This window comes from Ammodytes marinus (genome assembly GCF_949987685.1).
Source record: "Ammodytes marinus genome assembly, chromosome: 19".
NCBI lineage: Eukaryota > Metazoa > Chordata > Actinopteri > Uranoscopiformes > Ammodytidae > Ammodytes > Ammodytes marinus.
In genome coordinates this window covers 13,140,601-13,279,939 of record NC_137223.1, presented here as the reverse complement: position 1 = coordinate 13,279,939, position 139,339 = coordinate 13,140,601, and the positions used below count along the sequence as shown (strand labels likewise).

The 139,339-nt window shown below is 40.6% G+C and overlaps 2 protein-coding genes across 2 annotated transcripts; both read left to right on the top strand.

Annotated features, from left to right (window-relative positions):
* Positions 1 to 36,738: 36,738 nt before the first annotated feature.
* On the top strand, positions 36,739 to 72,573 carry esrrgb (estrogen-related receptor gamma b; the record flags this gene model as incomplete). The annotated part of the gene is made up of 7 exons (XM_080048169.1): positions 36,739 to 36,788; positions 46,890 to 47,302; positions 51,892 to 52,008; positions 61,383 to 61,493; positions 63,352 to 63,513; positions 69,438 to 69,707; positions 72,329 to 72,573. The coding sequence occupies 7 exons, from the start codon at positions 36,739 to 36,741 to the stop codon at positions 72,571 to 72,573; spliced, it is 1,368 nt and encodes a 455-aa protein (XP_079904295.1).
* A 17,350-nt stretch (positions 72,574 to 89,923) lies between these two features.
* On the top strand, positions 89,924 to 137,746 carry ylpm1 (YLP motif containing 1). The gene is made up of 37 exons (XM_080048263.1): positions 89,924 to 90,783; positions 91,886 to 92,101; positions 94,098 to 94,286; positions 96,273 to 96,784; positions 98,740 to 101,427; positions 102,195 to 102,318; positions 105,368 to 105,509; positions 105,617 to 105,706; positions 105,804 to 105,984; positions 106,232 to 106,422; positions 107,794 to 107,948; positions 108,041 to 108,103; positions 108,310 to 108,429; positions 108,582 to 108,758; positions 108,841 to 108,924; positions 109,028 to 109,111; positions 109,316 to 109,390; positions 117,837 to 117,888; positions 119,017 to 119,138; positions 119,359 to 119,501; positions 126,522 to 126,653; positions 129,347 to 129,439; positions 131,193 to 131,409; positions 133,232 to 133,265; positions 133,558 to 133,600; positions 133,915 to 133,979; positions 134,062 to 134,136; positions 134,264 to 134,319; positions 134,405 to 134,513; positions 134,842 to 134,979; positions 135,123 to 135,196; positions 135,371 to 135,468; positions 135,630 to 135,760; positions 135,893 to 135,966; positions 136,074 to 136,157; positions 136,333 to 136,500; positions 136,805 to 137,746. Exons 1-37 carry the CDS (start codon positions 90,205 to 90,207, stop codon positions 136,937 to 136,939), a joined length of 7,713 nt encoding a protein of 2,570 aa, XP_079904389.1. The 5' UTR covers positions 89,924 to 90,204; the 3' UTR covers positions 136,940 to 137,746.
* Positions 137,747 to 139,339: the final 1,593 nt, after the last annotated feature.

The window sequence follows — 139,339 nt, the reverse complement described above, 5'->3', positions numbered from 1 at the left end:
ATTATTATTATTATTATTATTATTATTATTATTATTATTATTATTATTATTAATAGTATTATTATTATTGAGGCAGTTTTTATGTCTGTCCTTGATTACGGTGATGTGGTTTACCGGCATGCATCTCATTCATGTCTTAAACTCCTAGACTCTGTTTTTCACTCTGCTTTAAGGTTCATCACAGGAGATGCTTATGACACACACCATTGTCTTTTATATGAAAAGGTTGGGTGGTGCTCCCTTAAAGAGAGACGTGATGCACATTGGCATATTTTTATTTACAAAGCCTTGACCGGGAAGCTTCCTCGTTATTTAACAGAAATGTTGCAAATTTCAGATGGGCTTTATCAGACCCGCTCCACTGACATGCTCATGCTTTATGTCCCACAAGCCCGGTCTGAGCTGGGAAAGACAGCTTTTAGCTTCAGTGCCCCCAACTCCTGGAACAACTTACACCAACAAATTAAACTAAATACCTTCATATCCTTTAATCAATTTAAACAAACTATCTTAAATCTGCCAAACTCTACCTGTAACTGTTTTAATTAGGCTATATTGTACTTTCACCCATTTAATTTCATTTTAATTGCTGCCACTCTTCACCACTATGTAAATGTTTCAATTGTTTTTTTGTTTTTTGTTTTTTCTTCTCTTCACCTATTTGCATTGAATATTGTGTATGCATTGTTGTTTTTCCTTGGAATTTGTTTGAACTCGACACCATTGAAAATGAGGGTCACCCCTCAATTGGTCTCTCGAGGATATATAAAAGTTAAATGAAAAAATGAATGAAATTTCTGGAACATAAAGCTTAAAGGTAACTGTAGAGCAACACAGCAGTACAATCTAGCTGTTCAAATATAAAGAAGAACCCTTGGCAAAAGGCAATCTGTCTAAAAAGATGCCATTTCTGTGGTAGCAACCATAAAGGCAGTTAATGAGTTTATAGACTTCCTCACGTGCACCAAACCCGTAAACTATTTCTTATAATTCCTTTGAGTCTGCTTTTTCTTTTGCCGGGGTCATCTCACAAAGACCCCCACAATTCGTATCCGGTTGTCAGACGCTGCACTCAAATGACAGAAATCCTTTCAGACTCTTTCAGAAGAACCAAAAGTTTCTCCTCTGACCCTGCAGATTTTCCCATGCCCTCTGCAAAAAACACCTTCCACACCAAAGCAATATTTCTGCACTGATGTCTGAAGGTTTATTTGGAGGACCTTAAGTTATTTTATCTTTTTGATTCCCCCTTCACAGTCTGTTTTATCTCTATTCATAGAGCATATCCACATTCTCAGGCCTGTTTTAGGTCAAAGCTCACTCAACCACTGGAGGCCCCGTACCCAAACATGGGGGCTGGTATTTATATGTTTCTTTTGCCCACCAGTGTGCATAGCAAGAATGATTTCTGTAGAATGTCCAAACTTGGTGAATATTTCAGTATTAAATCATAAGCCCAGGTGCCTGAGTGTGTAATGTGATGATTTATTTTTCAACATTAATTTATCTGTGAACAGCGTTATAATTACGACATTGTTTCTCCATTTAGCAGGTTTCACTGTTTCATTCGCAGATGCCTAAACCTGGGGTTGAATCAGTAATTGTATTGCCCCACATACAGTTTGCATTAAAGCTCCATTGTGCTGTTAAGGCCAACAGTAAAACGTTGTTTGTTAATACTCCAACTCCTGAGCATCTGTTGTCTTAAACCCCTTTTGTTCATAGGGGCGGTGCTTCTTCTCTATTTATTGTTTGGTAAAGTGGTTTCCGGTACTGCACTCCAAGCTCTGGCTGAAATGTCTTCATTCAGAGCTTTGGCACGGTGATGTGTGACCGATCCAAATCCTAAATGGGTGCTTTGGCTTCATGCATGATCCAAAAATGAATGAGATGTCTTCATAGCCATTGTGAAAGTATTTTGGGACAAGCACCAAGGTCCAGATCGTTCAGCCAGTTCCCCCACAGTCCTCCCTGTATATAATGTGTTGCATTGCACTGAAGCTCATCTAAAAAGTTTGAAATAATTTGAAGTGAAATTGTGACACTAAAAGTAATTTCTTATATTTTTATTTCTTAAAAAGTGTGTCATATAGTTTGTATCTTTGTTCATGAGGATGATCTTCTTTTAGTAAATCATTTTCAAGTTCATGGGGTTTATTTAAATGTCCCTGCAACATTACAAATCCAAATGATCACAATTTAAACTGAACATGTGGTTGTTTTGATGGCAAAAACGATGTCCCCTTGGTCTGTATCTGAGTTGCCTATCTTTCCTTCTCCACCTTTGGCATTTGCTGTAATGTTGGCAGTTCTCCATTAAGCCAGCAGGTGATGCTGCATAACAAACAATGTCTGCTGTCTGTGCCTGTACATTGAGCCGAGAAACTCCACATCTTAAATATTTTCACATCATCCTGTTGTTAATGGTACAATAAGTGGCACTTTGATTTGGTACGTCTGAAGTCTAATGCAATCCAATACAACAGCTCAGCCATCAATTCTACCTTAACAAAGATAATATTTTTTTTATATTGACAGTGGAGGGGTATTTATTGAACTATGTTTATTTTTGAGCTTGCAGTATTACCTACATAGTAAAGTGGCCAGGTAGTGTTTATTTAATGTTTAAATAAAATGTTCTACATTCAACAGTCCAGAAATGATTCTACAGTTTTAGTAAGTGAACGCAAATCCAAATCATATGCGTTATTTATTTATATAATCCAATATCACAAATACCGTAGCAAATTGCCACCGTCTCCTCACCACCATAGAGACCTGAGAAGAAGACCGACAGAGAGTAAAGCAAAGCTAATAGAAAAGAGTCAGATAGACAGAGAGAAAAATAACTACATGTGTCTATACATAATTACAAAGGGAAAATATAAAGATAATATATAGAATGTCTTTTAGATGGAATATTATTTCTGCAATCGCATGCATATACAGTATGAGTCATGTCATTTCTAATTATACCGAGTGTTGTGTGAATCTACACCAGCTGACATATTGTAAAATTAAATAGAAAACCTACATATGAACTTATTTTGTCATTACACCATCATTATCACTACAGTACTCATTCTTTAATTTGTCCCTGGTCGTATCGGAAACTTAAAAAACAAAACAAAACAAAAAACAGGAATTTCTGTTTGTGGAATCAGGTTTATGTGGAGAGATTTTGTAATGGTTTGTGGTTTTCATCAGGTGGCTGCACACACACTCCATCACATGGACTCTGGAGCACAAACATTATTTCATCACACACACACACACACACACACACACACACACACACACACACACTCACACACACTGTACTATTCCAACGTGTCTGGGGATTCCTAGACATGATCCCAGACATCACCATCAAAGTTCACTTTTACTCCAAGCGTCCTCCAGTGATTACCTCACTGTTGGGTCAGGTTTGAGTGAGTCATTCTCCGGCAATCTCTCTGTCTCGCACAACACACGGAAAAGGAATGCAGCTTTCAGACCAGAGGATGAAAACAAAAACACATGCTGGTAGCCATACGGTGGAATATGTCTTTCTCCTGGATTGTGGGTTCAATTTCTGCTGACTGTATTTGTCCTGAGTAATTACTGCAACTGTAGTTCTTGACCTACACTGTTTGCATCTGCTCACCTGTAGGCCCTTTTCTAGCAGCGCTGTTCAGGACACCTTTGTGTTTTTTTTACAAAATATAAAACTTCTTTCTTTTGGTTTTGAAGATTTTATCTTGATTACGTGGAGTAGACACACTTGACCACAGAGAGACACGTACACTCAGTCAGACTGCTTAAGAGTGGCTAGACGGAGTCAGACAAACCCCAAATACTAAGCAGCGGCCTGCCAGATTCCCCTACTACAGCACACTGACAAGCCAGCACAGTAAAGTCTGCTTCGTCTGGGGGTAACAAGACTATTATGAGTCATACTTGGGAGTCAGTAGGATAGGAATGCTAACAGGAGACCCCTAAAACCAACACCAGCGGAGACAATGATGTGTATATGTCATAGCCATACAACTCAAATGACTCATTTGATTGGTCCACCATATGTGTTTGTCATCGGTTGTCTTAATACTTGTACATCGGAAAGGAATATCGAGCTGGCTAGACGATGACTTAAAGTGAGATCACATGCATTCAGCAGCAAAAGCTTGTCTGCCACTCTGGTATTGTTGTGTGGTGTCTGAGGTGTATGTTTTCATCTTTCTGCAGTATCAAATTCAGTACATGGAAATGATCCGCAGAGCCAATGGCTTATCTCTGTGTTGTGCCTACGTTTGAGGCAGTGGGTGCCTTTTCTTGTTGGCAGCTACATTTCGCTTCAAATGATTAGTGTTGGCAAAATTTGAATGTTGTTATAGGCCTACTCACGAGTGTGCGCAGCTTGTACTTCAGGCTTGGATTGACACGTCTCCATTCCCTAATCTGGCCCCTAGTTATAGCAAGAATCCTGTACTTTCTGGACAGCTGCTCCCCCGGGCAGTTTGTGGACTAATCTCAGTGGTAGTGTTAGCCAAACTCTTCTTAAATCAAAATAGCATTACTGCTCATCATCTGCTGCATGACCAAAACCAACCTTCTCAGACTACACAAGACATACCATGTTAGAATGTACTGACCTCTGATTAAAACACAAAACAGTAAAGCAAGACTACGTAACTTAAAACTAAACTAGAATTTGAACAGGCAGGGGAGCGCGGGACAGTGACATGTCTGAGCGTGTAGCAGCATGACCATACATGGAAAAATATTTATATAATAATTAATATAATGTATATTTTATATACTATCTATGGTAAGAAACGGCTTTGTGTGACATCACACAATCCAGCAAACTAGACACTATGGTGCCGCGAACGGCATCGGAGTGTTGAGGCTGTGCACAGCCACCTGCAGCCACCGCAGACAGTAAGCAGGGAATTTGTCTAAAATGCATGTACATCATTATCTGACACTTTGGTATCATTTAGCATGGCTGTATTATAACATTATAACAGCATTTATATGTCAGAAAAGATGAAAAAAGCATATTATGGTGCTCTTTAAACAAAAATGTTTTTTGTCCACTAGGGCGCAGAAGACCTTCAAACCAGATGAGCTATGCACATTCCTGTCATGACTAACGTGTTGGAAGAATTACAGAAGCGATGGGGGGACATCAACGTCCCAATTGATACCTGTTTCTGGCTAGCTGATGAATGTAAGTCCAATTTTAACTTGTTTTAGATCCTCTTTTGATTCCATTTGGGAATTATTTGAGTCTTTTTAGCATCCTTTTTGTTTGACATTTTTACACCAGCTCCTTGTTTCTGTTTGTCTGTCAGTTGTTGCTGCTGTGGAAATCAGAGTTAGTCTACTGGAAACAGGGTCGATAGGAGGAAAACAACACAATTAAATCGTTAGTTTGTCAGCTGTGAAACTAAAATAATGAGCTAACAGTAGAACACGCTAAAAAGCTCTTTAGAGCTACTGTACATGATCATTATACATAGTTACTTCCTTAATTATATTGAAATATATATACGCTTTTATTAATGAAGTTTAAAAAAAGGTGCAAAGCCCCCAAATATTTACTTTTAGTTGTTTCCTTTTTCCCCAAAAAAACACCTTAGTCATTTGTTCTACCGGACTTTCTGCCGTGGTCGTCGCCGTGGTGTTTGGCATGCCCCTGTGACGGCTTGCTCCCATAAGACGGCATATTGTGGCGGTCTGATGTCACAGAGGTGAAGACTGTTCACTTTACATCTGGGTCTAAAGGGGTGCTGATCTGCTGAGTTCAGGCCTTTTGGAAAGCAGAGGACAAGATGTCATTGGGCCTCTGCATGAATATGAAATAGCAACGCCCATGATGTTGATTCACACTCCAGACAAATACTGTCAGAGCCCAGGCTATAAACACACTTAGCATTTTTTGATTAGCACTCAGTGTGAGTAAGACGGCAGAAAGTTGCTGTGCTCTGTGATGTTTGTTGAGATTACTAATGACGGGGATTTGTGCCAGTGATTGACGGCAAGAGGCTGTCAGCGATTCCAGTTATGATTCAGCGCGGTTTAATCGTGTTACCGCAAACAATGAGGAATTATTTTTCAGTGACTACATTTTCAGGGTTTTTTTCAGGCTGTTTGGGCTTAAGTGTTCAGCTTTCACTAGCACATTGTTGTTGAGCTGATCAGCTGTGTTCAGGAAAGACGAAGAAATAGGAAAGGGGAAAAACTCCTAGCTCATCCTAGCTCTACGTTTGGAATTTCAGAGAAAACCACATCAGGCCTTTTACCATTTCCCTCCAACTTTAACCCTCCACACCCTCCCCCACCTCTGTATTCCCGTAAGTGCTGCAAGTTGGATAATGAGGAAATTGGCCCTTGGAATGGCAGCAGCATTGGCACGCATGGCAGAGAAAGTGTCAAAATAACAGAGAAAACAAAAAAGGAGCTTTACTGGAAGCATTCCAATTAAAAACAGACATTGGACGGTGAAAGGCCAGAGGTTAATGTCTGTTTTCTGGTTTGTACCAGGGCAATGATAGTTTGCAACTACTTTTCAGAAATAATGCAGGGTTGTGTTCACACAAGTAGCATGAACGCAAAGACAATACATAGTGTATGCATTCACACACTCACACACACGTGTGCGCGTGCACACACACTCACACACATGTGCGCACACACACACACACACACACACACACACACACACACACACACACACAGAGCATTGGCCAGGTTAGTTCTGGCCTCCTCATGCAGAGTCTAGACAGGAAGCAAGTCCATGCCAGATTTGGGATTTTCTCCCTCACACCCTCACACACACACACACACACACACACAAACACACACACACACACACACACACACACACACACACACACACACACACACACACACACACACACACACACACACACACACACACACACACAGGATTACACTGAGTACTGACAGTCATCTTCTTTCAGTGTGTGTATTGTGTGCTTGGATGTGTATCACTAAGGGGAAAAGAGAAAGGAAAGGAGGTAAAAACAGAGACTTGGTGACAGAGTCCTGTGTGCACGTCTATTTGTGTATTTATATGCTTGTCTGTCTTTGTTTAAAGACTAAATCTAACACACAATGAAACATTACTCCACCACGAAGCCACAAAGAAACAGAATCCGTGTAAAATGCTTTTTTTTACTCTATTACTAATTTCTTTCTCGACTTTCCACCCATTGGAATGACGAATCTGAGGCACAGTGTGAAAAGTTCAACTTGTCCTTCCCAGGTACAGGGGCGCACCACATCCTGTAGTGCTTAGGTAAATTAAAGCGAGCCCCTACTGTTCTCATCTGCTCACCTGTAGCCCCTGCCAGGCCCGGCTACGACCTCTGAACCCACACAGATGGGTCTGCATAATAAGACACGGGCACACACGGCTAAGTGCCATCTTGGACATGTTTGATGGGTAGCTATATAGGACTAGGAACGTCTGACTACTGTATGCATTGGAATGCTAATGTGCTGACCTTTCTGAGCAGGTGAGGGCTTGTGTGAATGTGTGTGTTTCTATATTTCTCTGTGTGAGTTTGACTGAGCTTTTAAGTGTAAATACTAATAGAAGAGTGTGCTCTCTGTACACAATCTTTGTCTCTGTGTGTTGCTGGCCTGAGGCCAATGGCCCCTGTGCCCTGTGTATGGCAGGCTGGGCTGTACTTTTCACTCTAACTGAATGAATATGCATGGCCTCCTGGCATGGCAGTATAGATAGGATTTATAAAGAGTTTTCTTAATTTTTTTTACATTTTGCTGAAACTGTTAGATTTGATGGAAAAAGTACACATAGCCTCCAAAATGTGTCATTGTCAAATGAATTTCTTCACTATTCTTTTCAGAATAAGTTCAGTTTGGGGTGAACTTTGTTTTTCTCAGATACTTTTTAATGACCCTGTACTCAGTTTAAATGTATGTTGAACTTCTTTTATGGGGAGTTGCTGTTTGATCCCTTAGGTTTCTGGGACTGCAATGAGCACATTTATGAAAAACGGTTTCTGCGAGTTGTCTTATTCTGAATAAGAAACAGAAAAACAATCGGTACATTTTTTCCCTTCTGTGTGTCAATTACAAAAATCCTTGCTGTGAAAATGTCTGTATGTATGCATGTAAATATACACACAGTACGTATATAATGCATTCTACCTCAATAAATGGAAAACTTCTTGACATAAAGCAATCCAAATGCTTTTTTCATAATGTAAAGCTGAAAGTGCTATTCTTAGATGGTTGTCATCTCCATCCAAGTACTGTTTGACACTGCCTGAATATATGAGCATATTTACGCCTTGTCTTAGAGAATATATGACGTATGTGCACTGGCCACTGCTGTATTAACAGTATATTTCATCCCCTTCTTGGTTCCGTCTGTGAAATGGTCCTGTTCATTTCCCACATGAGTGGTTTTCTTATCATCCAGGCCTGCCCCGGAGCCTGAGTTAAAGTCGATAAAACACCCAAATATTCTGTTAAACATGTGCGGCCTCTGCCATGTGGCCGCTCCCTGCAATGCCTTTTGGGTAATTATGGTAATAACTCAGCCGTCAGAGGCGAGGCCAGAGGCCCGGGATGACGAGGTCAGGCCGAAGAGCCTGAGACGAGAGGAGTGGTGGCGGTGGAAGCGGGGCGGAGGGGTCAAGGTGACGCGGGTGGTGCTCTCGCATTGCCGTCCCATAAACCCTTGCTGTCACATCAGAGGCCGCTGGATGTATGTGGACATTCCCTCTGATCTGCCCTCCTCAACAATCAAGATGCTGATGAGGGATGATGACAAGTGTTTGAGTAGCTCGGTTATTTGTGCAGCCTTGACTGACAGACGCTTGGTCAGGTGGTCGCCAGGAAGGTCAAAATATGCCTCTGTTTAGACTGCCGGCTGTGGAAACTATAGAGGTCGGTAATTGTTGTGAAACATTTTACCGTAATAGCAAATATTGATGTGGTTTGGAAAAGCAGATTGGACAGTCCACCGTATTATTATTATTATTGTTATTATTCTTTATTGAAACGGTCAGAAAATTGAGAAAGGCTCAGGACAAAATGTTCTGGCGGAATCTGATCCATTATAGGTACACGTGGTCCAACGGACGAAGGTGTACGCCATCACTTTCAGAAATTAAAATCGACTTCTTTGTATTCTCTGTATTGTCTGACCGCTTGCACACTCTGACGACAATGTCTTATATGATGAATAACTGAGAAAGAAACAGAACAGACTCAACTTTTGTATCAATAGATTCGTCTTGCTCATGTCGGGCTTTGACTTTTACACATGTTGTATTTACCCGAAGTGAAGGTTAACATCGAGATAGTGTAGTGTTTTACTACTTCTAAGATTGTTTTTCACATATGGTCATTTTCTTTCATATTGTGATATAATTATTAAACATCAAATAAAAGCAGAATACTAATACGTCATGTCACTGTAGTAATTTTACTTAAAAGCATTTGAAGTTGTAATGAATTATTATGAAAGGTTAGGATAGAAATGGCTTCATTACAAAGTAAAAGCACACACAGACTCATTTACTGTGTGTGTGTGTGTGTGTGTGTGTGTGTGTGTGTGTGTGTGTGTGTGTGTGTGTGTGTGTGTGTGTGTGTGTGTGTGTGTGTGTGTGTGTGTGTGTGTGTGTGTGTGTGTGTGTGTGTGTGTGTGTGTGTGTGTGTGTGTGTGTGTGTGTGTGTGTGTGCGTGTGTTTGCATGTGTGGCCTGAGCCTTTCTAACACAACCTATATTTAGACCCGGTTTTGCGAGATGAACAATGACAGTAACACAATATTCCCCCATATTCTGTCCAAATTCTGGTCGGGGTGGGGGGGAGACCACAGGAAAATGTTACCATTCAATCACCATTTTGGCTTCTTCAGCATTTCTTTATTTCCTTGAACCCTACATTTTCCCTTCTTGTGCTTTGCCTTCATCGCCCAAGCCAAGGCTTTGTCTAGGTCATTCCAATCTCTTAGCATAGAAATATCCTCCTCAAAGTATAAATTTGATAGGAAGTGGAGTGAAGTGACAAGTGTAATAATTTCCAATGACACACATCTCCATTCAGACCGAAGTTTAATGTAAAAGTGATCATCGCCGGGGCTATTATCACAGGCATCCAGATGTCAGGGAAAATGAGAAAGCAGCATTCAGGGAAAGTGTGAGTAAAAGTCTACCACCAAACTGCAATGAATAACCCCACAAGGCACCACAGAGCTCTCCACTTAGCTTATTTTGAAGCCTCACCAGTATAACAATTGATGGATATGATCTCAACCTTAATTTTGCCCCATAGATCATAATTCTCATGTATTTTTATTAGGTTTTTTAAATTATGAACAAGTGCCAAGACTAAAATATCTCAGTTTAAACCCCATCAGTCTATTCTTGCCCCCTGCTTTATTAAACATATTCGTGCTTACGTAGTTACATGCGGGGGTTTATTCACTGCCATCCACCCTGCGGTTCATTGAGACCCCTGACCTGCAAACAACTATAAATATTTATTTGCGTCGGCTTGTCTAAAAATAACTGTATTACAATAGAGTGTCCTGGAAGAGGTCCAGGAGAGTTGTGCAGCGAGCAGTAGTCAGCATTCAGAGTTTGGCCTCCGTGTCCAGAGAGGGATAGGGCAGTGTCAAGAGGCAGACATATTGATAGCTTTGTGGTCAACAGGAAAAAAGTCACTTAGCCCGGGATCCTTTGGGTCCAAGGATGTATTTCTGGAACATGCAGACGGAAACAAGGAGCAGTTTGGAGTGATGCACAGTGGTTCTCCAGTGACATCCATAAACACTACCCTCGTCCATTTACAACATCAAAGTGCTGAGTTTTAAATGAAAGCAGGAATTTCAAGGGTAAAAATATTATAAACAGTGAAACTGTCCAAAGTAGACTATTGCAGCATTACTGCCAGGGACACAAAAAGTGTTGTATTGGATAATAAATGTTATAACAGACCTCATTAATCAAGATTCACAGTGAAGAAACCAATGTGTTAGCATTCAACTGTAAATAAAACAGTAAAGCAGGTCTAATCAGTAATACCTAATTGTTTTATTTACAGATTTTGTTAGTTTCCGAAACTTGGTAGTGAGTGTAGACCTTTGTTGACTATGGGTTTCTTATGCTAAGCTACCTCCTTTGCTCCCTTGATAACATCAAAATATATTCCAACAGAAGCCCCTTTTTATGCCTCCGTGCCAGGGCAGAAGGCATCATGTGTTTGGGTTGTCCGTTTGTACGTCTGGGCCATTTTTGTGAAATCTCAAAAACGCTTTGAGGGACTTTCCTCAAACTTTGCGCAATCATCGATTCTGACTCGGGATGAACTGATTAGGTTTTGGAGGTCAAAGGTCAAGGTCACTGACCTCAAATCTTGTGTGCAAAATATTTCAATAATGCTCTGAGGGATTTTTAGCACAAACTTACAATTGGACTCGAGGATGAACTGATTAGATTTTGGAGGTCAAAGGTTACTTTGAAAAACTTTCATATTTTGAGGTTGCAGTGATTTGTACCATGTTGTAGCTTCTTTGAAGCATTGTCTTTTACCAAAAAGTGCTTTTTGGGTTTGGTTAAGCATGTGAACACCCTCTTTTTTATTTTCTCTAGTCGACACACCAACACCTTAATAGACAAACAGCAGGTCAACAACAAAAGGTTGTGGTTTTATGCCTCGCGGAGGAGGCATATAACCGCCAGGCTGTAGTTCTAGTTTCTATATATGTCATAAGCGTAAAACATTCTCCGTGTCAATTTTATTTATTAAGCTCAATGTCACAAATCGCAATTTGCCTACGGAGGCTCTACATCTATGGCATATTCACATAAGGATTACTTCAAGAAGAAAAAAATGGAAGCAATCTCAAAGAGAAAACTATGCAAACAACTATAAGCACTTAAATCTGTAAATGGGGGACAGGTATTTCCAATTGAATTATCATTTAACACAAAAGCAACAACATGTACTTTCAGAGAAGAACAACAGATGAATGAAATTCAACTGTAAAATATGAATTCTTCTCCCACAGGTTTGACAGCAAGTATAGAGTGTGTAGCAGGTCAAATTGGACTTGTCCTGACACTAGTAACATATAACGTTCAATGCTGGTTACATTGACATTAAGTCAAGGGTTGTGTGATCTCAACAGCTCCGTCTGAAGCATGCTCGCCTCAGAGACAAACAGATTCCAACTTAAATATGTGGCTGATGATTTTCTTTGTTTTTGTATTGTTTTCATTCTTTGTGCCAACGCTGTATGCCAGTCAATTTCACACTGTCTGCCAGTCTGTTTCAGTATGAGACACAAGTCTCACTCCACACAACTTGTGCCTCTCCTCCCCAATCCCTCCTTCACCCCCAGAATGCAATAAATGTCCGGCTATCATTTATTTTAATTCACTCCCCTCCTGCACAGATGAAATGGATTCGTAACCTTGTAGGACAAGGACGTGCATGCCGTCTGCCGTCAGTTGCTGAGTTATTCTCTATTCTTCTAGCATAGGGAAAGGGAGAGAGAGAGGGAGAAAGGGAGAGAGAGAATGAGAGAGCGAGAAAAAAGAGGCCCAATGATGAAGAGAAATAGTCTGGCATGCAAATTGCCGGCTGCCATGTCCAATGAGGAGGCCTGGCGGAGATTGTCACCGTAGAAACTCTGGACAGGGTTAACGAGGCTGAGGGAGAGACGGAGCTTAAAAAGACAGCAGCGAGCAGCAGCAGCAGCAGCAGTGGTGGTGGTGGAAGAAGGGAGGGAAAAGAGTCTGAAAAAAACTCAGTGTGATTTATTTGCTAAATCAAGGCACGATGACTGGATTATGGCTAGTCTAATGAGAGAGAGTGTTTAAGGGATAGCTAATTGGACGTGACCAAGGAGGGGAATGCTAAGAGCAGGCAGAGATGGGGACTGGGTAGAGCGTATGCCATTCCTCTGCCAGTAGTTTATAGTCAAAGTGTGGAAGGGAAACAGTGGATGGAGCAGTGTGGGAGAGAAAAAGAGGACAGAGTGTGTTGTGCTGCAATTTGATGATCGATTAATCCACAAATTACTGTCCAGGATCTTAGAATACTCATTTTGTCCAGGAAAGTAGGAGTATAAAACTTCTGTATAAAACATGGACAAAATTAAATTGTTTTGTATTAAAACGTTCAGTTACTTATAAACAGCTGAACTTTAAATTTGTACCTAAGATTTCCAGACCAGCACATATTTGATATTTGACTGTTGTTCCATGTGTGGCTGTTTTGAATTCATCACAACTAATTCACCAAGTCACTTATATGATCATTTTGAAATTCCACACAGATTGTTTGTGTGTTTTCTGGAGGCTTTCTGAAGGTTTGAGGGCATTCAGATACTATTCAGATTAGAGACTCTCTTAAATCTTCGCAATGGTCATACTTCTGATTCCGCTGTCTGCTGTTCATTTGAATTTGAGGTAAAGAGCAGAGGGAAGTCACAAAGAAAAAACTGTAGAAAAATAACAGTCTTTCCGTGCAGGTCGTGAAATGCTCCTGCTTCCCACAAGTTGGGTCATGACATAGACATCCAGCAAAAGTTATTACGCCCACTAGAGGGTAGTATTTAACTACAGGCAGCATGTGATATGTATTCATGCTTTCTGCTATGCTTGCTGTATCTAACGCTTGCAAGTCCATCGGTACAATTGTGTTAAGTTGTAATCGTCACGTAAAACATTCACTCCTGGATTTAAAAACTTAATATGGGTGTGGTCATGATTTGTTTAGTCATGATTTAATAAACATAAGAAACTCAACTTGTTTCCCCGCATTTCTTTTAAGCATTGTGGCCCCTGAACTGAAACAATGCTGAGTAAACAAGGGGTGTAGCAGAGAGTGTGCATTGTAGTTGACTCTATTGTATTCCCCCAAACCAGCACCCGCTGAGGAATGTGCACTTTTTCATTCTCATGATTCTGGTGATTCTAGTTTTCCTTCAAATCATGATGATACAACACACCACCAAACAGTCAATTTTTCTTGTTAACTCTCCCATTTTTAAACCTACACAATTCAAAATGTTGCAGCATTGAAAAAGATTACTGCCATTACCAAATGAATTGCATAGATTTGGAAATATTTCCTTCATTAGGACAAGTAATTAATTTGAAGTATGACACACCTATTTGTGTCACTACCTGCTGCTGTTAGTGTTTTTGGACATGTTGTGTGGTTACACTTTTGGAAAAATGCCATGGCCATTATAGGCTTATTGTTTTAATAATTACTTTATGATTAAATGGATGGTATTTCTGTCTTCTTAAACTTAAATGACACAAGAGCCTTTTGAATTGTATTCAACGTTTGATTTCCATATAAATGGTTTATTACATCAACCTCTCATTGCTTTAACATTTTTAAACCACCATGTCTTTTTTTCTTGCCGTTGAATGCAGATCCTCTTAGTGATGACATTTCCTTTGTGTGTCCACTGAAGTCCTTGGAAATGTTTTGTGTTGCATCCATTTGATCGCCGCAGCGTCTCTCTCATTTCATGAGTGCAGCGGCATGCACATTTGAAATGGGTTAGGACACAAATGGGATTAATGCTTGCAAGACATCTCCTAAAGCGTTTCCACCTGTAATGTTGTTTGCAGACGCACTAAATGAGATGTCTCAGTGGGAGCGAACGTCTCTGTATGCAGAGCTAAGGGGAGGGAGGCCTGCACCAGGCTGCACTGTGACCCTCCTCAAGCAGCTCCTACCTTCTGGCTCCAATGCCGTCAGGACGTAGCATATAGGGAAAGAGACAACATGGGAAATGTGATTACACAGTTGCCTAATGTAAGGGAATCTCATTTGTTTTGTCGGCCGTTTGATTGTTCTTTTCTGCGCTGGCAAATTTTGAAAAAAAATATATGCAGAGCAGTCACTGTTACCACCCAATCTCAGTAAAGTGTGTTTTGACTTTGAAAACATCAAACTCATGTTGTTGTTGTTTTTTTAAGGTAATGTTTTTGCATTTTTAATGCTTTATTTATACTGCAGAGAGACAGAGATGAAATGGGGTAGAGAGGGGAATGACGTGCAGAGAACTGACCACGGGTCGGATTCAAACCGGGTCTGCTGTGAAGACTGAGCCTCTATGGGTGTGACGCTCTAACCACTACACCACAATGCCCCCAAACATAAACTCATGTTGCTGTAAAAAATGGAGAAGGAAGAAATATATTTTTAAAGTCTCTGTAGATTTATACAGGATCTTTCTTGGTACACAGATATATAAACAGACCCGTTGGTCTGAAATGTCACTTTTTTTTCCCTTCCAAAAATACACCAACTTGCTCTAAATATAACTGTTAAAAATATGATCCGTAAACTGTTCTTCGAGATTGCAGACTGTGGTCACAATGCAGGATTATGACGTAAGATGTCTATTAAAGGAAAATACTTTCCTAACCAAGATGAATGAGTGATATCGAGCCCTGGCATGACAAACGAGGGCTGAAGTGTCGCAAGTGTTTTATGACGGTCCCTAGGGTCCTTATCTCCCATAACCCCTGACCCCTCGACCTTTTAAACCACAAGGGTGATTACAAGTGGCCGGCCAATGGAATAACTGCTGCACTATGGCCGGAAGACTACTGTTTCACAAAACCTTTCACTGTGGTGGAGCAGATCATTACTTGGTGCTGAGTTATAGTCTTTGCCTCATTGGTACATTAACTTGAAAAAGAGGAAAAAAATTGCGGCAGACAAATTTGTGCATCATATTAAAATGACAGGCAGTGAAATTATAGATGGTGAGAAGACAGATTTTACAGCCATTATCCACAGGCCTCTACCTCAAGTCTACTAAACCAACAAGACTAACAAGATCATTTCTGATATATCAGTGGACCTGGTGTGTTTGTGTTCAGCAGTAGAGCAGCACGCATCGCGAACTGTCTGCTGACCGGTTACTGACTGGAGACTGCAGAGTGATGAGCAGAGGTCTCACTCACTGCTCAACCCGCCTCACCTGTCATGTAACCCTCTATGATATCTCTTCCCCATGGGACGCATAACTGTGTGACACTGGCATTTTTCACCGCGGGCTCTGACAGCAACAGCAGCACTGACCGGCAAAACCCTGGGGCAGGTACTAGTAGTTTATTGAACGGCACTGAGGTGTAGAAGCAGTCGTGTGAAGTAGAGAACAGAAATATACGTAGATTTTTCCAGTATTTCGGTTTGATTTTTAGGATTAGTTTTAAGAGTTATATGCAGGTACTATGTTTGATCTCGTTGTCACACAGCAGTATAAGAGATAAATATGTCATGTTGACTTTTGCCCTGCCGCAGTGTTTGATCAGTTGTTTGTTTACTGGCAGGATGAGTTTTGGGTGAGGACAGCAGGTAATTGATGTACACATGTGCTCCCGCGGATACCAGTGTGACCGGCTACTGGAGATGTACATCATTTTCCGTAACATTGCAGTCTGAGATTAGTGTGGGGTCCCAGGGGTCCTGCTCGTCACTCCATTTCCTAAATTGACAGCTGGAGAAACTCTATTCCACCGGACGTGATAAACGACACGGGGCGTCGGAGGAGTGTGTCGCAGAAGAGAGAAAGCCAAGTGATAAATGGGGGGAGGTTGGGAGGAATCAGGGCAGATGAAAGTTGTTGGGCACTGAAAAATGACTGACAGCTCATTATGAAAATCCGAGAGAGGGGAGTCTAAGTTGTTCAGCCGAACCGTTTTCTGCATTTTTCTGCCTTTTCTCTTTTTGCCAATCTCAAACCCACTGAATACGGACAGAAATGGTCACTAACATTGGGGTCCTTCAATAGTCAGTGCATCATCTCCGCTGCTAAGAGAGAGAGTGACATTAAAAATGCAAGAATAACAAAAAGTTAAGAAGATTCAAGACAATAACAGATACATTTGCGAATTCAGGCTGCAAAACTAATTCATTCATTTAAGCTATATACAGTGTTTATCTGGTATTTTATATCATTTATTTGCTATTTATGAAACCAACAGCACTCTTTATGAATATTTCGTGGATACACTGTGGCTGTTGAAAAGGTGTTTGGTCCAAACCTTTCTGTAATACAAATCAAGTACTGTTTTTTTTTTATTTGTCAATGAAATAGGTTTTAGAAAGCACACACAATTTGCATCTACTCCTTAAGTATTAGTGTAGTTTTCTAGAGACAATTATGTACTTGGCATCATTTTGTTATTTCATCTGTAGTTGTAGGAGTTTGTAGTTGTTTCAATGGCAGGAGCAACTGTACTGTTTAAAGCTGGATGTTGTCACCTTTTTCAGATGTTTCTCTATTCTGTATTTTTGACCACAGGCACTGTTGCAGTGGACATACTGTAGGTTACTATTTTGGCATGACACCCCTATTTTTAGTGAATTTTTCTCCTCAGTCTTTAGAGTATACCCTCTTTGTCATTTACTTATAGCGTATACAAAGCTATAAGTCACTCATCGGGACATTAGAAAGCTCAAGGAAACCCCTGAGATTGCCAGTTGGCATTGCTTTATTGGGTGTTTTCCCTCAGTACTTTTACTAGCTTCTTGCAACCTTACTCAATTTAGTTGTTTTAGTCCCCTATGGCCGTGTTGCTGATTTTGAATAAGTGCTCAGGGCAAGAGGGGTCAGCTGCAATTTCAGCCGTAGCTAAACTGGTCTATTCTAATGTGAGATCTGACGTGACTTTGACTTTTGATTAATGACAGTTCTCCAAAGGACATATCACCAGGAAAACTTTTCACAGCATGAAAATCACTTCCAGTATAAAAAAAAGAAAACATCTATATCTTTATGCACACAGAGTTCGGCACTGACTGACTGCATTCGATGTGAAACAATACCCAGGTGCCGTTACAGGAGGCAAACAGTGAAAGTGTTTGTTAATAAAATATTTGTACTTCTCGGGCCCCAAAGGCCCATGCCTTTTCTCACTTATGCATATTTCCATTTTAGTGACATCAAGCAAGCAGAGAAATGCTGCTGCCGCCTTTCTCCTCATCTCTCTCCTCCTCTCTCTCTCGTGTGCTTCCCTCTCAGGCTGTGGAAACAGCAGCCCCAGGGAGTATTCGTATCCCATGAGCCCTTGGGGCATAAGGCCCGAGGACACGCTATATGGGATGTATTGAGGGGTGTTGGGGAGGGGAGGAGAGCTGCAAATGTCAATATGAATACTATAGATAAATGTAATGCAGATAGCGGTTGAATAGAATTGGTCCATTTGGGACTTTAGCAGAGAGATTAAAAGATAATCATAATAACAAGGAAAAAACAGAATAAGCTACTGGGACATGTAGATGAGCTACTATTTAAATTATGTTATGGAGACAATGTTGAAATTGCTATTTAGAAGTCAAATGTCAATCAAATGATCAACTGAAAAAGTTTGTTTGATTTTTACGTCCTAATCTTGTATACTTTACTATGTATGTAAGTCATATATTTACATCAATTATTTGCTTTTAGAATGCTGTTTAAAAACAAATTTGAATTGTCAAATGGTTTGCTGTAAAGGGGTCATGAAAAATAAAACAAGGACAGCTAAGTCATGAAATGTGGCTTGATATATAATTGTACAGTTAGATTATTATAAATACTTGTTGTTTTTTGACTTGGTGACCTTTTTTGCCTCTTCAAAAGAAAAAAAAGGCTCATAACAGGGGATTTTCATTTTAAAATCGAAGAGAAGAAATTGCTCTAAGATTTGTCCGTGCTGGACTCGCTGTGCGATGTTTGTGATGCAGAACATGAGCTTTACCAGACGTAAGACTGTTGGATTGTGGGACAAAGGTCTGTGTGTCTGTACTCTCCTGTATGATCTTATTATCTGTCAGCCAATTTAACAGAGAGGCCTTTGGGGAGTGACAATGAGGATGTAGGGGAGGAGGAGGGGACGCCCTCACACACACACACACACACACACACACACACACACACACACACACACACACACACACACATACACACACACACACACACACACCTCTGCTCTAATTCACACTGACCTCTACGGCCTCTCCACAATGCCTGTTTTCGTATTTGATAGAAAAATCGATAGCCTTGCTGGCAGAGAACAACCTCCATGAAGAATTAAAACAAGGAAAGTGTTGGTAGCGGTCAATCATTTTTCTGTCCACTAACACCACTGTTGCGGCGACGTACATATGTTGTTTATCTTTCACAAACTTGACATTTTTGTGAAACTCAAATGTATGTCTGGTTCATTCCAGAGTTTCAATTCAAAATCAGTGATATAAAGTAAAAATTAAGACCTGTAATTTAAGACTTAAAGCATTTAGTTACAAAAATCTCTTGTTATGCAGATGATACATCTTTGATACTGGTGGTTATAGATGTTTGTAATTTCCTCCTCTCTCCATCCGTCATCTCTCAACTTCAAAATAACTTGGTTATCTCGTCCTAAATGTCAAAAAAAAATGACATCAGATTTGACATCAGACTCTGAGTTGGGCTTAGGTGAACTGTAGTTGAGTCAGAAATACAACGAAAATGAAACTTATATCTATGGTCTGGAAAATGGAATCCATGCTTTAGCGCTCTCATGTTGGAACTACTGCAATTTTACTCAGCCATCAGTTGCTCACCTCTCTTATTTAGTCTTGTACAGTTTAATATACCATGCACACTGAAATGTGCCTTATGAATGAAAGGCTGACCGATACTGATCGATTTAGAAGCTGATGATATATTCCAAAAACACTTTACTGTCCCAGACTCTTTTTATTTATTTTTTGGTTTCCTTCCACACTCTTTTTGAAGAATTGTGACCGATAACAGAGTGCAGGACTTTGTATGGTGTATAACTCCACTTATTATCTCTCTGGTGGATATATTATGTAATGAGACACTTCCACATCAGATAGCAACAATACATATCCACAGACACCGATGCATTAAGCTAGTATCAGCTGATTAGCATTCTGGACAATTTATCGGTCTAGCTCTACAATTAATTCATATGCTATTAATTCCCCGACTTGGTCATCACCAAAGTTAGGCTTTGACTACAGTCAATTTTAAATAACAGAGGAAAAACTGTATTTGCGTGGTAGCGACTTTATAACGTTAACTACCAATAACCAAAATTGTCGGCCCAAATGTGGCCGCCAATCCAAGGTCAAGCAGCGTAGACGGGCCCCTCTCATGCCAGTCTTGAGGCCATTCTGAACAGATGTTGGCACAGCCAGCTGGACATGGCGACCTTGAGCAAATCTCAAAGGGGTCTTCTTTGGCAGCATGGGCACCCAGCACTCCCCCCTGGCATTGCAGACCCAGTGCAGGGGCGTATAAGTGTATGTGTGTGTATGTGTGTGTATGTGTGTGTATGTGTGCGAGCGTCTACAAACCAGCATTGTGTGTCATTCAAGCTTCAGTGAAAAGGTACCACTGAATCAATCACATGCCCTGTGTAACACCGCACTAAATGAAATTCAATGGACTGATTGAGTGAGTGATGGATGATTCACATACATACAGCCAGAATTAAGTGATGGAGAAACACTCAGAAGGAGAGTGGAGGAGGTGAGGGTTGGTTAGACCTCTGAGGGGTGTGTGTGTGTGTGTGTGTGTGTGTGTGTGTGTGCGCACATGTTGCTCTGTCAGTGTGTGTTGAGGAAAAAAATGTAGACGTAGAGTGTATAGACTCTGAAGGCTGAACGCCCTGAGGAGTGGCTGTGTTCATACCCCACATCTGCCATCCCAGGATGCAGCAGAATGTGTGTGTGTGTATTTACTTGTGTGTGTTCTGGAGTGTGTGTGGTTACCATCTGGGCAGAACATCAGGGGCACGCCTGGACTGCACGGTGAGCCAGTCCACTTTTAATCTGCCCAGCGCCCTCTCCCCACCAAGGAAGGTCAACGCCTCGGCAAGGACAGCACTGCCACCCCTGTAACACCAACAGTGGGGGTCGGCACTGGCTATCCATAATAGATGGCAGCTGGCTTTAGTGTATGTCTTCACTTTGCCTGGGGCAGCGGTGTTAGCCCATCTTTCATTTCCCACTACTCCAGCGAGCTAATGTGCTGTGTTAATGCTTGTGTGAATCAGGAGGAGTGCTCAGTCGAGTGTCTCCCCCGTAGCTACCGCGCGCTCATGTCATTGCCAAAATAGGACAGAAGGTGCTTCAACAAAGGAAACATTCATCCGGAGGTATTACAGCACAACAACAGAATCCACCTTCATACATTAGGAGTTCACAACACTATAGTTAGTAAGAGAAATGGGATGTGATGAACTTTTTATGGGACGATGTGCCTTCGCGGAATGCAGCCATACAGGTCCAGTTTACAGAACTTCAAATCATCGAGGCATGGTGTTATTTTGATGCAGTTATCATTTTAAAGTTGTTACTTATGTTTTCTTTTTTAGCATTGAAAATAACAAGTATCATTCCGATGTAGAATGTAGTTTCAAAAGTACAGTTTTGAACTACGACATTTCACTCAAAATGCATCAACCCTAATTTCACAGGCTTTAATGTTAATTGGCTTCAGTCCGACTCGCTCATCAATATTTTCAAGAGCTGAGTGTTTTTCCCCCAACTTGCCATAGAGACCAAAACCATTTTAAATGCAAATGACCTAAATAAGATTAGCGAGGTAGGCAGTCCGCTCCCTGTTAATTATCATACGCAGTAGTCAATTAACAACGCTAACGATGGGACACTTAGTGAGCGTTAACCCAATTTACCACGACTAAGAGTCGGGTGGACACAGTTGCAAGGGGTGTCTTAAGGTGGGTTCTGGAGGATGGGGGGTGGGGTCCCATCTTTATCGAGCTTCATCCCTGTTACAGATGCACAGAGGCTAAAGACATGGACTAGAGCTCAGGAGGATAAGTTCAGCACTTAACTACGAAATTGAAAAAAAAGCAGTTCTGTTAAAGTGTGTCTGGTTCTTTTTTACGCTCCTGTCTGGCCTTTTCGCCCCACCAGGATGTGCATTTGGGCAGCATGTGGGCAGGGGGATGAGCGGAACTCTATCGGGGGTAATTGGAGTTAGCCAGGATGTGTTAAGCGAGACGCTGCTCTACAGTTAACAGCATTAGCCATGGCAGAAATTATGGCGTGCTCTGATTTAACAGTTGTCACTAGACCTTGGCTGTGAGAGGCATGGGTGACTGACAGGTTGTTACGAGGTCCACATTTGTGTGTCCGTGTGTGTGCACATGTGATACATGTTCACCTCTGTGTACCGTATGTGCACATGAAAGTGTGTTGGTTGCAAAGATGTGAGTATGCTCATAGTAATTGTGACTTTTGTCACTGTTACTTCTGTCAATCGCTGTTTGTGTAATCTATAAACCTTATGTTTTGTTCAAAGACACATTAGGCGACATAAGCTATACTTTACAGAAGTGCGTGATTACGTGATGTTTGTCATGTGGATGTGGATTTTGATTAAGTTTGAAAGATGATAAAAATGATTTAGGAGAAGAGTGAGAAGTTCTGTTTTAGATTTTTCAAAGTATTTAATATTATATCATACAGAGACATTTTCCCTTCCATGAATGATGCCTATAGACACTGATTTCTCTTAACCGGGTGTCGGCAGAGAAAAGAATGTGGCCTGTAACAGCAAACTAGCTTATATATTACAAATGACTTGCCATTACTGTTGAGAGAGACCAAATTAAGCCTCTTAGGTACTTCTACTTCTTCTTCTTCTTTGTCATCCGGGCCCAATTCTACGCTAAAATTATACATTAAGCTGGATGGAAAATGTCCTGTATATTGTTTGGGCATCCAGATGTCCATAGTATCTAATACCTTTTACTTACACAGCAGCACTGAAGTCTATAAAGACTTATTTTTACTTTTTTGTTGGTCCTCAACTGTTGACTTATCATCACTCATTAATTCCTGGTCAGTTTGTTGCACTTTCCGATGTTTTGAACATTCAAACTGTCGGTGACTGGCGAGGCGACAACATCCAGGATTCTCTATCAGTCTCTCTCCAAAGTGAAACATCTGCCCCGCTGACATAAATCATCATCACACTCCGGCCCTGCCCACCCATTTTCATCTGTGTAACCGGAGCCCTGAGTGTCAGCAGGAAGTGTATTGGTGAGAGCGGCCTATTGATCATTGATCTGGCGCCATCGATCCAAGACCGTGCCTCTCTCTCTCTCTCTCTCACTCCCACTCTAACTCTTTCTCTGTCCATCACAGGCTGTAGGAGTGTGCAATCTTTTCAGAATTCACGAGGACACTCCTGTTCATCTTTTGACTTCATTCTCCCTACGGAATATAAACATAAAGCTCTGATAATGAGAATAAATGGCGCTTCTGACTGCCACTGCTATATCTCTTCATGTTTTGATTTATCGCCTTTTTAAATCAATATTTTGGATTTCTGGTAAAGGATCACCTTGTGAATCCTGCGGAAAGTACCTCGGAGAGTGATCGTTTTAGTCCCTACAAATTGTGGAAAAAAGAAAAAAAATCAAATACTGGTAGAAAGAAGCCTAAACCTTCATTAACATGCAACAATCCTGACTTTCTATCTGTTTTTTTCTTATAACTAATGAACGGTTCTTTGCAATTTGACCTTTTTTAATTTCAGATTTTATTTTCTTAAGTAATGTAAATGTACCATTGATAATCTACACCAGAAATAAATGTTCATTTTCTAAACATAAATATCTATTTTTTTATTATATTATATTTCTTAACTGATAATACCTTGTGATATTGGTAGAAAACGGCCCAGGATTTATATCGCAGAGCTTAATCCTGATCTCTCTGTCAGTGGCACAAATGGCCGACAGTAAAAAGCCACAACTGTATGATGAGCAGATCGATATACACGTAATCTACAAACTACAGGGCAGGTAATCAATGAGCATAAAAGTGTATGAAATATACATTACAGGAATTCTGCTCTTCCCTGACCACAGACTCTGAAAAATAGTTCCGCCATTTATTTTTGTCAGTATTGATTATTCAATCCGGAGAGTTCACCAGAATCGTCCGTCTTCTCTTCTCCTTTTCGCTCCATCTTTCTTTTGAACGCTGATTTATGATCCGGTGGGTCAGATGAGCAGCTGTTGGTTAAAACACCTCGGAGATGAATGAAAGTGATTTGAGGTAAAGAGCCTTTAATGTGATTTTAAAAAAGTGGTTTGGCCCCGATTTGAAATGTGGCTTTGTTTGGGTTGTATTTTTTTCTTTCAGCACTCAAAGAGATTGCTTTTGTATAAGATTTGTGTAGAGAACATTGTATCGCAGCATGCTATATAGGCCCTTATCTGCAATCCTTTCCTCTTTTAGTTGACCGTGTCAGTGCTTAAAGTTAAAATAATATTGTTTTGAAAACCCACGTCCACACATCCACACCACACAGTTTTATGAGTAAAATAGCAACATTTCAGTCTGCAATTTTCTCCTTAAAATCTTTCCTTGTTTTAACTGTTAGCCCTTTTCACTTTTGTCATCTTGCAATTTAGGATCTCCAAATTTTTTGCAACAGCCCGATCTCGGCTTTTGCTTTTCTTCAGAATAACAAATGCACTGTGGCTCTTTATGTAGTGTGGCGCTCTGGCCCCTGATGTATATTAATACCACAACACTGCACCTCTTACCCGGGGGTTCATCATTCATCCGGGTAAAAGAGGTGGAATTGAAAAGCAGTCCTTGTTTTTGCTGGAACCTGGATCACAGTCATTTATTGTGTCATGAGACAGGACGGCCCCTCTGCACGTCCTTCACCTCCACGTGCAGTGCCAGCTTCTATAAGATAGGGAAGCCACTGTTTGTGCTTTATTTGTTTAAAAGGTAAAACAAGAGTCAACTATAGTTGAGTCATATTACATATTCCTATTGTTGTTTGTTTGTTTTAATGTTGTACAAAAGTAATTACATTTTGGACAAACTATACATTCAGAAGTATACATACATTTTGAGCTCAATACTAAAGTAGAAGAGAGAAGGATTTGCATTTCATTCCATTTCATGCATATTTTTAATCATCTTGTCTCTTTCTGGCTCTGCCCAGCGCTCCCATTTAAGTCGGTTGAGGTTCTCTCATTGAGTGAGTGGTGCAGCTCTGGGCTCAGTTAAGTGATGACTGCTGGTGACAGATTGTCCTCCACCACATTGGTAGCACTTCTCCCAGACAGACCGTCCGTCCCTCTTTCATCTTTTCCTGAGTGGACGTGAGGGCTCAACCCAGCAATACAAGACAAATACCACTTCTGCCAGACCATCACTCTTTGCAGCAACGAGGCAGCTTTCCTTTCAGTGGACTGTGTTGTCCATGTAGCACCACACTCAGCATCAACCGCAAACCTCCTCTCTCCTTTCCTGACCGACCGTCCCCCACTGGACTGGCATGAGTCTGGATAGAAACCTGATGTATGAAAAACATCGCTACATATTCAGTCAAAACCATACATGCTGTTTGTTTCTGGTTATGTCTACTTCCATCCATATACTATATCCATCCAGAGCCATTTATTTGATTATTAAAAAATTGTGAAGATATTTAATGGCCGGAACATTTTACAGTTAAAAATAAATATCAACAGTCGGCGCTCTCTGGTGGAGAAACCATGCAATGGTGTCAGTGTTTTCTAATGACCTTAAACACATATTTAGCATTTTTGTGCTTATCCTTTTTTCTTACCTCAGTTGACTTATCTGTGATATTTCTAAGCCAATGGTAGTTTATGACATGGGTCTTGGAATGTTCTCCCCTCTGACATCAGGACAGCTGAAAGTCTAAGTCTAAGCTAAAAACACATCTCTTCGGATAGCACCTTGCTAGGAAAATGATGGTTACTAAAAAATTAAATATAAAAAAGATTACATGTAGCACCTATACATGTGGCATACAAGCTTATGTACTTAAGTGATTCTTGCCATTTTGAGTTTGTACCTTTCATGGTTGAATGCACTTATTGGAAGTCGCTTTGGATAAAAGGGTTAGAGAATGTGTGTACATTCTTGTTAGACTACAATGGAAATGGAGCATTACCATAAAGCACTTTGGTAATCAAGTACCTGCACAGATGAACGTATTATTGTTGCAGTGACAACCTTCCAGAGTTGTTAACTCCTGTGTGGATGTACAATAGGTGAAGACTGAGCTCAACATTTTAAACCATAAAAAAGTATCCTTGAACAAGGGTAAAGGGAAAATCTTTTTACTAAAACGATCTTTTAATTATTTAAAAAAAAAAATCATGAACTGCAACAAGGAGTAAACGGCTCGTCTGTGTAGAGGTGTATGACTAGTCTACCTGCATATTTCTCAGGAGGATGTTGGTGTGAATATGCTGCTATGAAAGAGGAGCTTCGGCTGAGTCTAGACTCATGATTCGTTAACTTCACAGGCACTCTCGGGGAATCCTGAGGCCACACTCCCCCTGCCACCGCCCTGGGCAATTATGCTCTTTTGAAATGTAAATGGTTGGCATGTACATGTGTCAGTGTGTGAGTGCGTGTGTGCGTGTGTTGTTGAGAGGGTGGGTGGGTATACATGCAGGTTTGTGTGTGCCTCCAATGCACGTCTGTGGGCGTGCACGCCTGTCCCCGTAACTTATCTTAAAAGCACCTAAATCCACTGGCACACCGGTGCAGCAGCAGTCAAATACAATAACATCTGAAAGCCCTGCTACCTTGTGCTCGCTCGGCCCATATAGAAGAGACCCTCCAAAAAGCAGAGCCGACAAAGAACACACCTTCAATTAGCCAAACGATTAACATTTTAGAGGAAGTCTGTTTGGGTCCCTTGGGCTCCCTGCACTCCCCACCAGTCTCTCCTTTTCATATTTAAATCCACAACATAAAAGTTAGCCACATCTAATCCGGAAAAATGGGTCTTTTACTATTTTGTAAGGAGATAATGCCTGAAGTTTTTTGCAGGCGATATAATTGCCAGGTTATGGAAGAAGGTGTACCATTATATGTTGAACAATCATCATGAGCAATAGGTGCTCCCATGAGTCAAGAGCGCACAAAGCTCTTGGAAGCAGCACAAAGCCGTATGATATTGTCTCTTCTAATTTAGGCGATTAGTCAATCACACTAACCTACATTCATTTGAAGAAGCGCCTCTCCTGGGGTAACCTCAACGCTTGAGTGGATCTGTGGTCATTATGGTGTTGTGCTGTGGTTTGGTCTACCCCATAATAGACGCCACTATTGATTTGTTTCATTTTTTGCGTCTGGCTGCTGTCACTTAACCATGGCATCTTGGTGCTGGGTAAGGTCAGGGGTTGCCCATCTGCCCGCGCTCCATAAGAGGTGACATGGTACGTACTGGTTTTGTGTGGTAGCTGTAAACTTTGTGTGAACTTACTCCCCACTCCTGTGCCGTTAGGACTGGATGAAATTCTTCTCAGACACTTAACCCAGGGTCACGTGAAAGTGAATTTAGCCCCAAATATGCCACTCATAGGATGCACAGAGGCATCTGTGTAACCTTTTTTTTGTGAATTCAGAAACAGCTTTTTCAGACTGAAAAGTTCACGGCTGTGTACTGTCAATTCTTATTGATGCCAGACCTCACATAGAGTGGATTCAAATTTCAACTGGATTTTGCATTCATCCACTTGAAAACTGTCTTATATGTCCCCCAGCAGGTAAAGGAAGTATAGGTAAATCATTATTTATTAACATTTTCATTCTTTATGAAACACAAAAGCAGATTAACTCAAACAGCTCCCCAATGGTGAATTGAGACGTTGACTCGGTTGAAGGAAACACCCTCTGAAATGCTGAAATTATGTATTGATTTTCCTCCTGTCTTTCGCACCGATGCCTCTGGGTAATTGCCTCTTTGCTGCTGCTACAGCTGAACTGAACCATTGAGGTGTCTGTCTCCGGACCGTTATGACTCTTACATCAGGAGGACAACACCCACCACTTCTGTTGCATCACGTTTTCCCTCTATCTTCAAATCTCCAAACTTTTAATTGAAGTCATTTTGTCAATATGTAAATGCACATCAGGCGCCTTAACATATAGATATTGTTCAGTAAATATATCGGTGACATCCATAATTCTTTTGGACCTAACTTTGGCTATCTGAAACATGCATCCAGTCAAAATGTATCCAGGGCAAGTTCTGACGTTTTCAAAGTAATTGTAGCCTTCTTCTACAGTATAATGTCCCCATCTTAGTAGATTGGTAGTACTGATGTATCAATGTTTAAGAATCATTTTACTTTTGTAACTAGTTGAGGAGGCCAGTTATCTACTCCTATATACAGTTTTGTCCAGTGGTTCCCAACATATGGGTCAGGTGCCCTCCAAAGGGTCACAAGATAGATCTGAAGAGTCAATACATGAGTTTACTGAGTAATCCGCAGATAATATGTTGATTTTGTGTTTAAATATATTTAAAGTGATTAACTACTCCCCATACATTTTGAATTAAATCCAGTGTCTCAGAAATCATCTTTATATAGCTACTACATTGTGACCCTGACCCTCTAGTGACATGTGAATAGTCTCCACTGCTCAGTCAGATGAGCCAGACATCTCAAATAAGAAACCCATTGCCTATTTCAATTTATAAAGCATGGTTTATAGAGGCACAAACAGTGTTCATAAATGCCCCAAAAATTGGCTGATTCTGATAGAAGTTTTTAAAAGCTTGAACATGATGTTTTGAGTTTGGCCAAATAAGGTCTGATTTTTTTTTTATACCGAAAGGTCTCATCCAACCCATGCGCACTTATAAGGATACTTGACTGCCTTCTAAAAATGGATGACAGTGACGACCTGTGTTAAATGTCTTTTTTTAGGACAATGAGCCTTGTGGGCTTTAGAGAGAGATTAAGACAAACTGTTGACAGCCCCCAATTCCCTAGATCTAGAATAAATGTTTTGCTCTTTTTTTGGTGCTCTTTTTACCAGGTGTAGTTCATTTGGATAAAAGCCACCTAGATTATGTTTTTTATTATGTCAAACTGTGATCTTTCCTCTTTAAGGTTTTCCTAAATGACAAACATCTTAGCCGAACCAGCGAGCGTAGCAAACAATAGACACCAAAAAATGGATTTAAATTCCGTGGATGTGACATTGTCTCACTCACTTGAAAAATTGAATGGAGAGCGAGCTGTGGTAATTTGCTCTGCGAATATGGCTGCTGAAACCAATACTGTTTTCTTTGCTTTGCTAATTATTAATTACCCATCTCCATGCATATGTGTTTATTCCTAATTGTATTTGATGGATGAGTGGCAGCTTTGACACCTCATTAGACCAGATTAATTGAACGACACAATATTTATGTCTCGGCAATGACCAGTTATCCTACCATCTATCACTGAGATGATCTCGCTGATTGAAAACCACTGGTCCGTGTAATCCTAATTATTTGGAATTAGAAAAGAATTTATAGCTTCTTGTGGCGTTTTTCTGTGATGACGGCAAATTGGAAACATTAAATGCATAACGAGGGAGAAAATGAGAGGAAGACACAATCATGGAATTAATGCGAGTGAATGTCGCAGACGGGGGGGAAGGGCGCATAAAACAAACGAGGTGCACGCCTGATACTAGTGGCACAGCCGTATAGACACAGACTGTCGTGTTTTTCTCGAGATTTCCCGGCACAGCGTTTGTCTCCTGCTCGTAATTCTGAAAGGGGGAATGCCCACAGGATGCCTATTTAGAAGAGGGCTTTCTTTTTCTCTCATTTAACTAAACCTGTATATTCTCCCAACTCCCCATTCTCTCACTTCCAAACATGCTTCTGCAGAACATCTCGATCCATATCCCTGTCTTTTATTAAAAAGTTGGCTGAGTACTCAGAGAAAATGTTTAAAAAAAAAAAATTTTTTTACTGAACTTCATATAACCCTCCTCTAACTTCTGCAAAGCTTTGCCCCTCATGGGAGGAGCACAAACTAAAATCCAGCATTTGAGCTCACAGAGAAGCAACAAGGCCCAGAAGAGTGGAGCTTTTACTATCATTCAGTGTAGGAAAGCCTCAAGGAACAGACTCCTTTCCCAGGTAGTGAGAACTTCCTCAAGCTTATTTTTCCGACTTTTCAAGTTTCTAACACCATTAGCTGGCTCCCTCGTGGTCTTGAAAGCGCTAGCTATGATTGAATTAAGTGGTTTTCCTTCTTTGAGACATTTTGACAAGCTTTCTTATGAAGAAGTCAGTCACTGCTATAACTACACAGACCCATACCACATACCATTATGCTCACACAGCACGTGCACACACACACACACACACACACACACACACACACACACACACACACACACACACACACACACACACACACACTGCTCATATATTTATGCACATGCCCAGATTTACACATACAGCACACATTAAGGTGCACACACGTGTGCAACCGGCATCTGACAAACTATCTATAGAAATCTGCTGACCAGTCTGGCTCAATGGGATATAGACCAAAGACATTCTTAGAAGCTGTTCTATAATGCCATTTACACCATCGTATTGTAATCAGTTTAACCAGCGCTTTTCCTTTTTTTTTATAGATATACTTGGCTCAAATACTCTTTCTTGTTTTAAAAATAGGACAAATGGTCTTTTGGACTCAACTGGGGAGAAGTTTAATCTCATTGAATGGAGCCGAAGCCAGACGTTTAGCTACACAGTATAGAATACAAGATTATACCGGCCTGATATAGCCCTTCCACCACCCGTTTATTTTTATCCTCTATTAAGGCAGCGATATCCTTAAAGGCTGCCAAAATTATCCTGTAAAAATGCTGACTGAGAAATATGAAAGGTTCCAGGCGGTTCTAGTAAGCAATCTGCGCGCATGGCGGAGCAATGTGACTGCTGTGCTTGCTATACCAACAGGGGTGACCCCAGTTGGATGGAGAGGTGAGACTAAATGAAAGTCATCCCTGGATCTTAGGGGGAGCCAAGTCTGGAATACCAAGCCTCTCTTGAAAATGAGATTTACTGCCAACGGGACGCTGTTTTACATAAATGTTTGTTTTTAGTATTATATTCATCAGCAGTGTGAAAAACAAGCTGCAAATCCTGCAGTTAAAAATCCACTGGACACAATCCTTCCTTACTTTTCATACAAGACTATACACACGTGTGTGTGTGTGTGTGTGCGCGCGTTGGTTGGGGGGGGGGGGGGGGGTCACTGGCTATTTAGAAAATGCATTTAAATAATGAGATGATTTCTCAGCAGCTGAAAACCCTTCATAAATGACTGTATTACAGGATGCACCACAGACTCTCTTAGTATTGTGACGATCCTCTCGTCCATGGAAGTCATTCATACAGAGACGGCTTCTTTTCACCGTGGGATTGGGACAGGCAAAGAGGGTCATTTTCTTTATCAAACACACTATGTAGTTTGAAATGGAAAGTTTAGTGCTCAACTTAAGCGTTCCTCTGAGTGAGACTGAGGATTGAAGAGTTACGCGTGCCCTGCGGGTGTTCTAAAACGTTGAAGTCAGCATGAGTCCAACCCACAGCTCCATGACTCCAATTCAATGAACATACTTTGTTTTTTCTCTCACATTTTTGGTTGACTGTTTTACATGGATCGACATACATACACATGTAAATGTAAGTGCATATTTCTCAGTATCTCTTTACCACACTTTTAAACACAATCCAACTATTATGAATGCATTTTTATTTCAAAAATAGGAGTCAATATACAATAATAAAATGTATTGTCTTATTTACAGATAGATAGTTTTGTGTTTTTGTTTTATCAGTCTGTTTGTCAAACAGACGCTCAGAGCAACCGTGTAAAGTTACGCACTTCTCTTGGCGCTAGCGTTTTTTTCTCTGCAGGGTCTAAAACACAGCAGGCTTGCTACGTACGCATAAGCGTCATAAAGCTGTAAAAAGCTGACACCACGAGGGCCGTTTTTTGCCAGCTGCCTTATTGGAATGAACTTGAGAGGAATGTATTGATCCTGTTTCTGGTTGGCAATGACACAACCTGGCTTCTCTTTAGAGGTGACTCCATCCAGACCCTCTTGTGTTATGCAGGTGATGTAAACGAGCCGCCGAGGATTTCGAACGGCCGTCAAGGTGCTATTTAAAATTAGAGCACAGTGGGCGCAATTGATTTTGTTTATATGTGATGTGATTAAACGCAGTGGGGACCACTTGCTGTCGCTGGAATCGCAATTGTGGCTTTCACAGCGCAGGTTAGAAAAATGTCCTCAAGATAATATATGCCATTTGGCGATTACATTCAACCAAAGTGTCTTATCAAGATTGAAAACATTTTAATAATGAATGGTGCACTGAGAACAACTGTAATAGTGTTGCTGCCACAATACACAACAGCACTAATGCAAGTAGACTGTAATTTAAGACTTTATAAAAAAAATTGTTTATTTAATGATGATGATAAAAGAATTTAAATATTGCAGTTGCTGCACTGAAAGTCTGGTCTTAGGAAAGCTGCTTACCTGTTATCAGTGTCATCTTCTCTAAATATAATTATAATACAGTGACATATGCTCACACTTCAGTGCAAGTGCAAACCCACTGCATATCTATGGACACTAGACAATTATCAAATAAGCGTCCTTTCACATAACCGTTTGTACTTTCACTGCCTGTTGCTTACTATCACTGATACCAAATCTAAAACCGGCTATAATAAATACAGTAATAGAAGTGTGAATTGCCCGCATGGATATTTCACACAATAAAGCCAGTGTCACAGTAAAAATAGGTCCACTCTCAATACAAGATATCCCAGCGTACATTTCTGTCCCTCATTGTGTGAGTCCAGAGCTCTCAATCAAGCTATCCCAGTCCTGCTAGGAGTCTCTCTGATTAACACCCCTGCACGTACAGTAGATGGTTTTGTTTTGAACTGTCCCTTAGTGAAAATGAGAAAATTAAGAGGCAAGAGAATAGAGGCTAATAGCATTTATTAACCCAGCGTGAACGGGCAGCGGGGCGACCACAGTCCTTGCACCAGTCGCGTCTAGTTCTGGTGGCTCGGTCAGCGAGGCCCAGAGAGAGGGGAGTGGAACATAATAAAAACCAACAAATGCACCCAGCAGATTAATGCAGCCCTGTGGCTATAGTAATTATCCCTCTCCACACTCCACCAGCAGACGAGCCAAACAAGTGTGTGGCAGAGAGAGAGAGAGAGAGAAGTCTGCAAATGACAGATCTGGTTGTGGTGTGAGTGGTGGGATAAAGAAGCATTTGTGTTGATTTAATTCACTCTGGAGGTAGAGTTAAAGATTATGGATTTTCCATATTAAAGGTCTATAGTATGTTGGCCTGGTTTGCAATATCCTTCACTTTAATGGTAAGGGTGTTTACATGTATGAAGATTAAAAACAGTAAAAGTCTAATTTAATTCATATCCTTTCACCTATACTTCTGAAAGCCTCTCGTTTTTGCCAGCTTTGTATATACCACTGCTGTATTACTTTTGCTTATTTGTAATTAAACAACTTCTTGAAAGATGCACATTCAGAAACCTCAGTTTCTCAATACCCTTTCTTTTGTTTTTGTTATTTCAACAAGTATTTTGTTTCTATGATGTCATTATTTCCACTGGTGATGGAGTTGTGCACCTCGGATTGCTCCAGTTTCCTCAGTGTAAATATATTATTAAGAAATGTAGGCTACTCGACTGTCCCAAGCAAGCTAATGCTATTTCACAAGAGGAGTTCATGATAAATATCAATCTCTGGTTATTTCTGAAAACAATTTTTTCTGAAATAATGGGGAAATTCTCATCCGAATGACAAGCCTTTTTCTTTTTTTCTCAATGATAAAAAGTTGATCAAATCTTGGAGAAAAAAAATTACATTGAATTCTATAACTGATTATTTTTTAAAGAAAACTATCTCCAACTGAATATATCAAAGAGACTTACTTGTTGGTTCAATTCTTTCCTAATATAGCTTTTTTTTCAATTTCATTGAGTACTTGTACATTTTAAGTAATTAAGTGTTAATATACAGCCTAGGCTCTGTAAACTGGCATGTTGCTAGCTACGGTGGGCCCTTTTGTTTACATGCCCTTTGTTTACATACCAGTTTACAGAGCCTAGGCTGTGTAACACTGGATTTTTATGCAATTTGGTACAGTGTCTGTGTGGAGAGGTTAGAAGGTCAGACGTAAAAAGAGCAGTTCGCTCATGAATCAGGAGTTTAATTACATACAGCCAGTTTGACAGTGAGGTTGTGTCCCTCAACTCAACACAATATGTTATTACTATTTATTGACAGATAACGATTGGTTCTTTTTTTTTGCTGCTGATTCAATGCATAGACTTTTAAATCTCAGTGTTTAAATGTGCTTTTTTTTAGTGTTTAGGTCAATTACAATTCAGGTTTGTATAGGATTTGTTTACCAGTTCCCACATTTTCACTTGTTCATACTGTATGAGCCATATTATATCAGTCGGAGGCAATGGAGACAAAAAAAAAGACATTACTGAGAATGAGACACAGCCAAAGAGAGCAAAACTAATATGAAAACATAAAAACTTCTGCCTGGCAATAATAGTTAACAATAAAGTGTGTTTTAATTGAATTCAATTCAATGTACTGTGTTTTAGACCCTGTAAATGCTTGTGATCTATTGAGGCGACACTCTCTTGTTTGTAAGGCTGAAAAATTAGTTTTGCTTAAATACAGACTTAATGATTGGATTACTGTTTTCTTGGTTTGGTGGTGGTAGCGTGACGGTGGGATTACAGACTGTGCGCTCAATAGATTTGCTGTCAGATGCCATGACGCCAGGTGTCCCCTCGCTGTGTAAGCTGGCCTCGCTGAGAAGGGAGGCAGGCAGGCAGATGAGCCTTGCACTTACAATATGGCCCACCTCAGAAAAACATCCACACTAACACAGGAGTGAAGCTGCGAAATTGTAAATAAATGTGAGACTGATGTAGACATGTTGATCTTTCTCCTGTTAAATGTTTAATTGACAACATCAACTGGTTTACCTTTATGAAAACATTTGTCATTTACATTACGTTTTCACACAATCTTCTACTAAAAAAACACAAGAGACAACTTTTCCAAATTTATTTTTCTATTGAATTAACTTCTCCCAGTATTTCAGCCTATAATGTGCAATTATACATGTCATCTGAACACAAGTCTGCCTTCTCTCCCGGCCTCATTAAAAACATAAACATATCCCTCCTTATTGATTATGTCTGGATGTCTTAATCTGATCAGTGGGAATATCCTGGTTTTTCCTCCGTAAGGAAAGTACATTAATGCCAAAATATTGATCAAAGAATTTAATTGAGAATGCAGAGCTCCTTTTATTAAAGCAATCGTCCTTTTGCTCCCGTGACTTTGATATGGACTGACATGAAAAGAAAATTTCAAATTTATAATTCCCTTTTTTTATTTAAAAGACAGTTGGGGAAACAGAGTCTGTCCCGAGGCTTCTGGCGACACGGCAACGCTGTGATCAATAAGAGTGTGTGATGGGTTTTGCATCGATCAGGAAAATGTGGGTTGATGAAGTGGGTTGGAGGGGGCGCGTGTGTGTGTGTGTGTTCGGAGGGGAGGGGGGGCTTTGGGTTTCCTCTGATGGCTGCCACATTACACAGACGCGGTAAAGATCCACTCAAACTTGTCTGTCGCCGTCATCGTTATTATCATTCTCCCTGTCGAGGCCATTATCACTCTCAGTTTTTCTTACATCCTGCCTCTTGCATTGTGAATGTTGAAATGCTGTGGGTGAAAAGCAGCTGCCCATTACTTTAAAGGAGGACAGGGCTGTGTGGAAACCAGATCAATGGTGGAGAGAGGATGAAAGAGTAAAGGGAACAGTTTAGCTCCATAAGCCATGGCACTGAGCCTTTTCAAAGCACGGTAAACAACAGACCTGTTTTTTTAAATTGCATTCAGTGAACGTGCTGATGCTCCTGTTACTATACTGTCCACTTGAGTTTACTTCAACAAACACCAACTACTGACCAGAAAGAATCTCCAGTCCTTATCCATATGTCTATCTGTCCATCTATTTATCTGTCTGCTTGTCTGTCTTTCTGGGCGGGGAGGGGGGGGGGGGGTTCTGCCTGTGCCTCTGTGTTTTGCACTGCTCCCATGTGAATGACTGGACACACACTGGGCCCTCCTATTGGCTCGTCCCATCTCCGTAATCTTTCATCCCCATTGGCTGTTCTCAGGACAGCCTTCCTTTAGGCAGCCAATGGCAGCCGCTCCATATGCGCCAGGCCACTCCCCTCTGCTCTTAAAGAGCCCCCGTGTCTTCAATGGAGACTCAATCCCCCCTCACTGACTTACTCAGCCTGAGTGCGCTCTCACCACTGCTGCTCTCCATCCATCTCTCTATCTCTATTTATTCTCTTTCTCTTCCCACCACTCCGCCAGACTCAATTATTTCTCTCCTTGTTTTCTCTCCTCATCTCTACCTCACTTTCTTCCTCCTCTGTCCTCTTTCTGTATCATCACTACTTTTCCTCTCTTTCTCTCTCTCTTTCTCTCCACACGTACTCCTGAGCCTGAGTGGGCAGCACCTGTGCAGACTGGAGTTTGTCCGGCCGAGGAAGAAGGGTTTTGGTGTGTGTGTGTGTGTGTGTGTGTGTGTTAAGTGTGTGTGTGTGTTTGAACAGGGGAGGGAGGGGAGACAACACCCAGGAACACCTGACCAACATTTCATCAAGATATGTGGAGACTTAGGAACTGATCTTTCCTCCTCCAGCTGTTTGTTTATCTGCTTCTTTTTTTTTTTAATTGCAACACCTGGAATGCTTAACGTGGACTGATGGATGTTTCCGAACTGTGCATCCCTGACCCTCTCTGCTACCACAGCCAGTAGGTGCATCTCTTTTTCCCCCACATCTTCCTTTTGTTATTCATCTGTACATATTGTTTTCCATTTTAGTTCACGGAATTTAATTTACTTTCTTCGATTGCTTCTTTATGCCAAAAAAGGAGAGGAACATCTCAAGGAAAAATCTTGAAATGTTTTTAAAATAATTAATATATTTAAAAAAAAAATCTCCTCTATGAAGTTAAACTATTTTCAAAAAACCAGGGTAGTTCCTCGCGTTATCCCAACTACTCCTCATGTATGGGACAGCAGAGCTCAGTTTAGAGTGAGCGAGGTTGCAGCAGTGTGTACTAGCCCGCGGGGAGTCCAGGTCGGACCGTTGCCCTACAGCTGTCCAGTTCTGCATCAGGATCCAGGGTTTAAGAGCCAGGGGAAGATTAATGCAGACGATATCCAGAAGACTGTCCTAGTAGCAGCAGCCAGGGTCCGGCCATATCCCAGGGAAAAGAAAACTGTGACTGTACTGTCGCCCAGTCTGTGAGTGTGTGAGAGTCTGTGTCTGTGTGTGTGTGTGTGTGTGTGTGTGTGTGTGTGTGTTCTTGAGACACACAGATATAAGAAAAATACAAGAGGGGAGGGGGGGCAGATAACTGAATGCATGTGTTTTGTTAAAGCTCTTTATCACTTTTTTGGGGGTTTGTGATTACACTTAATTTTTGGTTGGTTATGATTTAAATTATGCTGAAATAATATTGAAAGGGAGGGATTTCATTGGTCTCCAAAGTGGCAAACTATGTAAAGGAAATGGCAACTCACTCTATTTAAATAAGATTAAAATGCTGCCCACTTTGCAGATGCGCACACATTACTGTGAATTTGGTTCGTAAGTGCAGCTTGTTTTACAGGGCCTCAGGAAATGAGTCAGAAAATCTCAAAGCGCCAGCCGTTGCCATTTCATTAATACAATACACTCCTGGCATACTTAGAAAGTTGCTCTTGTTTTTTGGCTGTATTTGGCTAGACAGGGATCCTCTCAATCTTAAACTGGAGATGGGATTGGAAATGTCAAACTTTTTATGGGACTGTGGTTAGGACTCCACGAGTAAGTGTAAATTGCAGTCTGCATAAAAGCTGCAACTTCAGGTAGATTCAAACAGAGGCAGAACAAGCTGCTAAAAGTGAAAGAACAGCAACCTGTATTTGTCCAGCAAGAGAAATGATAAATCATTGTTGCATTCAAAAGTAACTACTCTTATAAGAAAGTATTAATAACAGCAAGTTCACACTCTGCAAGAATCTTATGCTACATTAAAAAATGTACATCTTGTTGAATTTACATTTATTGTATTATGTTTTACTTTAGTTTTGCACTCAAGTAAAAGAGTGAAAGATTGACCAGTGCAGTAAAATGTTCAGTTCATATATTGTAAGAAAAAAAATGACCACAAACAAATTACTCACACTAATTTGTCATCGAATAAATATTAATTGTACCAGGTGTGTAATGTTTGACCACAGGTCTTTAGAGAAATTGTCAGTGGTTTTGAAAATCTCCCATGAAAGTAACAGATATGGTTTTCATTTAGGTTTTAATTAAGCGTTTCCGTTTTGTGTATTGTCATTTTATAATATTGCAATTCCTGTGCACGTTGCAGTGTAGTTGACATAAAACCACAACCCTGAGCTCTTCTTTTTGCACTATCGTCAATTTTCAGAATCAGCAAAACTACACTTGGTACATATCTATTCAATGAAATGTGTGCTTGACTTATTTTATCTTAAGTGCACGTTGAAAACATTTTCTGCTGAATTTAAATTATAAATAAGAGGCAACATTATGTGACAGTACAGTTCAATGACAATAAATTTCAATCTAATGATGCTATTAACCTAAAGTGACCCTGGGCTCTCTCTGTCTGTGTGTGTGTGTGTGTGTGTGTGTGTGTGTGTGTGTGTGTGTGTGTGTGTGTGTGTGTGTGTACTTGCTCTCGCTGTCTTTGCGGGACTGTATGTTTTGGCGAGTTAGGGGCCGGTTCTCCATACGTATATACAGTATTTCAGGAATCGGGTCTGCCAGAATCGTTGGGTCACTTTTAACAGCACGCCACGTTTTATGGCGAACTGGCTTCCCCCCAACAAAGTCCACTGGTAACAGCTGACTTCTCTCTGGGTTTAATGGTGCAATATCTTATTCAGTCAAAGCATTGTAGTTGCTTATGTTTTGTGCATAATGAAATGGTGTTAGTGTCACATAAAGCTATGCTTAGTTAGGTTTGTCTTCAGGGCTATTAATAATCCCTTGAGGAGCTTTGGCCCAATGATCAACCTATTGGCCCGAGGTTAGAGGTCTCACGAATGTAGTGTCCAACTGTCAGGCCACGTCTCTGCTGAAGAGACAAATCTGTTCTTCTAGTAACATTACACAACTAATATTAGCTTATCCAGCACCTCACAGTATTGCTAGAAGTCATGCGTCTATATGAATAGGTTTATCCCTTTTTGATAAGATTGTTTTATGCCACTGTTTCCTTTGCACATTTTTTTTATATATATACATATTGTAAATATATTTAATATATTTGTTTATACAGATATATGCTAAGATGTTTCATTGTTGGAATTTAGGCTTTAATCTTTATGAAAATATTCCCCGGAACCATTTTGGTGTTTTTTTAACCACATTTTTCAGATATGAATTGGTGTGTACAACACACAAACTATTGTAATGCATTATCTAAATCTGCTTCCTCGTTAGCACTTTTTCAGTCGTTTGAAATTCCCAAGTTATGCGTTTCAACATTGTTTTTTTTTTTATGGTAGACACTCATTTTCAGAGACACTTTTTTCAAAGCTTTCTTCTACACAACAATTCATATCTGAAAGATTTTTATAAAAAAATATTATTTATATCTTTAATTGTATATCTTCCAATTCTTTAAATGTTTTACTAAGCTCAACCTTATGTCTCTGTGGTCAGCCGTGGTTTTAGTACAATTAACCATTACAATTTTGACAATTGCATCATTTACACTTTAAGTGTTAATGTTTTATGTTCAGTTTTATCCAATAAATCATGTCCATTTATATCTTTTTCCACCTGCTGTTCCCAAATGTGCCCTTCACAAGCAAATAAACAAGGAATGCATAAGCACATGCGGTCGAATTGTATGCACACACACACACACACACACACACACACACACACACAAACCGAATCATAGACACACACACACACACACACATGTGCGTGGATGAGACCAAAGAATCACACACTGACCTGGGGTCTAATTTTAGCGGTGCCATATCATGGAAACACCTGACTATGTCTGTTAAGAGAAATACATCTTATCGTGCTTTGCATCTGCATTTGTTACACTAGGGAATGGTATAGAGGGTTAATAGGGTGTGAAACATTCACATTATTCAGTGTCATTTATAGCTGTATATAAATATTAACATAAAAACACAGTGGTCCAACTGTTTGTTTTGTTACATTTTATAAAGAAGAGATTACAAAAAAGTTCAGCTGTTATTAAATCCATAAAATATCTTTGATTTCATTTAGGCTATTTATTAATTTTTATTTTATTGCAAATGAGTGACACATTTAAAATTAAATCAAGGGCTATATTTTTATAAATGTATGTAATCAAAATTACAGCAGAATTTGTGGGGACACGAAATGTGAGTTTTTTTTTACTCAACTGCAACGATATGAAACAAAAAGAATGTTATAAAGAAACTCAATTACCTGCCATACAGAAAGAACGCTAATATATAATGGTGGTGGTTATTTCAAAGTGGAAACAGATTTATGAAATGATGTTTAATGTTACTGATTCATTCAGATCCTACCTTCTATTTCTTGTATGTCAGAATGGTAAATAGAATTTTTTCGATCATTTGTCGAAATGTTTTGTTACTTGTGAAGCCGGCTGTGTGACAGGCTGCTTAATCACTCTAGTGAGTGGACAAAGTTGGCTGCTTCCAGCGCACCTCACTGCACTGCAGGGAAACAGCCATCACTGCACTTTGAGTAACACTATCACTATTGTTTTTTTATGCCAAAAGGGATGACAATTATCAAAACATCGCTCCCACAGTATGATCTGCCCCATCTCGTAGTTGGATAGTTGGCTTCCCAGTCGAGTAATACAGTGGTCCCAAATCAGCCAAACGAGTCTGCGAGCTTCAGTGACGGACGGAGGGAGCAGGTGGTGGGACAATGCTGTGTTGTGTTCCCCATTGTGGAGGGGTGGAAAAAATGCTGCATCCATCCAACTTTTCTCTTACCGCCAGCATCGAGTTTTCATGACATAGTTCAGGAAAAATGACCACGGATAACCAAAAACAATTGAAAGGCCTGCCGCTGTAGTGGCCTCATGATACTGTTTTTCCAAGTGTTCAGACCGCCCTGTTTATTAATGGCTGCTGCAGTGGAGGTAGAGTGGGGCTGGTGTGACGGCATGAAGGGAGAAGTAACTTCATTACATGTCACGACCCCTCCTTGATATAGATATATCCTTTAGGCAGCCTGTCAAGGACTCTGAATTCATCAGGATGTAGATGGACATGGCCTTTTTTTTTTTTTTTTTTTTTGCAGCCGCTGTTTAATCAAAACGTGAATGTGGCTCCCATGTTTCTCAGGGTTGAGTGCAGGCAGCAGAGGGGAACTTATTTTAGAATGAGTTTGTTTTATTGATCAAGAGAAATGAACACACACGCTGAAGGAGCAGCGCGTCTAATCAAGGCGTGTGTGTGTGTGTGTGTGTGGGTCTGCCGGCATCTTTAATTTAATGGGCCCTCGTCGTAGCTTCACAAGGTCTCACATTGTGAACTTAATTCCTCTCCTTCGCCACGTTAATTTGCATTGTGTCAATTGACCGGAGCTCTCCTACTGTATCAGCCTCACTTGAAATTCAGCCCATGCCCTAATACCATTAGGCAAATGCAAAGTTGTGTCATTTACACATTTGGAGAAAAAAAAGAGAGAGAGAGATAGAGAGAGAGAGAGAGAGAAAAGCCAATTTGCGCCGGACAAGACTCGCTTGTGATTATCAGTGGATGGTATGACTGTGGAGAGGCAGACATTTGAAGGTTATATGTTTCTGGGCAGTAATTGAAATGCAAAATAACATTAGGATCGATGGCCATCTCTGTGTTTATTTATGAAATCAATATCGTAACTGTCCCTCATGAGTCCCCCTCTGATTCCCAATGACGGCTTAAGTCTCTGCTCGTTTATTCTTTCTCCCCCGTAACCTCCTTCTTCTGTCTGCTTTTAAAGGCAGTTAGGGGTGTGTTTGACTTTGCAAGGAGAGCAATTTCCTGGAGGTGGTGGACGTGTATGTAGATGGGGGGTTGATACTCCAGGTAAGGAGACATCATCCATGTGGGAAATCTATGCAATCTCTCCTCGTGGCAGTGACATTGAAGAGGCCATATGCTGGATTGTGTGTGTGTGTGTGTGTGTGTGTGTGTGTGTGTGTGTGTGTGTGTGTGTGTGTGTGTGTGTGTGTGTGTGTGTGTGTGTGTGTGTGTGTGTGTGTGTGTGTGTGTGTGTGTGTGTGTGTGTGTGTGTGTGTGTGTGTGTGTGTGTGTGTGTGTGTGTGTGTGTGTGTGTGTGTGTGTGTGTGTGTGTGTGTGATCTGCCATGCAGTATAAAACGGAGATACTGACTTGGTCAGGTGGTATCCGTAAAGTAAAGATTTTTGTACGCAAGTAAACATTTAATTGTGAAATCAAATAAACAAGGGGTACTGATCAATACTTCACCTTCAGAAAACGTCAGCTTTGATTTATCGTTTAAGAAATTTCGACTGTTGGTTGGACAAAACAATACATGCAAAGACGTCACCTTGGTCTCCGTGAGCTCGTGATGGATCATTTCACCATTGTCTTACATTTTCTAAAGCAAACGATAAGTAGATCAATCAAGACAATAATCGACAAATTGTGAGATGATGAAAATAGTCTTCAATTCCAGCCCTAAACTTTAGGGACATTTGTCCCTCCGGCCCGTAAAACACATAGAATGCACTCAAACTTCAACATAAGATATATGAAGCCCCAAACAAATATATATATATCAATATATAAAACATATGCTTCAACCATCCTCAAAGAGGCAAGATATTGACAGGCCTAAAATAACATAAATTAAATAGAAAGAAGACTATGAATGATTTTTTTTTTTATATATATAATTTATATATAAAAAGTAATCACCTCAGTCCAAAATATTCAAGTAAATGAGTCTTGTAATGTTATTTTGCGGCTATTGATGGAGGTAAAATAATACACAGTTTAAGGGGCAAAGACAGAAAGTGCATCATCTCATCCAGTGATTAGCAGATCTTAAAGGATGAAAAGGTGCTTTATGGACAAAAGCATCCCGAAAAGTAAGACTTGATAGGTAGTTACTATGATCTTATATGTAATGTCTAAGTCTAACAGCTGAAAGGCTGGGATTTATGTGTGTTTGCGCGTAACTGAAGCTGACAGCCAAACGTATAATGAAGACATGGGTAGCATTGTGGAATTTAAAACACTTTGCTGTTTCTATTCCAAATGAATTACCTTTAAAAGCTGCTTGAAATGTATTATGAGTAATGTCTTCAACGTAAAATAAAAAATAAATAAAAAAGACGACTTACATTTAATTTTTTAAATGTATACATTTTTTGATGACCTTCATTTGTGCCAACACCATAGCGTGCGCTTGTTGTTTTTAGTACTTAACACTTGGGCGACACACGCTACCCCATTTTCCCGCTCGCATGACCATTCATTTTCCAGACACCCCGGCCGCGGACTAACGGTGTAATCTATGTGTCAGGCAGGAAGGGCCACTCAGTTTAAAGCTGATAGAGTTTGCCCCAAACAAGGACAGCCTATCATAGAAAGATTAATGAACTAATTTCATGCATGGCTCCTTGCCTCTGTCCTTCTGCGCGTCCATGTTCGGCTGTGTTCGGCACCATGATTTACGCTGTGTTCATTGCTACAAGCTTAACCCCAAGCTCAACAATAATATTTCCCCTCAGCTGGGAAAATACATAGTAAAATATGGATAACCAGATATTTGACCTTTCATTGTCGATAGAAGGATAGCATAAGGTCATTTAAAGCATTTTAGATTTGTCAGTTTTATTTTTTTCCGGTAAAAATGTATTGTGCAGAATTTCGAAGGCTAGCAAAAATATTTCATGGTTTAGGGAAGAGGTGGATGGATTCAGGATTTATGTAGGAAAGCAGGGGATATGTAACACTGCCAGCGTTAGGAGGCGTGCCAAAATATACACACACACACACACACACACACACACACACATTTTAGATCTTAAGCTCTGGTGGGACATTTTCACACCCATCACACTTTGGCTCCAAAACCTAAAAAAAAATTCAGAAAAAAAATCAAAAAAACAAACAGTGGTCCCTGATATGAACGTGTCCAGCATGTCAGGCAGGGTCTTGGTCATATGAACCATCATGGACAGCGTTCTAGTTTTTTTTCTTGTATAGTGTCATGTCCAGACCTAATCTTTCCTTCAACGTGGCGGACTGACTGAAATGTGTGTGTGTGTGTGTGCTGCTCCGAAGCAACATCCTTTTGGGGGGCCGTGTGGGACTCTCGAGAACAGCAGAGTACAGAAGGCAGGTGACCTTCACGTCTGTCTGATGTGTCTTGCTTGTCTGTTCGTTGTGTACCATTTTTCTGCGCGGCGGAGCAAACACTACCCCATTAAATATAAGGTGCAAGGCATTTGCGTGTGTGGGGGGTTTGAGGAGAGTCAGGCTGCCTAAGAAAACTCTTTACAAGAAGAGGGGGGGAACCAAATTATGAAACTATGAAGCTATTTCTGTCTGCGCGAATTGGTGGTTTGTGCCATTATTTCATTTCGACAGATTTGAAGGGACCCATTAGAAATTTCCATTAAACCTAACAAAAAACATCTCCCCTGCGTTACTGTGTGCTAAGTGTGGAATGAACTACTTTTTACATATGCCACAATGTACTATTCCATAGGGAATCCCCCCTATCTGCCTGCGATGATGTATTAACTGTTACCATGCCACGCTCTCTCCAATTCCCTCAGTTGGGAGAAAATATACCTTCCAATTGACTAAAGGTGCATGCTGATTGCCACGGAGATTTAACATGAGCCCTGTGAATCTATTATAAACCGCAATAGCCTCAGAATAAAGACTAAACATAATGTTGTATCGCTCCATCTCGCACTATGTTAACAGTCCCGACTGATTAAAAATGCATAAGGAGTGTCTGGGACCCGTAAAAGGAGGGTTTATTTTTTCATGCCTCGTCTTGAACAGGAAGGAAGCAGAGGATCAATAGATCTGATCTGGGCCCAGGGGTAGAGGCTATCTCCTCCTCCCTCCACCCCGCTACCCGTTAGCAGTTAAAAGGGAGGTTTCGTGTTGTCAGTGCTTGATGACTTCATGGCTTAATATAAACACTTATGCAAAGAGGCATCCAAGGGAAAATACATTCCCAACCACAACACCAAATATGAAAGCAGCGGCAAGCCCCCGGCAGCGAAAAGGACAGGAGGTCAAGAGGAATCTGGTCGGCATTAGCTTTCTGTTAGTTTCAGAGATTATTAACACGGCTTTTCACGGGTCTCAGCCAACATTTACAACTCGCAGCGCATCACAGGCTAAAGTTGTGTGAGATCGCCACCGACTCTGACAGACAGAGGCAGCAGTTCTAGCCCAGGCCTCATTTCATGCTTTGTTTGAGAGGATATCATGGAAGCTACTGCAAGTAAAGCATACCTCAATGCAGTATTTACAACCACATACTGCACTGAGGAGAAAGGATTCCCCCACAATTCATTGTTTCACATGCAAGTTCCTATAGCCGACATGGACTCAGGACAAACGTCAGCAAAGTACTGAATTTCTTACATAAAACTGGACAGCAAATAAAGAACTGTGTTCTCTTTAAGCCCTACAAAGGAAATCTACCATGAAAAGAAATCCATCCTTTTTTTTGATATAAGTCAAGGTGTTTTAGCCACACGCAGCAATGCAAATAACTCCTTAAGGAACCTTTTTGTTTTACCACATCTCAAAGTCAACTTAGTCAATTTTATTTATTTGATTTCAGCCCCGAATTCACAAATTTACCTTGAAAACCATTACAATCTGTACATCATAGGATACCTTTCTATCCCTAGACCATCGATTCGGATAAGGAAGAACTCCCAACGAGCTCTTTAATGGAGGGAAAAAGGAACAAAACCTCAGGAAGAGCAGAAGAGGAGGGGTCCCTGGTGGTGGTATAGACATGATATAGCTGTAGTGTGTGCATAAGCAACATTTTCCTTTCCCAAATTGTGTGATGAAATTTAGGATTAGGGAACTCAATCCCGGGTCAGTGCCACTTCCTCAGCCTCTCCAACCTTTTACTCCAGTCCACCGTAACCCGGCACCGTCCTTTGGCAAACTAACCGGGACTATTGATTGGGTCATGTATTACCCATGATCCTCCATATGCTGAGTGTAACACCTCTCTCTCTGTCCATTAACAGCCTTCTGAAGTTTCATTCATTCATTTACTTCTGGCAGCCGACCAATTGTGGGCATTGTTTGCAAGATGTATGGGGCATCTGTTGACACGGTCGTTAGTTACCATTTTGCTGGAGAGAAATAAGCCACTGTAGTATATCACTTGGCATTCCAACACATAAATGGTTGTGTCTGTAACACAATCTATCAAACTCTGATGGCCCCGGCTCGCTCCATCACAGCCGACGAAATCTCTCGCAGAATGATCAGGCGATGATGGAAGAAAGCAACATGCAGTACATTTGGGTGTCAGACTTTTAGTTGTCATCATTTCTTTGATAATGCAGCTTTCCGATGAATATTTACTTCCATCTCAGGCTCTTTGTGTATCTAGAAAATCAGTGCTTATTGAATGTGAGGTAAATAGGCCAAATGTCCATATCGCTGATTTTGTTTGTTTCTTCACTGCAATTGAAAGATGGCATTATCCACAACAAGTTTAGAAATATGGGAATGTTTGATGTTTTCACAATATATAGGCCTACTGTATATTAGGTGCTCAAACTGACCTGACCGCTGCCCTCTCCCTGTGTGTGTATGTTTTTAACCAGGTTGCTAACCAGAATGCCCTCTGAAGACCGACACCTGTCCTCCAGCTGTGGTTCATACGTCAAAACCGAGCCTTCCAGTCCTTCCTCCTCACTAGTAGACACCGGCAGTCACCACAGTCCCAGCTGCAACTCTGACGCCAGCGGCGGCTACATTCACGGCCGACACTCGCACGCCCTGGACTCCCCGCCAATGTTCAACCCGGGCATGCTGGGAGGAGGCGCAGCGGCCTGCCTACGGCGCTACGAGGAGTGCTCCGTGGGTGTGGTGGACGACTCGCCAATCAAATGCGAGTACATGCTCAACTCTATTCCCAAGAGAGTGTGCCTGGTGTGTGGCGACATTGCCTCAGGGTACCACTACGGCGTGGCCTCCTGTGAGGCGTGCAAAGCCTTTTTCAAAAGGACGATACAAGGTATATATTTTCCACTTCTTCTTACAACTACTATCACTGGCTCACTTAACTGGAGCTTATTCCCCAATGTCGGTACACTTTCTCTTAAAGGTGGAGTCAGTGATTCTGGAGAGAGCTTCTGGAGAATCACTTTTTGACAAAACTGTGAATGTCACCTCACGATCCATTACCTGTCCGTTCTGTGTGTCTATGTGCTGAAAAAAATATCCAGTGTGGCTACACAGCCTAGGCTCTGTAAACATGCGTGTTGCTGGCTACTGTGGGCTCCTTTGTTTGCATACCCTTTTATCCACATACCAGTTTACAGAGCCTAGGCTGTGGATTAACACTGGATTTTTTTTTCAGCTCACACACAGAGGAGATATTTTCAGACTTTGACAGAAAGTGTTAAAACAACACGTTCTCCAGAATTGCTGACTCCACCTTTTAATCCTGAGAATAATCATCTCACACATTTTTACCAGGTGTTTTTTTTATTCTCCAAAGATTGTCTTAAATTCAGGTGAACTGTAACTTTTGTCACCATACAAAAGTTTTTTTTTGTTGTTGTGATGATCCTAAATACTTTTTACTAGCTTTACCGTGACAGTTGTGATTGCCAGGAAAACATATTGACCCGGTGAGCAATCCATTGTCATGTGTTCCACATGTTCCTAAGTGCTGGTATCGGACCCTGTGCTCTTATGGGACTAATGCAAGGCAGTGATTATTACGAGACTCTACTGCAGGCATTAGGCCCAGACTGTAAATCTGCTCTGGGTTTTTTTTTTATGTTTTTGATGTGTTTGCATGTGAATCGTACATCTGGCATCGACCGTGCCATGTGTGGGAGCGGTTCCAGAATAATCACTTGGACAGAGATAATGTGACTCAAACTCGAAATGCAGAATTTATGATTTTTATCTGACGGGTTTGTGTTTGTAGACAGTGTTAGTGAGGCCTTGGGCATATTCACGCAGGTACGTTTCCAAAACCTTCTAAAATAACTAAAGCAATACAAAACAGTCGAAGATCTGAATTCACTGTCATTACTGCCAACAACAGGTATTATGATTAAGTCAACAATGCTCTCTGTGGTCACTTTTTGTCTTTCACTGTAGCAAAAAACACTTTACCGGTGTTTGAAATCTAAATCTAAAATATAAAACGGTGACCTAATTGGCCGTCACAGTGCTTTGTGTCTACCAATAGTCTTGATCAACTCAATAGTTCGTACTACTGCAGAAACAGTCAGTGGTTATACATCTCCAATGTTGTGTGACAGCTGTATTGACACATGAAGTGAGCAATCGCAAAGTAGAGAGCAGTGACAAATAAATGTGTGTCCTTATTAACATTGCTGCTCAGAGGACGTTTACAAAAGGTTGACAAGCGGATGGCACACAACAAAGACAACTTTTGATAAAAATGTAATATTAATACTCATAATGAATATTGTAATCCTCAGTCCCTTTTTTGTTATTTCAAGCTTTGGTTTGTTGAAGGGGTTTATTCAAAATGTAGTGGGGGAAAACTGACACGAGCCATTCAGAATCTCTTAAATAAAATAAAATAAAATGCAAAGTATTTTTTTCTACCTCATTTTGGTATTTTAGCCAAACTTCTTCGTATATGGCCAACACATCTAAATTAATCTGACACAGACTCCCCCCCCCCCCCCCTCTTCTTCGCTCTCTTCTTTGTGGAGGACAGGCCCCATAATGAACCTAATCTGTCCGCCATTCGTCCTGAGCCACAGGAGTTTCAGTCAATAACAATCAGTGTTGGGTGACTGTAATTAAGGAGCAGGCATTTCATTGGGAGAAAGTCGAGGAAGGAGGGAGGGTGGGAGGGAGGTGTGGATCGGTTCTTTGCCCCCGGGCCCCTCCAGCCCACACCCAAGGGGAGGGGGATGGGAGGGGGGGGGGGCTGGAGGGGCGTCCCAATTAGAAGCTCAGGCACGTGTGATCAGGGGAATATCAGAAGAGAGAGAGGGAGAGAGAGAGAGAGAGAGAGAGAGACGCTGAGAAGTCCTCCAAATAAAAGGCAGATGGACATGGGACAGGGGACGTGGTCACTCACTGAAAGGAGAGGCCGCTTTAATGGAATGGTAATCAGGGAAGGGGGGTCCCGGCCTTGGTAAAGGAGGAGGACAAGGAGAGGTCCAGCTTGAGTGGAGATGAGCACGTGGATAATAGCATAGCATAACAATATATCAAAATTTAGAGGGAAAATAAGAGAGGTTAAGGAAGGATATTAGAGTGGTTGAAATGTCCTTTGAGAAATAAAGGTGGACACAGGACCTGATTAACTAAGAGGGTATGCCGACAGTGAGCTTTTAGAGGTAGGCAATTTAAGACTATTGTGGTCCCTAATGCAACCCCCCCACGCCCCCCCCCCCCCCCCACCCTCACACACACATACACACACACATTCCAGTACTCCCACACAAAATCATGAACACACTCACGCACACAGGGGTTATTTTTGCTCCATTCGAGTACAAAATGTTTCTTTTGATATTCATAAAAAATTATAAACAGCTGTGACCTTTTCTAAATAGATGGAAATCCTCTGTATTTGTATTTATTAATATTGCGTTGTGTGTTTATTGATTAAAAGAAACATGATAAAGATGAGGTAACCAAGGTGACAAGAAATACCAAGAAAAGTCAGCATACATATTAAAAAACACACATTCTGTTCACTCTATTCTGTGTATAATAGCCACAGTAGTTTATTCTAGTGACTAGATTGTACATTTCGGGCACTCATGTATCATCATGTTTGCAACATCGCTGACAGGTTTACATCACTGTTGCACTGCAGTAGATGCATAGCAGAAAGTAGTGTACTTTTTTCATTCCACTTCATAGTGGGTAGATTTCTACCTATTTCCACACAGAATTCGGACACTTAACATTTGTGTACACTAGATAAAGTGCACTTTGTAGTTAAGAGGGAGTGATTTATTGATCTTTAAGAGAGCAATTCATTTTTCTTTGTAGATTATTTTCTGCTCTGACATTGTGCACAAAACAGTACTTGTCTGAGTTCCATTTTTGCGGTTTATATTTGCTGTTTGTAATATAGAACATATACATGTTCTTTACTGACAGGAAGTTTTAACATTCAACTGCATAAACAGTACACTATGACAGTTGATATACTGTACATGCTGTATACAATTAGTTTGTAGTATAACATTTGATAGATAGATAGATGAATAGATAGATAGATGAATAGATAGAGAGCATACTTTATTCACCTCTGAAAGGAAATGGAAATACACAGCATGTGTCTCTGCACATGAGCTGCACTCTGCCGTAGTTCCCTCTGCTAATGCTTCTCAGTTTAAAATACTTCACCCACCCTGAAGGTAGCAGCAGCAGCCTGTGCCAACATCCTGGCATGGTGCCTCACGGCCCCTCACTGTGCATGTGACCCTGCTGGCACCATCCATGCCAGGGATCCTGACAAATGTTGGCACCTTCTCCTTGACCAACAGGGGATTGTGTGTGTGTGTGTCTATGTGTGTGTGTGTGTGTGTGTGTGTGTGTGTGTGTGTGTGTGTGTGTGTGTGTGTGTGTGTGTGTGTGTGTGTGTGTGTGTGTGTGTGTGTGTGTGTGTGTGTGTGTGTGTGTGTGTGTGTGTGTGTGTGTGTGTGTGTGTTTGGGAGGGGGGGCAACTCTGGCAGATATGCAACAGACAACACCTGGCTTGCTGTTTTTAGGTACCATTAATACATCTCCGGACTTACGGTACATTGTTTAAACACTCAATCAAGGGATTGAGATACTAGGAAAGAGGATTTGTCATTGGATTCTTTGGGTCATGTCAACTTTTTGAATTGATAGCGTAATGATCCCAAAAACTAAAAAATGTGCTAACCGGAACCGGGTGTCGGGTGAGAAAGACAGGCAGTGGCTACATGGCAGCAGACTCAATAAGTCTGCATTTCTGGCTTTTTTTGGACCCGAGTGATTAAATTGCATAGGAAATATTTCCATAGTGAGCCAACCATGCAGCGTCGAGACAGGCTTGAATAATACATTGAGCTTTTGCTACATGATATGGGAGCCTTAGATTAGCGAGTCTCACAGAAGCTCTTGGTCTTTACTGGAGGACATTATGCGTCCATCTCGTAGCCCTTGTGTTGTTGAGAGAGAGGGCAGCCTTCCCATCATCCTCTAGGTGAAGAAGGATGGGCTGGATGGGGTCATGGTGAGCATAGCAGAGAGGACGCTCTGCATTAATGAAGCTAATTTATCTGGGGGTGGGGCTCCAGGGCGGGGAGGTGCCTTTTACATGTCCCATCAAAATGCCACTAAACCCTCCTCTTCTGCAGGAGTGTCACACGAGGTCACCTTGGGACAGGTGTGTGTGTGTGTGTGTGTGTGTGTGTGTGTGTGTGTGTGTGTGTGTGTGTGTGTGTGTGTGTGTGTGTGTGTGTGTGTGTGTGTGTGTGTGTGTGTGTGTGTGTGTGTGTGTGTGTGTGTGTGTGTGTGTGTGTGTCATTCCATAACTAATTCCTCCTAATTGCTGATGTGTACCCTTTGCGCTTCCATAATAAATTACATGCTTTTTGTTTTGTTTTTTATCCTCTGCAGGTAATATTGAGTACAGCTGTCCGGCCACCAATGAGTGTGAGATCACTAAGAGGAGACGCAAGTCGTGCCAGGCCTGCCGCTTCATGAAATGTCTTAAAGTTGGCATGTTGAAAGAAGGTGAGCGCTGATCTTCGTTCGTACAAGCATTTTCAATAGTTCACCTTGGTCATCCCGCTTCGAAACGTGGGAGGAATATTTCAGTATTTTGTGACATTTGATAGATACATTTATCAATAATCGTTCTTATTCAACGAAATAATGATGGTAATAAAAAGAAAAAGATTGCTGTCAATAGCTAATATTTTCTGATTGCTATGTATAATATAATTTAAATACTTTACAATGTGACTAAAAAGTATTCAATATTTTGTATCTAAGTTTAGTGTTGATCTAAAAGCTAACGCATAAAGGCATATTAAATAGGTTTTTTTTTAAAGAAAACGGCTATCTCTCTCTTATGCTCAGGTGTAAAATGTCAGAATTTTGAACATATGTATAGGCAGACTTAGATCAGCTGGCACAAGATAGCTGTTTGACAGTGTAAATGGGGGCTAGAAAAACGGCCAGTGATCAGATATTAAAGGGCGTCTGTGGCCCCGGGGACATCACCCGCAAGCCTTACTCACCTCTCCTGGCCCGCTGAGCCTCTCAGTGTGTTTAATTCAGACGAGTAGGAAAAAGCTGCTGAGTTGAATGTTCCTACCAAGACTGACTGAGAAGTGTAACAGTACTCTTGAAAAGCACAGGCTGTTCCCCCCCGAGACTTTCCCTCTCCCCTGGGCTTTGGGTGTCTCTCTGCTGCACACACACACACTCTCGCTCTCTCTCTCTCTCCCTCTCTGTCTGTCTGTCTCTCTTCCCCTCTCTTGCCTGGCATATTGATCCACTAAATGCTTTCCGAACATCCCACCTCACTTCCTGCATGTGTTGTTTCTCCTCCAGCGAGAGAGACCTCTGGGACTACAGAGGGAAAATCTAGCCCATAGATTTTTTTATTTATTTTTTCTTCAAGGAAAGGTTCTTTTTGTTTTGTTTATTTTGCATTTGTAGGTTTAGATTGAATACATATTCCACAATAGTGCATAGAGTCTAGCTCCAAGTGAAGCCTTTTTTAGGGAATATTATAATACCAAGTTCTGAAGTGGGACTTCACAGTAAAACCAGACCTCCAAAATGCCTTGTGCCATTTGTTCCTAATATGACCCCCATTGTCATTATATTTCTTGCCTTTCTTTATATATTTTGTTTGTAACACGACGGGCGGAAATAACAGTAATGTGGGGTGTATCTGAATATTTACAGTTGTTCTACTAGTTGGTGAAACCATTTAAATAAAATCAGAGATGGCACATAGACTTGTACAATAGGAACCTTTCCATTCACAATGTTGCCCTTTTTTTATTTTGCATAAATTATTTGATGCATACGTCTTATTTTGGCTCTAACTTACCATCTCTTAAACACCAGTGTTTTTTATTTTGTTGTTGAACTACAGTACGTGTCATGTTCTTCACTGACACCATTTATTTTACTGGAGTTTCAGATCCTTTTAAATCAGGGGGTTCTCAAACTGTGAGGTGCACAGGGAGATATGTGAGGCAAATATATTATATGAGGTGAAAGTGACAGGTGAATGCTATTCTTCACAAAACAACTGGAGGTTAGCTATTGTTAGCTACTCCTTCCCCGAGTCATAACTCAATCAAACCTATACACACCGACATGATTCACATATTTTGGGATAGGGTGTGTGACTAAAAGTCTCCAACGATTTCTTTCATCCCGGGACGCCTTTTGCAAGTCAACATTCATACATCTGCTCGAAAATCAAAGAAACAAAACGTATTATAGATCCCTATAACTCTAGAGCTTTCCTGAGAATTATCACAAGTTTTCCTCTGTGCCAAAAGTGCTCCAGTGATAGTGTTCTGTACACCCATGGGTACATTCCAGACAGAATCTGCTAATGTCTAATGTGGCATACTTTTAATGGTGCCAATTTGCCAAAATGTGAACAAATATGTGCGCTAAAAAGGGGCGAGTTGTAGGCCACATTTAACTAACTGGCTAATTCCTCACTGACATTCTCCCAAAGCATGATGGAAACTGTAGTTCCAGAACTTGGAGCACAAGTATCTACCAAATTAAATAAGAAAAAATAATAAGTGTGACAAAATCTAAATATTATAATTTGTATCATATTGCAATAGCCTATAATTCAAATACAACAATGTATTGTATCCCAGTTTGGAGACAAATTACACCAGGTTGAGTGCTGGATTCAATCCCGCTGCCATCATCACCGATTGTATAATATAAAGCCCAATTTAAAAGGTTGCACGTAAATTATTTGTTTATAAGCTCCACTTAGAGACACTACAGGGATACATCTCCTAAAATACAATCATGGTTATACAGTTTGTTGTGTTCCGCTAGCACCAAACACCTCTCATAATAGCAGGCAGCAGCAGTTAACTGCGATCTTTGGTTGCAACACATGATTGTATGTCAGGCTCTTGGTTGTCTTCCACCTAAACAGCTTCACTATGTACTGATGTAGCTGTGTTTGTTCATCTCAGAATGATGGGTCATCTGTTGTATTGCCATTACAATACTATTTATACATGCGCCCCACTCTTGATGTCTTCATCCTGGCCCAAATATCTCTCGCCGCGGCTTTGACCCTCAGCCAGAGAAAACAACGTTGCTTTAGAAATAAAGCTGAAACTATTAGCGTGTGCTTAGAGGCGAAACAGCGGGGTATTGTCTGTGGCGGGCCGAGCTAAGCCCTCTCCATGTGGACAGTGTGTGTGTGTGTGTGTGTGTGTGTGTGTGCGTGTGTGTGTGTGTGTGTGTGTGTGTGTGTGTGTGTGTGTGTGTGTGTGTGTGTGTGTGTGTGTGTGTGTGTGTGTGTGTGTGTGTGTGTGTGTGTGTCCGCCCTGCCGCTCTTGAGACGCAGCATCACAGCCACCTCGACATGTGGCACAGTGGGTGATTCTCTGAAAGTGATGGCATTCAATTAAAAGGAAAAAGGACATTTAATCGTGGCGTAGCACCGTGCCGTGGCCTCTCACAGACTTGGAGGGGCTTTGATCATGGAATCAGTGGGGGGACTGCGGCTTGCCCTACTTTATGTAATGAGATCACTGTATAACAAGTGGCCATGGGCCGGTCATGGAAAAGGAATAATCACATAGTGTCATGTGAACGCAGGTGTCATGTACAAAGCAAGTTGTTTTTTCTTGAGATATTTTTTCTATTTTAAAATGTATTCAACAGCTTATAACTATACAAATATTGTTCACAATATTAACAATCAATCATTATTATTTTCTCCAAGAATTATTTTCACCAGAGCTCACATACAAACATTCCCTGTGCATGACATCACAAAGTTATCTATTGACTTGATACAGTGCGGCACTATCATAAGTAATGCCTCGCCCCTGCAGTAGATGTTGAGAGAACTTATACGATGCGCCGTTCTAAAAGTGTATAATATTTCCACCAGGACCCTCTAAGCCTCCACTCTGAGCATGCCATCCTGAGTGATAAAGTGCCAGCTGCCACAGTTATAGACCAGTAGCATTGGTGTGCATGGGGAAACCCCTCCTCCCTGTAACACCTGCCGCTAATCAGCTGACTTCAGTTCTTCAAGCCCCGGGGTCGGTGGCTTCAGGTGTGTGTTTTTTTACCAGATCAGGTACAAATAACTCAACACCTGAAGAAGCAGCTCAACAAACGTTAGCAAAAAGCAGGGGAATCAAAATATGTTTTTAAATAAAACTAAAATTGTGCACTTTATACTTTTTTTAGGATTAGACTAAAATAAAGGGTGTGCTTTTGGTCATGTGTCTTGATACACCTTAGGAGAGTTGAGATGTGAGCGACCAGTTTTTGAAGAAAGTAATTTTTTATATCTTGTATCTGAGAGGGCAAATCAAATAGACTCATGGGGGGAAATATTGTAGATGATGGGGCTTCTTTCCAGATCTGGCTTTGTTTGATTTGCCACAGCTGAGAGCGAGTGGACGAGCTGGGTGGAGTGGAAGGTATAGCGGCAGCCAGGGCGACCGTTTGAGGAAACCAGCCTCGCTCTGTGACCCCTTAAATGTCCAGCTGAGGGCTGATAAAAGGTCACAGGTCGAGTGGAAAAAACTCTTACGTAATTACAACTCGTGGAAGGTATGGTGTCAGTCCCTACTGCCAGGAGTCAGTGCCCGCAGCTAATGGCAGCGCTAATAACCCCATAGCATTACTGTATGGTGTTAAATGATGCAAGAGTTCAGGGGGACTGAATTAGCTTCTTCTTTGTGACATGAGACATGGAAGATTTATTTTTAGCTTCTTTTTTTTGTAGTTTCTGTGCTGCAACAAAATCTGCGTAGGTCTTTGATCAAGTAATCAAATCGCTGTGTTCACAAATTAGCAAAAGTATGTCCTGCTGAAACAGAAGCCTGTAGGCCTATACTGAATTTCTGTCACAGCGAAGATTATTGTCAAATTATTGAAGATGCTTCAGCCTTTGCTCTTCTGAAGTCAGTGCCTGTGCCGGTATTGGTGTTTTTTTTCTGTTGCGTATTCCTTTGCTTGTGGGGTATTTTCTGACACCGCTGTAATGTTGTGGACGAATTCAAGCTGCCAGACTATTTTGGCAACCCACACCGCTGTCTCGCCCCTTCGCCCGACCACAGAGATAGAGATCAGCAGTCTTTCCTGAGCGAGACCTGGCTACCGGGGGGGGGGGGTTACGTTACGGCCTTATTTTCCTCAGGCACATACACAAAAGATTAGTAAAGCCCTATCCAATATCACACACTGTCAGGTCCCTTTACCAATCAATAGACTCATATCGGAAACCAATCCATACGCTAAGATTACATCATCAAAATTAATATATAGCAAAAGTATTCACTGTATTGGTGCCCTTTTTTAAAGCCTCAGCCGCTGGTACATTTGAACAGCTACGTCAACAAAACCAGGTTCAGTTTAGCCTGTTTGGCTTTTACATCTGTGGATTCAAAGGGAGTTAAACTGTGAAGAAATAACGCCCAACGTCTCCCCGCCACCTGATTTTGCCCTGTACTTGCAATGTTGTACTGTGCCTTGTTTGCTTTTGAGGGTGTCAGAGTGTCTTGACAGACTGCGGCTTGAGAGTGAGCGCCCACCCAGCGCCTCTGCACTGGCTTGTCCTCGCTGTCTGGCAGGTGATAGATCAGACACGGAGGCTAACATGTGTTCCTCTGAAGAAGGGGGGATTTAGCGAAGTGCTGACCTCTTTACGACCCTCGGCTACACGCACTCGACTCACAGCGCTCACATTCATGTACACACACATGCCACAAATGTATATCACCCACTGACAAGTGACGGGGAATCGGACCTTGAGGTACACCACGTTTTGCTTGCCCACACCCTTCTTCTTCATCCCTTTCAAATTCACCCCACAACACGCAAGAATTTCCGTGCATGAAAAAAAAATAACACAAACGGGAACGCCTGCTTGAACAAGGCCAATACACCCGGGGATCCTGAATCGACCCGGGAGCCATCTTCTTCGGGCTGTACAGATGTTTTCGATTACAGGCACATCTTGTGGTCAGCGTGGTTCTGTAATGCACAGTAATACCCCTCGTGGACACGCCGGCTCAGAATTATGAAAAGTGTAAAACATGATAAAGAGAGGGATGACAGTGTGTGCGGTTATGGGAGAACAACTTCAGCTTTGTCTTGTCAGCCCATTGGGGGCTAGAGCAGGTGCGACGCCATCGTGATACACCCCCCAACCGCCCCCCCTCCTCCTCCTCTCTGTGTCCCTTGCCCATTTTCCTCTACCCACCCTCTGTCTGTCTATCCAGCCCACCAAGAGTCTGTACTGTAGTGGCAAACCAATGCTGTCCAATGCCTGTAGCTTCAGGCCCTCAGGAGTATAGCAGTAGAAGGGCAAGGTCCCCGTGCCTTGTAAAGGGTGAGCGACAGGGAGGGGGCGCACGCTCGCATCCCTCTGATTCTTCCCAGCTCAAATAGGGAGCGCCTAATCTCTCTTTGGCAGCGTTAGCCAGCCAGCCAGTTCTGACACATTCTCTAGAAAGAAGCGCCTCTGACAGGTGAGGGGCTGAAAATAGTTGCGTGAGATACATACACACGCACATGTGCATATAGTAACACACAAGCTTGATACACACTGCATGAGCCACGTGCACATTTGTGTGATGAAACTCGTTTCCTTTAGAGCTTCTTCAGAATAGAATGGATGAGTCTTGCGTATATTGATACACTTTGTAAAGCCTTTTGTTTGGGACTTTTTTTTAAATAATATTCATTCTAATAATTATTTTATTTTTGATAGTTTTTGCTCCAATTTCCTACTTTCCACTTCATTTTGTCAACGTCCTAGCTGAATTCATTCATGGAGTCAGTACTTTGTTGGGTTACAATAGTTACATGCTATTATAACAAAACTAACGCATGGTGGGTATTTTATAGAGTGGTATCTTTTTAGATGTATTCATTGTTTAATAAATTGTATATTTTAGGCAAACCAATTGATGAAATAAAAAAAGGATTCATTATTTCCCCACCAAAATTTCCCCCACGGCATGAAGAAGGCACATTTACTCCATTTTGGGTGTTTGCAATTAATTACATTTTCTGATTTTGATAACAGTCTTAAGAATGAATAAATTCAAGCAGTAACAAAACATTATTTGAATTGTGTGGTGTGACTGGCTACAACCCCGGCTGTATGATTTTGAAATTGTTGTTTTATAGGGAGATGGGGGCAAGGACTTTAATACATAAGTAAATAAATACAAACATGAAAGTATAAAAATAAATACATACTACACATACACACAGTGGCCGCAACATAAAGGAAAATGCAGTCACTTCAGGCAGGAACGTGCTTTAAGGTTGCACAAGTCAATAAAGATATTGAATGTGAAAGGAAAGCCGGGGTCAGGTGGCCGTAAAGATTGCTCCTATGCAAACATGCCTCATCGTCTTTCCACACCAATGTACACACACACACACATTCAGAGAGAGGGAGAGGGAGAGAGGATGGACTGTCAGACAGTATCTTTGTGTCCCAGGCCAGCTCTCTCATAGTCTGCATTGCAAGTTATGAGCACACTGTACTGTGCTGTTTGATCTTACCAAGCTCATAACATTCAGCACACACACTCATACCACCTCTCTCATTCTCCACACTCTTCTGCCCCATAACCTCACTCTCCTGCATCCATATTTGGGCAGACACAGTTTATAAAGGTCCAGTCACCGTAAAAAAATAAAAAGTAAACAAAAAGGATCTGGATGCCTTAAAGAGGATCTCCGAGCCGCCTGAGCACTCCTCCCCCCCCCCCCCCCCCACCACTACCACCAGTTATAGGCTCTCTCACCACCGAGACACGAGGTCGCCTCTGGACCCCGATTGTCTTGAAGTATAGAGGCTGCTGTGGTTTTGGGCCTGAGGTGTGGAATGCGGTGCTGACGATGACACCAATCACCCCCCCCCCCCCTCCAAGTCCTCCACAAGGGGCCTCATCCAGCTGTCTTGTTGTGGTCAGATTCTCAGTACTGTGCCGTATCACATGGGAGAGGAGATAATCCGGCACTGGTGGGATCAGGCTCAGGCTGGGACACAGACAGACAGACAGGGGCTGACAGGGAGGAGATGTACACCCGATGCTGAAAGAGAGAGAGAAAGTGAGGGGAAAGAAAAACAGAGATCTTGCAGAAAACTGATACATTCAGCCAAAAAGAAGCAGCTTGTCCCTTCTTATTCCCCCGACCCTGCTGCTCTTCAGCATGATCTAACCCTGTATTCCCCCCCCCCCCTGTCATTCTCTCTGCCCTCCTGCTTTTGGGTCTCTGCCGTTTGCAGCGCAGCTAAGCTGTAAACTGAAACTGGTTAGCGCTGAGCTCTTAATTCTTGTCAGCGTCTATTAATTATGGGCCAGTTGGATGTTCCAGTTCAAACAGCCCCCGCAGATTTTGGAATTCTAACTCCGGCTGTTTGGTCACTTGTCGCTTTTCGCAGCCATGCACATGACCCTGTGCGTGTGTGTGTGTGTGTGTGTGTGTGTGTGTGTGTGTGTGTGTGTGTGTGTGTGTGTGTGTGTGTGTGTGCGTGCTTGTTTGCGTGTGTGCGTGCGTGCGTGCGTGTGTGGTGGCTGCATCAATTCTGTCACTTAGTCTGAAGTTCGTAAATTTAGAGTAGGCTATACATCTGCTAATATGTGTTTGCGATTTTAAAAAAAGCTTCTTGTTGTGAAAGCCTTCACTAACTGCATATCCCTGTGTTAGGCCTATGTCTGCTATTGATTAGATAGAAGCTATTGAATTGATTTAATATCTGGAGTTCAGGCGCACAGCTTCCTGAAGCACTATTTATAATTTTAAATTTACCTTAACCAAGAGTAATGGTATGAATAACTACTAAGGCTGTCACAAACCCACTTCCTAGCCGCCTAACTGACTAATTAAAACCGCATCCACATGTGTTCAAAGAACAAGAAGTCTATTTGCAAGGCTTATTGATTACTTTAAGGCGTACAAATGGAAAGCTGTGTTAGGAGAGGGGCTCTCGATTTAGCTTCAATCTGCCAGGCATAAAATGATCTCACTGTGTTTGCTGGGAAGAATGAGCTCCCTCTGGGCACGCTGGGTAATTAGGTTAGTGGATAGTCGGTGTCAGGAAATTGAAAGACCATCCTAATCGGATTCTTTTGTTTCCAGGGGAATCAAAGGAATTTATACGAGTCACTTGGAAATCTCACACGACTCAATTCCACTTGACCATGTAAAACCTGTTTGCTCTCCCTCAATGCTCAAACAACTTTTAATACGGGAGTGTAAATCCAGCACATAAGGTGCATGTGATGTAGCCTGTGTCCTCTGAGATGCCTTTCAAGATAATCCCAGATACCTCCGTTTGTATACTAACTACATACTTACTCTCTCCCATCTGTAACGAGGAGGTATTGAACAAGGCCTCTTTCAGTTAAAAGGTCTAAAAAATGGAGGAAACTCAGTAGTCCCATGGTATTTGCAAATATGATACAGGAATTCATATGACTAAATTATTTTAAAAAGGCTTCTTCCTTAGTATCCTTGGTGTCCCATTTAAAATTCTGAATCAGAAGAAGCCCTGTATTGGTCAAAGATATGTTTGTATTTTTATGTCTTCAGTTCAACACTTTGAAATAATTGATTTTTAGGATTTATGAATCTGAATAGATAAAAGCGCTATTATCATTAGAAGTAATATTAACTGTAGATGTAATAGCATACAATTGGCTATGTGGCATTTGAACCACATCTAATGTGACTTTTACGTTGCTATAAATGTTGCAACTGGGAGGAGATGGGGCTCTTTTCTCAAATAAATTCTGTTACATTCTATTCTGCTAAATAATCAATAGGTGGCATGCACTGTTTAAAGTGCCTTTTGATCATATGCCATTTACACACTTGTGATATTTTTGCAGGTGTGCGTCTGGACCGGGTGAGAGGGGGGAGACAGAAGTACAAACGGAGGCTGGACGCAGAGAATGGCGGCTACCTCGGCCTCTCCATTCCCCCTCCAGCCAAAAAGCCATGTGAGTCCCACAGTTTGCTTTTGTTTTTTATTTCCAACTTAGCTGAATATAGGCAGCCAAGTCACATATTGGGACATTTAAAGAAACGTCCGGGACATGAAATATTGCTATAAGAAATGTGTTCATTTGGGGGATTGCTTGTGGCTCAGTCCTCATCGTAGCATTGTGTAATACACCGTATATTTCTTATAATCTGCTTTTTTAATACATTAGCTAAAGAAATACTTCACCAATACGGAACCGGCATTCTATCATTATAAAATCGCTATTATAATATAATGAATGAGGTTTTTCTTCCGTCAGTCTTTCCTCAGTCTTCCCTTGGCCCAGCTGTCCTGTTAATCCTAACCCTACATTTTTACTAATGTGATGTCACACTAGTAAAATGTAGGGTTAGACAGTGAGACCATAAAACACTCTTTCTGCCTTTTCTCAGGCATTTTTTTAAAAAAATTGCACATTTATACTGCATAGGATCTCAGAGTTCAATACACCTTCATATTCCCACCGGTGAAGTAGGTCTTTAATGCGGTCACCTGCAGGGCCGCCGCTCCCTATACGCAGAGTACGCAGACTGCGTAGGGCACCAAGTTCCTGGGGGGGGCACCCCAAAAAAAAAAGAAATTATAATTTTTTTATTTATTTTTTTTTTTTTTTTTAATTAAAAAGGAAAAAGAGATGGTCCGGGGCCCCCCCAAAATAGTTTTTTTTTTTCAAAGTTCATGATAATCATTACATTACAAAAAATATATAAATTAGTTATGAACAGGCCCATCGTTGTTTTTTCTTAATTGTGTAACCTATCCAGGGGTGGATTACTGCACAGGCACACCGGGCACAGGCCCAGGGGCCCAAGGGCTCAGGGGGGCCCTTAGCCAGAGATACTGATAGTAACTTTTCATGTTGCATAGTCAAAGAGCTCAGTCACTCATGTCAATAACAGGGTCCAAAAAGGAATAGCCTAAATATAAATACTCATTAAAATGTAACAAGATAGAAATCATCATGGGCCCCTCAACTAGTAGGGGAGAAATACAAAAGAAAGTTAAAAACAACAGCATTAGTAGCTCTGTCTAAGGGGGTTGAAGGCCCCCTCACACATACACAAATAAACTTTATATGTGTGAATTCTAAATTGTTCATATCCACCCTTTATTTGTTGAAATGGGCCCCTCCATCATAGAACATGGGTCTGCAGACCAATCTACTGTTTTTACAGTTGCAGAGTAAAGAGTGCTACCTGTTTAAGAAAAATCTGAAAAATAATGTTCCTTCTGCATCTCAGGATTTGATATCTCTCTAGTCTCTAAAATTTCCTCACAAAGTGCACCAGATTGATGCATTTTACTTTAAAAAGGTAAACAAAATTCCACCCACCCCCCAACAATACCACAAAATCCTGTGGGAAACACTGACTTCCTTAATATGTTTTTGCCATTAATTGTATGTATCCGTGTAGAAAATTCAGTGTACCTGACTGGATAGGGACAAGTGGGGGGCCCTTTAAGAGTGTAAGCCCAGGGGCCCATTATCTCATAATCAGTCTATGATCCTATCACTCAATTCCTTTGCAAAGGCAGTTTTTTCACAAGTTAAGCTGTTCTTTCTGTTAGTAAATGCTGGCAAATGTGCCAAAAAGCAGTCGCAGAGATCTTGCAAGGGCAAAAAAAATTCGCTCGCGCCCGGGTGTTTTTTTTTTTTGGTGGGGTGGGGGGGGGGGGGGGGGGGCATCACTGACAATTTCTGCTTAGGGCACCCAAAAGCGTAGCAGCGGCCCTGGTCACCTGAACCCCTTTTTCACTCTGTCCTCTCTTCTAACTCTCCATTTCTGCATGGGTCCGTCCCTTCTTCCTTTCAGTGACAAAGATCGTTTCCCATCTGTTGGTGGTGGAGCCAGAGAAGATCTACGCCATGCCTGACCCCACCATGCCCGACGGAGACATCAAGGCCCTGACCACGCTGTGCGACTTGGCCGATCGCGAACTGGTGGTCATCATCGGCTGGGCAAAACATATCCCAGGTAGAGACACATGATGTGACTGCTTATTAATGGCTGTGTTGTCTGGAATTTTTCAGAATCGGTTATTTTTTTAGATTTGACATTTGGACAATTTCAAGCCCTTGAAACGTCAAAATTGACTTCATTTTTTCAATTGTTAGAAAATTAACTGTTACAAGTGTAGGATTATCGAACTTGTTGTTTTTGTTGCAAAATCATGTTGATACCTTGTACTTTAATTTGCTCGAGTGAATACAGCATGAGATTACTGAAGTAGTTCACTGACTGTTGAACACACATAAACACCCCCCTACCCCTACGCACACACACATGCACACGCGCGCGCACACACACACACACACACACACACACACACACACACACAGGATAATTAACATCTGCTACTCATCTGCACATAAGGGAGAAGCTAGTCCCATATTCTAAAATCTAATCAATAAAGAGCAGCTGAAACCTTTGATTTGACTGGGTAGGGTGGGAGAGTCTGTGGGGGGGGGTTGGGGGTATCCGCCCCTATGTCAATGTATTCCATTTCAATCCCAGACTTAAAGAAAGCAATCCTCTTACTTACTTAAGTAGACTACACAGGGCCTATTGTAAAATTGATTTATTTAGGGAGATACTGATGGATTTCCCCCGTCCTTGTTGACAAATTCTTAAATAAGAGTTGTTATGTAAATGTTCTTGAGATCTTATTTTCTTTTCATCTCTATCAGTTGAAACAGACACTCTGGGCCACAGTATGTTTAAAGGGAGCCTGCAGGTCGAAGTCAAAGTAGATACATATCATTGATCCAGTCGAGTGTAGTATGAACAAATGTGCACATGTGATCAATTCAACAGATTTGCTTTCAGTGTAGCGCCGCAACAAATAATATCGTATTATTAATTCACTTTTTAATTATTTCTTCTCAATTGTTTTAAATTAAATTCAACATAATTAGTCAGTTCAAAGACCAACAGAAACTCTCAGAACACAATAATGTCTCAAAGAGGCTTTTTTATTTATCGCCAACAGTGCTAAACTCATATATTACATTTACAATAACAAAACAAAGCAGCAAATCCTCACAATTTAGAATGGAAAATGTTTGGCAAATATCAAAATAATAAAAAAAAATCTACTGTAATTCGATATCTTGCATGCGTTGACATTTGCACAGCCACAGTGGAGCTGAAGCGCTGGGGGTATGAGGAGTGGATGCTGCACAGGGGGGCATCACTGCCCTGATACGATGCATATGAGGTGATAGCTACAATCAAATCCTTTTAATTGAATCATAGCTACAAGGCCGCAGAAATTAATTCAAAAAATGTACATGCAGCCATATTTTTTTGGCCCTTCATATGTTACATTATCTAAGTATACCTATTGATCTTGCTGTGAAGATGTAAATCCAAGCCTGCCAGTGTTATTAAAGGGGCATGTGACACTCTGGAGACATTTTACTCTAGGCTACCGGGTCAGAATGTCACCAAGTAACGATTAAGACAAAAGGGGTCCCTACAGTTTAACAGTCCACTCCCACCATTACACTCATAGCCCACTGAGCAAATGGCCTTAACGATGAGGTAATAAGAGTCATTACTGCACATCGCACCATTAATGGGAAAGTCCTTCAACATCCAGATGTGGAGAGCCGTGAGGGAAACATGCAATAGCTTTTCTGTTGTCATTTTAAAGGCTTAAATATGGTGAATGGCTGGGCAACTAACTATGAATTACTCAAATGTGCATACGTTTGACTTTAAATGTGACCACAAATATTTTTACCAAATATAAAATAAAAACATGTTTTTTCCTCTGTGTTTGTATCAGAGCATGTTTTTTTGTTTTTTGTTTTTTTAATATATCTTGTAGGTGTTTTAAGTTACCTTTATTTGGCAGTTGAAGGGCAGAGAGTGCATGGTGGAAATGGGTGAGAGAGAGAGGGGGGATGACCTGCAGTAAAAAACTGCCCAGGTCGGATCCGAACCCAGGTACGCTGCGACAAAGACTGAGCCTATGTTTTACGCACTCTACCCACTACACCACATGGGGCACCCATTTAGCAGAGCATTGTTGGAGAGGATGGCTGCTGCTCATCACCAGACGGCCATTGAGTGTATGTTTTGAAATAGATTCGTAGGCCGGTTTTCACGGGTCAGAGGTGGCCCCCTAATTTGTGCAGCTGTTAACACACACCCGCCATCACCACCGACATGTAACTGCAAATAACATGTAGATTTATATTCCAGGCAAAGCGTTCGGCGCCCTCTGGTATTTGGTGTTCACTTCAGTTTAGCTCATCGCTTTCTTCTTCTTCTTTTTTCCTGCCACTCACACACAGACTCTCTAACATCATATCTTTCACACACACACACACACACACACACACACACACACACACACACTCTGGCTTCCTTGTTCTCTTGTTCCCCTGGCTCCCCCCCTCCTACTCCTCCTGCTCATATAGGGCCCTCTAGTCTCATTATTACCTCTGTCTTTTTATTAGGCCCATTAGGGCTCTTAGGAGGCCTGTAATGATACTAAATGAATAGAGAGTGAACTGCTGTCTGTTTTAGACCTAGCTCTCAATGACAGCTTCAAGCTTCACTGCCAACCACTCAGTCTCTTCAATGTACTAAATAGGGATTCAAGTACTTATCTGATCTGTACCTGTGCTGTTGTAGAGTCACATCACCTTTCTTCTCTACAAACAATCACTAACATCTGCCTGTATACCTGTTTATAGAAATAGACAATGGTTTAATGTTAATTTATATGGAGCAGAAAGTGTAACATGGAGATGTACAGTAGAAGTTTACAACCATAAACAGTTTTTTTTTCAGCAACAGAAACACTTTGCTTAAGTTTTGTGAGTGATGTGGTTTTAGTTAGATGTTAATAAAGTTAACACATCCTGACCTGTGTGCGGAGGCCTCCTGGAGCTCTTAAGAAAAGATAGACTTTTTGTTCGGCAATAACATATTTGTTGATTGACACACAGGCTACAGACCAACAGGGTTGAATTCAGATCTGTGGTGCATTGTTTGTGTTTTTATATTGGGTTAGATAATCTCTTAAATGTACATATTTTATGCACTTAAGTTGCCTTTAAATCACACATTAAAAACTGTACATTGATTTTTATTTCATTTTACATAGGATAACCCATAAAATGAAGGCATAAGGTTACAACCTTTCCATCTTTTACGCAGTTTGACTGCCAGCATATAAACTTAGGATGTCTCCTTTACTGCTTTCTGCATTTATACTGGACGACAGAAGATAGATACAAAGTGTTAACCTGTGTTTTTTTTTCTTGTTTCTGTTCATGCCATCAAAGAGGCATGAAAACTACAGAGACGTAGAGACATTATCGAGTTTGCTCAATATTGTGTCATGTTTGGTCAAACGGCAGTAAATCAGAAGGGTGAAATATTGATATTTCATCAGGGGGAATGGCCCTCCACAGCGACACTTAACTCAGCCACCTCCGGGCTACGCACCTGAAGCTCCAGGGCCGACCCCCGGGGAGCCAGGAAGTCACTCTATCGCTTCAGTAAATTGAGTGGAAGAAGAAAAAAAATACAGTCAGGGTAAAAGAAAGGAATGATGACGAAAAGGATGAGATAGCTGGAGCAGGTGACAGGGCTTTTTTACAAAATTGTTAAGAAAAGAAGTATTGCAAACAGATGGGAAAACATGAGAGTAGAAATGGCGCCACAAGCAAACAAGGTAATATAAAACAGTTTATTAATGCCTTTTGGTTATATGTATGAGAGGTTTTGATGAATTAAACAATCATTTTGGGCACACTTTTATGTCAAACATTGCTCCTTTTACAGTTTTTCCATTTGGCTTTAGACACAAGTACGGTCAGTGATCCTCTATTATGCTAAATATATCTTACAGGATTAGACCTCTTCATTTTCTTTTAAAAATGTATTGCCTGAAGAGTGAATTCATGAGTCCCGGATGCTGCCTACAGTATCTACATCCAGTTGACCCGCAGTCCCCCCCCCACCCCCCACCCCACACCCACTAAACTTGTACCGGATGTCCTCAATCAGCTGTCTGTTTGTCAGATCTGAGGCTTCGATCGATCCCCCTTTCGCATTTGGTGGACTGATTACAATCTACTAATCAATGACACCCCCAGCACTCTTTTCTCTCTCCCTCATTCCCTCTCTCCCCGTCGCTTCTCTATTTGCTTGATAAGAACCATCCCGAGGACCTCCTTTTAAGTCAACCTGCCCCGTTCCCATCCATACAACCTCAGATTTAAGTAAGCAGAGTGGTGGGTTCAAGGCCCTGGTCAATACCCTCAATCACCTCTCTATTCACTATAGAGTAGTGAAAGGTATTGTGGCGCTTGAGGGTCCTTTCAGATGTCCGTCTGTTTGATGTGTGTGTGTGTGTGTGTGTGTGTGTGTGTGTGTGTGTGTGTGTGTGTGTGTGTGTGTGTGTGTGTGTGTGTGTGTGTGTGTGTGTGTGTGTGTGTGTGTGTGTGTGTGTGTGTGTGTGTGTGTGTGTGTGTGTGTGTGTGTGTGTGTGTGTGTGTGTGTGTGTGTGTGTGTGCGTGCGTGTGTGTCTGATAGTGAAGAGAGTTGACGGTTCGACCTCAAGATCTTGGATAAATTGTTACGCCGGGTTCAGACGAATGAAAACAAGAGACAAAAGAATCAAGGTGTTTATCGAGTATAATATGTTTGTCCTGGACCTCACCTTTAGTATAATACCTCTAGGCACAGAAGAGATATTCAGTAATAGTGTTTACGAATAACATGGACATTCAGATCAGTGTGAGCAAACAATACAACTTTTCTGCAGATACTTTATAACCCAAAGGTGAACTTGTTTTCATGAGAGCAATATCTGAAGTTGCTTTCAATTCCTTACTCTGTCAATTAGTCATGTGACTTTACAAGAAAAGTATGAATGAACACAAATAATATAGGTACATAACATGAAATAACATTACTACCAATAGCTTACCCAAAGCAACCTCTCCACAGATGCAGGTATTGTAGCGCTTTGCTAAAAAGTTGATAAGTGGACCTTAATATTAGGATGTATTTATCTGTTTTATTATTTATTTTTGGTCAAATTACAACAATTTTTTCATAATTAGTTTTTCACAAATTAAGTATTTAAACTGGTGAATCTATACATTTACTGTATACAGTTATGGATGTCCCTTAATAGTTTCTCAGTAAATGTACAGTCGGACCTTTGCATATCCATCCTTTTTCAGATGTTCTTGTTATTTTAGAGCAAATGTAGTCCACTCCCAAAGGGCTTCAGATATTACGCCCATTTTCAGGTGTAAATGCCTAATTATAAATCAAACGTGCCTTCATTTTCACTACCCTGATGAAGGGTCAATAGGCATAAAATACGGAAAGAAGTCAGTTTCATAATATGACAGATGTTGTCTCAAACCAAATAATGGTGGACTGCGGCCACTTTAATGATACATAATTTTTTTGTAACGTATTAGAATTAATTTAGATATATATCTTATTTGCGATGGCGTGAACAGGAGGATGTTATGTTTAGGAGTGGATTTGTCCCCACTATAAGCGGTGGTGTGTCTCATGTGCTCACTGGCTGCAGCAGGACTGACTGGTGACGGTTGATGGTTGAAACAGCTCCTGGCTCATGTTTCAAAGGACTCTGCTCTTGACTGATTTATATTCTTCCCTTAAGCCACCACATACAGTCATCGGCCTCTGTTTCATGTTGGGCTTCTCCGGGGGATTATAGAGCGTTGTATAAACAGGCCATAAAACATATGGAGGACCCGAGACGGCCAATTACGGTGCAGTGAGGTTAATGGGTTGATGTCATGATTTGTCATGTGGTTATACGGTCCCAGTGTCCAGCAATGAAAGTCCCAAAAAATAAGCTATTTCTTTTTATTTATTTATTTTTTCTGTAGGATTTTCCACTCTCTCGCTGGCAGACCAGATGAGTCTACTGCAGAGCGCCTGGATGGAGATCCTAGTGCTGAGCATTGTGTTCCGCTCGCTGCCCTGCGAGGATGAGATTGTGTACGCCGAGGACTACGTGGTGGACGAGGAGCAGGCCAGGATCTCAGGCCTGCTGGACCTGCACGTGGCCATCCTGCCGCTGGTCCGACGATACAAGAAGCTGCGCATGGAGAAGGAGGAGTTTGTCACGCTCAAAGCCATCGCCCTTGCCAACTCAGGTATATAGTTGACCTCCTCCTCAATCTCGCTGTTAGTCGGTATGAATGATGCAGTGCAGCCAAACATTGTTCAACCCACAGAACTGAATTTTAAATTGTACAAATGATACTAAAGTTAAATTGAAGGATACGTTTTAGGGAATGAATAGAATATTTTTCATTTGATTGTTTGGTTTTTTGGTTGTGTGTAAACACTATAGAGTCGATAGGAAGGTGGAATAAGATGATACACTATATATATATATATATATATATATATTTGGTGAAATAAGGAAGGTGACGGTGTCACAAGCTTGACAGGGAGGCACATCTCTATGTTAAATCTTAAATAGATCTCCAAAGTTGGCATTTAATTAAAGCAAACAAAGAAATAAAACAAAAAATGTCAAGTGATTGTCCATATCTGGTGGGCCGATCACCTCCACACAGAAGGATACCTGATAAGAAGGGACAAAAAGGTCAGAGGCATGGTTGTTTAATTTACCACTCCATGTGTGTGTGGGTGTGTGTGTGTCTATATTTTCATTTGTGTGAACGTGTGTGTGTGTGTGTGTGTGTGTGTGTGTGTGTGTGTGTGTGTGTGTGTGTGTGTGTGTGTGTGTGTGTGTGTGTGTGTGTGTGTGTGTGTGTGTGTGTGTGTGTGTGTGTGTGTGTGCGTGTGTGTGTGTGTATGACTGTCACATTGCGCTCTCATTCTCTCCATCTCCATAACAGTAGCTGCCAGCGCCACAGCCGAGGGAGATATATTTAGCATTTCATTAGGAAAACAGGGGCTGTCAATAAAATGTGTTAAGTGGAGTGGAATGAGCGTTGGGGAGCGACGGGCCTCGTTTGTTCCAATGTGAAGATGCCGCGTTCGTATCGACAGTTTGCTTTTCATGTGGCTGGGCCTGTCCCCCACTAATCAATGCCTGTTAGGAGTCTTTTCTCCTGCCTGACTGAAAAAAAATGAAAAATGCTGAGCCCAGAGCTTTAGTCTTCTGATGACAAACTCTCCAGTGGAGATAAGCAAAGAGAGAGAGAGAGAGGGAGGGAGGGAGAAAGGGAGGGAGTGGATGGAAAGACAGGGGTGTAAAGGTAAAGGGAGAAGTGTGAGAGAGGAAAGCAGGGGTTGAGAGGGAGGCTCATGGAGGGCGAAAGGGCAGCTTCGGCTCGTTTGAACACAGTCTCGGAGAGCTTCGGCTCCGGGGGTCCTGTGGGTGTGACAGCTGTGGAAATTCATGGCCATTGATTTTGTAATTAGCGGAGTATCGACGGGATTGACGCCAGGCTGCTGACGGATTACATGGAAATTGTTTCTTCAAAGTTAGTTTTGCATTCCGCCCCTACCCTCCTTCAGCACACACACACACACACACACACACACACACACACAAACGCCCTCCCTGTGCATTTACACACACTGACACACATTTGAAAACATATTCCTTTTTTCCCCTCTCCCCTCCTCTCTCTGCTTCAAACACCCACTACACACACACACACACATGCCCGCACCGCCAAACGAGGATCAGATCAGTATTAACATGAAGGTTTCAAATGGAGAGTGCTGGAACACATGTGCGGTCCACATAGCCTAGTTAATTTCCCAAGATAGAAACGCAATTTACACAGAAGGCGACTGGTAAAAGAGACTTAATCAGTCAGTTAGGAACATAATTAGCCTTGTACTTTCCTTTTTTTCTGCCTCATTTACATGTTTGTACACGGTCTTACTTCACTCCACAACTTTCACGACACATAGCAGAGCAGAGCTGATCTAATTCACTCACTCGCTTCAATCAGCAGCCTCGTCTGGTTTAGCTTTACTGATAAAGTGCGTTTAGGATGAGACGAGTACATCCTATTCTGTAAGATATACCAAAATGAATTGTTTGGATTCAATTGTAATATTGAATTGAATTTTTTTTATCTATCAGTTGATGAATTGTGGATATGATGCATCCACAGAGTAGACCTGACACAGTGAGTCTGTTTGGTGAAACTGGCTGAACCACTCCTCCACTAAAACACTCTGTCAGCTCGTCCTTTTGGAGGACAGGCCTGTTTTTTTCTGACTGGTGGACTTCCACATACAGAGCAGTTTTTAATAAGTCTCAACTGGTTTTATTTTAGTGCCTATACATAAGGGGGCCGACTGCTCTTTCTTATGGAAATGAAGGCCATCTGCCGCCATCATTCAGCTGAACGATATCCTAGTAATGCAGCCATCTGAATTCATTAGCAGGGGGAGGGGGGGTGTATGTGCTCCATGATACCGAAAGAGATGAATCTTTTTTTCCTGGCCCACCATATATTTATACAGACCTACAGTACCTCTCCCCTTCTCCCCAGAGTCCGGGCTACGGGTAGGCATTTATTTAAGGAGCGTCATTAACCACTAACAATAGAAAAACCTCTCTCCAAAATTGCATGTTTTCAAAGACCTGCTGTGGAACCTAAAGCCGCAAAACACCTATAGCTGTTGTTGTTGCAGCTGCAGATATGTATTTGGTTAAACTGCAGTTCAATAGAAAAAAAATTATGTTTCATTTAATGTTTTTAAAGCATGAAGAATAAAAATATATATATTTTCTTTTCTACTTCCCATAATCCTTCCCCCATCACCATCCTGGCTCCAGACTCCATGCACATAGAGAATATTGAGGCGGTCCAGAGGCTCCAGGATTCTCTCCACGAGGCACTGCAGGACTTTGAGGGCCCCCAGCACCCGGAGGACCCTCGGCGGGCGGGCAAGCTGCTCATGACCCTGCCTCTGCTCCGTCAGACCGCCACCAAGGCCGTTCAGCACTTCTACAGCATCAAAATGCAGGGCAAAGTCCCTATGCACAAACTATTCCTGGAGATGCTGGAGGCCAAGGCTTGACACCCGGGCCAGATGTTTGACAGACAGCTGCATCACCCAATGGGAGACGAGGGACAGCCCAATAAAATAAAAAAATCTAATTATGATATTAAAGATGGTGTGCCAATTGACTGTGAAAGAATGAAGCTTGGACTCCTGAATCAATTTAACACTTTTAAATGGTGATAAACGTAAAAGGGACTTTTATGGTTTTAAAAAAGGGTGAATATCAACCTGACATGGGATCATGCTGATGTGTATATATAAAGATGTTGTGTACAGAGATCAGGCAACCGAGGTCTTGTTATAACCAGAGACCAGTTGCTCTATATCACCTGAAGCTTCTGTGAATTTCTTTCTTATCTTATTTTCTTCTCCAAATGGAACGGTGTTAATATAAATGTCCTAAACAACTGTACGGCTACGTAGCCATATTCTGTGTTTTTTTTTTCTTTCATATTTTGTAATATGAGTTGTTCAAGCAATAGTCTCTAACTGGTCGACATATAATATGTGTACTGTATATTATGTGAAATTGCACTGGGCGGGGGGAGGGGGAGGGGGAGGGGGGGTTGTAAGACATATTCTTATATTCATCATCAAAGAAAGGGGTACCCGCCACGGGTATGTAAGATTCTCGATTTCCTCGTAATATATATTTACCTCGTAGTAGCTTCATCGACTCAGCGGTTATAGTCAACTTGGTGCTTTCAGAAGGACGATGGTTGGCCTGTGATCAGAGTTCACAAAGAGTTTGCACTAAGCATCTGTGAATAACGCGGCAATAATGGGTACTGTGCTAGCGAACTCTGGCCCGTAGCGCCTGAGTCTCAGTGTGTTTTTGCTCATAGTGACTAAATCCTCTCCTCACTCCTCTCTGTGTTCAGTGTCATACGCAAATATTGGCAACTACGCATACTGTGAAAAATACACATGATAAGCTATATTCTGTGCTGAGAATTTGTTATTCAAAGGGAACTATGGCTTGTTAAAAAAATATATATTTTAATTTGAAATACAGGTAAAGGAAGCAATAACAACATCTATTCAATTTAATGCAATCTAATCTGCTCTTGAATGCAACCCTGATGGCCCTGCAATAAACACTACCTTTGTGAAGTTCATAGCGTTCAGTTTGTGGTGGATAGGTGCTGATTCAACTCTGGTCATTTCTTGAGTCCATAGTTTGTGTTGGTGCTGTATTAGATTGCAATATATTGTATAGGTTTTGCCTTTTCTTTTATCCACCCGCCTTTGTTTAGGTTGTATTCTCAAACAAACATCAAGTGTCACTGTATTGATAGCATTCATTCCAATTTAGTTTTTCTTTTTGGTTTCTGGTCAAAGCCATGCGATGCCAAAGTCTGTGCGCGAGCCTCACGCATCTGAATGATCTTACAATCTGTATGATGATATATCATATGATCATATTTTGTTCCCAGTGTGGACTATAGGTTAAAATATTGTCTGTGGGAATTATTTCTACCCTTGTACGGCAGTGCCACATTTGAAACATTTTCCAAACTATATCACCGAGGCCAAAACAGCGAATGGAGACGATTTCACATAGCTGTTTCATTATAAGACGGCAGCCTTTTAAAAATGTTAAACACTGGAACTAAATAAAGATTGCTATAAGTTGATTAGTTGTAACAGTATAACGATATATTGACGCTTGTGTATCCGAGACAAACTTGAATTACCCTCTGAACTAAACCTCAACAACAATAATGGCAGAGTACATCAGAGCCCAGCATACGTATCACTGATGTTCTGTATCCTGGATAATATTTTGGTGCATCTTTAACGTATGCATTCAGACTGGTGCTGTTTGTACACTTTTACAAACACTGACACTGACACTGTACTAACTTAAGTTAATAAATCTGTATATTCCAGAAGTGATGGTAGAATGTTATAGTGCTATATCTACCCATTGTGAACCTGTTGCCAAATTATTCAAAGAAAGCAATCAGAATAATGTGATGCAGTTATCATGTTATGAGATCACAATAGTACAAGAGTAATCAGCTGCTCTTAGGGTTTTTAGTGAGCCAAATGTTGTTCCGTATGAACACTTTAAAGAAGTAGTTTCTTCCAAGTGTCAAGTGCCATTCGCTTTGAGAAGAAAACCTTAAGCAGAGCGACCAGTTAATACAGTCATAGGCCAGAGACACTATTGATTCACTGTAATGCAATGCATAGATAATTATAACCCAGTACAGTAGATAATACAATTCCCATGATGCACTTCCCTAAATGTGTAACCAGCTAATCCATCCTCAGTAAATGTGAGGGATGTACCACCTCTGTACAGTAGCAAACCAAAGCGTAAAGTCTTCAAATACTTTAAAATGAAACGCGTAACTAGTAAAACTGCATTTTGAGCCGGCCATTGATCGTGATTGTTTTAGGAATGTGCTGAATATGGATGTTATTTAAAGTGGATAATTACCGACTATAACTTTATTCTGCTATTAATTTTGAGCATCCTCTAAACCTACAATGGTGGAGAGAACCGCTCAACAAGATGAAATACTTTCATGTTTTTTTGGTCAGTCAATACATTAATTGATTAAACACCAGTCGCTTTGTCAATTTGATACTGTGTGAAGTATCACCTTGTAGAGAAAGAAATTAAACCAATATTTGAAAAAAAAACGTATTGCTGATAATTGTTAACCAACTTCCCCCTTCTTCTCAAATGAATCTAAGAAAATAAAAGAAAAATGCTTAATTTATTTTCAGAGTACTAAAAACGGTTCTACTTGCATCCAATTAATTCTAATTGTCTCCTAAGCCGAAATTCTCAATAGAAATGGAGCAATTAAATTTCTGCTTTGGCTCTACCTTTGGGACAAGGGACGTTTTTATTTCGGCTGACTGTGGGGAGGGTTTGTCAAAAACCTTTACAAAGGCGATTTCATGGATGTCTGTAATAGTTTAAAAACCAAGCGATCACTGGGCTATGCAAGGCAAATATGGCCACCTATGTTCCTTGTGTTGTGTGGAGCAGACTGACATTTTGTTGAGCTTTGTTTACAACGTGGACATACTGTACAGTGCTGTACTGCAAATGTATTGTGCATATTTCACCATACTATACTGTAACTGCTGTGCATTGATATAACTATGATCATTTGTTTGAGTTGCCCATTCAATGAATTACTCATGATTTGTTTGCAACCTCGAGACATGTTTAAAGCCCACCTGAGTAGCTGTAAAATATAAATCACTGTATTGAGTCAAGTGAGAATAGGGCGGTTATATTTAGTCGTAGGTTCTTTTTTGTCTCTCTGCTGAAACACTCTTTGTTATCATTGATTTTTAGTTATCAACACAGCAGGACGTACAGTATAGCGAGTGAAGTAGTCTAGACCCTATACCTCAATTCATATTTTTTGAAAATGACACTGGGTTTGGAAACGGGCCATGGGTTCCTCCTGGGAATCAGTGGCACAGAAATAAAGTGACATCACTGACTGGGTATTAAAAAAAATGTAGATGAACCTACTGCAATTGGGGAGCACATTCCTCCGAGGAGAAAGCTGCTTATTCGCTGTTCCAATTGCGGACTTATCTTATCTCTGTGAACTCTGACGAGATTTACATAAAACAAGCAGGAATCTCGCTGGCCGTTCTGGTCTGCAGTGTGTAAAGGACCCTGCTAGGTGTATGTACCGTAGACATGTGATTACCCAAGAGGTTTACTCCCCTCAAAAGCAATATGTTAGCAATTGTGATATATGAATCAACTTAAAAGGGAGCTAAGGTGCATTTTAATTAGAAACTGTACCCTATATGCTCGGGGAAAGGACAGGGTATAACTATGCACACACATTCACAGTCCTGGTGAGACAAAAAGGGTAAAATGTTGGAAGCAAAAAGCCAACCAAAGCTGGGTTTCACTGGACAGTATTGTGTGGCATTTTCTTGTGTTTTGTTTGTTGTGTTCATGCCTAATGTACCCATGTGTAAATATACGCTTTTTTTCTTTTTGGAGTGAGTCAGATATAACAGTGCACTGAATGTACAGTCACAATAAAATCACATGGTTTATGTAATCACTGCAAATGATTTTCTTTTAATGATATCTTCAAGTCAATGAACACAGAGAGAAACAATCTATAGAGGGTTACCTTACCATATTTACTTACCTAAATATCACCCATATTTTCTTAGGATTACAAGGTCCAAAAATAGAGAAATTACATACACACACACTGCTATCGTTTTTGTTCTACATCAACTTTACAACGTTTGGACCACAGATGCCTTCATTAGTCCGTAACCCAAACCCTAGGACCGGAGGAAGACCATTTGTGATCTAAATGTTGACACACCATCGAAGAACATACAACAAATTGGGAACACGATAGCAGAGGGAGTATTTTTTTGATTTTCTGGTGCAGATTGACCCCAGCACCTGCTAAGAGTATTGGATGCATATACTGCACCTCTTGATGATTGCCTGGATACCCTCAAAAACACTATCATAAGGTTTAAAAAACATTGTTAAGGGTTTGTTCAATTCTTAAATACTGTACATGAGGATGCACGATAGGACTGGTGTTGTGTTTTTAACAATAACATTAAATTGCTAAACACAATCTTATTCTTATTCATCCGTAACAAATTAATAAAGGCTTGACAATACCTACAGAGTTAAAGGATAAAATTAAAGGAACATCTAAATAATATTCCTCTAAATTTCTAATAGTGGTTTCTTGTCTTTCCTTTACTCATTATATTATTCTCTCCAAAGCACTGTTGTTTAAATTGTCCACCTGTAATATAAAGTATGTTTTTTTTAAAAGCGCTGTTGTGTTTAGCTAATACATATCATCGGAATGTCTTTTGTCAAAATAATAATCATATAATAATAGAGTAAAAAAAAATGTCATGCTCTCATTCGAAGCCTCTATATCCAGTGTTATGGCACAGCGTTGTCCTGATCTCGGCATAAGATATGAGCCCATAACATGACCAATCGTGTGTGTGCGTTTGTCCATGTGTGCACTTGGACGTTTAGCAAGACGGAGCTTTGGGGTGTAACGGCATCCTCCAGCCCAGACTGTCAGTTGGTTAGCTGTCTACACAGTGTCCCGTTTGACCTTGTGTTGGCTACAACACCGGCTGAATGCACATCTGACACACTCCCTTCCTTTGTGGTGCAATCCTGTGGAAGTCATTTCATTTACTGGGCTTTCAACTTCAGCCAATATGGGGGGTGGGGAGGGTGAGCAAGTCTGTGTTTAATCAGCCTGCCACAAACCATTCCCCTAAACAAAATCAACTACGATGTCCAGCGAAAAGATCTCTCAACAGAAGATTGAATTAAACATATAAATGGGCTTGTCACTTTTTCATTTTTTATTTATTCTCTTGGCACGGCTCCGCCCGCCACTCCATATTATTGCTGGAAATAACAACTGTGTATTTACTTGTGGGCTGTTCTGCGGTGTGTAAGTATTATCAGTGTGTTAGTGTATTAAATGTATAGGTTGTATCCATTGATAGCTAACTATATTTAAAACAACAAAAAACTGCAGAAGAAAACACACAACCACTCGTCTCATGAACTTCTCATCACTGCAGCTCTTCTCTAGCAGGATTGTGAGTGTAGGCCTTTCCTCTGTTTTCAGTCTTGTAGAAGGGAATTAGGGCATGGCCCACTGTCCTCACAGTGACTTTCCATCTGGTAAACCATGTTTTATTCTCCTTAAATCGTCAGGCCTGTCTGTGCTTAAGAAGGGGCATTGACATTGTCACACTGGAGTGTGTTAATCAGACAACCTTGTTGCTTACCTCTTTCAGAAAATCTATGATCACACTGTTAGGGCAACCTTGTACCTTGTCACCACCGGCTTCTGCTCCTCTACCGTAGGCTCATACTCCTTTCCTTTCCTTTGCCTCGTGTGAGGATTATTCAGCTGCTGAGGTGAAAGTCCACTGAGAATAGGCTGTAAAGTGTCAGTCATGGTTACCCGGAGTGGTGTTGTCTTAGACAATGTAACTAGGTGAAAGTGAGTGAAGGAGATAGGAAACCATCAATATGCTCCCTGTGTAAATTGAAGAAGGTCATGATTTATGGCTCACGGCTACAGCCTACATACATGCTGAATCTACTCTTTTTTTTTCCTTTTTTTTCTCTCCGTCGCCTGGCTCAAGGACAGGTAAGGGTGCCTTTCTCCACAGCTCATCCCCAGCACCATGCAGTCTGTGGCACTGTGTAATGGACAGCCCTGAGGAAGGCCTGGGGTTTTTCAAAATGAATTGAGCGCCATCTATAGGTGGCTACCGTGACTGAGCGACAGGATGCTCTGGTGCACAGAGAGAGTGCGGTGGAGGGACAAACGACCACTTACGCATTCAAACGACACACTCTCTGCTACCTGAGATCCTCCTCATCCACCTGCCTCTTTGGATTTTTCATCACCTCATCAGTTACGTCCGTCTTTCAGTCAGTCTCCTTTTACTTGTGGGGAACTCAGACAGAGAGGGGACAGCTGTGGGTTTTCTAAGGCCTCGCAACAGCTGCAAACCCCGCATGGTATTGCATCTGTTCAAGTCTCGCAGCATTACCGCCTCTATCGCAAACCAAAGCAAGCTAGATCACGGTTCATAGTGAGAGTTCTTTCTGGTCTTACCCTATTAACCAGTGAGCAGATGGAAATTATATGGTGGGGCGTTAGGCCTGAAAATGGACTTGCAACCATCTTGCTGTCTCACACGCGCAGCTCAAAATGGGGACAATTCAAATAAGGCCACATGAGAGAAATCAGGCCGTAAATTCATTTGAGGTGGCACAATGAATGCCATGCATTTTTTTTCTGAATCTTAAAGTTTTATTATTTATTTGGATGATTTATTATGTCTGGGCGCCTCTGACATTGTTACTTTGCCTTTGGAGGGAGCCAGACATAACAAATGGAGCGCTCATTAGCATTTGACCTCCACATTATGCTTTGTTTACCTGCCTCTCCTCACCTCTATATCTCCTCAGACAAAATCGGGGGCTCTCACGGAAAGTGTGACACAGTTTTGTTATTGGGTGGGTAAAGGTAAGTAGCGCATTTGCATTTGCATTTGCAAGATTTCTCAAACAACTTGAGCATGCAGATACAGGGGGGTGGGGGGGGGCTGTGAGGAAGGGGGCAAAGGGGGGCTCTGCTCCTCTGGGACTGGGCCACTCCCAGACGCTGTCGTCTAGGCTCTGGAGTCCTGACAGCTGCTTTAATCCCCAGAGATGATGGAAACAAGTATGAACAAAAGTTACAGTAAATAGGCACAGGCACAGGCTGATGTTTGAAGGGAAGAGACTGTGTGAGGTGTTTGCATTGGATGTTGTTCACCACTAATTGCTTGTGGTCAGAAATGTCTGCTATAACAAGGATTTAAGGTGTGTGAATTAAATCATTTGTGCTGGCAAACAGCTTATTTTGTATTCAATTTCACAACAGTGATCGCACAATGTGGTTGCGGAGACATTTTAAGAACAATGATTTAGCATTTTTGCATAAGTGGTTCAACCAATAATAATTAATGTAATAAGAATAATTAAAATGTTGCTTTAATTAAAGGGATTGAGGTCTGTGTAAAATGTGTTGTTGAGTTTCTTGTCATGTCCAATGTTCATTTATACAGTGCAACCATAGCACAAGAAGCAAACACGCTTGATATAAAGTGCAAGTGATATCAAATCAAGTGAAACAATGAATTAAATGTAGCTGAAAAACCTCTTAAAAAGAGAAAGATAATTACAATTGCAATTATATGCTCTGTGCAATATAAGCATTTCCACGTTTCATGGGTAAACAGGTCGTGCATATGATGTGTGTTAAGAGAATCATAAGCAACAAGTAATAGCAAACTGGCAAACATCCCAAAAAATACCACACACAAACCCCCCCCCCCCCCCCCCCCCCCCCCCCCACACACACACACACACACACACACACACACACACACACACACACACACATACATTATAGCAGCAGACCGGGGGGTGTGGCGGGAAGCTGTGTGTGCTGTAGTTAATTGCGCAACGAGAAACTGTTCTCTAATTTATTTCTTGCCTGTCCATACAAGAGTGATCATGAAACCCCATTCATTTCACAGAATACAATTTTCATATTTAATGAGCATGACTCCAATACAATTACAGTAATTAGTCAAATCTCACTCACGGCCAATGGAGCTCGCCACCATTATTAGTGGATCTTATTAATGATGTTGCACATGTGGTGCTCATAGGGTAATTGAGGGCATGTGTGGGTATGGGAAGAGGGGGGGTACTGGGGATTGGAAAGCAGTGGTGGTGTCAAGTCTGTTTTCTGTCTCTGCTGGGCCTAATGTTAAACTGAGGTCCACTCGATATTAACTGTAAGATGTTTAAACATGGTGGCAGGCAGCGCTGTTGATTTGACAACACAGTCAACTCTGGTGGCTTTTTTTAGCCTCTGCCTTTCATAGGATGAAATCGACATAATCGCTGACCTCCGTGAGACACACCAGTTTGATGCTCCTCTTGCTGACCTGAAAGTTTGTATTTTACAAGCTGCTTCGAGGATCACAACAACAACAACAAAAAAACAAAGGGACACAATGGACGAACAAGCACATATAGTGTGAGTGATGATACCGCAGTGGCTGACATTTTGGAGGATTGTAGAGCTTCTCTTTCCAGACGGATCCTTATTAAACCTACAGAGCTGTGTTGTGTTGTATGCAGCATGCAGCAGTTAGTGTTGCAGCTTGGAAGGTAAGGTTTTGGAATGTGGTCTTAATTTTGAGATATTACAATTTGAAAGAAACTGTTACCATGTCTTTCAAAAAGGTAGGACGTGCAAAAAAGTCAGAATACAGAATCTTGTGATATATAGTTTCACAAGTGATTGTCAGGGTCGATGTTTATAAGGAAGCAATAATTTTAACCAAAGAAAAGTGACTTAATGGCCTCTTATCCAATTAAGGGCAGTGTCACCGCTGAGTTAATGAGTGTGACACCGTGACAGAAAAAAACTCTATTAACACAACATAATTAGCGGAACATGGTGGAATTAGACAGCAGCGATGATGCTGCTTTGGTGTTTTTATAATTAAACGCAGGAAAACACAACAATTAAGCCAGATCTAAAAAAACCTTCAAATCTCTTTCGAGCCAGAGAGGACGTGTATTGTCTCTGGGAAAGCTCTTGAGACGCGGCAGCCGTTGTGTGAAGTTTGAATTACAGTTCAAAGACAAGAGCTGAAAGTGAGGGAGGTCACAACAACAATGTGTGGGATTCAGGGAGGTCGGAAGACTCGCGCACAGCCGCTAGAGTGTTCAACACAGTGTTTCTGCCTTTGGTGCTCCAAAGTAAACATGAGGGCTAGGATCTCATTTGGACGCATTTTCATAACAGATTATTGTTCCATATGGCATCATATTGCTGCCACCATAACCAAATACCAACACAATATTTATTTTGGTAAACAAAATATTTTCTTGTTTACCAAAAATAATTTATCTGATTTAAAAAGTTGGTTGACGAGGAGACTAAAATCTAGTTTTTACGACATATTTTATATTTCTTATTTTTGCAGCCATGTGCTCCTGTAATTCCAGAATTAATTTGTTTGTATTTTTATCTTAGCGGTGTGGCTCTAAGGATGGTAATGTTGCTCCATCACTTTGACCAAGACTAAAATATTTTGAGAACTACTGACTGGATTGTTATGAGAGTTTGTCCATTACTTTGGTGATCTCTTGACCTCTCTTCTAGCCAACATTTGAGGTTTTGAGTGAAATGTCCCAAAACGATTGAAAGTTTTGCCATAAAATATTTGTAAAGACATTAATGTTCCCCTCACGATGAACTGCGCTAACTGGTCAGTTTAGTATTTAAACTGTATTTTTGTGTTTGGTGCTAATTAGCCAATGCTAGCATGCTATTACCTATATTGTATAATATTGTATTTTGTGAAGCTTTAATTTTGAAAGGTTCCATAGAAATTAGATGTATCATTGTTATTATCATAACAATATATTATATATATAATTAATACATTATTAGTTTGAAAGTGGTACACTCAACGCACCTGCACTCCACCAAACACCAGGCATCTGGCAGATTCTGGCTGGTGAATATAGTGGAGATTTAAGCAGCTCAAGATCAAGATATTTTTCCCCAGTTGGTGGGGACCAAAGACAGAGGTAAAAGGAGAGTAACCATTGGACTTTCATTCGACAAGGACATACGGCCGCAAATAAATGTAAATGTTGCTAACACATTCGCCATATCAATTTCACAAGGTGATAATTTGTCAGTGTTTTATTATGGCTTGTTGCACTGCCCCGAGGGCCAAAAATCTATTATTGAAGGTTTAAATAATATTGTCAAAAGAATTTGACACTGACATAATATACTGTAAGTGTTGATGAACGATGATCAGTTGACTTCAAAGTGTTTTTAATTTATTCGTGGTAATGAATTCTCCTAACACAGCCTTGTTCCTGACTTGACGCTAAAAGCTATGGGTTGTTGGGATGCATCTCAGCCCAAACCAACCCATTATTCTCGCTACAGCATATTGGAGGGCAAGCCTTATTAGTGATGTGCTAATGTGACATTAATTGCTTTTACTTTTTCACTCCATTAAGAGGCTGCTATCTGTTTCAGGAGCCCGGCCAGATGGTTTATCGGCTCCGCTCTGGCAGCGATGTTGCAATGGACTGAAGCGCAGGGCTGTTAAATAACGAGAGCAACAGGCTGCAACAAGAAATGCCCATAACTGAACAGCAAGTGTGGACATACAGCGCACTTGTCCCATTGGGAAAAGGCAGAAAAAAGCAGCTTGTTGCTTGACTTCGTCTCTCACTCAAACATTTACCTGACAAAGATCAGAAAAGGAATTTGGTCAAAGAGAATGGCCAAGAAATGGAACCTTTGACCTCACATAAATCAAGTCTGTTTGTTTAGAGCATCTTTAAGCTTTTGTTGAAGAGCAGTGACAAGTCTTCATTCAAAATATCGGCAGCCATTGACTATATGCTGAAAATAAGGCAGGCCCATTGAGCGGTAAAGCCAAGACCAGGGTCAAATGCTAAATAAGAGGAAACTGGCACTGGAGACACCCATGGGAAACCTCTCCCTCTGTGTCCTTATTCTCTTCCTCCTCTGTCCTCACTCTCCCATCCACCACCCCTCCACCTCTCCCCTACCTTGATGCCAAACCTCCATGACCTAGGCCGAGATCAATAGCATAGTTTAAAGAGGATGGACTGTGTAAATAGAGACGATAGATCCTGCCGAGGAGGATGCCTTGACCACTGATGGCCTCTGACGGGTGCGGTAGCATTTGATCAAGTCTAACATTGATGGCTGTCAATACATTGGGCACAGCGAGGTTTGGACCCTGTCAGTGGGACATCGAGACTGTGAAATGTATACGGGTGTCGGGTCGTGAGATGGGTGGTCAATTTCTAGATAATTTTCTGTTTGTGTGCTACAATCGAGGATGATCTGGGGCCATTGGGGATCTGAAGTTGCAGGCAGGTATTGGAAAATGGACATCCAATAACAGCAGCCCGTTGGTGTCCATTGTGCACATTCAACCTTGTTCAGTACAGACTTGCTGAAGTGTGCGTTATTCTTGTTAAAATGCTTCTTTTAAATAAAATAAAGCCAACATTAATCACAACTAGAGCTGCAACAATGATGAGGATTTATCAATTAACAGAAAATGAATCTGCAACTATTTTGATGAATTATTCATTGTTTAACTTATTTATTATAGATAACTGATGGAATCGTTTTCTTCCATCCAGTTTTCCATCCAGGAATTTCTGCTTTTCTCTCTTCTCATTTTCAATTAATTTTATTTTTTAGGGTTTTGGAATTGTCACATTCCCTGCATATAAAAGAATAGGCTAAATATAATGTAGGCTACATGTGTGTGTAAAAAAATAAATAAAGGCAGACCGAGTAAATTGATTGAATGGAGGAAGTCATGGTGTATCCAATCCTGCGGCATTATTATGAGCAAGATTTATATGTTTTTTAACTGTGTAAACCAGCATATTTACTTTAAGTCCATACAGGCAGATAGCATCTTGCCATCTATGTGAAAATTTCTAGAGTGAAAACAAAAACATTACTCACCTACATTTACACAGCATGCATATAAGAAATTATACTTTGTAAAATGCAGAATGTGTTAGCCATAATTCTGCTTATCTTCCATGTGTGACAGCTCACATTTTGGTATATAAACCAGACCATTACTGCCTCTGTAAGTTCTAGCCACAACACAATCCGTTGAACATGCAGCCAGCCAGCTGCGCTCATATTAATCAAACAGCCCACTTCCCTTTATGACACAAAGCAAATAGTCATAAATGCTCTTATCGGCCTTTCTAATAGTGTGGACGTTACAATCAGATTCATGGTGGCGTAAACTATTACATTTCATCTCTATCATATCGAACCATCACTTCTTTTTCATGAGCATCGTTTATAACTGCCGGACAGCTTGTTGCGTAATGCAATTCAAAGCAGTCTATCGGCTCGAGGGATCTCACACTCTGTTTACTTATATTTACATATATTTATGTGGATTTCTTTCTCCCACTACAGGCAAACAGGCATGATGAATGTATGGCTGTGGTCCCACGGGGACATGTGGCTCCCTGAAGACCTGATCTGTGGTCAGGCAACTTCCAGCTACTGAGAAGTCTGGAGAGCCTCAGTCTGTGCAACCAATGTGTGAGCCTCTTCATCATCTTAACATATTTTACCGACAAATAAAGACTCAATCTGATCCTCAGAGCAATGTAAGGACTGCATTGTTGCACCAATCTCTTTGCAAAAAGCAATAAATTTAGTCAAGACATGAAAATGTTTTTTATCACAAAACACTAAAAGGACATTTTATGAAAATTGTCAGCACAGCAAATAGTTCCAAAGCACATTTCACAAAGATTTCAGTCAACAAGGTAATTTCATTCAAACACCTATTGTCAGATGTCAGTAAGTAGTTGTTATTGTTTATCAGAGAGGTGTAAGACACAGCAGCATTCTTCACAATCAAACGAGGGAGATATTCAGACCTCTGCTTTGTATACTCCCCTTTTCATTTGGAGCACTTTGATTAATCAATTAATATTCCTTTCTCAAGGTCTTTTTATAAACCTCGTCATTAATAAAAGCAGACATTCAATTAGCAGCCAAATCTTGATTGCCAATTTTGTCATAACAGTTTCCCTTTCTATGCCTTTTTTTTTTTTTTTTTTGATTGGGGGGGTTTGTTATAGTTAGGAGTATGGTGTGGGTAGAAAGAATTAACTAATTTCATTAATCTAATTGTCATCGCTTTCAACCATCCCACTAATAAGTACAAATTAATATGATTAATCAATTTGACGACATAAACTCATTCAATTACAGTTTTTCAAAGGCAAGTGGGTGTGTTGGGGTGATAGGGAGGTGCGGCGTGTGAAGGGAGGCGGGTAGCCGAGCAGCTTGCTCTGTGAGGAAGCCAGCCCACAAAATTGAAGTCAAGTCAGGCAATTAGTCATTGTGAATGATAAATAAATGGTGATGAATTGTGGTGGGCAGATACCCTTCTAACAGTCTGATTTGATTCAGTGAAATATGGTCCTTTTATATGCTGAAAAATAATGTACACACCATAGATTATTGGCTGTTTTATTATTTTTCAGACTATGTGCATATTTTACCCTAAACATATTTGTGTTTAGTACCAGAACGATGCCAAAATATTGTTTGCCCTAAAGGACAAAAAATTATTTTTAGATATGATTAAATGCAGAACTGTCTTTACTATATGTGCACAGATAACTGAAAAACATTCTCTAGATTCACTTTTTTCTCTCTCTCTCTCTCTCTCTCTCTCTCTCTCTCTCTCTTTAATAGTAATGGAGATTACTGCTATAAATGTACTGTGTGGTGTATGCAGTTGATAATGTTGTAGTCGTGTTTAGTTCTTGTAGAGAAGTTGTTGTTTAGGTCAGTGTCCCTCATGTGTTTCCATATTTGATCCAAGAGAGATAAAGTGTGTTACTTTGAATTAGAGGTATTTAAATTAGGTAATTTTGTTTGGACAATCAATTGAATGGTTTAATAAAAGGCATGGTTGTATGTGTCTCATACAGTATATTGTCATGGAGCACTGCTTATAATGTGATGGCATTTTCTCACAGCAGATATTTTGATTAGTCATTGTAGGAAACGGTGTTTCTTATAACATGAACGATGGCTCTGTCCAATTCAAGGGTCCTAGTAAGTCATGACAGTGTGACAGTGGAGCACACGACTAAAACAGGACCGTGAAACTGAAGAAGCTAAATGGAATTCAGCCATTTTTCATTTCAGTATTAATACCTCTGATTTCCCTACTGTAACATGTCACAATATAAAGAGGGCTGTTGATTATGTCATGACACATAGAAAAACACACAATTGAATATATATTCTATACAGTACATACATGTTGGACAACATCCCCCCGCGTTTTCAAGGTCACTGATTTAGATTATCTTTCCTTGGTGTTCCTAGCTGTTTTCATCATTATACAAATTAGGCATCTAAGTAAGATTCAAATAGTACAAACTGCTAGATTCAGGTGTCCAGAGACAACATTTATTTGAAGCCGCTGCAGTAATATTTATTTGTATATTCCAGATCTACTGCGCTGAAAATAAGATGTGCTGGCGCAGCGCTCTGGGTGATGCCCTTTAATGCGCTCTATCTTATCAGCCCAGCATCACCCCCTTTTCAAACCAGTGTCTGATTGAGCTGGGTTGATGTTGTTTGGGTCTTACATTGGGAATAGTTTATGGAGGCACCGTCTCTAATTTGTGAAGTGAGGTATTATAGAGGAGACAATTAGACCGAGCTTCGATTGGCGTATAGAGGCTTGGATGCTGACAGTCAAGAGAAGGCTTTCAAATGTCATACCAATTAATCTATCCAGCCATCAAACAATATTCTGGAAACAAAGTCAGGGAGGGAGGGGGGGAGCGATCAATCCGCATCACTTTTCTCCTCACCGGGTTATGGGAAAATTGATTTGTCAAACAAAGCATTTTGGAAGCAGCGCATAGACTTGTTCGGGATCCATTAGCCTCCATTGAGCATTTTGTTTAACATAGGATTTTCATCACAGAGAAAATGCAGTGTCCTCAATACTGTGAGCTACAACTTTACGATTTCTGATTTCTTTGTTCTTGGTCAGAAAGTTTAAAGTGCTGAGGGTGATTAAAAAAGCATTGAACTTCGGATGCATTTGAAAATATTGGGGCTGTTGTTGTCTCGCATGTGTTCATCAAAAACAAGTAAAATGGTGTTGTTATTAATACACCAAACAAATTAACCATGTGAAAATCAATTTCCTACCATCTGAATAGCATCAGGCATTAGTCCCCAGTATCAGTGTTATTGTACACTGTGGGGGCTATCCTGCTATCCTATACAGCGTGGCTTCCCTAAGCTGTATTCCCTGTGCAGTGTATTGTTCTAAGGCAGAACTGTATCACATTGTGCCCGTCATGCTGTTTTGGAGGGGAGAGAGCTTCCTCTATGGGATTTCTCCCAGCCCCATCCCCTGATAATGTATCTCTCCCTAAAGGCTAGGCCTCCATGACCTTGTCTTATTCATCGAGGGCGTCTTAAGCGAAAGAACTGAATCCTGAATGGGCCATTTCCCCTCTTTTAACACCCCTTTAATGTCATCAGTGAAATATGAAGTCATTAGGCGATATTAAAACACTGCTGACAAACTAATTAACGGGAGACATTAAACAGGGCGGGCTTGATTAATCCGCTTTAACGATTCTTTTTAAGTGGTTCTGGTCAAAATTAATACAGATTTACTGGTGATCTTAAGGAAAAAAATACTCTTATGTGTATCCGACCTCAAGGGCAACCTAAAGTCACTGGTCTTTTACCTCCTGCTGCTGTCCCTCCCACCCGGCCCTCTCTGTTGTAAACACAGTCTGAACTCAGTTGGCCCACAACAAACTACTGTAGACTGTCTGAACACACTTGCTGTCGGCCTATCCTCAAAGTTTTTCTGGACAATTTGATTTGTTGTTTTATTTGGACTCAACTGTCTCCAAAGTGGTTACATATATTTTTGTTGTTCATTTATATCATGTTATACTTAAATTAGCAAATTTATATGTGAACTGATATTAGAGCAGTTGCACTTTAATTATTATTATTTGTATTTTTATTCAAATTATTATTGTTATTTATTAGGCATGAACTGTTTTTTGTGTCACTTTTTTTTCTTTTTTTTAACAAGCCTTGTTGAGCAGAAATGTCTGTGTAAATGTCTCCATCTTGTGGTCACAGCATGCAGTATCAGCTGTTCGTCGTCATACTGTATTTTTACTATCGAATTCACCTCTGATCTCGCTTTGACAAAAGATTTGTTATTTATTTTAATGTCATGCATTTTTACATCAAACATTCCAATTTCTTTATTTTTTATTTGGTTCTTTGTCTCTTGGTATGCTTGGAGAGTTGAGTGCAAATTAATGGTATCACAATGAATCCGTAGGTAGGCTACAGCATATTATCTAACCTGAGACATGCTCTGCTGGAGAGAGAGAGAGAGAGAGAGAGAAACATTCATACATACATACCACTAGTATTACACTTTTCACGACTGGTAGAAGATAAGCAACATCTTGTTGCACACATAAGCTTCTTCAAAAAGTAGAGTCTGTTATGTCTCAGTTATAAATCGTAATTTAACTATAAACCAACACATGTAGGCTAATTAAATAAATCCTAACATTAAATGGCCTAATTTAAATCATATTCAATAATAGCCTATAATCATAACATTTATTATTAAAATATATAAATATGAACCAATGCATTCAATAATATAAACCATAACACTTAATAATATAAATCAAAATCATAGCATTTTCTAATATAAATCCATAGAGCTATAGGCATGCACAGGTAGACCCACCTATAGCACCTGCCCTTTGCCCCCTGGCCAAATCAAGTGCCCTTTAAAAAAGATAATCAAACCAAATAATAATTGAAAGCCAGGGACGAGCGAGGTGACTGCTATCTGCAGTAACGGACAGGAAGTTAGCTAAAAGAACCATTCCGCTTACAGCACCTTTAAGTGTAGGGCTGTTTTTATTTTGCAATGTTTAATCTCTATTTTATATAATATGTGGTACTTGTAAATCTCATGGAATTATAAAGAAAAATCCATAGATAGTAGGCTATATAAAAAAATATTAAAATCGGAAATTGAGTGCAACCGGAAGTCGTCCCCTGATGACGTGTTGTGTTTCCGTCATCACTGTGGGCATCGCATACATTTCTTTCAACGGCTCTGGCCCTCGCCGTTCACAACATCCCCGTTGTTAAACGTTTTTGTACCACATTTTTCAGAAGGATAAAACTTGCAATTTTCTCTCGCTAACGGATAGCTGTATCTTACTGCATGGTTGGTAACTATAATGAATATTTGACACGGACTGGCCAAGTCGGGAAATGAAAATGTAGATATCTATTTCCTAAAGGTGGGTCGACGTTAGCTGTTAGCTATTTAGCCCTTTCGGGCTGTACGTGAGCACAAAGGCCGTGCACATCGCCTCGCTTTATTTTTTAGATAATGTATCCTTCCTGGGGGGGAAACTTTGGTGGATCCCAGTCCCAGCAAAACTATGGTGGGTCTGCGCCACCCCGTAAGCAGCCTGGTAGCGGCCAGACTCCGGGTTTCGGCGGCTTCGAGGCACCAAACAGCGGCTCAATGTTCTCCAGTCTGCAGGAGCAGCACCTTCAGCAGCTGCAGCAGCTACAGATGCTGCACCAGAAACAGCTCCAGACTGTGTTACACCACGGAACCAATGCTAACGCGTACGGTGGCGGACCTTCTGGTGGATTCCCAGGGCAGTCATGGGCTTCAGAAGGGTCTGGACATCCAGACAGCGGTGTTGGAGAACAGTCTTACTTTACACAAGACGAGACTCCGAGTCAGCCGCCGAGAGCTCCCCCTGCCCCTCCTCAGCAGGCTCACCCGCAGCCTCCTCCGCCTCCACCGCAACCGAAACCCAGCGAGCCCCAACCGGTGCCTCCTCCTCCTCCAGAGCCCCCTTCATTAAAGATCCCGGAAAACAACGGTGTTCCCAAAGCCCCGGAGGCTAACAAGAAAGATCCAGCCACCACACAAGACGAGAAAGCAGTCTTGCAGGTAAGGTTTCTGTTCGTGTTGACATGTTTTGTTTTTATTTCCCCGCCCTTTGCTCTACCTGCATTTACAGCTTAAGGAGACTAGTGTTAATTACCCACATTTTGGGAGTGTTGGAGTTATTTAATGTCATTTTCTAGTCTTAACCATGTAATCAGTTTACATCCTGCTAATGCTGAATAGAGTCTATTGTTCACAAATCAGATTTACGCAGTAATGTTTCTTATTTTGAAAGAAAGTTTGGGAAACTAATATATTAACAATCATTACACTGATACAGGCCTGAAAAGATCTCGAATATACAGGCTGAACTTTTAACTATTATGATGTTTTGCAATCAATCAAAAACATATATATATGTTTTGATTGCAGAAACATACACAGAAACATATGACTTAATATAACTAGAATTTTTTATACAAGCTACCAAGTAATTAGAGAAAATAGTTACTCTATAATATAATAGTATAACCTGGAATTGTATTTTAGATGCCCAGTGTGGTCAATATGAAATGTCAAGCATGTTAAAAAGGAAAATAAAGCTTAGTTCTGTAAAGAAATGTAATGAGTAAATTAGTAGTGTTTTCCCCAATATCTAGTTACTATATTTTTATGTTTTTAGAAAAGTTAAATGTGAACAGGTACAATATCATATTGAGTATTTGAGTACACAGAGGATTCGGGTATTAGATTACAATAAATGTGATGATGATAGTGTTTTTTTTTTTTTTTGTGCCTTTTACATACAGTTTAAAAATGTAATCCTATACTTATGATTATATTCCAATCCACACCCTGTCACATTGAGCAAGGAGAAAGCAGCTGATGAGGGGAAAGCAAGATTCCACAAACACTGGATTTTTGAAATTGAGATTAGAGATTTTTTAGTTCAACTAACGGGTACCAGTTTATGGCCTAAAGGCCATGTGTAAAAATGTTTAAACGGAACTAACGGTTCTGAAACTGTTTGTACTATTTAGTGTATGCTATCTGGTGATGGCACCTTGGTCCATGACGTTTTTTTTTCCCCTAAATACTATGTGTGGGTGAATTAAAAAAAACTTGGAACAATGTGTATTGTTTGACATGTCTTTTTTAAATGCAGGACCAGCAGCAACTTTGGTACAAACAACATCTTCAAAATCTACAGAAGTTAAAACTAGAGAAGGCCAAACAGAATCAAAAAGGGGGTGGTGGTTCCGTGACTGTAATGCCCTCGGGCCAAGGGGTTCCTCCTCCTCCTCCATCTGAACCACCAAAAGGCGCACCTCCTCCACCGCCCCCTAAAGAGGAACCACCAGCACCACCTCCACCTCCGGAGGTAAGTACTCCTAAAATGTTACTGACGTAGTGTACAGAAAAATTCAAACTTGTCTTGATAACCTTTGCAGTGAAGTCAATTGAGTCAACGATGGCTGGTTTTGTTTGTTTTAAATTGCATATCTAGCTTTCTTTGGTATTTGCGATTGTAAGTGCTATATTTGACAGAAATAGAACATTCCAAATCCAGTTTTAAACTGAGTGTACCAGAAATGAAAGACCAATAGTGGATCTAAAATTGTTTATATTGTTTGCATGAATTTACAGAGGGAAAATGTAGGAAATTCACCTACATTTACAGACACAGTAAGTCCAACCACCGACCCTCCATCCTGTCAATAGACATTTAACCGCCATGTCATGAATGCTTGAAATTCATAGGACTCTAGCACATTCATTCATCTTTCCCGTTGTAATGGTGAATGGTCATAATAATGACTCTCCCCACTGATTTTCATTGTCCCACAGGCCCACTGTAAGTTAAAGAAGGCAAAGTAATGCACTTTTATACATACGTTTCCCCACCTCTTGTCTGTCTATAGGCCTGGGAATCATTTGAAATTAGAGTTGGGCAGTATTACATTTTTGGTACCAATGTTTAACCCTTCCCCAAATGATAGGGTATCACCGTATACCACCTATTGCTACTTCAAATGTGGCCTATATGTCTCTTGCCTCACACTACATTTTAGGAGGATTACATTACACTCATCACAATGATGTTCCTTCACCATATGCTAATTGTCACTGAACAGCTTTTGAATACATCACAATGTATCTCAATACAGCCTACGTTCCAAACCAAGGGAACGTAAAAATCACTGAATGATCACTGAATCAGCAGTTGGTTATTTTGAGCTGACCAACTTGTTTGCGTTCGCCTTTTTTTCTTTCCAATGATCCTTTCTGAGAAGAGTCTGTAACATGACGTGTCTAAAGTGATTTTTTTTTTCATTTACAAGTTCTTTATTTGACAAATTAAGCCTACATAATTAACAGGAGTTCTGTCATCACTTTTATATCATCTTCAAACACAGGCTCTGGTGCTGCTAAACATGCGCACATTAAATTTTTCATGACAGTAATTAAAGGAAAACAGTTGCTATTTTTAAATACCCCCAGGATACTGTATTACTGCCCAACTTTAGGAGAAATTGCAAATTGCTTTGCCAGTTGTACACATGTACAGTGTCAGGTGCATCTAATTTTATTAAAATATCACGGAAAAGCTAGTTTTATTCTGTAATTAAATTAAAAAAGTGAAAGTTGCATATATTCTAGATTCATTCGACATAAAGTGAAATATCACCAAGACTTGGCACCTGCCCACAGGGCCTTAACCACTAGTAACTGTTTTGCTGACCATGGTATTACTGATCTTTATTGGCAAGCCAACTGGCCTGAACCCCATTGAGAATCTATGGAGTATTGTCAAGAGGAAGATTAGACACACCAGACCCAACAATGCAGACGTGCTTTAGACTGCTATCAAAGCAACCTGGGCTCCATAACACCTCAGCAGTGCCACAGGCTGATCACCTCCATGCCATGCCGCATTTATGTAATAATTCATGCAAAATAAGATCCCAGACCAAGAACATTATTTTTAGAAGTTTGACATTTCTTTATTATAAATCCGTTTTTTGATTGGCCTTGTGGAATATTCTAATATATTAAGATGCTGTCGGTTTTGCACGTTTTAATGTCAAAAAAGGTCACACCAAAATTTTGTGAAAGCTCTCTGTACTTTACAGTTTGGAATATTTGTTGCTTTGGATGCAATGCTAGCAGCACTCAAAATGCATTGAGGTTTAATATCCAGGCCTGTTGGCCAAAGTTAGATATTAGATAGTTTGTGTTGTGTGTTTTTAGTGCAATTCCTCCATCCACACATAATTATTATCCCTTCCATTGAGAACCACCCTTAGTTGTGTTAAAATATTATTTGGGAATTAGATATAATCTTTACTCCAACAGTGCCTTTTTAATGTTAACAGCCTGAGGTCCCGAAAGACCCAGAAGAGGCTGCCCGCCTCCAGCAGTTACAGGCTGCAGCAGCGCAGTGGCAACAGGTGCAGCAGGAGAGAGCAGGGTTACAATACCAGGCTCTCATGCAACAGCACGAAAAGCTTCAGCAGATCCTGGAGAAATACCAACAATTGATTCAGCAACCTGCAAACCTACAGGTAGGTAAATGGTAGCTTCTCTGACCACTATGATCTGGTTGGTTGAAAGTCACAGAAAGCCAAAGGTGGAAAGATCACGTAGTTTTAGGGATTCACATGACTAGTCGGTTAAACGTTTCCGCTGCCTCACTGGTCGGCATCAGAATTACTAGTCAGTTTGTAATTTATTGCCCATCACTTGGACTTGAACATAAAATGTGTGATAATGAACATGTGTGTAGTCTAGGCCTGTAGGTGTGGGCTAGTAAAAGAGGGAGAGAAAAAAGGTGAGAGCACAAAGCAAAGATATAAAAATTAGGGCTGTCAAAATTAACGCATTAACGCAGGCTGATTAATTTCTGGAATTATCGGCGTTAATTTAATTTTTTTAACGCATGTGCAGAATGATCCGCCCCGTACATCCCACCGGCTCTGTACTACAGTCACTAGCCTCGTTTGAGAAGGAGCCGTCTAGCTAAGACCTGCGCAATTATGACGCTCGTCTTGCTGAGTGCACAGCATTTTTGCAGCATTTTTGCTGTGCACTCAGCAAGACGCGCGTCATAATTGCGAGGGTCTGAGCAAGACGGCTCCTGCTCAAACGAGGCTACTCTAATGTTGTGGCTGAACCAGGATCAGTAGCTGCGCGCAGCCAAACATAGCTGCACGTTAGCCCGTGCCGTGTTTTAAAGTTTTAAACTGCTAACGGCCACGTCTGTGTCGGGGGCATTGATAGTATATAAAATCAACTGCCCCGGGTGGCAGTTGATGTAGAAAGCAGCAGGAGGAGAAACATTGTCCGCTCTGTTCAGAGCCCGCAAGGACACAAACGTCTGCAGTTTTCAGCGGTGTGTGTGATCAGACATCAACTTAACGTCGGCTTCCTGGCACACATGAACAGTCCCCTAGGACGTGGTCACGCGTACAAACGCGTGCACGCACTACACTACACACACACCGCGGACTGTAATCAAGTTGTATTCAAGAATGCACAACCTATAGATTCACCAAATAAATGACATTCTATAGCCCGGTGCTTCTCAAATGGTGGGGAGGGAGCGCTAAAAAATTTTTTTAGTTTGATTTAAATTTATTTTCAGTATTAAAACTCATCGTTTGGATTTTCAATTAATAAACATACTAATTTTAAATGTACATATCCACCTTCTGTCATTTATCTTTCCATACAACAACATACAGAGAAAATTCAAATTTTTCGGGCATATTTCGAATGGTAAAATTAATCGTGATTAATCCACAGAATCCTGTGATTAATCTGATTTAAAAAATGTAATCGTTTGACAGCCCTAATAAAAGTTTTAAATAATGATTGACCGCTGCCTGCTCCACTGTGACGAGTCATTCATCAGCTGTTATAATGCTGCCTTTATGCGCGGCGGTGGGGACAAACCCAAACTAACACGCAGGCAATAAGCAAACAGTAGCCTACACTAACGTTTAACAAGAAACTTCATAAAGACACACTTTAAATAACGATATCTGCCCATACAAAAGCTCTGACTTGGATAACTTGACGGAGAGATCGTTGTTTGTAAAATCTTCCGGAGCATGTGTCAGATGACGGGCCGGTATATTACTAGCTTACAACATACAACAGTATTTAGGCTATATTAACGGCTTGGTAATTGTCTAGAAGTATGTTAAGGCTGAGGGGCTCCTAAAGTGTTAACATTGTTCTTGGTTTTCTCGGTTTATTAGACTGGTTGACTAGTCTAAATTAAAACTTCAGTTTAAACATTGGGGAAATGAGTCGCTACGTGCATCTCTAGTCTGTTTAATGGAAACAAAAAGCGTATTGCATTAAATGGAACCAAAAAGCGTATAGTTTAATAGCCCCCCCAACTACTGTGACCCTAACCCGAATCGTAGCAGGTTCTTTGAGGGACATAATATTTCATTTATAAATCTAATGTCTCAGTGATTTCTTTGTTCTGCATATACTGTAACTTTTTAAACCAAAACAAATCTCAATTTCTTTTGTTGCAGTCAATGTCTGCAGAAATGCAGCTAAGGCACTATGAAATGCAACAGCAACAGTTCACCCCTTTATTCCAAGACTGGGATCACTCCTTCGTTCTGTGGCATGAGCAGTTCAAAACCTATCCCCACAAGGACCAACTGCAGGACTATGGGCACCAATGGAAGCAGTGGCAGGAGCAGATGAATGCCACCAATGCCCACCTTCAAGAACGGGTGGCAACTCTCACTGCCATGGTTCCATATTCCTCAAGCCAGTATAGTAGTGGGATTATTGGACAGTATGGTCAGTACTCTGGACAAGACGTGCAAATGCAGCAGCAGTCAGTACAACAGGGCATGCAGCATTCTTCTGTACCTATTGGTCCACGATCTCAAGGTCCACCGCTTGCTGGATTTGGAACAAATTCAGAATCACTTGTGAGTCCCCCTGTGAGTGGAGGTAGCCCTGCTGGCATTGTTAGACCTGCAGGTCCTCCTTCAGTTCAGCCATCAAGCTTCAACAGTACTAGAGGTCCAGGGTAAGTAGGTGCTTTTTTGAACTACTGTTTTTGGTGCTTGTTTTTTTATTTTTATTTTTATGTTAGGAATGTGTCTTCAAATTAATACGTTTCATAAAATCAGCTTAACCATTTAAGGCCCGATAATCGTCGTACAGTCTGGAGGGGGCGGGGACACGAATCTGTTTGGTGTGTGCCGTGAAATCGGTCGTCGTAGATGTCGTCGGGCAGTCTTTCAGTTGGAGCAATTTGATTTGTGGAGGGCTAGCGAATCAGTGAAGCCCGGAAGTGAGGCGGGTAGCACAAACAGCTAACAACAGTTAGCCATTGTTTTAATGTGTTTGTTTGTTTCGTTCAGCGAGTACTTGCATGCATCAACCCTTGTTGACTGCTCGACACTCTCTGCTAAAAATGGTGCTCTTTATGGTCCATAAATATAAATACGTATTTCTATATATGTTTATGGTCTAGAGAGCCGTCCCATCATTTCCGGCTTCCGTATTTTTTCGTGCCACAATACACATTAGCGCCGCCTGCTGTTATGGAGACATTACGTCCCGCGCAAGCGCAGAGCGTACGGAAAGTCAGCAGTTGGCTTGGTGTGTTCTTTGCACTTTTTTGGCCGCGACGGGAAGACTGGAGCTGCCTGAATCGGCAAACTCCATTTTCGGGTAGTCGGACTGGTGTGTCCTGGCCTTTAGGCGCCGGGTTTTATTTTAAAAAATGCTAGATTTTGACGCTTAAATTTCAGAAGGCTCTGGATTGAAAGTGGTTTGAGATAGAGACAAAGTGTAAATGAGACAAATATTGAGACTTACCTAAAGTTTATCTGGGGAGTATATTTTCCCATCTAATTAGCATATTATGATGTCATATGGTGGTGGCCATGTTGGATTATGTAATTTCTATGAAATACCTGTTATTTTAAAAGAGAGTTGAACTTATTTAATCAGATTCACCCCTCCATCCATTTGTAATGATGTCCACTTTGTTGTAAACCAACAGTTGTAAACTAGATCTAGAACTACACCACAAAACTCATGTAAACAGTAGCCGTTTTTTATGATTTATTTAATTTTTTACCCACCACCATTTTTATTTCCTTTTTTCTTCTATTCTTCATTATTATTATGATTATTATTATCATCATCATTATTATCATTCTAATATGATAATATTAATATATATATATAATGCTGTGTCGCATTGCTGCACCACTACTGCGCATGGACGCACCGTGACCGGGGCCGTAGAAAGAGTGAACACTAACTCCCTACTCGTCAACTTTTTGCTTGCCATATCTCTAAATAACTTCTAAATCCAGCAATACCGCTTCAGCATAAATAGCTTCGTGGCACACTATCTCCGGTTTCGCACCTAACAACAGCGCGACTCATTTGCAGTCTGGACGCGGAGGTGTGTCTCCTCTCTGCTCTGACAGCAGGCTGGGACTCGCTCCGAGGGGCATGGGCTACTCCGAGACTGACCGCCTCTTAGTGCTTTGAGACGGGGAGGGGCTCGCGGCAGCACCCGCTGCTCGTTGAGCACATTAACTGCAGAGTGATACATGCTTTCATCTCAGAGTCTCCAAACACCACAAACGTTTTCAATAAAACCAGAAAAAAATCACTAGGAGGATATGACAAAAAAAGAAAAGTTTGGATGGGATTTCCGCGAATATTTTGCATTGAAGCATGACGTTTTTGTGAGCTAAGGTCTATGTATGGGATGTCTGCTAACTAGTGGAGGGGAGTTTGAACAAAATATAACACTCTATTTAGAGAAAACAGCATTTTGATTCAGTAAAGCGTCATGTCACAATTTTGCGACTTTGGCGCCTAAAGGGTTAATATTTAATTTCAGGTGAACTATTGAATTTACAATGAGTATTGGTTTTCTAGGGCAATCATTGACTTATCTTGAGCTTATCTTCATCTTTGCAAACAGTTGCTTTTTTCTTTTTTAAACAACCATAGATTTGACCAGCCGCAGCAACGCTTTGATGAGCCACAGAGATTTGACCAGCCGCAGCAACGCTTTGATGGGCCACAGAGATTTGACCAGCCGCAGCAACGCTTTGATGGGCCACAGAGATTTAATCAACCACAGCAGCGCTTTGATGGCTCACCGAGGTTCAACCAACCACAGCAGCGCTTTGAAGGCCCCCCTCGATTTGACCAATCAAGGCATCACTTTGATGGCCCCCCAAGATTTGGCCAACCACGACAGCGCTTTGATGGTCCCCCCAGATTTGACCAACCAAGACCGCGCTTTGATGGTCCTCCTAGATTTGACCAACCTCGATTTGGGCAACAGTCTAGGTTTGAACGGCACCCTGCACCCCCTTCTCATTTTGAACACCCACCTCCACCACAGCTATCACAACAGCAAGGTCTCCACCCTAAAGTAGAACCAGACACTAAACAATCTGCCAGTCTGGATTCCAAGACTCCAGGAAAATCAGCCGGACAGCCAGTATCTGAAAAAGAAAGAGGTAAATCAGAGCCAGATAATAAGGCCAATGCTGAAGACATGACAGATGACAACTTTCTCGGAACTGATGGCTTTTTTGTCCCAAAGGCCCCCATTCCTCAGACATTAAAAGAAAAAACAGAGGTACCTGATGACAATAATTCCTCTAAAAATAGTGAAATACCCAAACCTGTTAACAGTAAGCCTGCAACCACTCCTTCAACTGTTGCATCAAAAGATACTTCTCCAAAAAATTCCCTCAAACCAGATGGACCACTGACAAACATCAAACCACCACTGGTTCCAAAGCCTCCTGGAATACAACAGGAGGCACAAGCCTCTGGACAAATGCAGTCAAGAACAGATCCTCCAAAGCCTCCCCTCGGTAGGGGACGAGGCCATCCCCCAGACCAAGTACGTGGACGAGGTAAGAGGGGCGGTGGAGGGTTCACTGGAGCGAACACTGAACCACTTGGGGAGAGAATGGGAGAAATGTCATATGACTACACTCCACCCGAAGAGAATTTTGGGATGCCAGTGGAGCAGGAAGAGTATAATTGGCAAGATCCTTCTTACGAGGAAGGTCTAGAGGAATCCGAAGTGCCCCCTGAAGAAATGTGGATGCCAGAGAATGATCACTACCCAACGGAGGAAGAATATTATGTAGAGCCAATAGGAGGCCCATTTATGGGAAGAGGAGGTCCCCCAATGATGAGAGGAGGTCCCCATATGGGAAGAGGAGGACCACCTATGGGAAGAGGAGGTCCCCCAATGATGAGAGGAGGACCACCTTTGGGTAGAGGAGGACCGCCCATGGGTAGAGGAGGACCACCCATGGGTAGAGGAGGACCGCCCATGGGTAGAGGAGGTCCGCCCATGGGTAGAGGAGGTCCCCCCATGGGTAGAGGAGGACCCCCCATGGGTAGAGGAGGACCGCCCATGGGTAGAGGAGGTCCGCCCATGGGTAGAGGAGGACCGCCCATGGGTAGAGGAGGACCCCCCATGGGTAGAGGAGGACCCCCCATGGGTAGAGGAGGACCGCCCATGGGAAGAGGAGGACCGCCCTTGGGTATAGGAGGACCAATGGACAGGCAATGGGAGGAACCTGAGTCAGTAGAGTACTCAGAGGAAGGTGACCCTTACTGGGGAGAAAGAGGACCTCCGATGAGAGGTATGAGACCGCCATTACCACCTGGCCGGGGTCGTCCCCCACGTGGCCATCCTGGTTTTATGCACCAAGGACGAGGACGCCCCCCTCACCCAGCACATGGGCCAGGGGATCACTTGCCACTAGGTTATGGAATGGACACCGATGACGCAGAAATGGATCCAACACAGCACCCCATGTACCTTAGACATGACCCTCATAGCCATCCGATGCATCCTGATATAGGAAGAGGCAGGCGTTGTTTGCCCCCACCACCAGAAGAAATGATTGATCCTATGGAAGATCCATTGTACGATGAAGGAATGGAAGGAGAATTTGGATGGCAACCGCCACATGGCAGAGGCCCTCCTCTGCCTCCACATGAGTTAATGGATATGGGGGGAGTCAGGAGAAGACCGATGGGCCGAGGAATGGTTAGAGGCATGTGGCGGCCAGGTCCAACACATAAGGAATATGAAGAGGAACATAATGAGGCTTACGTTGAGGATTATGGTCATGGGGAAGAAGGGCATCGTTGGCGGCCTCCAGAAGACTATCCCCCTGATGAACATCGGCATGAGGCCAAGTACTATGATCCTGAATGGGACAGAGAGCGTGCTCCTCCTGAGAGGGACTTTCCCCCCCGCAGACCACCACCTGAGTCCTACAGAGATAGCAGTCGGCTGGAGGAAAGAGAACAAGGTCGCCCATATCCATATGATGAGCATGACAGGGGAAGAGGAGAACTTAGAATCCGCGAATATAGGGATGAGCCCCCGTACCCACCATCACCTTCAGAATGGGATAGGCCTTCAAGACGTTCTCCACTTCCAGAGAGAGTTTATCCTGCTGACTTTGAGGATCGCAGAGCTCGTTATGAAGATAACAGGGAAGAGCCTCCTTTTGATAGACCTCCACCTGTTCCTCCTGCTGCACCAGAGAGCTCAGTTGATCAAGAAGGAACTAGCAGTGCAAATGTTCTCGCTCTCTCACAGCGTCAGCATGAGATCATCTTGAAAGCTGCCCAAGAGCTCAAATTTATAAGGTAATGTCTAGACATTCATTAATACCTTTTACACAATTGCTCACACATTACATGTAGACCTATATTGTAGAATCCGGTGTATAATATTCACTTTTAATACTTTTCTTTTCATCTAAAATGTGAGGTGTGTCCTAATATACCGGTGCGACCAGTATACCGGTATAAACACTGTTGTGTTACTGAAATTAACCTGACAGATAGTGCTAGAAACAAACTAAAGCCTTGTCACTGACATATGCATCAAGACTGGTGTGTGCAGAGAAATTACCGTCACGGCGCTTTGGGGCCCAAGCGTAGAGCCAACAACACTAAGTTATCAGTCTTACTGTGTCTAACGTTAACAGCATAGTTATCAATGTTAGCTTTCTTGCTAACAATTCCTCCAATTTGATATCTTCAGGCTTTCCCACTGCCATGTTTTTGGTCATCCAAAACACTTTTTCAAAATCTGTGAAAATCTACACACGACAGCCACATGTCCGTACCGTGTGCGCTGAAAAGACACACTTAAAATAACGATCTCTTTTTCAAAGACTAGTCGACTATTCTAAATTAAAACTTCTGTTTAAACATTGTAAAAATTAGTCTCTACGTGCATCTCTAGTTAGTAACAACAATCCTACTGGACAGGTAGTTAGTGATGATTAGGAAAGGCACACCTTGGGCCAGAGCAGGAAGGGAGGGGGGGATGTGTTTTTGTTCTCAGTTCAAATATCAATAAGTGTTCTGTAACACTGAGTTTAACTTTCTTTTTTATGGATCTACAGAGAATTGCAGGAGGTGAAGACACCTGGTACTGAACCCCAGCCTGCCTCAACTAACGTTCTGCCTGATCTTCCTGCTGGTCTTCTCGGTTTGGAGATCCCACTGGAAGTCAGAAATGCTCTGAAGGTAATTTATATTTCAGGTATCCAGAGTGCAACTGTGTTGGTCCCACACGCGTCTAAATATCTTTAGAGTGTGACTAGATGTGTTCACTGGTCGCACCAGTGCACCTGAAATGTAATTTTTTATGAGTGTTGATTTGGAGTGAGGATTTGCTTCAACCCACATTAAAATGACTGTTTTTTTTTAAAAATGTTTCAAGATTCTATTTACATAGACAGGCATGTCGCGCTTAATATAATGTTAGCATGTGCGCTAGGGCTGGGCGATATGACGATATCATATCGTGGACGATATGAAAGTGTCTACCGGGAGAGATTTGGCCATACCTTTTATATCGCGTAGAAAAAAGGTGCATGTGGCGGGAGCATAGATAGAGCGGGAGGCAGCTGTCCCTCCCGAGTCCCTACAGTTACACTGCAGTTACACCGCCACGCCACACGGGGGCTCTGCAGCAGAGTTCTGGGCTGCAAAACAGCTTCTCTACCCGCAACAGAAGAAGCCTCATCTGTTGCTCTAGCTGTCTAGCTCATCTAGCTCCGGTGCGCCATGACTAAAGTTAACAAACCACCTCCGTGTCACGGTGGCAGAGCAGCTGGTTTTAACGGTCAAAAATGTCATTGGGCAAAGGAAACTTGCTTGCTGCTTCAGCGTGCTGTTGCCGTGACGCAGAGTTGGCTTGTTTTAAGCAGCAAACTACATGGGTTAGCTCTCGTGAGCTAGCTGGCTAATAATGACATCTTTAGCCTACTCGGGGCTTCACCCCCGTGCTGTTATTGTTGGAGACAGCCAGCAACGCTGCTTTTATGTAACTTTAAAACATGTCAAACTTAAAAATATTATTTGTGTTGAAGCTGGAGTTATAGTATTACCAGACATTTGCTCATTAGTTAATTTTGACAGCTTTTTTAAATGAAGATGAGCAAATACTGCAGGAAAATTCAAGTCTTTCATTATTTTGATATAGGCTACTATCAATTGGAAAATGTAGGCTCTTTGGTTGATTCTGTCATTTTTATTTTGCGCTGACTGACTAAAGCTAGACTGGTGTGGTATTTTGCACCAGTTTTTCTTTTGTATGGAAATTTAAGTTCCAAGCAAAAGATGAAAATATCTAATGTGATTAAAGTTCAGTACGGTTATTGTAATCCATTGAATTTGAAGGAAAAATACTATATCGTGATATATATCCATATCGTGATATAAGATTTGGTCCATATCGCCCAGCCCTAATGTGCGCAATGTGCACGAGTGCCGGTATGACACAGCGCTGTGTAGACTAGACTACATCCACATTTGTGAGTAAACTACAGAAACTGAGAGGATAAACGCAAAGAAATGGCTTACTATTCATGATATACTGTAGAGAACGAACCCCTTAAAAAATTACGACGTTTAAAGTAGGGCTGCAACAACGAATCGATAAAATCGATTACAATCAATTAATAAAAGCGTTTGCAACGAATTTGGTCGTTTCGTAGAGTCGTGCGAGTAATAAGTCACTTGTAGGCGCGGCACTGTTTACGTCCAGCCGCCGACAGGTTCATGCACGCCCACAGCGAGCCTTCCGCCCGTGAAGTGGTGCGGGAAAGCTATACTGTAGTGTGAGCGGCCACAGCTTGTATTTTGGTCATATCTAACACTGGACTGTAGGCCTATATAAAAATGTTGTACCTTTGCTGTCTTTGGGTTAAAAAAACTCCTTCAACTCAGTATCCGTCTAGTCCAAAAAAACTCTGTCAGCTGCTGCTGCTGCAGACGGTGTGCAGACGGGCTCTGAGAGTCGGCATTGGCGCATCAACAGTCATTCAAAGCAGCGGCAGTAGTCACACAACCGAACGGTGTAGAAAGTCCCGTCGGTTAAAAATAGTAATCCAGTTTTTAAATCCATGTTAAAATCGGAAGGATATAGAGCTAGTTAGCTTAAAAAAAAGTAGCAAACATGTCAAATGTGATGTGTTAAGGCCGGCTCAGTAATATGATTGATGTGTTCAAATGCAACACAAAAAAAAAAATTTTTTAGATTTTGGCGAAAACTTGTTTTCCCAGCAATATAAAATAGATAGTAAAGATGGAATTATGACCTGTTTAATGTCCTATCTTGAGCTATGATCATATCAGCAATTAAAGCAATAATACAAGTTCTATTTCAACAAAATAATAGAAAAGTATCAATAGTGATATCAATAAAGACTTGGATCGTTAAGTAGTCTCAAATGGTATCAATATCAATACAAATTAATAATCTCCTGTCATCTGAGAGAAATTAAGATGATTGAATTTTTTTAACCGTTAGTATTTACCGGTTAAAAATCTTATCGGTTGACTGGTTTACCATGGAGATCCCTTATATACTGTATAAATGTATATCATACTTTGTATGTTTTTTTTGTGGTATCCCAGTTAAGTTTATTTTACATTTTTTATCATTTAATATTACTTTTAATAGTTCCGGGACGTTGGAGCAATAACCTGGTGTTTTGACACTTCAGTCTGCACTGTAATGTTCAGTTTTTGAATAAAGATGCGGCATTTACAAATGTTTTTTTTTATCCGATTCATCGATTAATCGAAAAAATAATCGACCGATTAATCTATTTTTAAAATAATCGTTAGTTGCAGCCCTAGTTTAAAGCACACCTTGTGCCGTGACAGATGCATGGCTGGAAGAGCAACTCCTTTCACCACAGTGTTACAGCGTCGGCAAAAAAAGAAACAGCGAGGAGTCAGAAATGGTGATTCAATTTAACACAGGTTACAAGAATAGCCCATAGAAAGGGAAGCTGCTGTTAACTAAAATCAAATCAATTATCGTTCTCATGACATCTGGTTAAATGTAAAATTACACAAATATGTGCTGGTGCACCCAAATGAAAAGTTATTCTGGAACCCTGTATTTACTAACAATTTGCTTTGGTTCAAACTATGTCGTTCTTGTGGCATATAGCAACATGGCCCCTAGAGGAGGCTAGGGAGACTTTCAGACTTTTTATTGAACATACTTTTACTGTATTTAAATGTTGGATCTGTTACATATCAAATCTGTCATTCTCAGGGCATGACTGCAAATGCACAGAATGCTAGTACTGAGCCTGTGTCTTGGGATACCAAGCCTGCGGTCACAGATTATCAGCCATCTCTCACTGCACCTACTCTACCAGTGATTCCAAAGACCGTGGACTATGGGCATGGGCATGGTATGAGCAACACACAAATGAAAACATGAACACATTTTGTAATTTTAACAGATAAAATAGGATATCTGTAAGGACTTTGTTGGTGACTTTTACTCTCAACATATTAGAGCCTGGAGCGACCGTTGAGCGGATCTCTTATGGGGAGAGAATTGTGTTGAGGCCTGACCCAGTGCAGTCAGACAGAGGCTATGAAAAAGGTGGGTTTCAGTTCTGTAAATGTTTCTCTACTTTAACAGAGCTTGCTTTTGCATTTATCTAAACATTGTTTATTGATGTACTATTTTATTCTCTTAGAACCTCTTGGTCCCAGAGATCCTTACGGCAGAGACCCATACTATGACAGGCGACCAGACCCTTACATGGAACGCCGGGATTACAGTAGAGAGAGGGAATTATTTAGGGAAAAGCTTCCACCTGAATATGAGAGAGAACGATTTGAGAGGGAGCGCTATCCTCCAAGAGAGAGAGATGACAGGTTGGTGACCTGTTTCCTCAATGACTCTGTCACCTTTTTTTCAAACTGTGGGGAAGTGCGCTGCTTCCGTACATATGTAATATTGTTTTTATTTTTCTGTTTCTGATTCAAGCACACAGTCCATGGTTGAGGAAAGGTACTTTCTCACATTGTGTTATACATTGTGATTAGTCCTCAGTGTGTGCCAGTTTGAAACCAAAAGTTGTGTAGAGGGACTTAAACTTAATGATGGTCCTCATCTTTGTAGATCTCCACTAGCACCTCATTTGCGCTCAGGATTCAGAGAGAGAGAACGGGATTTCCGAGAGAGGGATCGAAGTGGCAGTCGTGACAGAGAAGAACATTATGGAAGACCTAGCTACGATAGACCTCCATACGAGCGCACTGGACACGACCGTAGTGGGCCCGAGCGTTACGGCCATAGCTCCTCACCTTACGGTATGTTCAATCCCACAACTGTAAACTTCAGCTGCCTATGGTCGATTTTTATTGAAACTCCTTCATTTATAGTAGGGATGCACCAAATATTCGGCCACCGAAAAAGTTCGGCCGAAAATGGCAAAATAAGTCATTTTCGGTTTCGGCCCGAAACAGTTAAAAAGCCGAATAATATTACCGAAAATTGGCGAACTAAATGACACTAAGGAAATATGTTTTTAAAAGAGCTGCGCGCTTGTAAACCAGGAAATGGCAGTAAAGAGAGACGTAACCGTGTATGCGAGTCCACGTCTCTTTGTGAGCGCGCAGCAGGAGCAGTTTGGAGCGTGCATGAAAATGTCAGAGTCCAGTGTGGGAGCAACTGGATGAAACACGGCGCAGACAGTGCAATGCTTTATGCAGCATAAAGTTAAAACGCTCGTCCAAGACTGATGTTTAATCACCTTAGAAACACAAAAGCCTTGCGCGAGCGAAGCAGCGATTCACCCGGTGCAACTCTGTGACAGTGTGACAGTTGGTAACGGTGTCATTCACAGTGACACCTCGCCGGTGAGGGCCGCCGTGCAAAAAAAAACTTTAGTTTGACAGCTAAAATGATAACGGGAGATATCCTGTCCGTTAGCGCTGTTGGGGGAAAAGGCTCCTACGGTCTGATTGCATTTCTCGAGCCTGAATACACAGCCATGTCGGCAAACTGACAGCGCGACTACATGTCCAGTGAGCCGCCTCCCCCCGTTAGTTTCAGTCTACAGACGAAAAAGTTACAATCACCTCCTAAGCATGGACATCGTTTAAAGCCTCTCATTGTTATGATCAGGGCTTTGATGCAAATTCTGAAGTCTGGACATTATGGTGGGAGCTGTGGTGCAGTTTTTTTTAGAGCAACTCAACCTGCACTGCACTGCAAAAAAATAAGAAAGGCAATAAGTCGATCTTTTTGTAGATTCATCCTCATATAAGTCAAGGTAAAAAATCAGTGAGTGGTTCACAAATTAATTCCTAGTAAAATATTAATTGTACTCTTAGATTTGAAGGTTTTACTGTTTATTTATTTATTTAGGGTTGCTTTTTAGTTGTAGGCTATGTTTGAGGAGAACATTTGGTAGTTCATGTATGCGATGTTGAAATAATTGACTAAATAATAAACAAAACTGCAAAAGCCTCTTTCGGTATTCGGTTTCGGCCTTTCGGCCAACTGTTTAATTTTATTCGGTTTTGGTTTCGGCCAAGAATTTTCATTTCGGTGCATCCCTAATTTATAGACATGTTTATTTATTTTTTAAATCCTAAAATGAGCTTTGTTGCATGAGAGCAAATGGGGAAATTAATGACATTTAGAGATATTCTTAAATTGCATATGATATTAAACAGTGGAAAGAAGAAGTTATCCAGAGGAGCGAGGGCCTCCAACTGCACCAGCCCTCCCACCTCCAGCCCAGCCGCCCCCGCGAGTTGAGAAGAAGCCAGAAATCAAGAATATCGATGATCTCCTCAAACCACCTGGAAGATTATCTCGACCTGAGAGGGTACTTATTACTGCTGCTTTCTATTGATGTAACACTGTCACATTGGTAGTCATATAATACTGTATACTGAATAATATCATATATTTTAACAGATTGTCATCATAATGAGAGGGCTTCCAGGAAGTGGAAAAAGCCATGTTGCAAAGCTCATACGGGTGAGTGGAATCATACCAGAAAATCATATTTAATTAATTTGAAATTGAATGTAGCTAAACTTTAACAACTATATGCAAGAACAACAATATTCATAGACTATTTATACTGTATGTATTTCCCAAAACTATGCAAAAATATCAATGCCTTTTCTAACAAAGCAAATGTAATGAAAACTTGGCTTTTCCATCTTGTTGACATTATAAAGGATAAAGAAGTTGATTGTGGCGGTGCACCACCAAGAGTTCTGGTTTTGGATGACTATTTTATGACAGAGGTGGAAAAAGTTGAGAAAGACCCAGACACAGGGCGACGGGTCAAAACTAAGGTGAGTTTGACGTGGAACATTAGAAAAGTATAAATTATTATTATTATACAGTTGAAAATCAAATTCACTGAGCAGGACGAACTGGAAGCTGTAATACAATTATTATTGTAAACATTATAAACAGTTTAATACAAATAAAATCTTTCTTGTAGGTTATGGAGTACGAGTATGAACCAGAGATGGAGGACACCTACCGGAACAGCATGCTGAAAACATTTAAGAAAACTTTGGATGATGGCTTTTTCCCCTTCATCATTTTAGATACTGTAAATGATAGGGTTAAACATTTCGATCAGTTCTGGAGCGCAGCCAAAACGAAAGGCTTTGAGGTGAGTTACTTTGATGAGTGAGTTGGAAAAAAATGCCTCTCCCATCGACCGTGTGCTAAAGCGGATTTGTTTTTATTTCAAGGTGTACCTGGCTGAAATCACTGCAGACACTCAGACTTCTGCAAAGAGAAATGTCCATGGGCGCACGCTTAAGGAAATACTAAAGGTCTGTGTCAGTTACCTCCCTCAGATTAATGTTTATTAAGAGTTATGTCCAATTCAGATTATAAATATAGTAAACACTTCTTAATTGAGCATTCTGTACACAGATGTCTAACAACTGGGAGTCTTCACCACGTCACATGGTGCGCTTGGATGTCCGTTCCCTGCTCCAGGATGCTGCTATAGAAGAGGTGAGATCTTTAAGATTTAGAAATGTCTTGTACTATAATAGTTCTTTATCAGTAATTGAGGTAAAGTGAAGGGCTATTTTCCATTATATTATATATTTAAGAATTTGCTGCGGGCCGATTAGAAATGGATCACGGGCCGCAGTTGGCACTCAGGCAGTAGTTTGGACACCCCTGAGGTAAACTAACACGTGCTTATGTTATTAGGTCGAAATGGAAGACTTCAATCCCGATGATGAGCCCAAGCAACCCAAGCGAGAGGAGGAAGAAGAGGGTGATCTGGTAGGACACGAAAAGCTTAATTTTATAGCCACACAGTTTTCCGAATCATTTCCACTTATTTGTATTCCCATCCAACACATAAGGTTTATCCAGTGATTTATTTTCACCCATTAGTCTTTTAATCGTATTATTGTTTTGTTTTATTGATCAGGTGAGTTTTAAAGGGATACAATCAACAAATAGTTGGTTTACAAAGAAGACTAAAACAGGGAATATAAACAGGCAAGATAGCGAGAGTCAAATACTGTCCCAAGAGAAAGTTATAACTACAACATTCCAATGACTAAAGGAGCAGTTGGAAGGGTTCCTGTTAAGTCGTTGTTTTGTTTTTTGAGCATTTGCACAGTGTCATAGTAAGATGTTTACTTTTATTTATATCATTATACATGAAATCATTATAATGTTTTAAAATTCATACTTTACTAGCATGGTCAAGTTCCCAAACTTGAGCCTGCATTGTTGTGGACGAGACTGGATCATTCTACTGGGTTCAGATTTTCTTTCACAGTAAGGCAAATTGTTATGATAAGGTGGAAACGACACACAAAAAACTTACAGAAAAATGGATTGATTAAAAAAATTCACATAGTAGTGTTAAACATTTCTATATAATCTGTTTAATGTTTTCAGCCCAATCAATTGCTTTTATTGTGAAATCAACAGAAGTTTTAAAATGCAATATTAAATGAGATTTAGTCATTTGCCAAAATAATTTTACAACGTTGAGGTTAATATTGCCTTTGATATGTAGGGAATTTTTTACATAAGTATTTGTAATCGGACACTTGATTGTTTGTTGTCAGAGATTTTGAGGCAAAGCAATTAACATAATGCTTATCCTACTCAAAAGCTGTTGTTAAACTGCAGTACTTTAGTCAAAATCAGAGTGTACTCATTTTCTTAAGAAGGAAGTAAGAAAGAAAGTGAGTGAGTAAGAAAAAAATGGCAGATTCACAGCTGCCCAAAAATTCAAACTAAAAATCTGCTTCACCTTAAAGCGACTACAGTATATTTGTATAAAATTATGTGAGATGAACCTTGCTTCCCTCTGCTTTAAAAAGCCTTATAATGCGTTTCATAACACTTTTTTTTTGACAAACCCACGTTACTGTTCTGGTTCACTCTCAACACTCTCATATTATATTTTTCTTTTATTATATCCCAAAAATATTTTAACAATCAGCCCTTTACATTTTTTGCTGGAAGCATAAAGATCATTGAAGCAGTCTTACTAATGAAGTTGAAGGCATCATTGTTAGAAATTACTCTTGATGCCATATGTTCAAGTCCTTCAAATGCATTTAAAATGAATTCCACAAATATTAGGAATGGTTTTCCCACATCACATAAAATACTTGCATTACTAGACCACGATTACAATGAAACATTGAAAATGATGCAAGCATTTACAAAAAAAAATAATAAAAAGTTTAGTAGTTTCATAATACACACAAATATATATTATTTTGCATCTTTTCAATGCTTTTGCTCTTTATATTTTAATTTAGTGTTAAGAAATATTAAAGACAAGACATTTGTCCTCTGTTAATGCTCCATCGTACATGCATACATCTGTTAATGTTATACAGCTCTAGCATAACATCCACCGGCAAATTAAAATACTGTAGAAACAGGAGAGAATGTTGGAGATCATTCTAGAAAATGAAACACTAAAGCTTTGTATGACTTATGAACAGGGGTCAATTTGTTTTAAACATTATCAAATTTCACAAGGTGACTTTTACATGACTGTGTATACACGAAGTTTAGATAATTTAAAGATATTGATTTTTTTTTTTAGTACCCCTTGGTAGCAACTTGAAGGTGAAAAAAAATCCTAATGTTTTTAAGTAAGTTCATTGTTGGTTATTCATTGAAATATTGTTTTGATATTGCAATTGCTGACCCAATGAGTCATAAATTCAGCTGAGAAAAAATGTGGGATATCATATGGAAAATGAAATGGTTGAAATGGTTCAAGATGTTTGTATTAACGTTGGTATTACCCAAAACATCATGGAAATACACTGTTTCTAATGCCTATGAATCAGAATTCAAATTAAAATCTGCTTTGATCGGTTTTAAAATCAGCCATTTTAGACCTGCAGTTTCACACAGCATGTCGTCCCTCATTATTCCTTTTCAGTGTGATTTTCAAAGATCGAAGTCACACCTTCCCTTCACATTAAACCGAACTCAAACCGTCTGAACTCCAGGTCTAAAACTGCTGAATTGTGGTCCTGTACTTGAATCAAACTGAGTGAGACTTTCAAGTCTGCCAGGTTTGATTACATTACAGTTTACAGTATCAAGATACCTTTAGTATCTTTAGTAATAATAATAATTGCAATAATGCCTCTTAAACCCCCATTAGGGTTTATTGGCACCTCCAGTGTTCAGTGGTAAAGAAAAGTCTCAAATGATGTGTTCACAGTAAAACAATAACTTTTTACTCAAATGAAACAAATAACATTATACTGCTTACCAAATAGTACTGTTTTAGATAGTATAAAAAAGTTGTATTTTCTTCTTTTGTTCTAAACTTTTCTTCAGTTTGATAAACGCAAGGAAAAAGCAAGACAATTTAGAACAAAATGAAGTCACAGGTATCTTCAAAGGCCTATTAGGGCCATTGTAGGTTAAAAATATAGACGCTAGTAAGGGGAATTATTCTTCAGAAAAATCTTTAAAATTTTTAGTTAATTTAGGAGAAAAAATCTTTAGAATCTTAGATCGTTTTTCTCTGATATAGTTTTTCTTTAATCAGAAGAACTCCAGATGTCAGCAGACATGAAACGCATCATCTAATACATGTTTGGGATCCCACGACAAAACGACACAATTAAGTCAACTTTGACAGGAGAATCCTCTATTGGAATGCATTCATACCAAATCAGGCAATCTGGCAATAACACAGGTTTATTTTCATTCATTTGAATGAGGCATTTGAACTTTTGGAGACACACAGCCATACATCATGCTGTGGCAGCCAATCACATAAGGTGGCATCTTCAAGTGACTGACCAGAAGACACGTAGAGGAAGAACAAGGACTTGTAACGAAGAAGAAGAAAAGCAGTAGCAATTAGCATCGGCGAAATCCCTTGAATAGCTGTAGGAAAACAGATTTCAGTGCTATATTGCCACCTTTGGATTTGGAGAGGAATAGAGTACACAACAAACTCCCACCGCTTGACAACATTGCGGCATTTCACCGCAACACCTGATTTGGTGAAAATGCAGCCTAAAGGTGCCAACACACTGCGGCGCGGCGGTTGGCCGCGCGAATCGCAGGTTCCGCACCGCGTGATCATATTGGGTCATATTGTGTCCGTGAACCGCTCGCCGCCGGCCGCCCATTCGCGCGGCGGCGCTCAAAATACATTGACTTTCTATGTAAACTCGCCGCGCGGCGGTGTGCAGTGTGTTGGCACCTTTTTTTATTATTATTATATATTTTTTTTTCTTTATTAAGGACAAATGCATTAAAAACATTGTTTCATATTATAAAAACATAAAACATATGCCACGCATACAGGTGTTAGTCGAAACTAATTTGCAACCCCTGTCCCTGATTAGGCATCTCCTAAAAAATTCACATGAATAAAAATACAGGGATCATACATAGTAGACATAAAACAAACAATAAATAAATAAATAAAATAAAATAAAAACAAGGACAATGATTAATGTGTGTATGTGAGCGTGTGTCAATGTTCACAGGGTTTATTCAGTTTCAACCATTGTTTTACTTGTGAGTTAAAAACCTTGAGCTCTGTCAATGTTTTGATTAACTTTAAGAAATCATGTTTAATCATTAATCATATGATCGCTATTGTTGTTTTAAAAATGTCTTATAACAAAGGCATGGTGTTGCATCACCATTAGGCCTTTCACACCGCCGCAAAATCGGCGCTAGTTCTGGGCTAGTTCGGAGTTAGAGCCAGTGTTTTGGTTTCACACCGCCAGAGAGCCTGCTCCGGGCCGTAAAAACCGGGGGAACTCATACCCCAGGATTGAGCAGGGTTTGATAAGAACTGCTTGCGCGAACGGTTGGGGGAGGGATTATCCTGACCAACCAGAGCAACTCAAACCTCATGCCCGCCATATTTAAAAACACCGCTACTACGAGACGTAAACATAACATAATTACCGAACGTAGCGATCAAATTGACCGGCGAGAATACGCTGTATGGGTCCTGTTTGCTTAAGAAAACAAAGCGAGAGCCAACAAGTGTAAAAATAAGACGTATTCGCCGCTGTTGTTGTGCTTAAAGCTAGCGGTAGCTTTAGCGTTAGCCACAAGAGCAGCGGCGTCGGGTGACGTACACACACGTTTACAGTGACGTCATGACGTTGCTCTCTTGCCGGCTCCATGGCTGTCTCAGGTCGATGTGAAACCAACCGGTTCATAACTGGGATAAGGCTGTAACCAGTTTTGAACTGACCCCAACACCAGCCTGGAACTGACTCTTGGTTCATTTTGGTGTGAAAGGCCTACATGTTACTCTGCTGTAGCACCATTCCACTGTTAACAACACACAGTATATTTTAGCATTTTTTATTTATTTACCCTGCATCACAGTTGGATTTAATCTATAAGACAGACAATAACGGTGATGGGTTGGTATAGGAGCATATAGTGAAGTGCTATAGTTCACAGCGTGTGGCCAGAGCTGCTACCTGGCAGTACGAGCTGGATATCCAGCCTCAATGTAACTTTTATTATATTTAAAACATTTTTTACCAGGAATATTTTTCAGTGAAAGCCTCAATGAAAGGCAATGCAACTTCTATATTTATAATCTATTCATGAATATTTCCAAACCAAGTCTGTTGTCTTGTACAGCAAAACCTTGATTTGTACATTAAACTAAGGAATCTGAAATTGGATGGAACCTTAGCAAGTGTTACTGAACATTTAATATACTGTTAGTTACTGAAAGTTAAATATTAATCATTCATGTTTTGTTTCTGGTTTTCACCCAATGTGTGCATACTGAAGAAAAAAAAACAGATTAATACAGTTAAATGTTCTGCATGGTTTCACAAACTTAAAAAAAAAGGTGCATACAGTAATGTTTCTTCTTTTAAATGTACTACATCATTTATTGTTGTCTTTAAAGCTCCCACATGACAAACATCGGCGTTTTCTGTTTTCTCACACAGTCTGATTAGATTTCCAATGGGCATGTTAGGGGCATTACACCTGAGCAGAGGTCTAAAAAAAGAGGTGTAAAGAAATATATATTTTGATTGATTTCTTCATCTTAAAGTTGAAGAAAGCAATACAAAAAAAACTGCAGCACAAAAACAAATAAATATAAAAAATAATCAATCAACGCAATAATTTTTAGCACAAAGACTTAAAGGTCTCATATTAAACACTTTTCTGTTCTATTATACACCATGTTATATGGTCTTAGTGGTCCCTAATACGTTTTTCTTTAATTGTTTGCTGAAAAAAAAGTTCAGATCATTTATTGTAGTATGCCTCTATACCCTGATGTTCAGCTAATCTCACGATGGCCTATTTTTGAAACCGAGCTGCAGCTCCCCTCGTAAATATACAATCTATGAGCTCCCCCTGTCCGGAAGCGAAGCCATACGCCTCGCCCTCTGTCTGTTTGTAAACAATGATGACGTATTTGCCTGTTAGCACGGTTAGGTTTAGCCTACCCGTGAGAAGAACCAAAATGCAGCATAAGATGGTGGCTATTGCAAAGCTAGCTCGGGAGTTAGCTGCTAAAAATATCACTAAAATCAGTGAAAACAATAGCTTCAAAGTTGACTTCTACACTATTAGCTTCCAATCCTTTGTCCTGTTAAAAACGAGGCATTACTAGACTGGTGTGGGGAATATAAATATGGTATTATGAGCAAAAGCTGAATGCTTGTCCCAAATCTAATAGCTATACACCAGTCAGGCAAAAATACCAATAAAAACATTTATTTCAGTTTCACCGTTTGAAAAAAAGCACAAGTAGCTTCCTATCCGTTGTGTTATTAAAAACGAGGCATTAATAGACTGCTGTGGTTAAGATAAATTAGTGGATTATGCAACATTCAGCATGCTTTGCTGTAATTCAGGCATCTTGTCGCTTAGCGACAAGCAAACAACATGGGGGTGAAGGAATATTTTTCCAGAGGATCTCGGGGCCGTGGACCAATAAGAAATAGGGGGGTGGGTTGCACAGTGGAAGTTTCTGGCTTTCCAGTTTGAGACGTCAGAAACGTGGAGAATTCTGACTGGAGTATATTGGGGGGAGGGGTGGAGGGTTTCAGAAAGGGGGAGAGTGAGAAAAGGAGAGAGCTTTCTTTTTTTTGATACTTTGGCAGTCTCTAGGCACACCGTAGACCCATAATTATGTTCAAAAACATCGGAAAAGTGCATTTGCACAATATGGGAGCTTTAATAACAAATGGTAGTTAGGAGAAAAACATCAGGTATATAGGGACACAAACTATGTCAATACAATTCCATATCAATATAAAAAACATTAACAAAAAGAGATAAATTGGACTACATATATGTTTACTGGACCCATGAAACCAGCAAACTTGGTATTAAATCATAGAACTTCTCAATCTTTGATCTGTCATTAAGCTTTTCGCAAGGGTTATTTTGTGGTTAAAGGCATACTCGTTCATAGGTCATTGTAATCCAAAACACTTTTTGTCAAAATAAGCAAATATCTTCTCACCATCCGCTATCTCTCTGTAGTGTTTGTCCGCTTAAAAATATTGTTTATAATTGGCAGAGGCTCAGAAAACGGCAGCGCGTTGGGGGCCGATGCTTGTTCAGGGCTCTTTGACATTGATAACTGATGCAAATTATCTCCTTAAGCGTCCTGATCAGATGCAGGGGGCGTATTCAATGGCATCTATGCTTACAACGTCTTTCAGCGATGCACTCGGGACTTGGTGGCTGGAGTGTTCAGTCTGAGCGTCAAATATTGCTGTGGATAGGCCCTGACCAAGCATCTGGTTTTGACGCGCTGGGAGCTCAGTTCAAATAGCAACAAGGGTTATTTAACAGTGCTTAGTATGCATTTTAAACTTGAAGTGTTAAACAGAATAATTTCCCTTTTTCCCCTTAATTGAAGTTGTAATCCGGCTCCCTAGTGGCCGTTAATGTAGTTGCAGGCACTTGTGGGCAAGAGTTTCTTTCAAACCGAACATTATTGACTGAATGAAGTCAGTATATTGGCAGTTCTTACCTGCGTGTGTTCTGATCCAACATTGTGACTCAGAATTTATGAAAAGTGCAGACAGAGAGAGTCTGTATCGCCACAGCCGTTGGCACATGCAGTGAAAGCACTCGCCCAGACATGCCTGCTGCGTTCGATTGCATGTGAAAAATCAGGAACTTCAGAAACGGCAGCACACACAGCGTGCAGAGAGACTTTTAATTTAAAATATGGGTCCTAGCACCATGTCTTATACAAACCATAGACTGTATATCAAACATTAAAAAGAAATAATAAAACTTACAGATATACTGGAATGCAAACCGGTCTGAACTCAGTACTACTGAGTCTTAAGCTCCCATGTTCTGAGTAAAAGAATGCACCGCTGCAGCGCGGTTACTATGGCATAGCCCCTCCGATAGTATAACGGTGCAAAGCAGAAAATACAGGCGTTTTCATAAGTGGGTCATATGCTCAGTCACCATTGTTTTAACTCACTATTTGATATATTGGAACTTAAAAGACAATAAATAAGTCAGTCACACGAGCGCAGATCGTGATTTTGACAGCTATCACACATAAAGTCCTCCCACGTTTTGTGGTGGTCTGCAATAAACTAACATTTTGATCATTTACAAATGAGTCAAAATAATTCAATAGTGTGTCTTTAAGAAGAAACTGGCTGGTAGGGATAGTGGATAGCAACTTGATGTTAACACGCCAGCCAAATAGCATCAGTGTAATTTGGCAGCTGAGGATTTGTCAGGAAAGTGATGCTATAAACATAAGCAGTTTAAGGTTTAGTTACCACTGAGAGACGGGGACATTTCCTCTTTGTCATGTAAAGTGTGTCGATCACACAATCATAAGCATTTACAGGCACACTACATTATTGAAGATCGAACTGCTTTGTTTTTATTTTTAGGGAAAGCACTTTGCAATAAGTGTGTGTTCTCCAAAGCAGAGCACAGCTTATGTCTACTATTTTTCTTTTGCATTTAGCCAAAATCACAGCATTAGTCTGAACACATTAGTTTCTCTTAACTTGTAAGATAAAAATATTTGCATGCTAGTGTTACATTGTGTCTTAACTAGATAGTCCTCATTAGTCTCATCCTTCAGTTGTGTTTGTCGTCTCAACTTGTGATAAACAAGCCTGCTCTCTTTTCAGCCGACCCCCTGCTTCCTTCTCTCCCTACCTTATCCTCTTAATCATCCAGTTGTTTAACCTATGAAGTGTTTCTTTATATAATATAGGGCTACATTCCAAAAAGCAAATGGGAGATGGACACGTCTGAGGCAAAACTTGGTAGGTATCCTTTTTGTTTGTTTTCATTTTATGACCCATTGTACCCAATCTTTTACCTCTGTGATATAAGCCCCTTTTCCACTGCTGGAACCTTCCCCAGGAACCATGTTCCAAATCTAGTTTGTTGGTAATGGATTTACCCCAGAAAAAGACCCTGCTCTGGGGGTAGAACTTTACACAGGTTCAGGAACTTTGGGGGCGGGGGTGCAGTGCTGAAGATATCTGATTGGTCGAAGTAGCCTACGCCCAGCGTTTCACCAACCATGTTTACTACTGAAAATGTAACACATTTAGGGTGCGCCCGTGGCGCCGCCCAGGCCACGTAGCAGACCCGGGTTTGAATCCCGCCCGGGTCAGTTGTCTGCATGTCTTCCCCTCTCTGCCCCATTTCACCTCTGTCTCTACAAATATGTCTAATAAAGCAAAAATGCCAAAAAAAAATATCTTAAAAAAAATATATCATAAAATGACATTCAGTGCAGATACTTTCACTGCTTCTCCATATGTCATCGGCCTAATATGCATAACCTCCCCGGGACTTCAGACCTCGGTGGAAACACAGACAACAACGGGCCACTGGAATCTTTAAGTATCTGGAACAGGAGTTCCTGGAACCTTAAGTTCCTGGTAATTTTGGTGGAAAAGTGGCTTTATAGGTTTGAAAATTGTTTGATGTTGCTGTGCTTTTCTAATTATGTTGTTTATGGATGTCATAACCATGAAGAAAAGGAGGGACACAGGGATTTTTTCACCTTTTTGTCTCAGTGCAAAGAGCATGACCACAGCCTAAGCTGTTTATGTATTGACTGAAAGATGCCTCAAAGTTAACATGCCCACATTAAAATGTCTTTATATAAGGAAAAAGATTAGGTTTGACAAAATTGGGAAGTGTGCTGCCTATGATTAAATAGTTACTATGCATCCTAATATGCCTGTAAACATAACAAACATTGTCATCGTTTCTACAAACCAGGTGAATAAGAAACCCTTTGCCAGTTGTTATTGTCATAACATAGAAAGGGCTGACTGGCTGGCCTCTATTGGAAAAATACAAATGCTAGGATTATGAGGTTAGTTTTTATGGGACCTGCCTAACTAACCCAAACGGCAATCTTCCTTTTTATACAGACAAGTTGGATGGTCTGAAGATTGGCGGGAAGAGGAAACGTGAAGGCATGGCAGGCCTGGATGACTACCTTCAGCTGCCAGACGACTATGCCACACGCATGTCCCAACCAGGAAAGAAAAGGGTAAATTGACACGCATCACCACAGAAAGGTTGCTGATGACGCCTTAGGATGGGTTTGTTTTGCCAAAGAGGCAATAAGAAAATACAGAATGTAAAAATCCAGGTAGTCCTGTTTGAAAATGTCAGCTATTTGTACAATTTTAAATAATGTAATTGATGGATCTTGAATAATCCTCCTTCTTCCGCCTCGTCATAACTGGTCGCTCTCCCTTTTTATAAAGGTTCGATGGGCTGATCTCGAAGAACAGAAGGTTGCAGATCGAAAGCGCGCCATCGGCTTTGTGGTGGGTCAAACGGACTGGGAGAGAATAACGGATGAGACCGGCGAACTGGCACAAAGAGCTCTCAACCGTACCAAGTATTTCTAAGAAGATTATCTCATCCCCCTTCTTTTCCCCCTCCATCGCAAGGTATGTACTTTTTGGTTTAAGATTGCTGTGAAAAGTTAGAAAAGGAATAATTTTATTGTTTTGGTGATTTGAATCCAAATTTAAATAATTTTTCTAGGTATACAGTTTTAATACTATTATAAGACACGTTTGAGGCCTTTTCTTATAACATGCCCCCCATTGTTAATGTACTTAAAGGATGAATGGTTTCTTAAAAGCAAGCAAATGGAAATTGTTAGTTCAGACCTATTGGATAAAAAGCATTAAGCCGATTATTTGTTTAATCCATTGTCTGTCACCATTATTCAGTAAGTGTTGTCTTTTAAAAGACCTTTACCTTTCTGAGTTTAAATGCAGTAAACGGTGAATTAAAGGCATATTTATTTGTACATATTCAAAATCCATTGAATTACTTTTATAATGATACAAATACAGTTGTAATTACTTAATTTCGTCATTTGTTTTCTGATTTATCAGATTGTCTGAATGTTCCTGAATTTTCAAGACAAGAATATAATGTTTCTGTAAATACCCATAAATAACCTGATGGTAGCGTTAGCAGAAACACAGTTCTTTGGCCAAATGATAAGTGATTTGTTTTGTTTTTACAGGTGTCCAGAATGGGAAAACACTGAAGCTTACTCGTGGTGAAATATGAGACTTGTCGAGGTGACGTCACCAACAGTTACTATCAAATACTTAGTTTCTTCATTGTTAAGGATACAGCATAGTTTCCTTTTTTTATTATTTTTAGACAGCCACTCTGGTTTATTCACCAATAAATTGTGTAGTTTATGATTCTTTGCTGCTTCTGCTGGTGTCAGTCATGTTTCTTGCTGTTTTATACTCATGATTTCTGTCCTGTATAGCTGTAGTAAAGTTTTTGCTCCATGCATACTTGAAAGAGAACAATAAATGTTTCACAAAATGAACCCACTTTTAGGAGATTCTTTCATGAGCTGTCGTTCAGGCTTCATCAACCAGAAGTCTGATTGACTAAGTGTCTGTGTTTACAACATTAGAATGTGATAGTTATCAATCAGTGAAGAATAATTGTTCACATTTACCTAACTTGACTTTTTCATCATGATATTTTTGATCATGAGGACTGTAATCCAGTTTATCGCTGTATTTGATTAAGTAAGAAGAATAAGAATAAATGGTAACCTGATTTTTTTGTGATGAGTGGGGTGTCTTCTACACATGTAAAATGTCTACTCATGTCTACGTTGGCTTAGGAAACTGTCATATGACCATGGACAGTATGGTTTACACATATGGCTGTAAGATTCAGATTTTTGCCGTTGCCATTTTCTCCTTGACTCATTTGTTATTTATATTACATTTAATTCAAAAAAGACAATTTTACAAGGCATTTTGCACTTTAAAAGAAGGTGTCCATTTTAAATCCTAAAGGTACGAACACACTGCACTCTGCGGCGCGGCGACCAGAGTAGCCTTCTCTACTCTGGGGATATGCTGGCGCTGGTGCTAACCGGTGCTGAGAGCACCAGTCTGCTGTGCTGATGGTGCTTTACCCAAGCTAACCGGTGCTAACTTGGTTCATAAAGCAAAACTGATAGCTGCGCACAGCAGGCAACAGACACAGAGGCTATTCACAGAACTTATGGGAGCAAACTGTGACTATTATGTTTTCATCCATCTTAATTTCCTCTGTCAGTCGTCCCGAAGCGAGTGACGTCGGGAGGAGCTCAACGCTGACTGGCAGACGCGGCGCGGCCGGCGGCGAAAAGTTCAATATTTTCAACTCCTGCGGCGGCCGTGCCGCGTGAACCGCTCGCCGCGCGACTCGAAATACATTGACTTTCTATGTAAACTCGCCGCGCGGCGGTGTGCAGTGTGTTGGCACCTTAAGGGTTTGATATCAGATTTTTTTTTTTTTTAGTTTGTCTGCTTGTGTTTAAAATGGGTTTGAGTGTCAGGAAAGGGGTGGGGTGTAATGTAAGTGCATGATTGCTGGACTGTGAAGGAGCTTTTTCTATGTGTTAATAGCCTTTATGAAAAAAAAAAGATATCAGAGCATTATAGTCAATCCAAAAATGGTCTAGATGCTACACAGTTCCATTACCTATGGACCCTTTGCAAGGTTCAAGGTATTGCCAAGAACGTTCTAAGGGGAACGGCGGGGTAGTACTAGTCAGGGGGTATTGGGGACATTGGGGTTCAAGTGGTTTCTTCAATAATAAGTCGGAGCCCGCATTGGCCTCTCATGACAACATTTTGTACAATGTAACCCCTACTACATCCAGCTGATAATTATGTGTTCACTAATGCACATACGAAGTGCTTTTATTCTTGTTTACAGGAGTATCAAGAAAATGGGGTCCCACAATCAAGTGAAACTTTAAAACATGCTGAAAAGTGGCTAATGGAATGGTTTCTGTCACCTTGTCTGGAACCCAAGTGTGTGGCAAAAAGCTCTAAATAAAAACAATTGAACTTTTCCTTTAACATGTTATAATATTATTCTCGTACACTCTCTTGAGCGAGATAACTCAGAAATATCACATATTGAAGTGCAGTTATGTTGCATTTCCTTTGCCTCACTCAAGTTCTCGGAAGAATTTAAATCATGACAAACTCCGACAAAGAGTCCAATGCCTGTATGCTCAGTTCATATCAGTATTGAAATTAACCAAAGCTATCCTCGCCGAGTGAGGGTATATAGTAGCCTGGTCCTACCAGACCATCGTACTTAATTTGATTTGTACAGAGAGTCTGGAATCGCTCAATTGACAAACGTTAACTCACTTGAAGGTGGGTGTCTGTTGAAGTTTAAAACTATTATATCTGCCCAGTGCCACTCTGGATCTGCCAACCAATCGCATAACGTTTTGTCTTGATTTATGTCATGCGCCGGCATCTGAGCCACTCCCTCTTTTCGCTGATTGGACCTACAAAAATCTGGCTGAGAACCTAAGAATACCCAGACTGACCACTGAAGGGGAATGAAAATTGAGAGGAAGTACGTAGGCGGGGGCGGTGCCAGGCTAGGTATATAGCAGCTTTATTGACTTTTTGAAATACATTTTAGCTTTTACATTTACAAACTTTGTGAAGCAACGTCTACACACTTTTCCCACTTCAGCCATTTTCATCTGGATTACCAACATGAGTAACTGAAGACAAAACAAGGACCAGCAATTAACGGCAAAATGCACAGAACAGCAAATGAAGAGCATGTTTGATTTGCAGGTGGAAAGCGGGCCAAAGTGTCCAATCATTTTGCAATTGGATTGGACAGATCTTCATGGTAAGAATGGAAGAGAAAACATTTTTTTAGTTTGCATTCTTATCTATTGTACTAGCACACATGGCAATTATGCGCTCTGATGATTATTAAACCTTTTATTCTCAAGTGGTGTGGACTTTATTTTGTAATTATTAAAGAAAAATGCTTATCAACAAAAGAAAGAATGTGTTTTGTGTTGCACTCTAACATTTAACTGATTTTAACTTTCACAATTGTACAAAATCTGTATTATTGCCATATATACGGCTGATATAGCAAATACAAATGATGTCAAACTATCTCATGATACAACAATACAAACCCAGGAATGCCTCTGATGAACTCAGCTGTCAGTCTGCCATAAGTTTGGAGATGTACAGGCATGTTCTTCATTATATTCTCTGCTCTACCTTAAACAAAATAATTTTCTAATCAAGGCACAAGTAAGTCCACATTGTGACAAACCACTGTGGCACAAGTCCTCTTGTCGGTTCTCATCCAGAGGGATGAGTTATGAATTCAGTTGGTACGTCACTGTCCAGTTTACAGATCATCTTATAGATTGCTTTCTTCCACGACGGATCGCGGTCCCTGCCTACTGAAATGGCGATGTGAAATTCTCTCAGTGTAATCTCTGCAACTTCCAGGAATCTTTCGGGAACCTGTGAATCCACAGGAGTTTAAAAACATTAACTTATAGAGATCTTTAACACATTCACACAACTCAGAATCACTCAACTTTGTGTCTGAGTGTTTGCAATGCTGAAGAAATTTGGTAAATTGATATATTTAATATGATCAGAATCAGATATGTTTTCAAGGTAAGTAACAGGTCAAACCTTAACAAAGGAACTACTATTACGTAGACACTTAAATCAGTTGAAATGTTCAAACAGGTTCAAAATTGCTTAATAGTACACTCAATTAATTCATCTGTCAAAGATCTTCAGGTCCAAGAGAAGACACTGCATACATGTGCCTTCGTTCTAATGTGTTTTTCCCCCTTTGACAGTATAACAACGCTGAGCTGGAATCACAAGTCTGGAAAAGTCTTGCACAGTTCCAGAAAAAATTAATCTAAATTGCCTTAAATTGATTTTGATATTCTTTATCTTATTTTATGATTATTGCAAATTCTGACAGAAAGTCCTTACCTATTAAAGCTATAATGTGTAACTTTTTTTATATAAATGAATGTCGGATAGATTCAAGCCATTGTCAAACGACTTGACAGTTGATTAAGCCGATGAGCTCCACAAAACTCTGTTTTTTTCTTTTAAGGCAGCGTTTAAACTGCCATGGGGGACAACAGAAGTTACACACTATAGCTTTACATTGTAAATCCTCCCTGAAAATTAATACCCGGCTGGTATAGGATGTATAAGGATGATCTTGATAAATCAGTTAAAAACAATCTGATAATGATATAATGGCTGATATTAATTTATTTTAACATCAATATACAGGTTTTATTTTATACATTTATTTATTTTTAATTTTGCAATTGCGACTTAGAAATGTCTTGCGCAGGAGCTTTTGAAAATAAACATGTGACTGGTGGAGAAACTATAGAACGGTGACAATGGTTGAAATTATATCTCTGACTTCTCTTTCCTAAATCAAATCAATTTTATTTGTGTAGCCCAGAATCACAAATTTGCATTTGCCTCAGTGGGCTTCACATTGCATACAATAGAACACAGTCAAACAGTATAACATAATATATAATAAAAATACTAACATTTTCTTGTAATGTATCCGCTATTGTGCTTGAATGTCATGTTTGCACACAGACAGACCATCAATTGACACTGATGCCACATGCTGATACTTTTGAGTTTATTAAATATTAGTTTGGTAGTATTTATTCTGTTACACATCATCATACAGATTTTAAACAGTTGTTTTCTGGATGAGTAAAGAACACCCTTTCTCACTGAGGCTGAACTTCAGCTGAATGGAGGACATGTTAATGTTACATAAATAGGCTACTATCTAAGAGAATGCAAGAGGCTTACTCCTCCCCAGCTGATGCTTCAATTACCTTATCCTCAGTACACCATTGTAACACCTGAGATAGTGTTGCCTCGGTGGCTGTATAATGATGTCATACAAATTTACCAATCAACAGGCATGTGGGCTTTTGTTTCCTTTACATGCATGGCTTAAAATAATGGGAGATTCCAGTGTGTCGTGCAGGGGGGAAAAAGCCTTCAACAGAGCACTGCTGGCTGTGTGTGTGTGTGTGATCGGTTTGACTCGAGAGCTAACGGCAATTTAACACCTCAAAGAGAACAGGATATTTGTACAGTTTGACATATCACCAACATTAATAATGCTGAGTACAACCCGAAGTAAAAAAGATATAGGCTATATAAATAATGACATGCTTTACTCAGTGCATTTAGATAGAAGAAACCCTGGACCCCATAATTACTTAATTAAAAAGCCTACATTTTTATTTTGGCACACTCACAGCCCTCTTTATACTTTATTTCTGCTGCCATGCTGTCTTTGCAACTCATCACTTGGAGAAAAAAAGAAAAAATAATCCACCAGCCAAATAGTGAAGCGATGATGGATAACTATATGATTTTGACTTTCTGTACTGCCTTTGTGGAATTGTATTTGTTTTTTGTTCGTTTTTTCCTACATACATCACCTCTCCTCTAACTGAACATGATCACATAATGATTTCCATTTTCACTTGACTAAATGTTCAATCTTGTCTAAAATACTTTTTCAGAGTATCTGCAGATAAGTGCCTCATAACGACAAGGTGCTGAAGCAAAAACTAAAAGTGCTCATTTGTCATTGGTATATTATTTTGCTGCTGATCAGGCTCAATTTGCTTAACTAATAAAAAATTAGATCATTAGGAATTATTGTAATTGTAATATGCTGCAGGGAACTATTGAAAAATATTCAATTCTATCATATTTTCCCCAAAAAGTTAAATTAAAGTATGGGGTAATACATTTTAAATGTTACAGTTGTTAATATAATCTAACAGTATGTTTAATATATGGCAGTCAGGCATTGTGGTTAATGTGCAAATAGGCAGGTCACAAACTCTATCTAAAGGCATTGCAAATTACAAGAGTAAGGAGAAAATGGTAATAAAATGTACTAGATGCATATACTCACCTTATGTGTCCAAGCCTTTTCAGAAACAAGGACAATTTCCCACCTATTATGAATGAATTGTCTGTGCTTTCTGCATCATCGGATTTGGAGTCTCTATTGTGTTAACACTACTAATATAGGCCGAGGCAGCCAGTTTTTTTTTTCTTTTTTCTTTTTATAAACCTCTATACTTCAATACCACAGATTGCCAAAGCTATTCACAATTTACTACCACATGCGTGTATTGCATAAGCTACACAATATTGGGAAACATTTCTAATACATGAGCTTGTAAAGCCTTTGTTGTTAATTTATTTTATGAGATTAGAAACTGGATTGAAGATATAAAACTATTATGAAATCTAAAGTGCATCATACACACATATAAAAAAAAAGTAAATCATGTGTTGGACTCCACATGACCAAAATTAGACAATAAAATGACCTAACTGAAAGCAAAAAATTCCAAATCTGTATGTTAACAGTATCTTCCCTTTTTATTTAATACATTCAGAGCAATAATGATAATAGCATTTAGCATCAGTTACCTGGAAGTCATTGGCCTTGTTGTAGTGCATGTTGAGAGTCCTGAAAAGTTCTGATTCTCTCCCCACAGTCAGACCCCTCGCGTCGGCAGCTCCTTCCATGAGAGCGTGCCGGGCAAACTTCTCCATCTGGATGTAGAAGAACTCCCTGAAGTTGCTGAACCATTTGATGAGCTGAGAGGTGATGCAGCGTGTGAACTGAGGTAGAAAAACAGGTAGGAGATGATCAGAGTGTGTCGTTTTATGTACTGTACTACATTTGCCTTTTATGTGAAGGAGAATCAGCTATACATGTTTTACAGTGCACATTTTAAATGAGTAGCCTCTTTTTTTTACCACATCTGTCTTGCCATTTTTATCCATTTTGTGTTTTTCAAAAATTCCGGTTAGGGATAATAAGTTATTAATCATGATCTGAGTTATTGAATATGATGCTGTTATTGGACAATAAAAACAAGAAGTATTAAATTGTCTTGACTCTTTATTCTGTGGTGACATAGATGGATTTTTAAAAGTGTGGTTTCATAATGCTTTGATTAAACGTGAGATCATAAAATATAAAGCCATTGTCAGACTGCTTTTTAGGTTGAAAATTGTCCTTCAGAAATGCCAAGAAATACATCTGCTTGAAATATAAAACAACTTTCCCAAGATTATACTGAATGCTACACATTTGTATTTTTATTGCAATCAAATGTAGTCATATCTTGTACTTTCTCTTACCTGCACATCATGGAAACACATCTTCAGCACCAGTGAGCTTGGGTAGCGAGTGTAGAAAAACATAAGCTTTGCTTTCTTCAGATGATTTGTGGTCAGACCCTCCTAAACTCACCAGTGTTAAGGATAAAACAGACACACACATCCTACACATAAGAAATGATTTGAGTGACGCTGGAAACATTTTCTCTCCAAGAAATCATGGGGTCAAATGAAGAGACAACTATTTTTTTTCAAAGTTCTTAAAATCAAAGGGGGAATTTTTGGATTCCATAAAGTTCAAATGTTTTGAAATTGTTCTATGTGAAGATGCTTATTTGACAGGGTTGAGGACAGAATGTGCTGTCAAATTAATAATTCCTACTGGTGTCTAAAATCAAAATATCAAACTTTCTGTCACTGCTGATAGCTAAAGTGCAGAGAAGAAAATAAACGATCTGATATTAGACTATGTCAATATAGAAACTTGTAAAGGATACGTTCAGCCTGTACAGGTCTTTATTCACCAGGCTATCTGACTCAATCTTGACATGAGGGAAACACAGGCTTTCAAAAATCATTGGATCCACCGACACAGTGTGAGTCTGTGGGCTTCTGACAGATCTGGAGTTGACCTTGGTCCTCCCTTTGACCGGATTCCAACGTGCGTCGAAAGTCTCGAACTTTGCTTGAGTGACTCCGGAGCTTTTTTCTTTGAGCTGCCTGAGAGCGAGATGTTTGGCAGTATTCAGACTCTTTGAAGGCTGATCTTCACACAGAGCTAGGTCAGGACTGAAGAGATCTGGGGGTTTATAACGACGCTGAGTTTGTACAACCAGAGACAGAGCTTCAGTTTGAACACCTGGGAATTCGACCTCTGCGTTTTCACAACACAAAATTTTTGATTTTAAATCATTACAAACCGATGACTTAGGAGGCACATCAGTCTCTTCATTCTCCTGGTCATTCTGTAGAAGAGGCACGCTTTTGAAAATTGAGTCGACACTCCTGCTGACAGCTCTGGACAGTTCGTACTTTAAAACATCTGCCATTAGCTTTATTCTTTCAGGTTTGGATTGGAAGTAGTTCATCAGCTCCACTTTCTTCCAATCTTGATGTGTTCCTCTGTATGAATCCGTCCATGCGTCCCTCTCAGAGGTTCCGTGAGAAATGTGCGACGTGGTATATTTCTCTTCCTTTATACGGTCAGTAGTGTTGGTTATTGGATCCATGTGGTTGAACCTTATTCTGAGGTTCTCGGGCTGACTGTCAAATTGCTTCTTGGTCCTCTGGCTGTGACTAGCGCTGCCAGGTCCACTTCTCTCCTTATGTAAAGGCAGTTTTTTAATCCTTTTATTTTCCCTCATGCCCTGTGACTCCTCGTGCTGATTTGCCGCCACATCTGTGCAGTGTCTACCAGGAGAGCTGGTCATGCCTCTAATGATATTTTCAACTCTGGCACGCTTTGCTTGATGGCCACTGTTCAAGCCCCAGTCATGGTAACCACAAGAACTTGATGCAGGAGATGGGTGCCTTCTCGTGGTGTTGTCTCTGGACGCATTTCTAACCAGCTGATTGGAACAGATCATACTTGAACCGGCATCAGTGCTGCTGTAATAAGCCCTCTCAGGAAACATTGTCATCTCCTCATCATTTGATTTTGACGGCATTGGTTCAGGTTGAAAAGAGGAGAGATGCTCTGAATTGCAGCCGTCAAGGTAGATGCTGCTGGAGTACATACCTTTGCTCCAAACACTTGGATCCATGCTTGTTGGGTTAAAAATAAAACAGCAATGGAGGAAAAGATACACTATCGTTAATTATATAATTACGCAGGTCTTGTAATGGAATTCTTGAATGCTAATGAAAACTGATTTAAATTGCCTTAAGTATTGAGAAAATAAACTCGTATGCAAGTGACACACGTTTCAAAATACAGCATATTATCTAACCACAATAATAAATATTGTCAAGATGGAAGATACTTTTAGATGGCAATAAAGCAGCAGAAGTAACACAATTCTCCTCAAATGTTAATTTTATGTATGCAAGTCTCTGTTATACCTTATTTTTTTTAAGTTTAGCCATATTAAAATCTCCATCAACTGTTTAAAGTAAAAACGTAATACCTGTAGCTTAGATAACAAGAAGTACACAGTATTCTGGAGCCAGTGACCCACCTGTTGTCTGTCGAAAGTCCCGAGGAGGCTGCAGGTCTGCAGTTTGCAGGAGATGCAGAGATTAAATTCTTTGCACTGGTCCAGCTGGGAGCCCCACCACAGACCAGGAGGTGTGGTCTAATGTGTCAACCTATCCCATCCCTACAGGCACATAACATTAGGCTCGTTCGACCTGTCGCCGTCTTGCTAAGACCTGCGCAATTATGACGCTCGTCTTGCTGAGCGCACTGCATTATGGTTAGACTTTTTGTCCCACTTGCACCCGTGGCTGGCTGCGGCTCGGCTGCTTGAGACTTTGAAGTCCCGCGGTATCAAGACGGACACAGACACTGGAGCAAGTCGCTGCAGTTGCTCCCCACGGGCTGCGGGAGCGAAATGTCTGATGGGAAACGTCTTGCTGACAGGCGGAGCTGAGCGCTAATTGGGAGTTTAAACCTCGTGCCTTTGATGCGTTTCCCCAATTGGTTAGGCAAAAGTCTGACATCACCGCTCAAAATTAAATTACGATCCATTCTTTTTGATTTTAATTTATGTTTAATCATTAGGCCGCCACAATATGCATTTAAGCAGAAATGTACTTAATCAGAGTTAAACCTCTGAACCCTTGACATAGAAATAATTTGGATGTGTAACTCTCCTGTATAGATATATTTAAAAGTGAACACAAACTTGAGTCACATAAGATCTTGGTGAAGTGATTTTTATACCATTAAGATTAAATCATAGGCTTATTTCAAGTGATCTAAATGGTCTGGGAATTGTATTTTACATGTAGTGTCGCAAAGCCAGACCAAAACTACAACAAGTAGTTTGTTTGTTACACATCATAATACAGTTCATCATATCCATCTCTACAATAATAATAAGGGATCTTTTCTTAGACCTTCTTTATTTAGGCCGATCATATTCGTTATGTGAAGGGAGAAATACTAAACCTCCTTTATTTGGATTTGTAAATTATTCTTGTAAATTATTCTTTATCACTTAAAAGTAGGTGTTCTAGTAAAGTAACAAGAAAGATAAAGATGTGTGGGGAATGGGGATATTAGCTTATATCTCGTTTCTTGTTTTGAAAATGCCCCTCGCTTTTAAAGTGTTTACTCGTCTTTGTGTTGTGTTCTGCTTCTAATCGGTTGTAGCATGTGTGACTCTCCTGCGAATATGTTTCTAATAGGCCTTCAAAATAAAACTAGAAAACGAACTGCATCCGCAACAAGGACGCTACTTCCGACTCGGAGCTGTCCGGCTTCAGTCAGGCATTTTCGTCACTCCCCCGACTGCACTCGGCTACTCTCGTCTACTTTCCAGACGAGCTGAAAGTTAGGTCGAACGAGCCTATTAAGTTCATTAGGCTACTTGAACCGGACAACCCACTGGAAATGGACTAGGCCTAAGCGAAGAAAACATTCTTACCCTGCGTTCCAAATCACATTATTTTTCTTTTGACTATTGCATACTAAAGCTTGCTGGTTTCCATACTGCAAAATACAATTGGATGTATTGAGGAAACCGGGTATGTTTGGCATAGTGTAGTAGCTATTTGAGATGCATGTATTGGGTGCATCCCCCCCCAAAAAATTCTGGCAAACTAATTATGGAAGTGTGGTAATTGGAAGACGGGGCATATTTAATGTTTTCTTATTTTTACGGAAAAGTGATATTGTTGAGATACATTTTTAAAACACCGCTTTCTACAATATACAACTATTTATGAGATGTAGCCTAAATCAATCAAGGTTACAATCCTGTAACCTTTAAATTCATGTTTAAGTTGATGCATGTTATCATGGAGGGGGGGGGGGGGGGGGTATTTATTTCTCTCTTGTTCACTGTGTTTGTCGGGGTCTAGTTAATGGTGTTCAGTATTATTATTATCCTGTCCCATTACCCGGGCAACCCCCTCCCGGCAGCCGCAGTGGTTCCTCCCAAATCGGACCGCCCTCGCGCTGTAGCCGCGAGCTTCTGTACCGCTCCTTCCCCTGCTGTCACACCAGATACACAGCCGTCTGTTAGCATTATGTTATCACGATCCAGATGTGCTTACCGGACTCTTGGCCGTTCTCTGTCAGCAGCGAGCCAGGTAGGTTGGAAAAGTCGGTGAAGCTCCGCCTGTGTTTGAACTCGGGTATAAGTTGTGCTTTAAAATTAAGACCCAGCTAGCTGCTAGCTAGCAGACTTTAGCTTGTGTAGCAGGGCCTCGCCTACCAAGGACAGACAGACCCTGACAGCTTCAGTGAAAGATAGGGAGGTCAAGTTAGGGGAAAAGCTGAACGCAATCCTAACATGATCTACCCTAACTATCTCACTATGTAAAGGGCCTTTATTTTAAAATAAAAGTACATAATGTCATGACAGAAAGTCATAACAAACTGAACAGCTAACAAGCTAGGATACTATAACCTCTGTTCTTTGTAAAGTCACGCTATATTATTGTCTTTTTGAGCATTTTCTCAATAACTGGCTTGTGAGACGAATGTTGGCATGTGTGTTTGAGCTGTGTACAGCTGACCTGACGAAAATAGCTCTTGTCAGTCACGTCAGACATGCATGAGCTGTGAGTGGATAACATGGCTCTGCCTTAACAACTTCAGCTGCTGTCTCAGTGATTTAAGCAGGTAACAAAACATGAGTACGGCCAGAACAGTGTGTTGTCAGTTTATTTGTACTTCATGGAGACTATGGTGCTAGTTCCTGCATAGGTGTCTCTAGAAAAAAACAACGTTGTCTGTTTAATAGACCTGTATTTCCGAATAAGACTAATGCAGAGGGTTGTTGAATAGAGGAGTCTGCCATTTGTTATGCTACTTTATGTTGATTTTTAGTTTATACTCATGTATTGGGTAGATACACTCAAATGCTAGTTTATACGCTGTTAAAGGCTATAAGATCCTTTTTAGCCAGGTGTTTACAGTCTATGGGCGTAACTCATAAACCAGAGTCTGTAACTGTACTGATTAACAATTAGTTTAGTTTTGAGAAACTGGAGGGGAAAAAACTCCTTTTTATATGTAAATCTTATTCAAGCATCCACCTGGAGTTTTGACTCAGGAAACCCCTCTAGTGGGGAACAGACTAATAAAGTGAATTGAAAGAAGACTGACATGAAGATGTTGGTGATTCATCAGTCTGTATAATAAATTCTTGGTCCCTTCAGGCACATGATAAACACCAGTTTTTTTTAATAAGAAATATAAAAACTTAAGTAACTTGGTGGCTGCATGCCTACACCTGCTTTGGTTTAGATGATTTGGTCCATTTCCTATACAACTCCACCCTGCTCTGGCATCCCACATCAGTTGCTTTAGTTTCTAGACCAACAATCAGGGTAAAGCTAGCCAGAACAAGGCAGGCTTCCTCACAAGAGGCCCTGCCCTTTAAATACCCGAATGAATGACTCATACAGCAATTCAGAACAGTTAACTTTTTTGCCACCAGTAGAAACTACTGTGGCTTAACTCAAAGTTGAACCCATGAAGTGGTTGTTGGACTATGCGAACGTTCATCAATAGTAACTCAAGTTATTTACTTTGTGATACCCCACACAATGTTTGTGCCAAGTGTTTTTGAGTCATTAAGATGCAGTTACTTAAGAGATCAGTTGTACGCAGAATTTCCTCTTTGATTCATAGCAATGAAGCAGGTCTGTAGATTTATACGATAATGAAAATACAAGTTGTGGTTAATGATGAAAGTGGAGGTGTACTTTGTTTCTGGCGAGGTTGTAGGTTTTTAAAAAGCAGCATTCATCTGATAATTATTTTTAAGACATTGAGTTTACAAAACCTTGTTTGTCTACCATCAAACACAGACAGCAGTGCTGCTGCAGATAAGAAAGGCTCAACATATTTATCTGTTTGACGTTAGTGTTTGAGGGAACTGAATTTCTTTTTTGATCTTTTCAGGCCAATAATGTGCTGGTTCAACCAAGTGTATCAGGTGAGTGTTATTCTAACTAATTGGACTTGACCTATTAGCTGTATTTGAGGACATCATCAGTAATGCAACATCTAAGCAACATTTAGTATTTTTATTGCTCATGAATATATAAGCTCTGTGAGTGGATCGTATGAGGCAGAGTAAGTGACGCTTGTGAAATATCTAAGATGTCCATGATTGGTTAACTGCTGCTTTTAGAGATCTCCACTCCACATGTCTCATGTTAGAGCCTCAGTAGAAGAAGTAGTGATGGCTTTTGTTGACTTTATCTCTTTCCTGGTTATATCTTAAGGCCTCTCTGTCTGCAGCCGGCTGCTTTACAGGAACTCTCAGCCGTAAGTGCCCTTTCCCTTTCTGTTGAATGTCCTTCAGTCACTACTTCCTGTTTAGAAACTCATCAGCACAGCGATGCATTGTCAGACTGTATACTTCATTCATGTAGTAGAATCTGAGTATTTCATCTGCACAGCAATTATTGTCTTAAATAGGTTGTATGTAGTATAGAGTAAACTTTGAAAGACATTAAAGCTGAGGAGGACATAAGTGTATTGATCAATATTCTGTGTGTGTTTGTGCGTGCGTGCGTTCAAGTTAATAGATGGTGATTTGGTTTTCGTTTGTCTGAAAATAAAAATCAATTCTTTTTTAGATGTGAATTTCCAGCATCAGTAAATGTTTTCCACATCAGATACTTCAAGACATCTGCTGTTCACAGTATGTATTGCAACAATACAAAATGCAGCTAAATGTATTGACTGTTTATCTTCCAGCAACATTTGTCCTTGTGTTTTTACAGGGGATGAGGTTGTCACAGTCAAAACTCCTGCATTCGCAGAATCTGTAACAGAGGGGGATGTGAGGTGGGAGAAAGGTTGGGATAAGTCAACTTATTATCTGTACATCACATGAAAAATATTGTCAGTGTTCCCCAGGTTTCCTGTGTTGAATTAACAAATCTGCACACTGAAATACATGCTCTTTCATTGTGATTGTTACAGCTGTGGGCGACTCTGTGTCGGAAGATGAAGTGGTGTGTGAAATTGAGACTGACAAGGTACAAACAAGGAAGAGCATCACAATCCCCTCCTCCCCACTTAAACAGAGTATGAGAAAATCACTCCAAACTTTTGTACTTCCAGACCTCAGTACAAGTCCCTGCTCCAGCATCTGGTGTGATTGAGGAACTGCTGGTGCCTGATGGAGGGAAGGTAGAAGGGGGGGTGCCCCTTTTCAAACTGCGGAAAGGAGGTAAGCTTGGTTTAAAATCATTTTATCACTGAAGTATACAGACTTTTTTGTATGCTGGTCTACTGTGTGATACCAACGCTTCTGTACCATTAATTAAACAGTAAATTTTTAATTCTTTACTTTGCCGAGTTAAAAAGGAACTATTGATTAAACATTTCTTCACTTGGCACTACAGACGAAATAAAACTAAAAACCTACTCTGGGTGGATAAGAGTTCATGATTCAAAATGTATTGAATTATTACAGAACTGAAACATATTAACACAAAATGTGTGTTTTGTGAATCATAGATCCAAACTACATGTGTCCCTTACTTGTGTCTTTTTAGCTGCTGCTGCCAAAGCTGCCCCCTCCCCAGCTGCAGAGGCTCCTGCTGCAGCCCCTCCACCACCACCTCCAGCTTCAGCCCCCACTGCCATGACTCCTGTGCCCCCAGTGCCAACACAGGCCGCCCCAGCCAAACCTGGTGGGTCTCCTTCTCTAGCATATAAATAAACATTCTCGGGAAAGCCTTTATTTATCAATATATTATGATGCAGAATGTGTCTGAGTAGGCCAACAGCAGTGTCGTTGACGTTTAATGTTCCTTTCTGTCTTTATCTCTTCTAGTTTCTGCTGTCAGGCCCACTGCTGCAGCTCCACTGCCTGTAACTCCAACGGCAGGAAGCAGAGGAGAAAACAGGGTAACACGCATATACTGTATATGCTGATAACACACTTGTTAAGTTGTATGCATATGTTTTGCTTCTTTTCTGACTACGATTAATATTGGAAATAATTTTTGCGTTAAGGCCACAGTCAAATGTAAACAACTTAAAGGAGGTGGTTCACTTGCGGTTTGTTCTCCGTCTGTCCAGGTGAAGATGAACCGTATGAGGTTAAGAATCGCCCAAAGGCTAAAGGAGGCTCAGAGCACCTGCGCCATGTTGACAACCTTCAATGAGGTGGACATGAGGTGAGCCACAGCAGCTCCTAAAAACATATGACAGCTTTCTATGAAGTATTTACAATGGTCTTAATTCTAGATACTTAGCTACTATGGCCTTAGTACAAAACAAAGTGATCCACAGTTCATGGTAGAAGTTTGTAATGAATATGAACAAAATTTTGCTTCAGCAACATTCAGCAAATGAGGACAGTCTATAAAGATGCTTTCCTAAAGAAGCACGGCATCAAACTGGGATTCATGTCGGCCTTTGTGAAGGCTTCAGCACACGCTCTGACTGACCAACCTGCTGTCAATGCCGGTAAGACAAAGTAGACTTATTTACGCTGCATTTCGTTAGCTTAAAACTGAGTTATTTTACAAAGAGCTTTGCTCTCTGTTGTGTGTACTTAAATTTTTTTTCACCAAACTTTTTCTCTTAAATGTTTATTAGTTATTGATGATACAACCAAAGAGATTATCTACAGGGATTACGTAGACATCAGCGTTGCTGTGGCAACTCCAAAGGTTTGTCTTTTCATTTGAAAATCGTTTTAATTTTCTGTGAAGACTGTTGCTGCCAAATGCTTGGTAAAATTGAATACACATGAATAACTTTTTGTTATTTTGTTTAGGGGCTTGTTGTACCAGTGATCCGTAATGTTGAGACCATGAACTTCACTGGCATTGAGAAAGCTATTAATGCGTTGGGAGAAAAGGTAAACGCTTTGTGCAATAGATGATACTAGACATTAAGATTACTGTATTTTAATGTGAAAAGCAATCTATCCCAGATATTTAAAAATCTAGACTGCTATGTTAATTTTGGATAAAACCAACATTTATTTACTTTTATATCGTAAATGAGAAAATAATTTGTGTTGTGTGCCTCAGGCGCGTAGAAATGAGCTTGCTGTTGAAGATATGGATGGAGGCACCTTCACCATCAGCAACGGTGGCGTGTTTGGCTCCATGTTTGGCACGCCCATCATCAACCCCCCACAATCTGCCATCCTGGGCATGCATGGCATCTTCGACCGACCTGTGGCTATCAATGGCAAGGTGAGAATGATGCATCGATTTGCATAGATTCAAATGGCTAAATTGTTTGTTTCAAAAATAAAAATTAAACCATCTTCAAACAAGCAAGGTGTTCCTGGTACAAAAGGTACCAGTTTGTTTTCATACCTAAATTACTAAATGCAGCATGATAAAAAAAAAAAAAAAAAAGTTGTTTAAGAGGTAATACACAGTCAAGTCGCCAGCAAAAACTGAGGTCAGACCTAAGCTACCCTTACATACAAATGATCATACACACAAATACAGGTCTTCTGGTTTTCCTATTCAAATCAATCTGCTTTGGCAGGTTGAGATTCGTCCCATGATGTACGTGGCATTGACGTACGACCACCGACTCGTCGACGGCAGGGAAGCGGTCACTTTCTTACGCAAGATCAAAGCAGTGGTGGAAGATCCACGAGTGTTGCTTCTGGACATGTGATGTTTCTGTCACCACATTACTCTCATTTAAAGATCTCTCTGCTACATAAAATGAACCCTGAATGAAATATATATATATACGCACAAGACGCACAAAGTCGCCTACCCAATTGTTTTCTTTGATATTGTTCAGTCAGACTGCAGGGGGACGTTGAGTTTGTTTTGAGTGACTTCCTATAAATAAACTGAAAATCATCTACCAGTAGTTGTCATGCTACATTGGAATATAGCAAAGGGACAAGTTATATTTATTTTACCCGTCTTATGACAAAAACAGGCATACATTGGGTTTAAAATGTTGAGAGACCTAATATGGGTGTTATTATCCCTGCCTGTTTTTCAGATAGACAAATGAAGCAGTAGATAAATGCTCGCTGCATCCTTGTCACGGTTGTGTAATCATGAAACAAGATGGCTTTTCCATGCAACAATTGGTTGCATGGCTTTCTCCACTGCTCGTTGGCCGGCGCTCTCATGCCAATATTTTTCCACAGCAAGGCCAAGCAGAGCTCACTCAGATTAGTTCAAGATGTTTTCAATGTTAACAGAGGATTGAAAGAATGTATTGTTAGCAGCAAAAGTCTGCAAAAAAGAAACTCTGATCAGTCGTTTTCCTGCTGTGACATTCTTGTCCTGTCTTTTTTCTTCTTTTTTTTAAACCCGTCTTGCAGTTCTTTGAACCTCAAGATGTAAAAAGTATTGATCAAACACGGGTCAATTCACTGTTCATTAGCAGAAATTGTACAATACACATACCAGACACTATACACACATGGTACATTGTTGCTTTATTGGCAACATCTTGGAAGTTATGTTCAAAACGCACAATTTTGCAGCAGGTTTTTTTTATGTTGAGCTCCAACATTGTAAGAGATTTTCATTGTACTATCCTATATATATATATACAATACTTGTATCTATTTAAAGAAACATTAAACATCTCAAGAGTTTTATGTACAGAAACTTGTCCTGCCTATTTACTTTTTACATAGTAACTGTACTACAATCCATTCAACTGTTTCTTACTGTACTTGAGCTTAAGAAATAAATACATTTTGCCTCAAATAACTAATCCATTAATGGCATTAAAGATATTTCTATCTATTTTTTTTAAATGGTTTGAACAAAACAAGACATTTAAAGTTGTATATTGGGCCCTGGGAACTTTCAATGGGTGTTTTTTTAACCACTATTTTCTGAAATTGCACAGACTAAACAGTTGACAATCTCTTTACAAATTAATTGATAATGGACATCACTGTAAGTCACAGTCCTCTGATGGTGTATGTGATGCCAAACAGGCTGTGCACCAGAGAAACCATTGACTGCACATTTCACCTTAACTTGTGGATTCAGAAACGGAAAATTGGAAGCATTAGGCTTTGACAGGGAACGTCTTTGTGGTCTTTCTTTGCTGAAGTATTTTATATTGTGCCAAATTTCTTTTGCTCCAGAATTCTCTCCTTTGATGGATTCTGTACCAAAGGCCAATCTTCAAAGCCTCATTAGCCAGCCAACTGCTCTGCCCTTGAGAAGCTCTAAATAATGGTATCATGTCTGACAAAGTCTTGAGGGTTGATTTGCCCTTTCTCCCACTTCACAAACACAGGCTCAAGTGTGTGCACCTGTGTATGATACCCCTTCAGTAATTCTGTTTACTTTAATAATTACAGGGGACAATGGCTCCTAATGTACGTCTTTGTTTTTCTGCCAGCACCGACACAAATGTCTGAACAACACTGTTAGGAGGAAAAACCTTTTCATTACGAGAAAACAAAAAACCCAAACATTAGATTACCATGAGAATACTGGAGGTCCTAATGGGCCTGAATACAGAAAACAATGACACAAGGGTTATTTTAATTTAATTATTTACTTTTATTCCAGCTCAAGATTCCATTAGCGCTTTCGAGATCACGCTAATTGGCGGCTAGTGCCAATGGGTGCATGCATAGATATCTGAAGGGTTTTGTTTTGCAGGTTTTTTTTTTGTTTCGTCTTCAAAATTTGGCCAAATCTGTGAATTTCCAATCGGACTAATCAATAAGATGTGGGTTTTAAAGTCTTTGTGTCCATTCAGATGAAAGATGGCCCATTAAAAATTGGCAGCTAGCTGTTTGTTTTTCATTAAGCGACATCAGAGAGAGAATTTACTTAAATTATTCTGTTATGTTTTCTATCTTTTAAATAGGTAATTATCTCAGTCTCAATATATCAAGAATTGTATTTAAGCCCAACTGAAACACTTTTTAGAGTTTTAGGTGATTCTAATATTAATCAATTGTATCATTTTCTGTATTTATTCTCAAAAACTTTATATGTTAAATTATGTTTAACTTTTCTGAGACATCATATAGAAAAATACATACAGTAAATAGGCTTTGTATGTACTGACTACATC

Coding starts and splice junctions, on each gene's coding strand:
- ylpm1 (XM_080048263.1), top strand. CDS start 90,205: ATGTATCCTTCCTGGGGGGGAAACTTTGGTGGATCCCAGTCCCAGCAA. Junction 126,654..129,346: donor GATGCAGCGTGTGAACTGAG/GTAGAAAAACAG, acceptor GTCTGTCGAAAG/TCCCGAGGAGGCTGCAGGTC. Junction 135,197..135,370: donor GAAGCAGAGGAGAAAACAGG/GTAACACGCATA, acceptor CCGTCTGTCCAG/GTGAAGATGAACCGTATGAG.